The 132,248-nt window shown below is 37.6% G+C and overlaps 1 protein-coding gene across 2 annotated transcripts; it reads right to left on the bottom strand.

The window, feature by feature from the left end:
- Nucleotides 1-42,719: 42,719 nt before the first annotated feature.
- On the bottom strand, nt 42,720-99,923 carry BMP5 (bone morphogenetic protein 5). Of its 2 annotated transcripts, XM_058801734.1 has the most exons (8): nt 99,765-99,923; nt 98,784-99,151; nt 74,914-75,106; nt 68,967-69,115; nt 58,516-58,713; nt 50,688-50,764; nt 48,696-48,806; nt 42,720-45,050 (listed from the first exon to the last, which is right to left on the bottom strand). In XM_058801734.1, the coding sequence occupies exons 2-8, from the start codon at nt 99,031-99,033 to the stop codon at nt 44,901-44,903; spliced, it is 1,128 nt and encodes a 375-aa protein (XP_058657717.1). In that variant the 5' UTR covers nt 99,034-99,151; nt 99,765-99,923; the 3' UTR covers nt 42,720-44,900. The 2 variants fall into 2 exon arrangements, with proteins under 2 accessions (XP_058657717.1, XP_058657716.1); XM_058801733.1 differs by lacking the exon at nt 99,765-99,923 and having other exon boundaries at nt 98,784-99,267.
- Nucleotides 99,924-132,248: the final 32,325 nt, after the last annotated feature.

The following is a 132,248-nucleotide window of genomic DNA, read 5'->3' on the forward strand; positions in this document are numbered from 1 at the left end:
TCCTGAAATGTTAAGATTTGAATTGTGGAATGATACTAAGTGTGTATTTCTGAAAAAGAATCCATTAATTATATGTATCTCATGTCAGAATATCAGTGAAACTGGGTTTACTCCCCTACCAAATTAGCAGAGGGAGATCTTTTTTGTCCTTCTTATCAGAAGGCAAATCTTTTAAAACCTACATGGAATCCAGACTGTTGCCTATACCTTTTCTGTAAAAATACTGTGAAGAGAAGATGGAGATATTCTCTTTTCTGTCCTTCCCCAGTGCTACACCTTCCATAAATTATCTCACTATATTTGTGAAAGGCTTTCTTCAAGGTTAGAGGGGGAAGAGCTGAAGCAACTATAGGTGAAGGTAAAGTCAGTACTCAAAGGGAGATAACAGTGTCTGCTTTTAACATTCCTCAGCATCCTCTCCTTCCTTGAACTGAGGCCCCCAGTACTTATTATAGCAAAGATGTTCTCTTCCTGTAAGCTACATGTAAGAGTTTGATTGCTTCACCATATTGAAGGCAAAATACATACTTTGAAGAAAGCACAGTTCATATTTTAAGGTATTTCACCACTCAAGTCCACAGCTGGCCAGTACCAAAAGAACAATCAAGAGACTAAGGACTGTCAACAAAGAACAGTTCTCTACATCAGAGAATCAGACACATTTACACTCAATTAACACTTTGCTTAAAAATAGACAAAGATAAGCCCTAAAGAGTGTGGTGCCCAGCAACCCCATCATTATATATACAATAGCAATGCATAGCAGCAGTTATCATCATGCCTTACCACTCCATTTGCTATAACAACAAAAACATCCACTATCAATTCCTTATCATGTTTGGATATATTTGGAGATATTATCATAAAGCTGTCTCTGTGATATGGTCAAAGGGATGATAATCTAGTTTGTTTTAAAAGTGAAATTTATATAATCTTATTCTTTTCTACTTAAATTCCTTACTAAGTGCTGATCAAGCACAAGTCTCTGTCATGTATGAGTGGGAAAGATGGGTTTATGTCACTTTCACTGTTCTTGAGGTTCAGCAGAAACTATTTTGACTGTTGTATAAGTTAGCTCTGCTTCAAAATTACACAGGTCTGTGCATAGAGCCAAAGATATAGGAATCAGTGGAGTGCAGAAATGCCATGGACTATCACCTCTTCAGGGTGAGCCCACTTCTTTTTTTTTATGGCTGGAAATCAGTTGGTACATAGTTTTTCATTCCTTTTCTATCCCCATGACATGGGGATTTAGGCACACAAGAGAATTCAAACCTGCATAGATCAGCTAATCCAGCAGCTGTTTTGCAGCACCTGAGTAGTGCAAACCAGAGAGAATTAGGCTGAGAAGAAAACTTGTATTATAGCAGGTCACAATTCAGTAAGACATTCATCCTCACCTCAAATATTTCCATCTGCAAAGCAGTATCTGGAGAAGGCATACAGCATTTACAGAGCACTCAACAAAAGAGTAAACTCTTTGTCATTTTCCATGGCAGCTTTCTAATGAAGGAAAGCACTTGTAGAACAGCACTAATAACTTTCCTTTTACAGAAGTACAGTTCACTTGAGATGGTTCCCACATGGAGAAGAAATGCCTCAGATTTTTTTTAGCATTTACTTGGCAGTTGGGACCTATTTATTACTTCATATACTTGGATGTAATGGCAGTTAACACACAGTTATGAAGGGGAAGTGATGTAGGATTCTAAAAGATACAAATTGCAGTACATATTAAACTTTAATTTGCTGCCAATCTCAAGTCCTTCAGCTTTTTTAGGGCTGAAGGGCTCTTCCAGTAGTGGTGGACATAAGCTATATTAGCTGTTGGTCAAACCCAGTACTGCTAGATAGCTCACTGGGGGAGTAATATCAATGTGTTCTCTTCTCTTTGCACTTTCCTGTGGAGAGGACATGCATAATTGCAATTTTTGGGAAAGTCCGCACATACAATACCTGGCTTCCATGGCCAGTGTAGAGTTAGGTGATTTTCAACATTTTCTTTCGTAGCAATATGTTCTCTAAATCCTACTAGTTTTACTGATTACAGTGAAAGTAGTGGAAAATATGACAACTAATTATAAGATTTGGTGCATGATTAATTCAACTGAATTTATATGCAAAATGCTATATGAGAAAAATATATCTACATGCAAATGTCTCTCCTTGTGCTAGGCACATGATCTCTGGTCAGGAAAAACTTAGCAAAAGCAGTCCTTAGAGATGGAAAAGCCATTCCCAGCTCCAGGCACAAAGACACCACTCTAGACTGTGCTGATTAGATAACTGCTATCACACCAGTTTAGATACCCTTACTGAGATTCAGTTGCCTAAACTTAACATGCCTGCTTACAAAATCTGAGATGCCATAGTCCCCTGGATGCCCATCTAGAGAAGCAGTCTCCTGCAGGCCCTGTGGCATCTGTCAAACATGCCACAGATGTCTTGGGCATCCCTGAGCACATCAAATTAAAATGCTATAAATAGAAGATTATCTTTGGCTTCATCCCTTTAAAAGTTTGGGGTGCTTAATTAAAGATTAAAGAGATACTTCCCTCTCGTGATGTTGAGAGCAGTTTTCTTTTTTTCTTTCAAGGAAGCCAGGTCAATCAAATGCCTTCTATTTGGTCCATAGTCCAGTGGTAGCAATTCACATCCTGCCTGAGCAGAGCTGAGCACTTGCATTTAACTGCAGAAGTTCCCTAGCCATCACTATAATTTTTCCAGGGGTAATATGAATCAGCAGGCTGTGGAGTTACTGACTTATTTAATCACAGCCACTGACTAGAAAACATTTAATCAGGCAGTGGAAAACATTAATTAAGCAGGAGAAGCTGACAGCTCCTATTCCCTGAGTCCTCTGAAGCCTGGCAGTTTAGAAACACTGTTAGACTCAGACCCTTTCAGCCAAAGGATGGAACTGAAACCACATTTCTCAGCAGTGATAAGTGCATTGCCTACTGTGGAATTAAAAATTAAATCTCTGCTCTCTCTCAGCCTTAAGACCAAGTTTCTGTAGATATGCTGAAAAATAAAATTTGTGATTCTAGAACAACTTTGAAATCATAAGTTTAAATCCATAGGAATTTTATATACTGCAGTTAGTTGAGTAAGGAGTCGGAAAATCTGTGCTTTACAGTTAAGCAGGTAAAGAGGCATTTGGGTATATAAATTCCTCTTTAATCTCCCCTAGCCCCATTCTTAAGTAACTGAATAATTTGTCAGGAAGGTAATTATCGTTGATTTAAAATGTTTAAAATCTTAAAAATCTTTTAACCTCAAGTTAGAAGTTATGAATTATCATGTTTTGTGTATAAATCTGTTGTGAATTAACATTTGATTTTTCTGTCTTGTACCTTAAATCATTATACTGCCTAAGGAAAAAGAAACATTAAACACAAAAACAGAAGCAAGCATATTATTACTTGATTATTTAGTACTGAAGTATAAAACTGTCAAAAAATTTCACTGAAGTCAGCTATGAAGTCAGCTAATCACCACAGAAATAAATATAGATTGGAAATACAAGGGAATCTGAAAATAACTATGGCTATTTTTAGATAATGGCATCCTTCCACTCCTTGAATGATGATACAATAACCTTCAAGTTGGGAACTTACGAGGAACTTGGACTGAGTTCCTTGCAGCACGTGTAATCTCGAAAAAGGACAGTTCACAGAAACACAGATCTGAAATTTTTCTTTTGTCTTTTAGTATTACCTGCTGGAAAATGGTATAATGATTTCTTTCTCTTTTTAATTACATTTTTCTTGCCTCTCCCTTTAGAATATTTGTAGTTTTTCTGAAAGATAACAGCAATTAGGAATGCTGTGGCAGTCTAATAGTGATAAAGCACATGAAGTCAAATAGTTGCCTTTGTGTTCATTCATGCTACTGAAGGGTTTCTCAGTGTTCAAACAATACACATATTTAGTGAATTATTTAACTTTTACATATTTAAACAATAAACATTCTGTGCTCAAGGGAAAAAACAAGGATACAGTCTGAACTGTACTGTACTCAGGTTCAAATGATTAGCATCTTTCAGAACGAGGAAAAAATTGTCTCTTAGGCAAGAATGGATTAATTTTTATCTTAATCTGGTTTATAGAAAAGCATTTCCTCCTCTTTGATGTGGTATATGCTAAGTGAAAACATCATGCTCTACCCATCAGAATCATGCAAGTGGTCACTCTTTCTTTTGCACTGATGTTACAAAAGGAGATAGCCTGCATGGCTGGAAGGTATCCATGATATTAAACAGTTCATGGGGCTGTGAAGTGCTGAGAGCAATCATGCAGAGTAACAGGCCACAGGAATGCAAATCATCCACAAAGCCAAAAGTGGAGCTAGCAGGTGGCCTCTCCTATTCATCTGATGTCAACACACTGTTCAGATCAAGCCCTTTTAACATCTGGGTAGGCCCACTATTGCTTTTAATTAAATATAATACAGCCATTCAGTGTTCTCGCATCCATGAAAACCACGCAGTAAAAAGCATATCTTCTGCACACTGAGGGTCACTCTAGCTGTATAAATAAATAGTACCATTTAACTTAGATTGTAAGGTCGTTTAAATTTCATATACTTTCCATATACTGCTCAGTTAGAGCCTCTTTGACATTTCAGTCACTGACCATACTTCCATGGAAAATGTTCCTGCTCCTTCAGAGGATTTAGAAGGGGGAAAAAAAGCCTTGTAATTAACTTTTTCTACCTTTGAAACATTTCCACTGTAAAAGATTTTGAACAGAAACATTTGTTCTCAAAATTAGTTTACAGAGAGAATTTAACTGTGTTAACATATAAGCCATGGAAACTGTCATAATATCTAATTAAATTATTACTGACGTTCAATCAGTAGCAAAAAAACATCTGTAACTGTAATTCTACTACAGAGCAAGTATAATTAAATCTATTCAGTAATGGGTAGCAAGCTATTGCAGAAGTACACTGCAATGCTTTAGAAAGCTAGAATGCTTCAAATATCTTTTACAAGTATAATAAACCTTTTTTAAAGTGGAAACATGAATATTCTTCTGAAGATCCTTTATTAGGATTTAATTTCAATGCATTTATGATTACATTAGTTCTCCTGTTTGAAACAGACTGGAAAAAATAACTGCCTTCATTCAGAGCTCAGGACAGAGAAGCTTGTGAGTGTGTTTTCGTTCTATCTCTATGGAGAGCAAACGGCAACAGTATGCTTAAATTTGATTTCAGGAGATAAGCAAAATAAAGTGCACAGTGGAGTGTTTTCTTGAACAAAAACATTTTCCAGAACTGGAGCCAGAAATGTGTGACAAAGCTGAAGTGCATTATTGTAAAAAATTAGGAAAATAGATGACTTGGGAGGAAAGTAATGGGATGTGAAGCATTTAATGTAAGGTCACAAGGTCAACTGTTGGTAATGGACTGGGAGTTTTTATGTGAATGGTGGCTGCTGGGTAACTCTGTGTTAAGAGAGATGGATGTCCAGCCCCTAATGGGCAGATGTGGTCACCCCAGAACTACATCACAGTTACCTTTTTCTCTTTCTCCAGTCAGAAAAGGCTGCATCCAACTGGAATCTCAGTCTATGATGCCCTTTTCAACCCTAACCCTAACCCTTTCTCACCTGCACTGAGGTAGACTGATGTTTGGAAAGAAGGTTTGCCTAAATTGGTCTACTTTCTAATTATGCTCATAACACGGATACCTCCTATAAAGCTACAGTTAGTGCTGAAACAGCATTTTCTCAGGAAGAGACAACAAAAAACCAGCAACACATCAAAATTCTGTCTCAGCCACTCGTTATGTCAGAGGCTGAATTATAAGCAGTAATTTTTTTCTACTTCCTTGGGCATGCTATTCATCCATAAATTCCATTTCGTTAATTCAGATGCTCAATAGCATATATTACAAATAAACAATGTCTACTTTTCATTCATTATTCTGATATAAAAGCCCATATGTCTACTAACAACCATACTATGTACAAGAAAATGGTATCTCAGTAGCACTTTCAGAGCTACCATCAGGTTTCAGCTGCATAATCTCTTGTTTTGCAGAAGATTATATACCTAAAAGCCCCATTAAATGTTTTCAGAATTTATGACTATATAACATTTCCCAATGTTAAGTCTAACTCTAAGTAAAAATATGTGGTCCAAATATGTCTCTGTCACTGTGTAAATAAGAAGTTTCTTGGCCTGCTGGCCAACTTCTAAAAAGAAGTTTAGAGAGTGCTGCTCCTACTGAGGTCACTGGAAAAACCTCCATTGGCTCCACCTGCCCCAGAGTTAGGTGTGGAGGGAATGAGATTTTCTTTCTCTTTTATGGACTATGGAGTTGAGTTGGTTTGGGCAGGGGTGGGTCGCATTGTGTTGGGTTCTGTTGGGGGTGGTTGCCTGCCCTGAAGAGAGAGGAGGAGCAGAGAAAATGCTGTCCAGGGCCTTGACACTCCTGAAAAACTTCAGGGCAGGAGGCATCACACGGAGTAGAGGTCTGCCTATTCAGCTGATGGCTCTTGAAGAAAAGATATATGATAATAATGTGAATTACTCTGTTCTGATCCCCTGGCAGCTGATATTAGGCAACAATTGACAACAGATTTACCAACTACATAGTTAAGGAGCAGCTATATGAGGTTATGCAGTTCAGACACCTTGCATTGCATTAAAGCATAAACAGAAAAAGGACGCTATAGTTAATTTTGTTAATTGCATAAAATTTCTACATTTTTACATTCTGAAAACATCTGTTTCATATATTATGAAATATTTATTTTTGGACATAAGAGAATTTAAATATATACATAATGAAAGATTTTGTCAGATATCTATCTTTTTAACAATTTTCTTTTACCCAGATATGCTTTGTATAGTTTGCAATCTCTTCAACAAAGGCAGAAACACCATCTGAAGTAATCAAAACAAAATAAGTGTCTCTTTAAGTATAGCTTTACAAAATTTTGAAATCTCAGAAAGATAGCAGAAAAAAAAAAGGCTCCAGATTTGCCCTAGTCTATAAACCAGTTTGGCAGCTATACTTATTCAAAATGTTTGTTATCTCGTGTAATGAACTGTAGTGGTTTTGAAAACAAATCATTAGAATAATTTTCATAAGCCTTAGGAGTTAATTTTAAAACCCAAATAAAATGCTTCTCCTATCAATGTATGTCTTAAGAGTCCTAAAGTCACTTAAAAAATTGGTATTTTGGAAGCCCTCTTTAGAGTTCAGATATTCCACCTCCCCTTTTGAGAGGGTTCAGCACTTTTCTTGGGAAGATTGGTCTCTCTTGGGTACTTCAATAAAATATGTAGGCTTTCAGATTCATTATATTGAAGCCTCTTTTTATATTAATTTTAATTTGGAAGTAATCATGTTTTGGGAGTGTTATCCCTGATAAATACTTTGTGAACTGTTGTACATCTGTCAAAGCTATTTTGCAAATATGATACTCATCAGAGGAATTCTGAGGCATTCATACAGAATTCAGCTGGATTAAGTGCTGTAATGAAAATGCTGCCCAAGTGTATTTTATAGTACAGTAAGAATTCAGAATTCAGTTATACCTACAGGAATATATTCTATGTCTCATTATCTGGGAATGCCAAAGATACACAGTGTTTTGGCAGAATGACTACAACTCTGCTAACTAAGTTAATGACTTTGAAGAGGAAATTGAGTGAAAATATTACATACAGCCTGAATTTCTTCCTCTAGTTTACCAAAAAATGGCAATTACTTGATAGAAATGTGAACAAGAGGTTGGTATCTTTGCTGTCTCTGTACAAGCTTTTCCACTACAGCTAAATGATTGGAAATGTAGCTGAAGAAAAATAAGAAAAAGAATATGATAGTCAGGGATAGTACTCTGTAAGAGCTGTGCTAAGATCCTCCTGCAATGCAAACAAGAAAGAAGGGGAAAAAGAGAGAAATTGCTAGACAGAAGGATGGGTTGCCTCACTATTTCATTCTGAATATGTTTTGAGAAGTAGCAATCTCAAATTTTTACTGTGTTTGATTGGCACTGAATAAGAATAATAAGTAACATTTCTGTTTGTAGTAAGCAAAGTAGCATTTCTTGCCATTTACATCATTCACTCCTAAGCAGAATTCATTGATAGTCCCTCCCCCTTTTAGCTGCAATGAGTTCAGTTTTATTGGTTCATTGACTACTTGAAGACTTCATATTCAAACAAATTCAATTTTACCATCAGTTTGAACTATATTTAGTTGTTTTATTTAGATGTTAGATTTATGACCCATTTAGGACAGTTTTTTAATTACCTTTTTTATTATCTTTATTCTTACATTATAATTCTGCAAAATATTTTTTTATCAAAATAACGTTACAGTCAATATTAAGTATATTGCTGCTGTGCACATAAAGAGCAACATCTGATGGAGAATTTAATTCCTGTTAAATAGTTTTATCATTTTATTTATAATTTTGCACCTCTTAATCTTTAGCAGCTTTACTGTTCATAACTTACTGACCCGTCCTTTTGTCTTTATTAAGAGCTAACGAACACATTCCTTTCTTATCTTTCTGGCATCTTGATACAGTGAAACATTTTAAACTTTTAAAAGTTTTACAATGTGTTATATGATAGTTCCCACATAGAATTGCCCACATCTTATCTTTAAAACAGTTTAGAAAACTCTGTATATTTAGCAGATACCCAAAATGAACTTACAGACAAGCTCAGAATAGATCTCCTACAGATTCCTTAGTTTGTGGTTTTCAATAATACAGGGCAAGGATTTTAGGGGGAGTAGGTATTTACTAGATCAATGGAGTTAGAAATAACAGATACACTTACAAACACAGAACGTGGCTGATCTGAAATGCAGGCAGCAAACTTCAAATTATTTACAGACTGATTTTAAGTCTTCTGAATTAATTATGTTGTTTCTACTATTTGAATAAAGGAGGATGTCAGCAACAGGAAAACTTACCAAGTTTGTAGTCCTTAAAGAGCCAAAAGACACATATTAGGGAACCCTGTTCTCTGAAGGATTGTAGTTCAGAGTTAAGGGGTTTTTTGAGTGTATTTGAAATTCTTTTCTATATATTACAGTGAACAACTTCTGTCCTAAGATTCCTCCAACACCTCCTTGCTGAAAGCAAGCCAATGGTTATGTCAGGCAGGTAGTTAAAGAAACCTTTCCAATATATTCAGGAGACCAAAATATCAGGTATAAGGGGGAAAAAGAAGTTTGGAAAGAAGTACAAGTGAATACAGAGATGAGTTGTTCTCCAGTTGATCCTCTGCATACAACAACCTGTGCAATTCAAACTGCAATCCACGGTAATGTACACTTGGTGTGAGTGATATTCTCTTGCTTGGTTATATTCTGAGAAGACCATGTTGATGTGGCTTAACTACATCTGATTTGCAGGTGCCAGTTCTAGGAAATGGAATTCATGACACTGAGTCAAGATTCTGCATTCCCTATAGAATAAATTGAGAAAAAGGGATTTCTTGGGAATGTATGGATAACGTTAGCCTACGTGAGTATGAGGGACAGCCAAAGGATTGTGCTCAGACTTCTGACCCTCATCCATACTTCACCTGCTTTTTAATATGGATTCCGATGTTGAAACTGCTGTTCTAAAACATTACTTTTTTTTTTTGGATGCAAATGCTTGTTCTGTTCTTCAGATAAGAGGTGACAGTAGTACTGCCACCGTTCAGTCCTATTCTGATGTCTGTAGTATGCAGCCAAGGTCCCACTTTAACTTCAGGTGATTTGGATCCTTATCTTCAGAAAATGAAACCCTTTAGTGACTGTTTTGCTGAAGGTGCACCACTGGACTGCCAAGAACACAAATTGGGAAACCTAAGGGAATTATGTTTCTCAAATAAGGGTAGAGAGACACTGGAATATATTATCTAGAGAAGTTGTGAATGTCCCATCCCTGGAAGTGTTCAAGACCAGGTTGGATGAGAATTTGAGCAACCCAGATGTCCTTGCCCACAGCAGGGGGTTTAGAAGTAGATTATTTTTAAGGTTCTCTCCAATCCAAACAATTCTATGACTGTACAAGTGCTGTGTATATAAGAACAAGAATATGCTTGCATTTTTTATCTATATGGTTTACATGCATAGAAAGAATAAAGAATATAATCCTGATAGAAGAGACTAAAACAGATAATTTGTCATTAGTTTATGCTGATAGATTTGGCTAGAGAAATATTTTTTAAATCAGTGTTCTGATGCTAATTATTTCTTCATTGAACTTGACAAATATAACCATCCTAATTTCTGCTTCATGAAGAGCTGTGTTTAACAGATTACAAGAATCACTGAGTACGCTGCACTTAATTCTATTGACGTGACTAAAATCGGAAAATGTGAGTTCTTGTCAGACAAATTTCTATTAATTTTCAGATTATGAATATCTTTTGGCTTGTGACTGTCTATGCTAATTTTATGGATAACAGTTTTTTTAATTAAGGTTCTGTAGTGATTCAAATAAAAATGAGTAACTACATCAATTTGCAATACATTAAGATAAAAATATCTATAGTGTTCAGAAACAAACTTGGCAATTAATTGTTATGCTTTGACTGAACAATTCAGTGTTTGGCTTCAAGCTCTTCTTAGCACTTCTCTCATCCAGGCTCCTACGAAGTGCTCAAAATATGCAGAATGATATATGGTGTTCTGTTTAATCACTGAGCTTATGAATTGATGGGAGTTTTCTAGATGGGAAAAGGGGCACTGAAGTGTATTTTTATGGTCTACACTTTTTTACTCATGTTTAAGCAAACACAGACAAGCCCAGCATTGTATATTCTCTTAGTGAAAGAGCATTATAATCAAGCTGATATTCTTCTCATTTATATAAGCATGGGTGCTTTTTTTCCTGTTTTGGAGTCTTATTGACTAACATAACCCATCTGTGACAGCTGCTGTTGATAAAAGCTTTTTAAAAGCTGCTCTACTTGAAAACATCATGTGCTGTTTTAGGGGTCCTTTTCTTTCTTTCACAATACTAAAAATTATTAGAAATGATTGATTGGCTTTTTATATCTAAGTGATTAGGTTCATTATCCATGGAAGGCAATTCTTGTAAGAAGGAGCAATCAAACAGGATTTTTTTCAGCAGTTTATATTTATATTTAATTTATATTAGACAGCTAATAATTAATAAAAAAAATAACAATTCAAGAAAACTTTGTAAAGAAAAGTAATAAAAGATTACATGTTTGGAAACAGAGAAAAATGCACATTATGATTAAGAATTGTAAAAAAAATTGTAAAAAAATCTGGTTATGTTTTATACCAATGCAAACTATACAGAATTTTCTATATTTATGTTTTATTAAACCATAAATAAAAATCACATATTTAAAAATTTTTACTGAAAGGGTGGAAATGTCATTTGGTCAGGAAATTCCTAAATTATGACTATCTAAATAAACTATTAGATTACTATTCTTTTATGTATGAAGAATGTCTGGGTTTTTCATTTTAAGGGAAATTTAATAAATAAATAAATAAAAAAGATAAAAGAGAAACATGATATAACAGCCCTTTGATCTCCCACTAAACCAGACAAAGTTTCTTCCACTTGAATAAATGAAGTAACTTGATATCACACTTGGATGGGTCTTCTCTTTGTTGATTATCACTGAAGGGATAGGTCACATTGTTAGCATTTGCTGATAGCAGCGTGATAGCGGGGACAAGTGTTGGGCTCTGGATGGAGAAGAGTTGCCTTTGGTGAGGAGGGACTGCCTGCTGTGGTGTATCCTTCTGGTCCTCCTGAGCCACCTTGATGTTGGCCTCTCCACCAATCAGTCTGAAAATATGATTACTGAATATGATTACTGAATGAGCTTTGCTATAAATACCCTTACTTTTTTCTTCCAGGAAGAATCTTTGTCTGGAGGGACTTGCATACCCAATTGTGTGCTTTTCTGGTCGGGGCAGTAGCTAATTGGGCTACTGAATGCCCAATCTGAGAAACATCAGAGTGGCTACAATGCATAGGCAGATTTGGAAGAGCAGTGAATTCAGTACATCAGAGAAAAATAGATCAGCACAGTAATTTTAGCATGTCACAAATGAAAATTTTAGGTGCATATATGTATTGCACATATTTGGGGACACTAGATTGAGCGTTATACAGTATGGATGCAGCCAAGTTATCAGGTGTCAAAGCTAGAAGGTGGTTCCTGGCCCTTTTGGATCACTGAATGTTGGTCACAAGCATAGCATGAAGCTATCAAATGCATGATGATTTGTGAGGCATATCCTAAGGACTCACAGGATGGGTGTCAGCCACCTGAGCTCTGGCAGCAGTACAATCTGGAGCCCTGTTGATTAAGGGACACTAGAGTGGAGCTTACATCCAACCAGTTGATGTTCCTTCAGGTGGCTGTAGCAACAGCAAACAAAGCTGCAGTTACAGGGCAGATTGCAATTTCTGATGTGTTCACTTAAATCTCAGTCAGATTTGGACTCATTATCAGTGAAAGGGTACTCACCTAGGTCAGCAGCTGCCAATATTTCAGCAACTGGGCTGGCAGACACTCCTGCTACTGTGAAGGCATTGGCTCTCCCCAGAGAACTGTGTTCTTCAATGTGGCAAAAGTACTGCTTGGAAAGCAAAGTATTGGTATCCTTAACTTTCAGGAAACTACTGAAGGGGCTTACCTGATAACTTCAAATAAATGCACACATGCCCCTTGCAAACTTCTGAATCGGAGGTTGGCTGTTGACTTGAAATATGTTGGATAAAATAGTTCAATCTTGGCAACTGGAAATTAGATTTTATAGTGGAAAGTGCCAGGCAACTTTAAATAAACAGAGCTGCCAGCCCTGCAGGTAATAAAAAATTGTGCATACACAAATGCCCACACATGCACTTCCTCAGAAAGCTCATTTGTGCCCATGTATCTGCTCCTGGGTAGGCTCAGCAGAGATGGCCAGAGGCAGATGGGAAAAGAGTTACAGGAGCAAGAATAAACAACCTGGAGTCAGCCACCTCTGCAGATGTTGCTTGTAGCTTGTGGCTGTGCAGCATGTGTGAGTGACAAACCTGAGAGCTAGGAGTACTTAGAATGTCCTCCAGGTCATATATGTGTGCAGACATGACCAAAGGACAACAGCAAAGCTGGACATAGTTCTGCTAATAATGAGGGTGGCACCATTCCTTTCTCCTCAGCACTAAATCAACCCCTCTGCACATTCCCGACTGAGCAAATAGCTGTCAAACAGGACAAGGTCCTCACAAAGACAGGAGTAAAGAGGCACACAGAGTATTTCACTGCACCTCTTGACATCATTCCCATTAGGCTAGCTGCCATTAAGAGTGGATAGAAATGTGAACTGTACTTCTGGAAGGGTGGGTGGCCTATTTAATGCCTAGACTAGTATGTGGTTATTAATGTACCCTCTCAAAACAGAGGAAAACCACTAAAGCTGCGTGTTGAGGGAGTTTAGGGGAACTCCCATAGACTGACAGCTTCAGGGAATGCTCTCTAATAAACACAGGTCCCTAAGAAACAAACCAAATGGTAATATATTATGAAAATTAAACCCACATTATTAAAGGAAGGACTTTATGAAAGTACTTGGACTATTTTTCAGGTTTCTTGGCTCACACTTTCCTCCCTGCTGTTCCAGACTTTCCCACAAGCATTGTCACAGCTATAGGATTCGACAGCCCTTCATCTGCTCTTGAGATTCTTACAACTTTTTTTCCCCCATTAAAAACGGCACATAGAGCTCTTTACTAGTGCCAGTTTTGTTTTCTTTTAATTTAAAAAAGTAGCTTATAATGGGAGAACTTCTTTCTTGAAATGGGAAGTAATAGTAAAAACACACTAACACAGAAAGAGAAAATACCAAAAATATTCTTTTTCTATTTTGCATAATTTCTTTTCCTGGCTTACACTTATATTGCTTATTTCATTTCTCTTTTTGCAGTGGTGGTCTCACCTTTCTCTCCATGATGGTTTTCAATGCCATCACTGATAGCTATGAGAGGGGAAAGAAAGGAGAAAAGAAAAATCAAATTTGAGCAGTAGTCAGATTCATGGCTCAGAAAACAATTGTCCTCTGCTTTAGGCAGTGGGGGATTAAGAAGTAGCTAAGTACTTGTTTGGGCTGTCTGAGAAATGTGTAGGTTCTATAGGTTGGAACCAATAATCCATTTACTAGTACTTAACTTCTACTCTATCCCAGTTGCTCTGAAATAGCTAAGCAACAAATAGTATGGGGATAAAATTTTATACTTCTTATAATTATAATTGTAAATAGTGTGAGATATTGTTCTAATACTCTGTTACTTTGATAAAAGGGCAAAAAAAGGAAAGATATTATCATGCTATAAACAGTTAAATCTGTTGCAATTGGTACTGCATTTTAATATCAGAGGTCATAGTCAAAAAGAAGTATTTGCACATATTGTGCTCTAATTATGGAACAGCATGTCTTTGTTTTTCATCTTCTAGCATCATGACACAGTTAACTTTTTAGTCCCTTTGTAAAATAAACTATAGACAAGCAATGCTGGTCTCCTGAAGACATTTAAAACAGCAGCAAGCATCTAAACAATACTCAGGACATTGTTCTCATAAGAGTAACAGCTGTTGTCAGGTCATATCTATCCAGAAAAGAGTGAAGACAGTATATTCGAAGAGATCATATCCAAACATGAAGTCTAACTATGTATGAATAAATGTGTTAACACTTTGACAAAATTAAAAGTGCTAGAACATCTTAACAGTAGTTCACAGTGGTAAGAAGGTGTGGGTTTTTTTTTCTTGAAAAGTTCCATTTCAGTCACCTAAAACTATACATAAATCCTGCTGAATATATACAATAGTTTCATTTGGTTTTCCTCAAGACAAATTTTTCACAAAATATCTGGTGTGAAGAACCTTTCTCTATTCTTTTTATCCAGTGGTTTAGGGGTTAAAGCACGAATTCATAGGCAGTAGCCAATGAATTTTCTGGGTTGAAGGATTTTAACCCTTACCTTTAAAGAAGGGCTAGAAAATTAGAAACCTTTGTGGATGCAAGTGGGTAAAACCATCCCCTTCTGTTGAAGTATTGCTGTTTTATACACTGGGTCAGGGACTGAAACCTAAGGAGCAAATAGTTGTGTGAATAACTTAACTAGAACCAGAATTCCTGTTACTGAGTCAAGAACATAAATCAGCCCTGTCCTGTGCATTTCTGGGCCTGGCTCCTCAGCTTCCTCCCTCTTGCAGCCTGGTTACAAGACCAATATTGACATTGTCCTGCAGAAACAAAACTCATTAGTTTAGACTTGATTGCTCATTTGTATTCATTGTGATCATGCCTTATCTTCCAAATTGGAAACCACTGGTCCAAGGTTTACAGCATTCATCTGGAGGAGGATAACCAAAAGTTGAATTTCCCTGCTGGTAGAAGACAGGATGGTGCAGGACGCTCAACCCCAGCTTGCTTGGTGGTAGCTTTTCCCAGGAATATGGGAATATGTTCCTTACTTCTTAATCACTGAAAGTTCTCCTGTTGGTAACTTGCACCTTCCATACTGTGGTTTCTGCCTGAAATAAAATAAAATCAAATTTTTTCTTCCTCTCTTTATTTCAGATCCTCTCACCAGGCACACTTCTTGAAATTTAGCACTACTCATTCATGCTTCCCAGATAAGTAACATCTTCAAGACCTTAGATACTTCACTCTGCTTTCCTTTCTTATTCGAAATATATCTTTTTCTGAAGTGTGAGGCACAAAACTGGGCACAGCAAGACTTGATCTGAATGGGACTATTTAATGAGCCCTTCAATCTGTTAATCTTGGAAAGACCTTCCTTTATATTCAGAGACTCCTGAAAAATCCTTGCTGTTCATGACTCAACATGAGTTGAGTTCCTCTTATAGATGTTTCAGAACGTTCTCCCCACTCCTGCCACAGCTCCCAGCAAATGCTGAGGGGGCTAATGATTAATTAAACCCAGCTGGCTTTTTCTTACATCTGATAATTCATCCTGCCGCAACAACCATGGAATTAAAACAAAATAAAACAGTCATTAAGAACCTGGGTTGTCCTATGGTAATGGTCACTAAGAAGTAAGCAGTCCTTAAGCCAGTGACTAATCCAGCCAGTTTTTAGACCTTTCCCTCAGCATCAAATTTCTGTACTAGCTCAACATAATGTATCCAGGAAATCATCACCCAAATATTTAGGGTGTGAGTAGCAGGCTGTGCAAATAATTGCTTTTTCTATATGACCACAGAACCAGAATATACAATGCAATTCTTATTTGCTCTCTCACAATTCTTATTTGCTCACTAATCAAAGTAACATTTACTAATTGTTTCTGAGATGTTTTAGGAGTTTAAACAGGAGTTCACAAAGAGTGGCAGTGAGAGCCATCACACTGCATTCAACTGGAAAAGGCTTGAAACACTTCAAATGATAAGACAAAGGGCTTGAGTAGGACATCTTTTAATCAAATATCCAAGGTAACGTGCATCTTACCTATGGGTGCACTGACAGTGGTAAGAGAGTTAAGAATGGCACCTTAGAGTTGCTGTGAACAAAACCATAGGATTGAAAGCACTTGGAAATTTCTCATTACCAGATTTGTCTTTATTTTTCACTTGGCAGTAACAATTTAAAAAATGCAAGTTACTTTTGCAACTATTTTATAAATCACCTCAAATGTTATTTTAGAAAAGGAAATGAAGGGGTAAAGGTAACTGTTATGGGAAGAAAAAAAAATCATCCCGCTTCAGTAGTTAGACAGTGTAAGCAGAGTACACATCTGAGCCTCTATTCACAGCAAAACACTGGGAAAAAAGCCTGCAAATTTATCATGACAGTATAATAAAAATTTAGACAATATAAACCACTTTAAACTGCTATAAATAGTAACTTCTACTTAAACTCACATGCGGATGAATTTTTCTTAGAATGGAGGGCAAGGGATTAAAGATGTTCTGCCAAAAAACAGGATTAAAAGATAGAGTTCAAATGTATATTTAGGGCTGGGAAAGATGAGGGATGGTAGTGATTATTGTAGAGCTCCACCAAGCACCTTTGTCCAATTATTCAAATGCTTTCTTTTTCAGAACAGCTTGGAGGAGTCCAGAGCTGCTGGCTGGCCTATGGAGCAGATGTAAGTACAGTTGCTGGAGACTGTTAATCTTATTGTCTTTAAACTTGGTATTCTGTACAGCAAGAGAAAAATATACCACTTACTCCAACATATTGACTGCAGGTACAAGAGATGCATAAACATATCAATACTTGGCTTCATAAGAATTTTGAAAATGCATTCTTTCACTTCATATTTTTCTTTCTCTCACTGACACCCCAAGCTTGAGATTCCTCTTTCAGAAAAAAAAGTTTGGGTTGTCCCCCTAAGGGGCCTATTTCCCAGATTGCTTCAACAGTCTAACCCTGATGTCTATTTTCCTTGAATTCCCTACAACCCTGCATGTGACAGTTTAAATTATCTGAAATATTTTGGTAAATGTGTGGGAATCTTCATAAGGATTATTTTAACAAATACTTTTCATGAAGCTGATCATCTTCAAATCAAAAATATTAGATGGTGTAAGAAAACTCCATCTGAAGGTAGCTGGTTACATCAGAAGGTTCTCATGGGAAAGATTTAAATTATTACTAAGGCCAAAAAACAATAGTAGTAATAATATTAATAGGTTTTCCCTCTCCTTTTCAGTATATGTGAGAAAAACTATCGGAATTAAATGTTGGTATGCCATGCTCTAACTTTCTCATTGCTAGACAATGGTGGTTATTTGCCTACTCAAGAAACCTCAGATAGTTCCAGAATCTTGTTGCATTTTTTAAATTACATCAGCTTCAAAGTACAAAACCCACCCCAGGGGATTTCTCTTCAGCACTAGAATAATTAACACAGTGGTAGCTGTACCACTAGAGCAGTTATTATCAACATAATGAGTCAGCCCAGTGTTTGCTTTAACAAACAAAAGGTTTGGGTCAATATAAAATGATTAGCTAGGCCCTTTTATTTAAGTCTTTTCACTTAGTTAAATCTTTAAATTAAAATCTTTTCAAATGCAGAAATAAGCTTTAGCTTTAAAAGTCCCAAAACAAAAAGATTTTCCGCTTTTGTCTCTATGCTCTGAATTCATTGACATTTGCTTGTGGTTTCAGTCCTCATCAAACTCCTGTTCTGTATAAGTTTACAAGGTCAAAACGTTTCAGCAGATGTACTTAAACACAGTGAGTAAGTCAAATTTGTCTTCTTTTTGATAACCTAAGCAGATTGAGGGGGTTTAGACATTTTCCCCAGCTCTCAAATCATGCTGCAGCCTCTCCAGTTTCTCAACATCCTATGCAAAATGCGAAATTATGTCTATGATGTTTTTTTAGTATCCATCTCATGGATGAAGTTGAAAGTTAAAAATCTGCTCCCTGTCAGGAGAACAGGATAGGAAAAAAAATAATGGGGAAAACTCAAAGTATCAAAAGAGACTATAAACAAAGTGGAACTACTGTTCCTTTTCAGCTGAGGATGAGCCTAGATGGTAGGAAGATTATGGCTGTGTCTGTGGACAGAGAAGCAAGTTTTCTGTGAACAAGTTCAGAACATTCTGCACATCTCCTTGAAGGCAGTATGAATACTTGTATCTTTAAAACATCACTAATACAGCACTGATTTCAGAAGGGAGAGTGCCTCATTTTCAGAAGCAAACTGATACTGAGCAAGGAAGAAGCAGTTTCTCCAAGGATTGTGGTGTTGTGCATCTCGGGTCTCCCTGAGGAATGAAGGTAAAGATACAGAAATGTGAAACTGGCCATTCTGTTTGATCAAACATATCTCCTTCAATCTCTACATCCCTGTGGGTTAGATTCAACACGAAGCATGTGCTGCCTTGAGGGCTCCGTGTGTGCTTACTGGTATTAATATAAATATGTCATGGAAACGAAGGAGATGGCCTGGAAATCAGCACAGTCTGAAGCTTCTTGCAGAGGAAGGGGGAAGGGTGTATCTTCAGGCACACACTCTTTTGACAAGCCTGCCATTAGTCCCATCTTCCGTGGCTCCTTTGGTCAGCAGCAGTGGCACAGCCCTAAAAGAAAAAGCAAAGTCTGCCATGAGAAACAGCCCAGCATTAGCATTCCAAATTTTATGTCCCAGTAGCCCCACCATATTGATCTTGCAGACAAACACCTTCCTTCTGCACAGGCAAGTGGACAAGATTCCCAGCACTGTTGTCAACCTTATCTTGATGATGAGAATGACTATTATTATTAGTGGTGGTGTTTTTTTGCTAACTTTATTTTTATACTCCTTTCTTTTTATTTTTTGGCATCCTCTTTTGTTACAAATGCCCAGAACACCCCATTAGGTACACTGGAAAAGTCAATCTTCCTGACATGCTCTAACTGATGAAAAACAGGCTGTTAGAGGAACAAAAATGCAAATATAATTACAAATATATATTTTCTTTATCGTCATTCTTTTGGGGTTATAATGGAAATTGTGCATTTGTTAAGAGTGGAGTCCTTAAATTCTTGGATCATGATCCCACTAAGGTGTCAAAGCTGGTTAAATCCCCCAAATTCCTGGCTTTCCATTCACTGCAACAGACCATCTGCATCAGAAATGTCCAGCAGAACAGTTTCATTCCAGGAGGGGTAAAACATCTTGGGCAGGACTAAAAGGAACAATTCAAAGTGCAGTGGACGCTGGAGTGGAAACCTAACCCTGGTAAAGTCCATGAAGTATAGAGGGGCCAGGGTTTCACCCCAGCCTCTTTTTTCCTGCTTTAAGTGTGTGATTTGGCAGGGGAAAAGTTCAATTGAAGGCACACAGTTAGGCTATACATACAACAAAGAGGCAGGCAGGGGGGAAAAAGGCAAGACAAAGGATTACTTTAAAGTTCGACATCAGCTCCTTTAGCTTTACACAATGAAGGAAAGCACATAGGTTTCAACAGGATAAAAGTAGACTTTATTTTGTAAAGAGATCTCAGGATGAAACAAAGGACTGTAATTGTACCTCCTATCTGCAAATCTGAGGTGGTGAAGGAAAAGAAAGTGGGTGGATGGTTAACAAGAATAGCTTGAAACCATGCTTTGTTAACAGAGTAAAATTAGCTTGCTGAGAACCTTTATTTTCCACACAACTTTTAACAGGAGCATTATTTTACATATCTCTATGGTAGAGACCCATTTACAAATTTGCAGCAAGTAACCACTGAACTTCAGCTAATTTTTCTCTGTTTTCTGTTTCATCTGCTGAATTAATGACAATACATCTGAGGTGGGTTGCTAACACTTCCATAGCTGAGAGTTTGTCAGCATTTCCACTGTAGGCACCTCAGGCTATCACACTGGATTAATTTCACCCTGTGAAATCAAATCTGGAAAAGGTTTAGAGGTAAAAGTATTGTTTGATTTTCAAAAAAAGCATCATTCATATAGCTCTCTTTGAAATGTTGGATGAACCAACTAAAATTAAAACAGCAGAGGATTCAATTCACATGTCCTTTTATTTTGCTGGTTTTTGAAAATCTGAAAAGCCACAGATAGGTCGGACCAGATATTTGTCCAAGCTCAGCATCTGCCTGGTTAGAGAAAAGTGATCCCTCTGCCCCTCCTGCCATGCCTCTCAGCTCCTGTCATAGCATTGTCTTACATGTCCATCATTGAAATTAGTTATGTGATTTCCCTTTTTTTCCTTTCACAGTTGCATCTTAGCAGATGTATACTGTACTTGACATCATCAAACCTGCTCCCAAGCACAGTTATATTATTGTTGGTTCATTCTGCCATGTCTCCAAAACATCTGTGGTGGGGCGTGTGGGAGCGCGCTTTTACTGGTGAACATTTCTCTTTGCCTGGTGCTTAACACCGAGGAAGTGGTGAGACCTGTCAGTGCTGCCATCCAAAACCAGAATTCACAATTCTCTTTTAAAAATCTGACAACTTCTCTCTTTTTGTTTTCTAACCTCTTCCACAATCTTCCAAATGCAAGACGCAGGATATCCCTGTCATCCATTTCAAAACCTGATCGGCTTTTGGCTGGAAGCCCCCTCTACAACTCCACTTTCAAATTCAGAAATAGAGATTTTTCCACTCATTTTTTAGGACTTTTCTACTTTGTGAAGTGAATTTCAGTATGACTTATGTCATGGCAGGTGTTCATCTCCCCTCACCTTCTTAATGCAGGAAGCATATGGGGCATTACCCACAATAATAACCCCACTGAATGTGTCTACCAGCAACGAGGACTGGAAAGGCAACTGGCCAGCCTGGAGTTCCCTTTCATAAGGGAAATTCCATGGGAGTTATGGGGCTTGTATAATAATAGCCTTATTCTAGAATATTTTCCTACATGAACTTCATGTTCAGGTTATGGTCTTGGGAAAACATTTTTTTGAAGAAGTAAATGTTTCAGAATAGCAATTCAAGAACACATCAATTCAGATTTAATTTCAAATTGTCATGTTTTGGGGATTGTAGAGTCAGACTCTTGATCTTATCAGACTGTATTTTTCACACGTTTAATTCTTTTTTAAATGTTTTATTTCATTTAAATTTATTTAGCAGATCCCTCTTTGGAGCAGGAAATCCCAACATTATTAAATTCAAGGACTCAAGAAAGGAAGGTAGAAAAAATATGTTATTTGGAAAAAATCTGTTGATTAATATTGAAGGGCTCTCTAACCAATTTAAAATTAAGATTAATCTGAATCCATTTAATATATGGAAACTCATTCTAAAATTGAAACTTGAGAAACTGTATTTTAATCTTGAAAAGTTTTATTTCTTCTACTACACCAAAGTGAATATGTATTTACACTCTGAATTATACACATGACTCATCCTCCAAATAATTTTTTTAGAGTATTCATTAACTTTTTAAACATTTTGTACTAGCATTTCTTTTTGCAGTACAAGAGTCACGCTATAAAAATGCGATACAAACCATATAGTATAGATGAATGTTAGGGGTTTTACAGTGCTTCGTTATTTCTTGGAATATTTCCAAAGATTTTTTTTTCTTTCTAATTTAACACATCAGTCAGTCTTTTCTTCTTCTGTGGTTTTAGCCAAACTGTGCTGCCCAGTTCAGAGTGTGTGGTGTTGTTTGTACTCTGCTCTCAGACTGAGACAAGGAAATCCATTTCCTTGGTAGTGGGAAATACAGGATTTCCACTGTTCAGTGGAAGTGCTATTCTAAAGAAAGCTTCATGCTTGGCCAGACACTACACTACACAGCGCAGGGTGAAGATTGACCCAAATACATAGATTTCACAATGCTTTCCATAAAATTTTATGGTAAAATACATAGATTTCACAATGCTTTCCGTAAAATTTTATGGTACACCCTGTCTGCATGTTCTCCTACTCTCCTTCTAGCCAAGAAATACTTGCCAAACAGTCACTGAGATAACAAGTGAAAAAACAGATCATGAAAACTCTTATTTGTTTTCTCTTTTCTGAAGTACAAGAAAAAAATACAAAATGAACAGAAAATAAATAAACGTAAAAAGTCAATTTTAAAATTTAAAATAAATATTGAGAGCTACTCAAAGATATTTATTAACACAGCTGAGGGTCTTATGGTCAGAGACCATGAGCTGGGTTAAATATGATTTCCTACTGCTACCATGCTCCTGCAACAGGGAATGCTGCACCACCAGACAACCCCCTGCAATGGGACTGAATTTATAGCAATAAACTTGTGCAGAGATTTACTGATATTACGCTGCCTAAAAACCTTTGTAGTGCTAAATCCTGTGTTTCCAATCATGTATAAGTTTCCTCCCATTCTATGTGCTCAGGTATTATAACAAGGATTTAAGTGCTATACTGGAGGAGGGTTGAAAATACTTCTATTTTCTTAAATATTTGGAAAATTATCTTAAATCTCTGTGACACATACTGATCATCTGAATAATTTTAAAAATGAGAAGTTTAAAGGTCCTTGTATGTGGGGAGGGAGAAGTTTAAAAAATGCAATATAGGATCTCTAACTGCGCTTCTGTGTAAACCATGCTCTGCCTAAGGGTGCAAGAAGTGCTCTGATCTGGAGCAGAGCTTGCTTCTTTTGCCTTTTCCCAACATTATAAGGATTTCCCAACAACAATACTACAAGACCAGGGCAGGAGAAGACTCCTATGCTATATTTGAGTGTAGTGAATAGTTGTAGCCACAAAGACTGAACAGTATCTTGATGTTAAAACTTAAGCTTTTTTCAGATTTTTCAGATGTCTAATTTCACTTCTACAAATGGTTTAGCTGTTGCTTCACTGTAAGGGTTCAGTAACACATATTGTGTTTACAGGGAAAAGGTGATAGAAATTTGTTTAATCTACTTTAAACACCAAACAGGTACAGATTCAATAAAGTAATAACAATAAAAGGAACAGTAGATTTCAGAGAACAGCAAGAATAGTACACTGTGACTATAAGGATTCCTCTTGACAGACTCTGCTCTCACACAGATCAATATCTCTGTATGAATTGTCATTGCATTGCATTTTAAACTAAGAGATTTTTATTCCCTGAACTTTTCTGAATCTACTTACTGCTTAGAATATAAGTTCACCACATGATTTCCACCATTTTTAACATTTGGTGGTCTTATTTCACGCATGCAAAAGGGACAAATCATGTTATCATCAGGATCAAAGGCTTTGTGACAATAAGGAGAAGAACATAGATTGTTCACAGAAGCTAGAAACTAAGATGGTTTGCTAGTTAAACACCACAGCATTAAAACTTGTGTTAGGGCTCAAAAATTGTAGCATATACTTGATGGGAAGTGGTCACAGCACCAAGCATGTTCAAGGAGCATCTGGATGAGGCTCATGTTCATATGGTTTAGTTTTAGGTAGTCCTGCAAGGCGTCAGGAGATGGACTTGATGATCCTTACAGGTCCCTTCCAACTTGAGAGATTCTGTGACGATACCAACTCACTTTTGATACAAACTGCTGCAGAGGTGTTTGGTAAGGCCCAAATTCTATTGTAAGCAGCTGTCAAATTATCACACTGTCAGTCACCTGACATGCTTGGTCCAACTACTATTTCTAATCCACTTACAAATACTGGTGAAATAAATATGCATTGTCAGATGTTCTTGCAAGACACAGAATCACAGAATAGGTAAGGTTAGAAGGGACCACAATGAGTCCAACTTCCCTGCTCAAGAAGGGCCATCCTAGAGCACATTACAGGGAGTTGCATTCAGATGGTTCTTGGGTACCTCCAATGAGGGAGACTGCAACATCTCTGGTCAATCCATTCCCAGATGTGATCATTTGTGGTGACTTCCTCAGATTCAGGTGGAATTTACTGTGCATCAGTTTCTGCCTGTTCCCTCACTAAGACGAGCCTGGAAACATCCTCTTGATACCCTCCCTTTAGATACTCATAGACATTGAGGAGGTTCCACCTCAGATGTCTCTTCTTGAGGCGAACAGGCCCAGCTCCTTCAGGCTTCCTTCATGAGAAATGGTCCAGTCCCTTAATCATCTTCGTAGCCCCCACTGGATTCACTCCAGGAGCTCCATGTCTCTCTGGTACTGAGGAGCCCAGAACTGGACACAGCACTCCAGATGTGGCCTCACCAGGGCTGAGCTGATGGGCAGGATCAGCTCCCTCAACCCGCTGGCAATGCTCTTCCTAACAGAGCTCGTTGGCTTTGGTAGCAGCAAGGGCACACTCTGGCTCATGGACAGCTCCTTGTCTAACAACTGGACAACAGCTGGATCTCCACCTTATTTCCTGAAATATGTGATGTTTTATGTCTCTTAGCATTCTCGTCTGGATATTTGGGCTTTACTAGTCTAATTCTTGAGGATCAGAAATATACTGGTAGATATCCAACCTCCCTCAGATCCAGTCCCAATGAACTCTTGCAGCAATGAGTTCCACCAGCTAACCATGAATGGTATGAAGAAACTTTTCCACATATCACTTTTCATTCCAGTTGCTGGCAGGAAATCACTGTTTTTCCTTCTTTATTTCAGCCAGTTGATCTTTCTGCTGAACAAGGTGATCCACCCAGACCTAGCAGCTGTGACTTGCTGTGATTCACACGCAGAGGAATGTGGTGATAAATGGGATTTTTCAAGTCAGAAACAGATCTGTGGGTTTGGAGGGCTGACCTACAACATGCACCATGGCTTTCTTTGCAGTCAAATTCTGCAGTAACCTGTAAAACTAGTTTGCAGGTTGGAAGTGGGTGAGTTAAGTGTCACTGAAGTATTTTTTAAGTGTCACAGTTGTTTTTAAAGTAATTGTCTGTATTCTTTTGATGAACTTTGCCTGAAGTCTAAAGACTGTAAACATTCCTGTATAATAAGAGGCCTCATTAGCAGATTGTCAGCAATTGTCTTGGAAAGAAGAAAACTGTAAAATTTTCATGGCTTGAAGGAACTGGTGTTTTTTCTTTTGTTTTTACTTTTTGAAAACTTTTTCTGGTGCACTTAATGTGCTGATGGTTTAGTTGCTTTTTCAGTTTATAACAGTATGTGTTTACCACGCTTTCCCCTGTGACATTATGAAACAACTATGTTTTAGTGATACTAGGAAGTTATGAGGTTTGTGAGGCAAAATTTGGATCCTTATAATGACACTGTCTGTTTTATTCTTATTTTTTTTAAGATGAAATTGTTCTCTAAGGAGTTTATTCACATGCTATATAGTTGTTGAAAGTTGTTGTGAAATCTGGCTTACTCAGTAGCATGACCTGATTCAACTGCTCTCCCCATCTCAGGCCAACTAATGTTATTTGTCTTTATTATTAAGTGACCAACAGTGCTATATTGACTTTCATGAGTTTCTACCACAAGATACAGAACATAGGTAAAATTATGGAGGGTAGATTCATCCTGGAACTCATAACATACATGGCAAATGTTCACTCCATACTTGAGAGGTTAATTATGCATACTTTTATTCCACATCCTTTTGTGTATAAAGTGTCCATTATGTACAAATTTTTTCCAAGATATTTCTGAAGGTCTTGCCCTTTTGTCATTATGGAACATTTGAAGGAGACAAGTCTGGAGTCTCTTTTTGTTTTTCTTCTAAGGAATAGACAGTGATGCAAAACAATTTTTCTTCAGTCTTACTCAGGGAATTTTGAAAACAGTGCTAACTGAGCAATAAGTGCAAAATCGATCAAAAATATTAAAAAGACATGCATTAGAACATTCTGAAAATGAAAAAGAAATATATTTAAAAAACAGGAAGTTACACATAATACAAGATATTAATGGGTTTTTAAAAATTAATTGTTTGTAGTTACGTTGCCAAAACTTTTTCTATATCTACTAATCAGTGGGAGTATGGATAACCTTTTCCCAAATTTTATTACATTTATAGTAGTTTTGGCATCATACCACAAGTGCTGTCAGCAAAGGCAGAAAGCACACATGGCTGTTTCACTCCCAGAGATACATAGCAGCTACTGCACCTGGTATGACCTAGCTTTGCTGCAGGAATGGTCTTTGCATGCCCACAAACTCTGCTATTGATTTCACCGTGCTCCTTTCCCAGCAACCTGACACTGTGGAGCGCTGGCACCGATGAAATCTTTCAACATGGAAGCTCTGCATCACCAAGGTAAATAAGGAAGGTACAGTTTCAGCAGCTGAAGTTTGTAGCATGTCAGATTTGAGTTATCTCAGTCCTGTAGTGACTGCTAATCCCTCACCTTGAGCCTTACTGTACCCGCTGGTTTCTGCTTGCTTGTTTAAAAAGCACCCAGTGATAAGAGTCTCCTCTTCCAACATATGCTGTTGCTGACTTGCTGTTGCAGACCCATCAATCCACCCCATCTTAAGGGTTTCCATGCACAGAAAAGCTACATTTACCCACATTCTTAAGATGTTAAAATTTATGTTATATTTAGTCTTTTTATGTTAAAAGAGGAGTTACTCCCAGGAAGACTTGGTAGCCTGCCTTTCATTGGTTAGAGCTGATTTTCCCTCAATTAATTCAAAGTTCATTTGCTATTTTAAGGGAACCCAGTAAGATTTTATTCTGTGGGAGGGCAGTACAGTGGGGAAACAGTGAGGTTTGGCTTGCAGCCAGAATTAGCCAGAGAATTTCTGGATTTTGGCTGCACTTGCTGTAATAGCAGATAAGTCTACACTGAGAGATTTATCAGGGACTGCACAAAATTAGAAAAACAAATCTGTTTATGGTGAAAACTTCTCTATTGTGACAAAGCCTGCTTGGGTGTTCCCTGTGCAATCCACCACTACCTGTTTCCCTCAGGCATCTGATGACTGGATCACAGCAAAGCATCTGAGAAGTCATTCGTGTTGGTCCCTTGGATGAGCTTTCATGAGCATATTGAAATGAAAACAAAGCCACAGAAAGAACAGAAAAAGTCTTGAACTTCATTCTCTTCATTGTTTCTCCATAGCCTAGCAATTATTCATGAGATAATGACTGAATTTTAATATACATGGCAAAACATGTTTCCATTAATATTTGTGAATGAGCTACAATTATGAAACTGGTTTGCTGTGTCTGATTTTTTGCCAAACCTCTTCCAGGCGGACTATTTTTGTCATGGGAATTGGCCATAAACATTTTATGCTTAAGCATAAATTTAAGATAATACATTCTGGCTTTATATCAGTATATCTCATTTTAGCTTGTGGCATTTTCCTTATTTAAAACAGTATGAATCTCAGCAGCATCTGACTTAGTAAAGTCATGGAAAGTGAGAGTCATACTTTTTTTAACAAAAAAAACCTGTCTGCCTATGTCAGTACTATTGAAAAATGTTTGTGTCATAATAGTGCATAAATAATAATTAAATCTTAGTCTGCTGTAAGGGACTTCAATCATCATTTCTGTAGCTTTTTCCCCCACTTTTCTCACACAATTTGTATAAATTTTTTTATACTGAGCAACTTTGAAAAGAGTAAATGTATTTGCATATATAAGTCAAATTTAGAAATGAGAAACGTGAGAAAGCTATTTCATGGAAACAGCATCAGGAAATTGTGGAGAAAAAAATATTATATCTCATCTCTGACCATGAGGTCATACTACACCCAGTTATGAAAAGTCATATTTATAAACTCCTACCGCTGTGGTTTTGAAGGAGGGGGAGGGTATTCTGAGTTTGCACACTGCAAATCACAAAACCAAGGGATTCATCTTATGGGAAGAAATTTGTGAGTTATATCAGTCTAAAACTGGATACTGCTCCTAAAACCAGGTTTACATTATTAAAACACATAAATACATAAATAAACAGAAAGGGATAAGAGAAGTAAGTTATTTGCACTGTAGCAAGAAATCCTCAGATCAAGCAGCTTCTTTTCCAAGTGTGATTGTGGAATGTAGCAGCTGCTCAAGGTTCTGCTAACTGTGGAAGATTCATGACCAGTAGATTAATTTACTTTTCAGCAATTATAACTTATCTTACATCAGCCTGTTTACAATTTCTCTGCCATCTACATGCATTAGCACCAGGTTAACGTGCAAAACATGCACTAAATTATGTCCTGGATAAATCTCTCCTGCTAAATGCCACAGTCCTTGTCCCTACTTCCTGAGAATAACCTTTGATCTTCACATCAACAAAAAAAATAATTACTATCTTTGCCCAACCCGGGACAAGTAATTTCACTCCTAAATAAGTGCACAGCTGGAGACAGATGTGTTCTTCTCTCCAGGCAGACCCTGCAGGGTCTTCCACAAGGCTTTATATCATACTTGTCATTCGTTTATCAGGATCCAAATGTTGTACACTGAAAATGTGTGTAAAACATTCTCAGAATTTCAAACAATAACAAATCAGAATGGGGGAGGGGGAGAAAAGGCCGCAGGAAAAAATAGAAGTCTCCCAGCTGTGCAAACTTAAGTAGTTGGATTAGCAGAAAATGTACTCCAAAAGTTACATTTTTGCCATCTTCAGCAAAAGTTGATTCAAGGACTATATTATCAAATTTTAAATTCAGTGCCAAACTAATGAAAAAAATGTTTCAAATCTTCCTTTACCATGCACAAAGACTCCAGACTATTCTGTTCAGAGAAGTCTTGCAATTCTTTTTTTCCACCCTCCCCCAATAAACTGCTATTTTCTGATGAAGACAAAAGAACTCCTTAAATCTTTTGTTTCTTCAGTTAAAGAAGATTTTTCTTTGAAGCATATGTGTTCATGTTTGATTCTGGTTTTCCCTTCTATCTTCATGTCTCTTTTAGGTACTCTGTGGTTTTTGTTCCTTAATCATGTAAAAGATTGTATCATTTTTGCTACATTAGGAAAAAGAAAACTAAGTAAGCAATATCATTTAGGGAAATTATTTATTTCAAATAATTTTTGATGTTACAATAAAAAGGAAAAAATTGAAGAGCAGAATTAGAACATATAGATGAAAGAAATGCTTTAAACGGCAACTTGTGAAATTCAATATCACAATAAATATGAATATTACAATCAATTATATGGCTACAGATATATAATTTATTAAAGATTAACAAACATAGCTGTATATCCTAAAAGGAATGTAAAAAACCTTAAGCCAATTTAATGAGCCAACTAACATTAAAAAAACTTTAAACCATGTTCTGAGATCAAATGTCATGTGAATGTGCAAATCAGAATGAGAACGAAGCATGAAGCTAAGCAGTCTGGATAATTAATTTTTTTTCTTTAATTCAGAAATCAGTAGTATTCAATCAGAAACTATCAATCATGTCTAAATGAAGGAAGAATTGCCCAATTTCATGGATTTTTTTTTTCTGTTCTTTATAACTATTTCCTTTGTCTTGAGTCTTCCCTGGTCTCTGCAGGACAGTCCTGGATTGCTGCTTCTTTGTTCTTCCTAACTTTTTCCACCTGACAGTCGCACCTCTCGCAGCTCTTTTAAAATATCAGGGTGAAATCAAGTGGGAATACAATCTGGAGGGAAAAAAAAAAATTAAACAGCCTCCTAGCAAATTACCATGTTGAATTGGCTACTTTTTCTTAATACTCTGCTATGTGAGAAGTCTGGACAGATCAGTCTTCTCTGGCTGAAACAAAGGTCTTGTCCTTGCTGAATGTTCTTTTCCATCCTGGGTCTGTTGCCCTCTGTAGATTCATATTAATGAATAAAGTCACTGAGGCTCACCCTGTGGCTCCAAGGACAAATGGTTTGGCAGGGTGATGTCCAGACTGTGTACTTGTCTGCCATGCAGGAGGGTCTCACCCTTCCTGCCTGCTGGCAGCCGTCCCCAGCACACATCCCTGAACTGAGCCTGTGAGACAGGGCTGGCTAGCATGAGCCAAACCTGTGTCCAGAGAAAAACCTGCAGCTATTGACCAGCAGCTGGGAGATGGACTGCAGAAGAACACAGAAATGAGGTGAACCCATGCCCCATTCCTGTTAAGCTGGAGCAGACAGAGTTACAGTGACTAAAATTGCCATTCTGCTTCATGAGATATATTTCAAGTGTGTAGATGAGGCAAATGTGAGCATTTTCAGATCTAATGTGCATGGTCTTACAATTTTTTATAGACAATTCTCAAACACCACAGTCATAAGGAAAACACAATTTCAACTGGCAATCACAGAATAGAATTAAAGCTAACAATGCAGGACAAGAAGAAAATGCTCCCATACTTTTAAGCTGTTTGCTGAAATACAGTCATGGAAGCAATTCCTTTACTTTCACAGTGAAATCTCCTAATATAGTGAGCTGAGTGTGATGAAAATTAGATCAGCTACTATGTAAGGGTCTCACATTACATTTGCCAGAGAAATGCAATAAGCTTTCTTGGTCCACATCTCTTTAACTTGTCTGTGAATGGGAGGCTTCACAGTGACCACAGGGTTCAGAGTCCAGATTACATACCCTGAAGCAAGCAGGGAGTATCACATTCTGCATAAAACATTTTTCAGCTAATATGGCAGGCAATGATACTTCCAAAAGTTTCTAAGGAACTTAAAGGTGTGAGCTCCTTTCCAGCCAGGACCCTGGTCTGTGCATAGGGTATAGTCATGAAAAAGTTAAGCACCACAGCCCCAAGGGTTTGCATATCTCACTATCCCCAAGAGTAATCAGCGAGACTGAAGCTGCTGTCTCTGAACAGAAACTGACAGGAGAACTGACTAAGCTAAGGAGCAGATACTGCTAAGGTAATTTTTGAAGATCTGCCAGAAAAGAAGGCCCTATGTAACTGGAATTCATGCTATGAATTCCTTCATGAACTAATATGTTGCAGTCTTAGGAAAAAAAAAGCATGGTATTGGAGGTAAAAAGTAGTCATGCCAGTGCCAGTGCTCCCTTTTGTCCAAAAAGCTGAGTGCTAGAGAGCAAGATGTGGTAACGTGGGGTTCAGAGCAGCTTGAGGAGATTACAGCCCACATTTCCCATGGGAGTTCTTCAGCCATGAAGGTAATGATCCTCATAATCATAAACATATTTTCTCTCCTGCACAAAGATTTAAGTATGCTACTGAAAGAAGAACAATACAAAGACCATTTCATCCCAAAATGTCCTTCAGAAGAGAAAGTCAACTTGTAATATCTAGTTAAGGCACATGTGGCCGAGAATGGCACATTGTGTGGCACACACTGGGGAAAGCAGAGAGGCATGGAGGAGCTGCAGGGATAGTCCATGGGTGGAAGATGACACTGGCTGCTCGGATTCCCAGAGGGTGGAGTAAGCTGGACTGGATGCTCAGTGAGGTTCCAGGAGGGTCTGGCAGTGTCTGCTTCAGTTCTTGAGTCACCTGCTACCACAGAGAAAATGTGGGATGCACAGTAGCCCATGTGATAGGATCAGGGGATTTGGCCTCCAAGTGAGAGACCAACTTAAACTGCTCATGGCAAATAAAACAGTTGGAAAAATGAATGTGCAAATCTTCCACGGTTTAAGTAACTGGAAACAACCTTCACAACCACTGGGGTGAAGAAAACATCTTTATTCCTGCTTTTTCCATGTGGTGTAATGCAGCATTTGCCAATGGTGGGTTTCTACAGCAGAAAGGCTGAGCCAGTTGGTTCTGCCCACCCTTTGCTCCCACCCTTCTACCACACTTACCTGAGCATTTGGCTGGTTTTGTGCTGACCCTGGTCAGCATGCTGAGGGACAAAACATCTTTTTTTCACATCCTATATTTTCTATTGAATGATTCAGCACAGAGAAGGCCAAACAAACTGAGAAATGGAGAAGGGTGGCCCACCTGGCCAAGAGTGGGCTCCTGGAAAAGCCAAGGCAGGTTATGATTGCACACAGCCCATTGAGCCAGCAAGGAAACAGGCAGGGAATGCCTGCTGCAGACATTAAGGCATCAGGCTACCAAGCAAGTGCAGCCAGTACTGAAGTACCTCCCAAGGGGAGGTATTTAAGCATTTTATGGAACTTTACCAGAAGAAATTAGACTTCAGGCAGCTTAAGGATTCAGTGATGCCTATATTAATGTTTATCTGAATTTATGTTTGGATAATAGTTTTTGCAGCATTTGAATAACATTTGGTTTCCTATATCAATCTGAGGTTTCTAACTCATGATATCAAAAATACTTTTGAAAATGTTATGGAAATCCTTAATTACCCTGAGTATCTTTGAGAATTTTAGCCATTCTGTTTCCAAACCATTCAAGACCAATTGTAAAGGCTGTAATAATTTCTACGTTATACAACAGACTCCTAAATCCAAATGCCAGGTATTACTAAGCGCCATCTTATCTGGTACTCAGCTAGAGCCTTTTTGAATGACAGATTGTAATTGAGTGTCATAAAATCTGTTTTCTGATAACTATTATTACTATAGTGCTAGAATAAGTGGCTGAAAAATACATGCCTATAAATAAGTTTTAATTATATAACTCGCAGTGCTTACTTTGTTACTTAGCCTCAAACAATCTTGTTTCCCAGTTCTTAAGACATAAAAACCCAGTCCATAATGTCTTACTCTCCATATGGCACTTTAATCCAAATCTTAATTAGATTTCTCTCGCTTTCTGAGTGAGGCCCTAAAGAGCATGCAGCAAAGCCAACAGTCTGCCATTCTTAATCTTTTAATTATTCTTCAAACCTTTGTGAAAAAGTTTAAAATGCAATTTTAGCAGTTGTAGCAAAAATCTGTTAGCCAAAAGGACAATAGAGGATCGCATCTTCATGCATTTTTGTGCATTGCATTTTATTATTAATAATATCTTCTTGTGAATATCTGATCACTGAGAAATGAGAAAAAAAATCTAAATATCAGGTACAAATAAGAGGAAGGCTAAATTCTCAAACTCTACTTCAACAGAATTAAAACAGAAAATTTCATGGGAACCAAGAGCAAGAGAAGTTTATACTGGCATTCTGATCAGATTTCCTATTACCTATATTATAATTATAAAACCTATAATATTAATTTCCTATTTAAATTGTTAACTTACAACATGTGTATCATTTCATAAAATAACAAGAGTATAATAAGAAATAATCATATTTTAAGACTCCTCCATTGCCAGCACAATCCATGGGATTAAAATCTGGGTTTTTTGCATCTTTCCATTGTTTGGAAAGATGCAAAAATTATCATTGAGCTAAATGCTTGCTGTTGAATCCGGGCTTTCTTTCTGTGCACACAGCACTGTATGACATGGGAAAGCTTCATTTTTCTCTGCTGCAATAAGATGACAGTGTCAAAACTCTAGGTGATACCAGCCAAACGTAATAGCACTGCTGCAAAATGCACAAATTTCAGATCTAGCTCAAGGATCAAAGCTTCCAATCTTATGCATGACATCCCAAAAATTAATAAGCAAAGAAATATACAGTAGTACCAAAGCAATTCTGTTTTCATGGAAAGACATTGATGCCTTTTAACAATGTCAATTTGAGCTGATATGGGTGGATGAACACCAGTGCTCAGCAATACCAAAATAACAGCAAAACTTGACCAAAGGAGGACAGGGGAGCCCTAAAGCGTGTGTTACCTGTGCAGCCCTTCAGGGAGAAGTCTTGTTTTACTCTTGAACACTGTGCTGCATACCCTGTCTGGAGAAGCCACAAATCAGCCAAACACAGGTCCGTCACCCTGAGAGACATGGCTTTTTGCATGTGATTTTTACTTATCTTCCAGGGAATTCAGAAAGATGAAAGTAAAATGTAGAGCTTGGTACCATCACATTGTGTTCTGATCTTTTCAGCAGTATACTGAGTCCATAAACCAATTTGTTTTGCTCAGCAATTCTTTGCTTTTTTGAAACAAATGGAGTGAAAAAGTATAACATCCTCTACAAAGACCAATCTGTATCCCAACAACAGACATTTTCTTTATTTATACACACAAATAAAGCACAGGAAAACAAATATCGAATGGAAAGACACAGAGATATACAAATGCTGAGAACATATGTTGACAAATAGACATCTAAAACCATTTTTCAATGATAGTGTGGGAAGAAGAAAAGTGCTTAGATATCAAAGACATGCATGGTGCAGTCACTAATGTATTGAATGCAAATTCAATATGCAGAACAGTTCACCATTGTAAACAGGAGCTGGGAAAGAAGAAAATTAAGATAGTAATGAATTTTGGGGCATGTATATTCTTGACTAAGGAGTTTTGGTCCCTTGGGGTGCTCTGACCCTACTTTTTGTTGTGCGGAAGATGAAAAAAATGTATATAGCTAGAAACCAACATAAGAAGTAAATCCATCTGGGGGTATCTTCTCACGAATATTTTAATTGAATGTAGAGTCTGTCATCTTGCTCCAAGCTATTTTGAGATAGTTCTCTTTCTCTTGACCTTTTAGATGAGGTCTACAGCTACATCTACCTTTCTTTTTGCTCTGAAAATAAGTGCAGAGATGGTAGCAAGGAGTATTCTGATGCCATGAGTTCACCATGACTTTGGAAAAAGGCTTCTGGAGTGAGCAATTGTAGATGGCCCTGAGTGTGCATAAGCCCCAGACTGCTCAGTTTTGGTGACACTCAATATCACTATGGAGCTACACAGCAAAGAATATTGCTATAGCCAATGACAGATACTTCTGTTTGGTTATTCACTTTTCTGTCATGAGGGGAATAAAGATCAACACAACTGCAATGTCTATTTAGGCATTTATTTCTGTTCTCTCTGCCCTGCACCTTGCATTAACATGTAAAACTCTGCAAAGACTGCTACAGTGCAGTGAATCATCCCACTAAGTCACTAACTAGAGAAAATTGCTCTCAGATTCTGTGAGTCATCAGCTCTGCACATTATGTTCTTCAGACTTTTTCACAATATCTAGAAAATTCTGAGAATTTGAACAGCAACATGTCGTAGACTGGAGAAAATCCCTTCGAGGGAATAAACAAAAAAATAGCTTGAACAAATTTTATTTGTTAATGACTGAAGGAGTTCTTTAGTATTAAAAAAAATAATACCTTGAAGGAGAAAATTAGAAAATTAGAAAAAAGATACAATTTTATAATGAAGGAATATTCTTTTAATTAAGAACTATATCAGATGGCATCTGTTTACACACTTGTATTTGTACATGCAAATAACAAATATGCACAAACAGGACTATCTGTTATCTGAACCCCTCATTAATGTTAAGGTATTTAACCTTTTAATTTTCCTTTGATACTGGTAAATGTTATTATTGTACTACGAATGAGAACTGAAAGAGGCTAACAAATCTGTGAAAATTTTGGTTTCTCACAAAAAGAAGGGTATGGCAGATAAGAATTCGGAAACAAACCAATAACAGCATCTAATGCCACAAATAGCACTATTTTTGCTCTGCTTAATGTCAAAAGGTCTCGCAAAGCCTAATTAATTTCACTTGTCCTTTGTCAATGCATGACCAATTCATGCAGATATGGGATACTTGTTTTCCAAAGCTTCATTGTGAATCAATGATAAAACCCAGAACTTTTAAGCCCGTCTCATTTTCTTGCACCCAGGAAACATCTAACTCTGCTTTTGTGCCCTGTAAACTGTATCTGAAGTTTTAATAATTTATATTAAATGAACTGGATAAGTGACTTCAAATATTAGTCTCTAGACTTTCCAAAAGTAATTGACTAAATTGCTTTGATAGTCAGCTGACAGTCACTGTCTTTTCTTTACTGTCCAGATAGAAATGGGAAGAAAAGATCCACATGTATTAGAACATAGCCAAGAGTTAATGTGTCTGATATGAAAATTATATCATTTCCTCTTGCAAAATCTATCCAACAATTTCTAGTAATTTGAAGATCTACATCTTTACACACAATCAAAGGTTAAATAAGGTTAAAACTTTACTAGCTGGGTTGTATTCGTAGTAGTATAGCAGTAGTAGACTCTTCAAAATAGTTAGCATACAGTCTTGACCTTGGAAGAGACTGAGAAGGCAAGTGCTGTCAGTGGCTCCTACTTATACAAAACTGAGTCAGCATAAAAAATGTCAGCAGAACACTGTCCGTTTTAATTTAATTCTCTTAACATTTTCATTGGAAATGTGCGTGCATTTCAACACTAGGCTGCCAGACTTGAGGAATTCCCAGCTCTGCACAGATGATTGCACTGCATGGTTAACCACTTCACTTCATCTCTGGAGCACTGCACAGAGCAGGGGAGCAGCCACCTTTGCACAGAAGTAGGACCCTCACAGTTGCAATGAGCCAAGGACAAAAGGACTCAGAAGTTCTCGTGACAGGATGTTAGTCAGAAGATGGTGCTATTATAACAGAACTTTTAAGGCAGCTGAGTCTCCGTGGGAAAAGGCAACAGAAAGTAAACCCTAAATTAAAAGCTGATTTCCATGTGAGCTGGTGTTCTGCATCTCACTGAATACACCTCACAGAAATGTACTCACTAGGACACCCTTTAATTCTACACCTTGTCTTGCTTGCATCAAGGGGGAAATGCACAGGAAAACACATTTTAAATTGCTATTCATGAACTTTTGCACACAGATTTGGGTCATTTCAGCAGCCCTCAAATAAAAAAAAAAAATTTAAAAAAGACATTTTTATGAATTTCTATCTCATATAGCGTGTTTCCATGTCAATATATGGGTTCAGACTGAGTTGATTCTGGTACTGCAAAAAACCTGGAAATAGGCAGTAATATAATTTCATAGCCTCTGAAGCATTATTAGCTCAAATATCTACATAGAACCACTGTTTTGTGTCATATAGAAATTGCTTTGAAAGCACTTGCTTTTGTCTTTACAAAGGTAAAAAAATGGAGGTTGCACAACTCTTCATAAAGAGAATACTAAATTTTCTGCAACGTGAAAATATTTCATTGTGACTGTGAAGGAGAAAATGCTGATGTTGGTGGGAAAACGAGGAAACAGATATATAATTACTAAAACATTCAGTTGCAAGTAAATGAGCATAGTAATTACCTACAACAAATGGGTGATTAGAAATGCATGAAATTAGAGCAGTCCACAGGAAAGCTAATTGTTATAATTGATATGATGAGTGATATGGATTCTGTAGTCTTTGGGCAATCATGAAAACTAGATTATAGAGGCAGAAACACTAAGTAGAAGTGACCACAGATGTGTTTTACTGTCTGACAGAGATCTCTTCCTTGCTTGAAAAGCCATAGTAGAGTTCTTAATATCTAGAATATAATGAATGTGCACGCACATAAAGAAAACCAAACTGGGGACAAGTGTTGTCATCGTGATCCAAATACATTAATGGGAGAGGTAACCATTCCTGGCTGCATTCCAGTGCTCCTCTGAAGAAGGTTACTGTATTGAGTAAACTTCTAGAGGAGCAATCTGTTTAAAAAAATTGCAAAAATCATATCTGTGAAATGCAGCAGCCTGACAGCCTGGCATTGCTTGGAAATTCCAGCAGACTGCTCTCCTGGAAGGCTGATAGGCCTTGGTGCTTGAGTCAGGGCAGTGCCAGGTAACTAATGACTGTAAGGGGAATGATATAACAGCTGTGTATCATGTTTAGTTACCTAATTAAAACAATTTAAATATGATTTCTGCCTTAACATTTATTATTTGGCTCATTTCTTACAGCTTTTTTCAGCAGCAAGGTCAGCTAAGGGAAAAGATTCAGAGGAATGACAGGAAAACATTGAAGGAAATATTTTGCAATTAGCTATTCTTAGCTATTATTAGTTACTTAGCTATTCTAGAGTAAATCCAGAGGAACTCTGCTGCTTCTACTGCAGTGTGTATTTACATCATGGGAAAAACCAAGAGAATGGGAAAAGAGACAGTCAGTGGAAATGGGGTGTAACATGATTGAAGAGAGGGGTCAAATTCTTTCCTGCCAAAAATGAGCAAACCTCTGTGAAAATGTCAGTGAAGCTTCACTCAGAAATGTCAGGAGAAATTTTAGCTGGAGTGGGAATTTCACAATGAATACATTTCTGTTTTTTTGAAATAGAGCCATATCTTTAAGCACTTTTATGACTAAATGTAAGCATTTTCAGTGGTGTCTACTGCGCACCATTCTATGAGACACTTCTGCTTTCTTGCTGGACAGCCCCTGTGTCTGCACTGTGCTAGAGAAGGGAGCCCTGCAGCTTCCAGGCTCCTTTCCACAAACGTGGGCTGCTGGCTGCTCACTGAGTGCCTCAGTGCCCTGCAGCCACAGCCCCTGCCAGGCTGATGGGGCTTCTGCCAGGTGCCAGCACAGTCCTGGCTTCCCTGCCCAAGGGGCACCCCTACAGCGCTGCCGGGAGCTCTGCAGATATGCAAGGATCCTCTAAAAAACTTCTTAAAAACTGCTTTCGTGCTTGTTTTTAAAACTTCTAATTTAAGTTTTGGAGCTTCCACATTCAATTCAATTCTGAAGCATGAAATTAATTTCCTATAGTTTTAAGTTATCTTCAGCCATATTTTGTTGTAGATGAGTGAGAGGAAAGAGTAAAAACATCGGGCCTTACTTATAAGGTGAAGAAATCTGGGAATTAAGGAGTTAATTGTATTCTGGCATTAATACCATTCTCATTACCTCACTGTGCAATATGGGTAAACAGAACCAGAAATATGTTTACAAGTACTTCAAGGACACTATTAATTTTGATAGATTTTGTATGTACACCAATATATCTGAGAATATTGATCTGGTCCTAGGGTATATGTCCTGAACTACACAGTATAGGTCCTGCTAATTAGAAACCCTTAAATTTTCACTAAATTAGTAGATTTCAAAACATGAAATGTTTTGTTTTCAAGCACAGTAGCTTGCTAAAACCTCTTTCCTTTACAGGGAATAGAATTAGCTATACTAATTCAATTTTCAAAGATGAAACCAATTAGGGAGTTTTGTTTCTTACTAAATGCACAAATCCTTTTCACAGACATGTTTCATGGAACCCTCTGCACTTACCTATGTATTTTTATCCACAAGAATTCATACCAAGATAGCAAACCAAGAAAAATCCAAGTACATGCAAAAATGAAAGAAAAAAAAGTAAAAATATTTCTCAAAGTTTCTCATCCCGGTTAAACAAGTAACAGACTTGGCAGGTCTTGTCTTTGTTCTGTCCCTGCAGCACAGTCTAGGAAAGAGCACTCCCGGTGGGAGCTGTTAGTCCTGAATAATAAAACAGATAACATGCAGAGAAGGCTGAAAAGAGCCCTTGCAGAGGTTAAGGGAGAAACACTAATTTTGGAAAGAATCCCAGTGGTGGATGTAAAATTTGCCCAAATAAAAGGGAACACATGTTGCTGTGGCAAAACAGCTCAGCAACCAAGAAAATAACCAGGCATGAAAAGCTTTATTTTCCAATTAGATCAGTTTAGGGAGTTTGATACATGCATTGTGTTTCTCTACCATGTCTTACCCAGCTTTTGGTGTCTCTGCAGTTGAGTAGCTCCAGGTTCAAGCCTGGACTTCTCTGTCAAAGAATTTATGGGGGCAGAGATGCCAGAAAGATCCCCCACAAAGTTTTCTCCTTACAATTTAGTAAAATACCTTTCTCATTTTTACAAGTGTTTCTGCTCATAAGTCAGCTGGAAACCCCGAAAAGACCAGGACAAGTTTTACAGAGAAGATCTGCTCCCATATCTCTGCTGCAATATTATTCTCTGAGAGCTGCTCCCTAGAAAATATGTTGCTCTCACATCTCCAGCCAACATCTGGCCTGAGAGCTCCTGCTATACAGATATGAATACAGTCCCAGTCTTAACACATTGCTGAACTTCCCACTGAGGAGGAGGAAAATGTAAGAAAAGGGAGGGATGTAACACTGCCTTCAGCTCTACCGATACAGATTTATGACCCTGTTGAAAAGGTGCTCCCAGATCTGCTGCAAGATAGTTGTTGCTTCCCTAGAAGTACCTTTTAAATTCCACCCCTCCCTTACATTGGAAAGGTGCAGTCTACATTCTGTACACAAATAGCCATGAAAATAGAAAAATATTTTGTAAATGCAAAGTATAGGTCCAGATAACCCCTAAGACTGCTTGTCTTTCCTTAAAGTTATGAGTTGCATGGACAGAAGTGCCAAGTGTATACATCCTTTGCCAAGAGTGTGCAACAGGGTTTAGAGCACTGGGACACCGGAGGCCTGCATCTCATCTGCTCTTCTCTTTGTCAAGCCTCTCCACTTTCCTGTACATGTAAAGTTTAGCAATACTAATAACAGACACTTCTATTGTAAAGCATTAACATCTGCTAAAGCAATTAGAATATTCATTCGTAATAATAAGAATAATCAGTGGTGCCTATTGGAAGCAAAAACATACAGGAAGAGAACAGAAAGCATTTAGCTGGAAATGTAACAGTTGGGAGAAGCGTCTGTATCATGTCTTGTAAATGTGGAAAACAGAATACAAAAGGACCTTTTAATTCACATGAGATTCACGACCCCTCGTATACCACGTTTGGTGCTGATTTATTTGAATTAAGATGGCAAGAAAACCTCCTCTCGCTGTTTTTTGTTGCATTTTTTACTTTAGTTTTCTTTTGTTTTTAATCAAGATCTTGCTCAAGCCCTGTGAGTAAGAATTCAGTAACACATTGTAAATCACATTTTGCAAGTTCTGTGACTTCAGATGAGATAGTAAAAGATAATGCTGTATAACTCACATGTGGCTGGTTTGTCATTCAGGCACCACATGTCAGATTCTCCCTCTACACAGCTGAATGTGTTAGTAAAAAAGCTGTAGAGACTGCAAATAATGTAATTTTAAGTCCCTGGTAATTGGAATGTTTTGGTTTTTGCTGAAACAATTCAGAGTCTTGTGAGTGTAAGCCTAAGCCATTTTTAAACAATCTTTGAGTAAATTCAATTTATCATGAAACTTTTCCAAAAGAGGAATTGAAAAAAAAAGCTCAAAAACCAGCAACCAACTGGAACAGAAGTAGTACACAGTGAGCAGTCAACCCTTTCCCCTGTAAATGGTAGAGAAAATTATATTCCAAAACAAAAGTGTGACATCCCATCATGACAACAGGTTTCTCAAAGCTTCACACACAAAATTAACATCTGAGTAAAACTTTTTCAACAATGTAATGTTATTTTTAAGGTGTCAGGGATTGTCACTGGCTACAGTTGCTTAAACAAGGTCTAAGGAGAGTCACTGTCCTAAACCTGTCTTTGGAGAGAAATAGGTGATTTGCAGTCCAAAACAGCAACTTTTCTTTGTTGTCCCTAAGAGAGTCTCAGTTAATGTGTCTACATCATAGGTGTAACTCACACAACTCATGCATCTGCCATTTACCAAAATGAGGCCCCAAAGGGTCTGACAATTGACTCACATCAAAATGTAAAGACTAAGTACTCTTTAATAGTTTTATACATCCCAGTATGCAAAACCAATCAGCTGTGTTCTCACATGCAGCAAGTAAGGCCTGGTTTCTTATTCCTGAAGATACCCAAGCCCCTGGAGTGCCTTCATTTTCACTAGCTACCCAAACACTCACACAATTGCATATTGACCTGAACAGCCTACTGCAGAAGGAAGAGTCATGGCACTTCAAGGACATGCCAGCATTTCAGATAGATGCACAGTGGAAAGAAGCATGATCGTCGTTTTGCTTGAAGACATCCACACCAACGACTCTCCAAGACCTCTCTAGCTGGGTTTTGCACTGGTCCAATGTATTGCTCTGTTGTCAGCTACCAGACAGCTTTGCTACATTAATTCTGTGTTTTTTGGGTTTTCAGCCCCTGAGGTTCAAGTTGTTAAGGACATTGAAACCTTAAACAACTTGAAAAAGAGCAAAGCTCTTGTGTCCTAAATTATAGTGCAAAAGTCTTCATAACTAGAGAAAGGGATATAGCTACAGATAAGTGTAATATTTTATATATTTATGTACATATTCCATTAAGTATGTGTGTGTATATTATGCATAAATATATATAAAATAACATGTATTTGATAGGATGAAGGAAAAGAACAAAAAGTCCTGCATTAGTTGGAACTGCTGAAGAAGAGATTATCTGAATAGCTTTACATGAAAACATGCCTACATTTACTTCTCCAGAGCATGCAGAAAGTTTGGTGTCACTATCCTTAATTACAAACAGAGGAATGATCAGTTATGGATTTATTAGGAATTTTAAAAAGCATTTTTCCTTTCTAGTGCATTTTAAGTAGAGTACTAGCACTTGGAGGTATGATTTGAAGGTATGATTTTTATTAGAAATGTAGATGGTTCACCATTGGCTGTCTAAGAAGCAACAAAATAAAAGTTATTTTGCAAAATGTCTATACTAAAAATGAACTACAACAAAATCTGTCCATAACCATTGATGTTCTCCTGCTTTTCCTTTTAAAAAGGATACATCAAATCAGCGTTATTTTTTCATGTATCTAAGAAGCAAAGCCACAGCAGAGGAAAACATTATTACAGGTTTATTATGTCTCAAAATATAGAAATATATTCCAACAGCATATTTTAAAGAATAATATAACAATAATCTTCAGCTTCTTAGTCTCAAAATGGTACACCATTATTAAAAATATATTACTTAATGTACCCAAAATTTAGTGTCCATCAAATTCCATTTAGAATAAATTGAATTCAAAAAAGCATATCCATCTACCCAATTTATACCAAAAAACACTAATTTTTTGAATATGACAGAGGAGTTTAACTTTTCTAAAATGGTAATTCAGATGCAGACCTTTTTTCCTATATATTCTTGTGCATGAATTGCAACTAAATCTAGATATGTAGGTAATGTCAGTGTAAAATACAGATGGGAGTGTAAAATGAACTGTTCTATTAAGGGGAAAGAGTTCCCAAGGCTGAAATCAGAACTGCTAATTTTTTTTTTAATTGAGTGTATGCACAGAAAGGATTTATGTATTACTCCAATAGCAAGATAAAATAAATTAGTTTCTGCAGAAACAACAGCTGCCTATTCACATGCATACACACACTCACACACATGCTGATTTTATCAGTCTGTAATCATCTGAGTTTTCTGAGATATGTTTTAAATAACCAGAGAAGTCAGAGTTTACATGATTAGACTGTCTAAGAAGAAACTTATCAATCCTATCCATTTTTTAGGAGCTCTTTGAGAATGGTTTAAAGGAAGCATTTTTAATGAAGGCAGTTCATGATAAAAGCATATGTGATAATTAACCATGTAATAGAGAAAAAAAACATTTCTATTTTCTCACTTTCACAGCACTAAAACAAAGGGGTGCCCAAAGACATTAAGTGTAATCAATTCAAAAATACCCTGTGTGTAGTGGTGATGGGAATGGTAATTTGTAATTGGTTGTGTAATTCAAAGCCAAAGGATTTAACTTGAGACCAAAATTTAGTGGGAATAAAAACTTGTTGGTATGGATTTAAGAACTATTAAAGTTGCAAGTGCTAAATAAAAGGAAAAGTATCCCTTATTGAGTCCCATTATTTGACTCAATTCCCACCTGATAGAAAAGCAGATGGGACTGCAAATAGGCTGCAAGTTAGGTAACATCATCTTAGGAAAGGTGTTTTTTATCTTTACCTGAAAACAGCCACCACCAGGGATAAGATTTTTGATTAAACATGTGACAACTTCTGCACCCCCTGTGCCTTCCCTTGCACACTCTTAAAACACAGCCAGAAGTGGGAGCTAAATAAAGCAAAGCCCTTCCATACTCTGTGTTATGTATACTTTGTGCATATAGTAGCATGTGTATGTAATGGGAGGGCTTGTGTGTTTTTTTTAAATTTGATTTTGGCTTGTTTTACACTAATATAAAAATACCTGCCAGAGCAGTGTCATAGATAATAGACTGATAGGATTTGAGGTAAGAATGTTGTAGTTCAATTTTTAGTGTTAACTTGGAAAGTCATGGATAGAGGCAGGAGTCTGTCTACACAGAATTTCTGAAGCCTGGAGCCTTTTGCAAACTCTGCAGGTCACAAGCCAAAAAGTAACATACTCCTCCAGTTACACTCGTCTTGTTAAAGAAAATAGTTATAACAATTATGTGCAATTTTTTCATTTCTATTTTTTATATCCTATTTATTTTTTCAAGCACTGTTCAACATTTCACTTTTTCTAATGGAGCAGAAGTTCTAAAAGAAAAAAAATATGTTTGGCTGAGCAGTTTTGTTTAGTTTTTTCTTCCTGTGCCTTTTTCTAAATAAATACCTTGCCACAGTTTTCATTGGCAAAATATGACCAAATGCATTTAGTTCTTCTAGCAATACAAAGCAGTTACAGAACTTCTGGAGTTTCTTGTTTAAAAAATTTCATACAAAAAGGCTTTACTTTACAATATTGAAATGGGATAAAGCAAGTTTCAGTATGGTCAATGGAAAAATTAATTTGTGAACTTCTGCTGCATAGTGAGGTGACCCATTAAATAAATGGTTCTGAAATTTTGCTCATACAAAAGCAACTATATATTTTTAAATAAATAAAAGCTACTATGTACATTATACTGTACAATTAAATGAGACATGACATGAAATGGAATAAATTTAGGCCTGCCTTTTCATCAGCAATGCTCATATCTTGACTTTATTACAATTTTGAATAAAACCCTCTGCTTTAGATTTTTTTTTTTTTTTCTTAGTGGCAGCCACATGAACGGACCACCATATTCCTGTATTTTTTTAAAATAACATTGGAACTGTCATCAAAGTAGAGCACGGAGATTGCGTTCAGTTTTGTTGGTGCACAGCATGGCTTGGGTACGTGATCAGGGAACATCAAGTGAACCTGAAAGACAGATAAATACACAGCTCATATATCAAACAGAGAGGTGCAAGGACAATGTCAGTGCAAAACATGTCTTTGCAATTCAGCAAGGGCTGCGGTCACAAATTTTCCTCGGTTAGCAAGTTTAAAGCACAGCTTACCTCCAGCACATTTTTCTGATTTCAGTTGCACAGGCAGGGTTATACAATAAAAGCAGATGGAGAGATAAATGAGAAGCAGCCAAGACAGAAAGTTGGTTTTCAGATGAAATTTAGAGAATTGGAGTTAGGCAGCTGCTGAGGAAGACATTTAAACATATTGTCTGTACCATCTTTGCTGAGGGCGAGGCGTAACATGAAGCAAAGGCTGAAGCCCCAGGTCTCACTAGGACCCCAGCATGTGCTAAAATGCTTTCCTGTGGTGGGGGCTCAGTGTGGAGGAAAATCTATTGCAGACAGCAAAGGCTGTGCAGGCAAAGCCTCATAATGAAACTGTTTTCAGCCCGTGAAATGGTAAGATGTGGGGTCTAAGACAGTATGAGTGCATTTTAAGGTTTTATCTAGGTATCTATGGAGCCAATTTTTCTTCCATTGAAATAAAAATCAGTTCATAAGGTGAGTGCCAGCTGGACAGAATATTTGGGACAGGGGCTGAGGCAGAGAAGTCTTTATGTTCACCAGGCTGAAATATATCAATGAAAGATTAAAGCAAAAGAAAAGAGTTTTGAAAAGTGTCCCAGAACAAACAAGATCTAGTGGAAATAAAAGGGCAGAAATTCAAGTTCTTTGTACTTGAAAGAAGGTTGGATGTAATATTCTACACTCACTGAAGACTTGGAACCTGGAGAGTCAGAGAAGAGGGAGTTGTAATAGGGAGGGCAACAGATTATTAAGGCATGGATGAAGACTTCAGCAGTAATAGATTTTGTTTGTATGTTAAGTCTTTGTAAATCTGTTAGAGCCACCTGTCTTGCAGTGATATAAACCCAGAGCCTTTGCCAGCCAACATGGAACAGTCTATCAGGAAACAATTTTTACATAACAGTTACCATGAGAAGGCCTTTTGAAATGAGCAATAATAAATCCTGAAGTAGCTGTTTTGTAACAGTTTAGACACACATTTAAAAAATATTTAACAAACGAATAGCAAAGCACCAGAGGAAAAAAAATTATTTTGCCTGACCTGGTCAGATGTTTGTCCAGCCATAAATCGTGGTCCCACCAGCCCCTGCCACCCCTGATGGAAGATCCGTGGCCCCATAATACTCCCTTGGAAGTGATGTTCACAGCCTTTCCAAGTGTCTACCCCTAATTCAGTGCAAGCCAACCTGGTAATCCACCGCCTTGCATGACCAGGAAGCCAATGCTACCCCTGTGCCTATTCTGAGGGCGATGCAGGAGATGAGAAGAAAGTTTATAGAGCTTATTAAATGTACCCTGTCTTTTATTTATATGCACATGTATTGTCTGTTTGCCTGACTTTAATTGCAGAGAAACAAGAGAGGGAGAGAGTGAGGTACAGGCCTGTATTTCTCCTATTCTTGTTACAGAAGAAAATAAAAAAGAATCAGTAAAGTTTGGAGGGGTACCAAGGAACAATCACTTCCCACACCAAAGAGCAGGCTTTTTCAGAATGGTGTAATCATTATGGCCAGGAGGTGACTGCATTTGGATTAGGGTGGAGCATATGAATAATTGCTTCCCAAGCCATCCCCATATGCACACCTTGTGTAAATCTGAATTTTGTATAATTTAAACCAGAAAGCATTAAACTACTGTTATCTCATCTAATTTATGTACAGCTGAAACTTAATTGGCCTCATGATTTTTTGGCTGCACTGAATGCATGTACAGTATATGCGAAGGGAGACACGCAATTCCAAAATGGCCATAAAAAGAGCAAAAATTAAGTATCCAATTTAAAAAATAGGACAAACTACACACATTTCCTTACAATGGGAAAATAACCATTTTTTGGAAAGGAAAAACACACACGAGAAAGTAGCAGTGAGCCAACTCTTATTTAACAGTCCATAATTGCAGGAGGGATCTCTAACCTGGGGATCTCAATGATATTGGCAACTTTTCTGGACAATGCTTGTGTAATACTAAACTATTGCTTTGCTGACCTACTTCTTTTCTGCTCAGGACTGCAGATATGCTGTTCTTCATTGTCTTCTAAGAACATTGCTGTATTACTTTCCAACTGGCATTTTCTGTTCCCTTTCACCTGAACTCCTTAACACACTTCTACTTATTTTCAGCCTCTGACATTTTCCCTCCTTTTTGTAAATCTTGCTGACTGCAATTCTAGTATAGAGGAATAATGTTGCATTGGTGACGGGACTTGGAGAAGGTGAGTAAATGAATAATTGAATGGAAGGGAAAAGTATATGCTGAGTTTTTGAAAATGTCCCTCTCATGTAGAAATATTTGGCAATTTTCACAAACAGAACTTGTTTCCTAACAGAAAGAAATAAAATTTTATTTTTGTTTGTTTGCTTGCTTGGTTTTGGGTTTTTTGTTTTTGGTGTGGGGTTTAAATTTGAGGGGGGTGTTTGGGCTGGTATCCCAGGCAGTAACTCCTCTCATTGCTCAAGGGGGAAGGTTTTCAGGCCCAGATTTGATGTGAAAATAAAAGAAAAAGATCATTATCCTTGGACAGAGTCATCAGCATAATCTGATAATCAGGATATCTTACCATTATTAGTTTAAATCAAACAGAACCTGAAATCCATCTAATCTCAGCTGAGTGTCTTGAACGGTCCAGAAACTAACTGGGGATGACAGCCCTTTCCTGTTCTCATTTTGTGCTGAGACTCCCTCCTTGTGTATTATCTCTCATTCCTCTCCTTAATCATTCTGCTAATACCAGTGCTATTCAGAGCCAGCTCTTCAGCTGGCACAGGTGAAAAATCAGGTTTTGACCAGACCTACCAGACTTTGGCCTCAAATGTAATGACATTTAGTCATAGCCTAAAGGTCGTGGTTTCTGTAGCTGAACACTGCTGGGCTAGAGGGGGCCTAGCCAGCTGCCTCAACTAAGATCATCTTTTTGGCCGCTCCAGCTGAGGCACAGGACTAACATAAGAATTAGCAGAGGCAGAAAGCTGGCTGCAAATCCCCTTTTACATGTACCAGGCAGAGCAACAGATCCAAACACACTTATTTTTAAATTGCATTTGTAAGCCAGGCATGACTGAACACAATTTCGTACATGCAAATGCATCTGTTTGCAAAGCTTCACATTAAATTACAGTGTGGGAATCTGTGCCAACAGTTGACAAGAGAGGTCCGTAGAGTGGCCAAGTGTCATCATTTCTGGAAGGTATAACATGTAGATGTTAACACTGAGCTTCAATAAGTTGCAAAAACTCTTGGAAGTCAAACCAGGGGGCCCCTTTGGTTCCTGTCTACACAATTCTCCAGCAATACAACACAGTCTTCTCATGTGCTATTGCATTTGAAATGGAAGTGAAACCTACCACACAGGCCACTCTGAGCAGTTCATCCTCTCTCCAAGAAAATTACTAAAACAGGTTTTGAAATTAGTTATGATTTACCAAGAAATAATCAAAATTCAGTAGTGGTAAACAGAAGAGTCAGACTCTGAGCAGAGACACAAACAACTGCAGCACAGGCAACTATAACACAGTCAGAGGCATACCAGAGTCTGAACAATGGCATGGTTTGTTGCATTCATGTGGGCATTGAGGGGAAAAGAACACTCTCCATCACAGTAAAACGCAGCGTAGCCCTCCGGTGCAATAATCCAATCCTAAAACAGCAACAAATAAATCCACTCATTATATTTTCTCACTCAGGGAATTTATAACTATATCAAACTAAGACTTGCTCAATGACAAAATGAACTTCATAAGGTGGCATGTGAAATGAATGTTTTTTTTTTTAAAAAAAAGTACTTGCTTTGTTCATGGAAAATTGAGATGAAAATTAATGAAACCTAAAAGTCTGTACTGAATACCAAATAATGAGGCTATAAGGGAGACTGAAGATTAAAATATATTTGCAGAATACTTTTCATTCCAGACTAAAAATCTTGAGCACTTCTTAGTGCAACAAAAGTAATTAAAATGCATTCTCTTCCTTCAGCATAGTCAGCACTGTTAACTGTATTACCGTGTGAGACAGCATTGCCAGGGATTACCTGTTGGCATGTCAATGAATCATACATTTTCAGTATTTCAAGCAACACAGCATGGGCAAAAGACCACAAGAGGGAAAATATTTTAAAATGTTAATGAAAGCTGTGTGTTTAGTTTGCTGAATTCCTCCTCTGCCAGGTAATAGAGGTGCTGCAGGAAGGGCAGAGAGGATCAAGTAGCTACTTGGGATTTGTATCTTATTTTTTTGTATCTTATTTCATTCACCCTATGTTTCACGGATCAAATATTGTACAGTGTAGGTCTAGCTTTCCAGCTGAAAATTTTAATTCTTACAGTAGCCTTTTGTTAAAAATAGATTTTCTGTTTTCTTTGACTACTGTGGCCACTATGGCCACTGATCTGAGAGCCCAGCACATCTTTGAGCATGCCAGAATTTACTGTTTAAAAACAAAACAAAACAAAACAAAACAAACCCAACCCAAACAAAAAAAACCTGTTGATATCTGAAAAAACCCCCTGTAATCAAGAGACAATGGCTCACTTGTTCAGCGGCCTGAGTTCAATACCACAAGCCTGCTCTGTGGCCCTGCACAGGGTAATTATGCTTTGCAGACTTGGGAAAACAGCCTCTGCCTACTTCTTCAGGCTGCTGTGGGGATAAATATACTACAAAATATCAGAAAGGATGATGAGGCCATATGAGAGTCTGAGCTAGATACATAAATGTTGAGCTGTCACTAAAGAGATAGCATACTTATACTCCTCATAGACTTGTTCTGCTCCTGGAGAATGGTTTTAAAATAATTCAGAGAAATCTGAAATGCACAGGCAACCGTCCCTGGGTTCTTACCTATATATGCAACAGTTAGAGGTTGCTGAAGGCCTTCTTGTTCTTTCTTTATAGAGAGTTCCTTGCTTTCTGGAAAAAAACCCTAGATTGATCTCTATTTTCTTTTCCCATAATGCCCTGCCTCTGACTTCATGACCTTTTACTGTAAGTATATTATTCTTTTTGTTACTGTATGGCAGAACGAGTTTTCCTCAGAAATTATATAAAATTAGCTATGGTATCATAAAGATCACTGAGCCTATTTTCCTTAGGGACATAAATCCAAGATTTATTTCCCTAAGGACCCTACCCCAGTGAAATCTCTATGACTTGCTGCAGACAGCACTGAACAAGGGGATTTAAATCTGAACTAGTGAAAATTGAAAACCTTTCACTACTTGATGAGGAGATTTTCGTTTCATTTAGTGCAGATTCACTCAACTCTTGAGCAGTAGTTTAAGTTTATCTATATGTGAATGAATCCATATCATAAAATCACTAATATATGCAATATGTTTGAGAGCAAAGCGAAAAAAGGTATAGTGATAGCAATATTGATAAGGATTTGTTACAAAATGCATTTAAATAATCTGTCTCTCATCATTTTAATACCAATTTCCATAAAGAAAACAGAGTGTAAATAATGGACTTAAAATAGATTGTCCCAGTTTGAACTGTTAGGAAAGAACATTTATAATCTTACCTGCCATCCTAAGTCTCGGAAACTCACATAAAGTTCGTGTTTCTTACATGCTTGCTTTTGCTCACTTGTGTTATAATCTGCAGGAAGTAAATAACATTCATAAATTATTTGGAAGCATTGCTAGAACTGACAAGCTTTAGCTATTTTTGAGATGCTTACCAAGCTGTACAAAGGAAAGGAAAACCATACTGTCATTTATACTCCTAGGGTTAGTTGTGAAGGCAATGTAAACCTGGAAATATGGAATCAGCACAGTCAGACTGATACAATTTCTGTACCCTGGCAAAGTATTGCATACAGTATTAGGGGAAACAGGTTTACAAGGTGTCTACTTGCTGGCCAGCTGAGTAACACCTCTGATAATATCCACACAGGTCATCAAAGAGGACAAGTGAGACCCTGATCCAAAATATCAGGGAAATCATCTCTAGGTTGGCACAGTTTTAATTGCCAGGTAAAGAAAGTATCCCAATTCAAAAGATTAATTACCAACAATAAAAAATGTCCAGAAACAAGAGAATTTCCAAAAGTCTCTTAGTTAAACACACAGTGGCACATAATATACTTCTTAATTTTTACCATATATTCTGGAAATATTTACCACTTGATGATCTGTAGCTGCTAATACTAGTGTAAGCAAGTAGACTAACAGGTGCTTTTTAAAGGACTGAAAGCTCTCTGTCAGAGATGTGTCAGGATAGAAGGACACCCAGAACCTTCCATACATGCTTCTCCATGAGAACCTTACTCCTGGAGAAATTCTAGTGCTTGTTCCTTACTGCTCCTAAGTAACAGGTCATGCCTTGATGACATTAGCCCCCAAAGTTGGTTTATACAGCTATTCCTGTGGTGCCATAAGTGAGGCATGTGACAGAGCATGGAGTAAAGACTGTCTCCTCTCTTTCCAATTCAAGAATGCTTAAGGTGACTTTTTTGAACCAAAATAATAATTCTGGAAAAAAAAATAGTTCACAAAAAATTCACAAAAAACAACAAGAAAAAGCAAATTAAAAAGTCCACAAAACCCTGAAAATGAAGACATGGGAAAATAAAACTTTTAGTTTCAGAAAAAGAATTTTTTAAGGCACATTTCTTTTTTAACATTATAAGACTTGAGACTGAAATGGGAAGGTCTTTGAAAAATTTCAGGGTAATTAAGATTCAGATAAAAACTCCTTTTTCACATAAAATGAAAGGAACTTCCACAGTCTGTTAACTAATCTGTGTAGTTCTTCACCATTCTTGCAGTAAACCCTTCCAAATATATGGCCTAGAGGAGTTTTTTGCAAATTTGTCAAGTACTTCTTGTCAGCCATCCTGACTTCTGTTACCATTGCTTCTCTGGGTTCTCTTCAGTTTCTCTGTGTCTTTCCAAAGATATGATGGCCACAACCAAAAACATTATAAAATAAAGTAAAATAGTTATTCCAGCTTGTTTTCTAGTAGTATTATCCAGAATATGAGTTTTGCAGTAAAACCACACTGTCAAGTAATCAGCTACCAAACTTTTTTTAATGTATTCCTGTCTTGTCAGCCTTAGGACCCTGTTGTAGTTTTACAAATCAATGAATAAAGAACAGGTTGGGGATGAGGATGTTGATGAGAACTGCAGCGTGATGGGGCTGCAGCAACCATGGTGGAGTAAAGGTTCTGAGGGATGGCATCCACAACAGCATTACAACCTGTTGCAAGTCAAGCAAATGTGGCACAAATCCACTGTGGTTGTCTAGGAAAATCCTGACTGAATTCAAATTCAAATAGGAAGCAAAAGTAATGTGTAATTGGGATGAACCACACAGAAATAATATAAACATGTTGGCTGGGAAAACATAAGAAAAATACAGCTTTGTTTTTCAGTAGAGCAAAGGGCCTAGCGACACGGACTCAGAAGAGGTTAATGTAGCCAGTGATTTCTTTGTCTTGTTTTTTACTGGCAAGATTTACCCCCAGGACTCCCAAGGCCCTGACCCTAGCAGCAGAAGGTCTAGCCACAGTAAAAGAGATAGAGTTAGGAGCCAGTTAAGCAGCTTGAAGATACATGAGTCCATGTGAGCAGAAGGGATGAATTTCAGGCTGGGGAATGAGCTGACCAACACTGCAAAGTCACTTCCTGCCTTTTTTGAGAATTCATACACCAAAAGACATTCCCGATGATTCAAAATGGAAAATGTTGCACCCATCTTCAAGAAGGCCAGTCAGCTTAACCACAGTTTCTGGGAAGTCTTTGGAACAAATTCCCATGGAAACTGTCCAGGCACACAAAGAACAAAGAAGGTGTTTTGGGAAGAGTAAGCACGAATTTACTAGTTCAAACTGTGCCTAACCAACCTGACTGTTTTCTGTGATGATATGACTAGCTTTGTGGGCTTTTGAACAGCTCTGGGTGTTGATCTCTTTGCTTTTAGGAAGGTTTTGGATATGATCTCCTATCATATTCCTTGAGTCAAATTGGTCAAACCAATCAAAAACTTTGATAGGTTAGAGTACTTTGATAGGTAAGAATATAATGGATGGAAACTTTCCTAGGCTGCTGCGCCCAAAAGTTGGGGTCAGTGGTACAGAATCACCTGGCAGCTGGTTACTAGGGAGGTGCCTAAAGGATCAGTGCTGGTAGTAGCATCCTTTTCAGTAGCTTGAACAATAGAACAGAATGTGTTCTCTGGAAGTTCACAGAGGATATGAGATCTAAGAGGAGTGCTCCATCATCCAAATTTCCAATAAAAGGTTGGACTGCACCAGACCCAGAAGGAACTCAACAAGATGTCATTTAAAATACACAGACAATTTTTTCTTTTATTGGTAACATGCTCTTTGAATAGGATTTTTCTTTATTTTTTAAACAGGCTGTGTACCTACTTTCTATTGAATACACATGGGCCCAATATGACTCCCAAAACTGTGTCAAAAGCTGTCCACAAGTCACAAATATGTGCATTTGCAATACTAGATAACCATCAGGGATGTTAAGATAGGCTTTCTAAGCTATGAGTCCTCAAATCCTCATGGTTTTTAAAGACAAATATTGTGTTCTTTCCTATGGTATTTTCCTAGGCCTTCAATGACCGCCATTAAAGGATCTCCACATACAGCTGGTTATGCTGCCATCTCAGATACTTTGAGTTGTCCCAGGGCACGCAGGGTCAAAATATACACCACATCCCATGAGATATCTATGTCTTTTCGGAGAAGCAACTGGAAGCAAGGCAGGATGCCCTAAGACATCACAATTTTTCAAAAATCCCTATGCCTTTATACAACCAAAATCCCTGGGTCATGCCTTCTGCTGAGTTGTATGCAACAATCCATGCCTTTATACAACCAAAATCCCTGGGTCATGCCTTCTGCTGAGTTGTATGCAACAATCCAATGGGTTTTGCACACACTCTAGAAGTGAAGGTAGTTAAAAGTAAAGGAACTTAAAAAACTGGACCTGTGTTCACTAATCATTCTTCACACAGATCTATATATTCATTTTCATTAACATCAGTGCCCATAGGAGATGAATTTTGAGCTTTTCTGTCACAGCTATTAGAGGGAGTTTATAACTCATATGTATAGAATAAAAGCCACTTTGCAAAAGAACTGTGACTGAAAAATGTGGAAAGTATGCACATGAGAAAGTCAGGAAAACCACAATATGTTTTTTAATAGCACACAAGCAGGCAAACAAACGAAAGCTGAACATTGTGGTTTTGCCAGCTTTCTCTGCAGTGGCAGCTTCATATTCAAGAACATGTACAGAACTTTTAGGGCCAAGATGTAGCAGAACATCCTCCAGTTAAAGGGGAAAGTCTGAATAATACATATGTAAGTCATTGCACAGATGTCATCATTGTTGTGATACTCTGAGCCATCTGAATATAGGTTCAAATTATGTGTGGTCACACCAGAACACCTGATAAAATGGCCAGCATGTACAGACTGTAAGCCATCTAACCTATTCACCCACAAGGAAAGTGAGACTCAGGAAAGTTTGAATCCTTCCCTAAATTCTACCTTTCATGGAGGACAAATGTTGTGTGTAATATAACACTTTATGTAAGTATCAAATGTGACATTTATAATAAGATCTGGTGCTAAGGATTCAATTTCACACACTGTAGCTTCAAAGCCCATATGCTTATTCTGTCAAGAATCAAAACCATAGGCTATTGTGATTGAGAAAACATTGTTCCTCAGTGGAATCTAAACCCCTACATAGCAGAAAAAGCTGTGGAAGGAGGTCAATAAAATATATGTATAAGAAATTTAATGAGATTTTTTTTCAGGGGAAATAAAGACATAAAAATGTGCTTATACATACTATTGCAAAATACTATATTTTGAATCAGTTTGTGTAACACCAATCAATAGCATGCACAAAATGTAGGCTTAAGTATTGTTTTCTGGTTTTATCTCCACATGAACAAAAATTATGTAGCTTTAGTTTCCTGGTGTAAGTCACTATTCAGTATTTAAATGTGGCTATTCTCTAGTGCCCAGTTACACTGTAACTCTTTTCAGACAATGCTAAAAATGTTAAAATTTAGCCAGCTTTTTTTAGGGGAGAGTTACGTGACTTACTTTGTAAACAACCTGCCTGGTCTTGTTTTGGTTTGGGGATTTTAATTTTTATTTCTTCTATCTATAATTCAACAAAAATAAAACTAAATAAATAAAAAAGAGTTTCATTCTCTGTGCATAGCAGGCAGGTAGAGCCTGAATGCTAAGCCTAATTTTGTCTGTCTTTACACTTCATTGATGTCATCTCCTCTTGAAGTTCTTAGCAACACAGGGGTGGTGACCCCAAGTCTGTCAACAATTTCCCAGGTGTTATAATAATAGATACATAAGATTTAATTCTCTTATATTGAGATTGTGTATATGAGAGAATCACAGAATGTTAGTTGGAAGTGACCTTAAAGATCATCTACTTCCAACTCCCCCACCAGGGGCAAGGAGTCCCCTCATTTCCACTAGACCAGGTCTCTTCCAACCTAAACCATTCTATGATTTCATGAAACTTCACAAATAATTTTTAAAATGTCTTGTCCTTTGGAAGGGAAGAGCTGGGTTGTCTGGTGGAGCTTTCCTTTTTGACAAGCTGAGAACACAGTAAAGCTAGTTGATGAAATCCAAGAACTTAAAAAGGGAAAAAGAGGGTGGCAAAATACAAAATGGAAGAGGCAAAAAAGGCAAGAGCAAGGGGAAAAGGGAAAAAAAGAAAAAAAGAAAAAAAAAAAGAGGGAAAAAAAGGAAGAGAAAGCAAAGAAGAAAGAAGCAAGGAGGAAGTGAAGACATGATTGTGATAAAGTTGAGACTGATGTATAGAAGGAGAAATATTGGAAGTCTGTCATATATGAATGACAACATACCTATCTGGGCCGGGCTACATCACCTCTGGCTATGTAAGTGAGCATTTTCCACTGTCAGTGTCTGTCTTACTTGCTGTAGATACAAGGTCATGGAAGAGGCTTAGAAACAAAAGACCTACATCACATAATTGTCTTTGCCAGTCACTGTGTCAAGTGTCTTGCTTCAAGGAATGAATGAAGATTGAATATAGACTATTGACTATCTTCCATGAGAAAGATGATGGGCAAAATTCTTTGGTTTTTTCCCAAAAACTTTTGCGTTTAAATATGAAGATGTGAATTTTACTTTTGAAGTTCTGCTCATTACTGAAGCTGTAGAGAACAGGGACAATTAGCCTTCACCACGAACATAAAGGGATGCAGTATATCCCCCAGATCCTGGGGCTGGAAAAAAGAAAAGGAGCATAGCTTTTCTCTGATAGCAGGCTCTCCATATAGAGGGAATATATTCTGAAAAGAGTCAGAGATCAGAGAAATAAGAACATGTTCTCTTCTCTATGTCTTTTTTGCATGCTGGTGGCATCTGGACAGAATCCCTGCATTGCCTTTGTAGCCTTAAGCATTCTCATGCACAATATTTCAAGAGTATTGTTGCTATAGTTATTAAAAGAATTCTGGATCACCCATGGTGGGAAAAGTCCAGTGAGCAATCATTAATGACACCCAAACAAGTTTGTTTATTTGTGACATGGGCATTGTTGAGGCAAACTGCAAGGCAAGAGCATTGAATGTGGCTTGCCACAGTGCAGGAACTACACCTTCAAGCAGTTTTGCCACAGATGTTGCTATGTGAAGCTGTGGTCACTTATCTACCTTCAGCTTTGCCATCTTTTCCAGCCTGCCTATATCTTAATGCCTCCCTCTCCAGGCAATGCCTCTGATTTTGATGCAATTGCATGCGCAATTGCTTCTTAACCTGATCTTCTCTTAACAGTATGGTTTTCTTGACCTGCAATCTCTTCTGAAAGAGATCTGCCATGGATCAACATGTGTAGTAGAATACTCTATGCTTATGTAGACCTTAAGAAGATTAGGAGAAAATTTGTTTCATAATGCCTATTTCACTAGAGATGTTCTGATTTTCTTATTTTTACAACCGGTCTGGAGTACAACTGGAAGCAGAGGCAAGGTTGAAAAGTATTTTGAGACTTACAGGCAGCTCTCCCTGAGGTAATTCTTATGTCAATACAATGTGATAAGGTTGTGTTTTTCCCAGGTTGAAGCAGCACGGAGCTTTGGCTTTCCTGCTATAATCAATGAAGCTTAAGAAATCTGTTCAATTCTCACTTTTTCATGCACTAGATACATAGGATTCAATCTGAAAGTGTGATATTTATATTTAGGTATCTTGCATGTATCATGTACTTAGGTGATTATCCCTTCACCCAAAATAATGTGATTCTCAAAATCAGCAGACTTTCCAGAGAATATGAAAAATTATTTTAATAATTTCTTTGATTTCTTTAGCAACTTAGCAGTAATTTTTGGTTATTATGGTAAAATTTTCCTTCTGCAAAAGATCTGGGAAAGGCATTTTCATTGCATTAGAGTAGTCTTAGCCTGCCTCTGTCAAGGTTCTGAGACAGATATAAGTAATGCATATTGCTTATAAAACCTCTCCTCAAATAGGTTAGCCCCACCCCAAAGCTAAATTCCTTCCACAAAATATTGATTTGCTTACTTTTAGACTACCATGGGATTTAAGAACAGCCCTTATATTAAGGCTTTGATATGCTGTTATTAAATCTGCCATGCTTCTAGAAAGAAACACTTTCACACCCTTTTCCCAAAAAGTAGAAATGTTTGTTCAGAAGTGAATATATTTAAAAAGTGACTTTGTGCCTTCAGCTGAAAGGATTGTTTCAGGAAAAACTGCAGCAAAATTTATTCCAGGCTCTAAAGCAATTAAGAACATTTTGATGTGCATTATTGTCCATACCTTTCAGGTAAGGGACAAACTTCACTCCACAGAGGGATATATTTTATCTTTATATCATTACTTGTCAGCTGGTCTGAACTCCTAAGCAGTTTACAATTTTGCAGATTGGTTAAGCTTCCTCATTTCCAGTATTGAGATTTTTATGTTACACCTTGCCTTCTTCAGCTGAGAGGCAGTTTTGCTGAGGCTTGCTAGACAAATAGTAGGGGTGCAATCCTTTTCCTCTATTTTTAACTTATGCATAGCAAAGACATCATCCAGTTGCATACAGTGTAGGCTTAGTTTCAAGCTCAGACACAGACTTTCTTAAACTGCTTGGTCATTTCACCCTCCTGAGGCCCATGATACATGTAATTGATCTGACTTACAGAAGGCAGATCACACCCAGGGCCAACACAACGAAAGAGGAGTGGGAATACTGTTTCTGGCAGTTCAGCCAGTGAGCAGCGCCTTTTTGAGCTGTTGTGACTGCGATGCACTTGAGCAGGTGCCCACTCCTCCTATAAAAAGACTGCAAATCATAGCTCCATCTTACCCCCAGCGCCTGGCATCCTAGAGGACTCCTGTTGACTACTGGATTTGTTGCGGTTCTGATTTTTCCTCTTGTTGTTGGCTGCTCGGACAGAACGGAAAAGCACTTCACTTGCCTTGAAGAATGCAACCATGAATGGTTGCTTTGACTGAGGCCCATGCCTTCCAACCAGGCCAGCAGATTTAACATTGATACTTCGACCTAAAAGCAAGGGGAATTAGAAGTTAAAAAGTGAACTCCTGCCCCTCCCAAAGCCCTAGCAGGAGTTCAACTGCTGACTGAATCATAGCAAGGAATTTGCTGAAATCCTGAATTTATATGATTAGGAGTCTATCCACATTTTGTTTAACAGAACATAAAAGGACAAAAAAGGTAAGCAATTTGCAAAAGTTTCAACAGCTTTACAGATACAATTTTTATTTCACAAAATTGCAGTCTCTTTGTGCTATATATCTTATTCAGTACAGAGGTGTTTTAATTCAGTCTCATATACATCTATAGAACTGAAAAATAAATGAGACCCATTAAAGTCTATTTCCTATAGAAAGGATAATGTGATGAGGTCTTCTAATTTTGCATAGCTTCAGTGGGATGTGGAACTTTATATCCCCCAAGCAAACCAGTAGCAAATAGGAGTGTAAATAATAAATATAATTCTACTTTAAAAATAAATATTGTGCAGTGTTACTCAAACTGATGTTCATTCACCAGTAAAGGTAGAAAGCCATTCAGTTGTTCAAGAGAAGAGAGTTTGGAATATGTGTATTATTGACTCTGGTTCTGTTCCCAGGGGATGTGCATATTTCTTTAAAATATTTGTGCAGTCAGGACTGTGTGGTAACCTCACTATATTATGTGGTCTAAACCTCACTGAAAGAGAGGAAAGCAAAACAAGTCACTGAAACTGCATCAGTGACATTTTAGCAAATAAACCCTCACTCTTAACAGAATTTATTTTGGCAGCATAAACACTTTTGTGCGTACGTGTACTGCGCAGAGCCCTTCAACCGTCAGAAAATGAGACAGTGTCGTGTGAAGCTGTGCAGCTGTGCAGGGTGGGGACACAGAGGTCCTGTGCAGCCAGGGAGGCTCCGGGCACGGGCACCGGGCAGCACCGGGGCGCCGCCGCACTCCGCTAAACCCGCTGGAAAATTCGGGACGCGGGCAACAAAGGCGCATCTGCCTCACAAATGTATAGTGCTGCTAACTCAACCACCCTGAAAAAGAACTTGAAAACATAGGAGTAAACATTATAGAAATAAGCGTATAGGTTTCCTTTTCAAACACAAACTCACAGTGGCTGCACGCCAGAGTCTATATTTCTTAAAAAAACTCTATCACTGGCGTAAATGAAAGAGGCAGTTTGATTTGTGGTTAAAGTAGTTTCCATTCTACTTCCACTGTAACAAATGTATTAATTCAGCTCAGACTTCCTCCTTCTGGCAGCCCTTTTGCAGTAAAAAGAGAAATTAGAAGTTCCAGCCAAATACCATACCTTGAACTGACCCACTTCAATACATAAACACTTTTACAACATGTTTATTCAGGTGTAGCACTTTAAATTGGTTTAAGATGTTTCCAGTGACAGAGAGCCCAGCAAAGGCAAGAGAAGAACTGAGAAAGTTAGCAGTTATGGAGCAGAGTAATTGGCAACATATTCTGAACAATTTTGATAATTGCTTTTTTGACTGCAATGGAAAAATATATTTGTTGAAGCTTCTGATTTCATTTTAAATGCTTTTTTAGTCTTGTGTTTCTTTAATTCTTTTTTTCATGTGTTTGAGTTACTATTAAATAATTCAGTAACATTAATTTCTATATGTTCCAATCTTCTGTTGCAAGTCAGATATGAAAAACTGTACACGCTATTCTCTATTCATAACAACATGGACAAGCTAGCTTCTCACCACAAAGTTCCACATTTCCCTTCAGTTCTAGAGGGAATATTTTTACTATTTTTCTTTGCTTTTCATTCCAATGACTTTCAGAATTTTCATTTTATCTGTAAAATATTAATGCATTACTGCTGGACATATGGAGAATACTATTAGATTTATATATTGAGAACTGTAAAGGTGTGTGACGCTTTTCTGAATTTAAATTTAGGTTCCCTGAATTTACAATGGTGGATATTGTGTGCGAAGCAAAATATCCTTCAAACCAATGTGAACTCCCTTTAAAATAACTTTTAATATTATTAAGTTTCCTCTGGGCTTCCTTTAGACTTCAGCAATGAGAAGGTTATTAAGATTCCACAAGTTAAGGCTTACTTGGTTATCCAGGGTATAGAGATATACTATAAAAAATTAATCCCTTAACCCACAGCCTTTTTACACAGAGAAACAGCTTATGTGACTATATTCCTTTATGTGCTTGATCTCCTAAGCAGCCAGCATACGATTTTAGGACTCATTTGTTCAATTCATGAATGGAATACGCACTGGATCTGCTTCTTGTGCAGAGGAAAACTTTTATTGACTTCTGTGGGTACATTGTTAAACTTTTCTCTCTCATATACCTTAGCTTAACTGCAACTTTCAGAAGATGAAGCAATCAAAATATACACTGCCCTTGAGACACTATATTTCTTCTGGGGAGCATCTCTGAACTGTTTGGTTTGGAAATTCAAGCGACATATGTTGTCTCCATTTTAGGTTGCTTCTTTTCAAAAGAAATTTTGCATTTACAGAACTTCTATTATCCTTTATTGAAATAAAAAAAAAAAGGGAAGAAAAAATTCTAAAAATGGTCTTCAGTCTAAAAAAGCGTTGCCCCTTCTTGAACAGGAGGTATTTCAAAACATTCTGCTTCTGAAAAGCATCAAGCTTTCTGCCATAGCAGTAGCTCCATTGTGTGTGCCATGGTCTTGTTAGGTAGTCCTTATTTTTATTTGTAGTGTCAATTTCAGTATACATTAAAAAAATATTTGCTCTATGCTGAATTTCCATTTGTAGCATTCATTTTTGTAAGTGGTTTTAATCTATCGTGTCTTGTAAACATTTTGAAAACTCTTGGCTTCAATGGCAACTGGAAATCCAGGTCTCTGGGGCATGCAGTTGTTCCATACTGTGGCATTAAAGCAATACTTTCTAAAGTCAGCTGAATGACTCAGGCTGACCTGCTTAACTACACTCGGAGCTTCAGCCAGATGAAACTCATAATACCAGAACAGCGAGATTTGTATTCGTGCTTCTCTTGAGCATCTCTGAACAACGTTGTCAAGCATTCTGAAAAATGGGCTGCATTCTGTCCTTCCATCCAATCTTTAATTCCTAGCATTTCAAAGATTTTTTTCAGATTTCAGAAGAAAAGAAGTGCAAGTAACCAGCAGTCTGCTAGTGCCTGCTCCACTGAACTTAGCCACTGCAATTGCCCCTGCATCTAGGAAAAACCCCAAAACCACAATAGATTGATTTACTCTGTGCAGTGATAGTCGAGAGCTCTTGTATTCTTCACATTCTGGCATGTACTTCTCAATACTGCTCTGACAATTAATTATCTTCTCTACACACTGGCAGGTATATTTGGAGACTAAGACTTATTTAAAGCATTATGTTTCAAATTTGCTGAACTCCTTACTCCTTATTCATAGGATTCTGAGTCTTTGGCAAGATGTACTTGTTTGACTTGGCATTTAAACTTCTTTTTGGCTTTTATACTATTTGATAGTAAAGTGCCCTTAGCAGTTTGCATAAAAGCTTGCATGGAAGTTTGGGTTTGACTGACTGAACTGAATGAATATTATTTACCTTTTCACATTCTCTCCCCTAATAATAAAGGAATCACTGCTGCAAAAATAACTGTGAAGTTCAGCTTACAAAAAGGTCCTATCTCAACAATCCTGACAATTTTGTGGTTTTTATTTTTTCACCCACAAAATAGGAATTGCACTCAATTTGATAACAGCAGAGCTATTTGCTGTGTCACTCTGTCTGCTTCAGTTCTGTCACATGCAGTCATATCATACAATCCTTTGCATGAACTGACCAAGTTCCATCTTAAAAGTTCATTTCCCCTCCAGCTGCTCCAAATGGAAATGCAAGAGGCCTTCAAGCTTTCAATAATAATCTGTCTTGCAGTCTTGACCTGGAGACGTATCCTTGTTTTTCATAACATTCAGACTTTTTCCGAGACTGCCAGTGTGGATGCTCATGACAGTAAGATCTGTGCCTTGGCTTTATCTCCTCAGACAGTATATATTTTAAGTAAAATATTGATCAGACACTTATTTTGCAAGAGCTTTCAGTCGTTACGCATCCTAGCCAGATTTACACTGGCAGCACAGCACAATGAGTAATTCCAAAATCCATTATTTTGTCCTGAGTCATCAGCCTGCACCAAACCACTCATTTTGTTATGAAAAACAAGAACTTATTTACTTTCAAAAGTGTTCAAGAAGTCACAAACCACATTTTTTAGATTAACCACTACTCCTAGGTCACAGTAGTTATTTTGGTAATAATTTTATGTATTTGTACTTAGAAATGAAAAATATAGTAATTCTGAGAATTCATTTCAATGCAGTTTGATGAAAAAAAATTAAAGTTCCAATGCCACACCTAGGATTTCCTTCTTTTGGGCAGCGACATCTGAAATGAGGAAAGGCCTTTTGAAGAAAGATCCTGAGCATCCAAGACCCAATAACATTTCATATTTGAGCAAAAAACTGCCCATAGGCTCTGCCTATGAAAGCTGACACAGTAGTTTTCAAAATTAGAGAGAAACTTTCATGGTTTCTCATGCCCTAACAGCACTCTCGAGAGCAGTGAGACTTGAAACAAAAGAATTGAGCTGGAGCTTGGCTACCTAAGCTTATTGTAAAAAAAGACAAGAGAAAAGCTAATAACACCAATGTGATGGTCTATATATAACACATCCTCAACACTCCAACTCTAAAGTATTTTTTTACTGTCTCTATTGTATAATCTACATAAACTGTTGCTCAAACTTTTCCTTTGGTGGACACATTTATCTATAACAACATAAAATATGCTTTTGACACATGCTTTGTGTGTTTTATTAACTCTTCTTCTCCCTGGAGGCTTTAAGGAATTCTGACAAATGGGTGGTCTTGGATGCTCTGCTCTGCCTTTCCAAGGCTTTAGTCAAGACTAGATTCATCTTTTGTTTGTCACATCTTACATTTAGTTGTTTTTACTCAGTTAATTTAAAGGAATTTTGGGTATCTTTTTGTGTTAATTTTGGTATTCATAAAGCTCTTGAAGAAAGCACTTGGGAACACATAAGGAACTCTGATATGCTGTATAATGTGGCAGTACCATATATGCTTACACAAAGAAAATCAGTTGTAATTATACACAAAAATGCTCTGTAAGTACTTGATTTATCCTTCCAAGTTAATGCACTTAAACTGTGAGTGGCTTGTGGGAGTCCCGGGGCTTTTCTGCACCATTAAAAAATGTGTTCAGGAAGACAATAAAACAAGGAGAGATTAGATTAATTGGTCATCCACCAAAGAATAAAATGGATAAAAGCCTTCTGAATGGAATGGAACACAAATGCCATTATCTCTAAACTAATGGTGTTGAGAAGCAGCTGTATCCTTCATCTGTCTGGGGAGCAGGGTGTGGGGTGATTTGCACAGCTGTACAGCCAGGAGCAGTGTGCACCAGTGGTGGTAGGAGAAGGGGTGGGAGCCCATTTCACTCCCCTCCTTGGCCCTTCTGCTTAAAGGGAGTGTGCCCTTACTAACAAAGGGTGCTACAAGCTGACACAGCGTTTGTACCCAGCTGGAAACTGTGGTTCCACCTATCTGAGCTAACTAACTGCTGGAACTGGATCATCCACTCTGCTCCGGGTGGGAGTGTGCTCCTGGTGCATTTACATCCTGCGCCAGCTCCACCACAGTCAACAGAACCTCAAGGCAGCACTGCGGCACTGGGACCTTTCTCATGGGGACGTGAGACATGCTTTGGGGACTGAGACTCACCCCTCCAGCTTGTTTCACACCACAGTATTGCCGAGCACGTTTAATTTAAAACTAGTACAATTTTGGCCAAAGTCAGCTCTGAACCAGAAATGAATGTAGCTGTACTTAGGCGGTGCTTGAGCCCAAGCTAATAAAACCTGCTGAGGGGCAGGATGTATTAGCTCGGGTTCAGTGCTGTGCTAACATGGCTATATGGCTTCCAGATGGCCCAGAATTCAGTCAGAGCTATTGCCTGCCAAAGCCCATATATATATATATATCAATATAAATACATATTTCCTAAGTTTCTCCACTATAAGGACAGTAATGGAGGAGACATTGCTCCTCATACTTTGCCTCGTAAATACCAGATCCATCAAGAGGTTTAAAGGTAACAACCCAGCAGCATCCTCCAGAGTACTTGATAGCTACCATGGCCAAGGTGGTCTAGGGGCAGCTGTGGGATAAATTCATGACATTTAGTGCGGTAATGATGAGGCCAAAACAACAACAAATATACAGCCAAGTACATGAAGAGGCCAGAGTGCTGCCACAGATTGTTGAGAGCAAACCAGCCACTCCATGCCACACTGAAAGCTGCCTTTCTGAAGGCTTAGTTGAAGAGAGGGACCTTGGAAGATCTAGGCTAAGAGGAAGAGAGGGTAGAAAACAGAGACTATGTTTTTTAGTTTCTTCCCCAACATCTCTGGAGAAGAACTTCACCAATCCTTCATGCAGCATGTGGGGTTAAGAACCAAACCCCCTTCCAGGGGACACATATCAGAGCATACCCAAATTCATGCTGAAGGGGGAATCGGCCTTCCACAGGCTTCACTTGGATTGAGTAACCTATTCTTTTAAAGTTTGCTTTTGCTCTGGGGAAAAAAAATACTTGAAAATACTTGAAGAGTCAGAGTCGGGGAACTGAGGGTTCCTGCTGCCTGTCCACCTCAAAAAACAAGAAAGCCCAAAGAAACCTTCTATTGGACTATGTGGTAACAGAAATCTTAATATTTTTTTTTTCAAAGTAGACTGCAGTTTCTTCCCTTCTGGTGTGCTGGTAGATGAAAAATAAGTGAGAGCTGCAGTGATCTAATAAAAGGCACAGAACTATATGACAATGGGGCTACTCAGGATCTTGTGTTGAGAGCTGTGTATTTGGAATCCATTTGATTTTGTGGATCATCACCAATCACATTGCATATTATGTCCCTCTCCCATTCTCTGTAAACAACTCTAGGTTCTCCTCAGCAATGACATAAATAGAAAAACCATTACTCTTGTAGCTGTTTATAGCACTTCAGCAATAGTGATGTTCAGATCACTGCTAATGTCCACTTATAAAAATGCTAAATGTTAATACAAAGGTGCTGATCCACTAGAACAAGTTTTAAGACTTAGGAAACATGTGATATATATATAGGAAGAGGTTGCGTGGAGCTTTTGAAATTATTTGTGCATCTGTATTGATTTCATGTTGCAATTCACCCAACATCCATGCATCCATCAGCGTGAAAAGGATCACCTCTCATTTGAATCATGACAGAGAGTTTTGGTGTCAAAAGCAGGGAATCAGCCAAAAGGGGATGCTGCAGAATGTTGAGGATACGTTAAAAAAGAGAATCAAAAAAACCTGATCCTTAATTTGCCACAGCCCCAGGGAAAGAGTGCATTATATGTTGACAGCTTCCATATGTGTCATGCAAACCTTTATTCTTACTGTTCAAAATAAAATGTCCCATTAAGAGAAAAAGTCTACATTTCATGCTAAAATGAGACGTATGATACCAAATACTGTCCTAAAGAAAAAATAAAACACATTCCAGTGTCATGTGGCTTTTTGTACTTTTTTCAGTATTTTCAAAGGGGGAAAAATATGAATTACAACAACCAGACATTTTTCCAAATATTTTCTTTTCACACTGTTGTATGAGTTACAAACTTCTTTTTATTCCTTATGTAGACATTATTGTTATTATTTGTGCACCATCTTCAGGGATGCAAAGAAATATACACAAGTAATTGCCAAAAAATGTCTCTGATAGATGATGGTAAGAAAGATTACTTTTAATGGTAGTGATAACAATATAATAGCACCCTGGAGTCTCAGCAACCATTGGTTCCCCATATTGGCTGCATGAATAAATCTAAAAATTAGTATGTTTTTACAGACTTGATTATCCAGGACCCCAGTGTAGCACTGGAATAACTCAATCAGGTATCCTCTTACTTACCAGAATCCCATTTAGTTTAATGATCTGTTGCAACAGAAAGGTTAATGGATCAGGTTTTATCATAAATACCTCTCCAGTTATGGGGACAGAAGTACTATGCCTCCTGTAAACTCGGCTGACAGCTGGAGGCACAAAGAAATGTGCTTCAGACCTGCATGGCCTGAAGTTCACTCAAGCCAAGGGAAGGTTTTTCTGCTGATGCGAGCCAGTCCCCGAGCTCTCTCAGAGAACTGGTTGGAGGAAAGGTGGGTGGGGTTCTCTGGGTTACGAACCGAGTCCGCTACACACTGAGTCGTATAAAAATTCATGTTCCATCTGTACACAAACGTGTCATTCAAGTGCTGGTGTTTCTAATAGCTTCCAGAAGTAACAGCAACCCAATAAAAATAATCAAAGCTTTAAGAGCAAAATTGTAAGAGCATGAAAGGATGATTTTGCTTGTGCTAAGCTGAAGTAGTGTAGCGTAGGTCTATCCTATAGTTTTGAAAACTTTAGTCCCTAGAAGTTGACTCCTTGTACAAATAAAGTGAAAAAGGGAATGGAAAGTGAGGGAAAAGGCAAATTCCTTCATAAGCCAAATAAGTAAGGTGCAAAAGGTAAAGCTGTTTGTGGCTTTGGAATTTAAAATAGAAAATTATCTATCACCTTTCCGATCTTGGGAGTAGGACAGGGGAAATATTTACATGAGCTATTCTTTTACAATTTCTTCAGTGTATTAACCTAAAGGTTTCCTTTTACCCATACAAACTTTCCTGTAGTTTACCAAACGGATGTAATTTTGAGGCTAGAACCAACAAATTGCTGGTTGCAGGGTTTCTTAATGAATGCCTTTCATGGATATTTAATTTTCAACAATTTCTGTGTTCAAATCTCCTGGAAAAAAAAAAAAAAAAAAAAAAAAAAAAAAAAGTCAAGGATGGAGTTTATTCTGGAGCAGGAAAGCTGGCCAGAAGCCAGCCCACCTAATTTGGATTCCTGACGGAGGTGTCACCTCCCCAGAATTGTAAGAGCTTTAAAATGGCCTCACTAAACCAGGCTGCCTAAGAGATGTGCTCCCCACGCAGGCCTGGCTCAGGAGCGGGGCGAAGGCAGCAGCGTGCTCTGCTCTGCACTGGTGCCCCCTTGCCCACTGGCTGTGCTCTGACCATAAGGTAACGCCAGATGGAACGCCCATGAGCTTTGGTGCAAGCCTGCCAGCTCTCTTCTGAAGCATCGTGCCCAGTTTCTGCATAGCTCTCCAGCAGCCAGGGCACTTGCTGAAAAAGTATGAGACGCTTTGTTCACAGCCCAGCTGAGCCTGAGGGAGAATTTAGATCAAAACCAATGAGAAAATGTAGCCAGAACAAAGAAGAAAAAAAAAAAAAATTAATCCTTACACCAGGGTTTCTTCTGCTACTCATTAACATTATGTCAGCTAAGGTTTAGATTAACTGGCATCATAGATCCCTTGACCTCTGACATAAAAAGCTTTTTGACAAAAAGAGTTAAATCTGAGTTTGCTTGTAAAGTGGTATGGATAAAGTGAACCATCACAGAAAAAACAGTATATAAGTCTCTTTTTATTAGTTTCTAAAGAAGTCTAAGTAAAGAACATTTCTTCTAAAAATATTGTTTTGCACTGAGATGCATTTTCAAATTTAATGAAGAGCATAACTCTGAATAATGCAGTAGCCCAGTAAATTTGTACTAAAACCCTCACAGCTCAAAACTTCAGTTTTGATAGTGTTTTTTTCTAATTTTCAGCTAACTAAAATTTTCAAGATTTCAAATTTTTAAACCATTTCAAGGTTTAAAAAAATCTTTTTTTCTTTTTCAAATTTAAGAAAACCAGTTCCCAAATTACCCTGTTGTTAAATTTGCTTCAACATCAGTATCAACAGATGCTGTATCTTTTGAATGGCTCTGAGGTTTATTTTATAACTTTTTCTATGCTTCAGCCCAAGAAGAATTCCGCAGAAGTTTGCAGAAGAAGTTCTGCAAATCTGACTTTCCTGAATTTAATCATCAGTAGTAGAACATTAAAATAGATCTTAATTTTGTATATAGGAGCCCTTATCCTGAACCCAATTTCACTTGATTCAGTTAGTTTTATAATTGCAATATTCTAAAGAATTAAAAATAATAGAAAATTTGCAGACCACATCAACTGCAGGACAAGATTAGTGTTATTTGCTTACAAACTCTCAATGAACTGTCACCCAGTCAAGGTAAAAAACACCCATCCAGAGAAAGATCCTAGCAAGGTTTGACAAGAGCACACAAGGCTTTGGGATCTGTAGTTTGGATCTTACCATCCCCAGTTTCAGCGCAGAGCTGCAAGCCCAGGTTGTTCTGTGGATTAATCACCCAGTGATTGCTGGTCACAGTGATGTCGAAGACAAACCAGCCCACATCGGAAGCTTGAGCCTTCCTTGTGTCCAACAGGAACAAGTCTGCATCCCTAAATTAAAGAAAATCGGGATTTAAGGCATTCAAATATTATTAGCTTTGTCCCTAATTTTCTTGCTGACAATAACTTCTTGGAGTCCAAATTAATAATCCTCTGACATATCCTCATTATGACATAGTACAGCATGTGCTGTAGCTGACAGGTAGTTGGTAAATATAATACAGGTATTTCCCCTAAGAGGCCTTTCTGAAATGAGCTTCAGCATGAAAAAATGATAGCTCTGGAAAATCTGAAAAATACAACTTCCTGATACAACTACATGAAAAACATCATTGAGGCCGTGTATAAAAAAATTCATTCCTCAACATTAGAATGCATCAGGAAGATTCACTTTTAGAAACTTTCCAGCATAAAATGACAAAATCACTTCCCAATTTCAATTAAAACTCAGAGGTATAGCGTTGCTAAAAAGGTCTGTTGTTAATAACATGTGACGGCAGCTGTATCCTATGACAAAACATGAATAGATGGCAGTTCAGACCGTTTCCTATTACTGCAGATGTTTAGAAAATAAGTCTCTATATCAAAGCAGAAATTACATATCTATTCAATAATATAATTATTACATTTTAACCCTCAGTTCCCTGGTATATTTTCAAATTTTTTCCCATGAAATCTTCCAGTAATTCAGAAGGGCTGCTCAGGGGAGTTAGTATAATTGTGTTACTAAATTTTTTGCATGGGTCATTTACTTGTTCTGTTTCCACATATGTCATGACACAATTGGTTCCAGATCATCATCTGTATTACAAATAATTTACTACAATGACCAGACTAAACCCAAGATATTTAACTCTCATCAGTTTCATTTTACACGCTTCTACAAAGCAGCATGCATTATTAAAAACTCTTTTCACCATTTAACCTTTTAAACCTAAATCTATAGTTATAAAAACCTATTTTTTAATGCCATAAACAGTAGTCAAAACAGTAAGATACAAGAAAAAATGTTTCATTCTAATTTTTTACTGTACAAGTCCGCTAAAGGCAGAGTTGGCTCACACAGATCTGAAAATTGTACTGTTGCCTTACAGGCAAAATGAATTCACACTTAAAGAGGAAAGACAACCAGCCAGAACAGGCTTTGTGTGAAAATGGGGATTTAAAATTGCTAGTGTCTTGTCACTGTATTCTTAGATGCTTGATCACAATGACACCTTAGAAAGTTCCTGTCTGATCTAAACACAGTAAATGCACCTAGAATGTCTGATACTAAAAAAAGCATTAAGTGCACGTTTTGAAACTGTGATTGCTAAATAATGAAGAAAATAAGACCAAGTGAACTATGACAAGCATATGTTTAATTATATGTGAGATTTATCTGCAAAATCAGGTTAAAGAGCTCAGAAATTATAAAGGAAGTAATAATAAAAAAAAAAAGGAATTGAAAGGGGTTTTTTTTCAAGTTGCCTTTTTTTTTCTTCTGTTAAAGGATAATCTTTTGATGGGCTCTTATCACTTCTGTTCTAGTAGAACTGTGCTAATGACCACACAAGGAGAAAACCTGCATTCCCCCTCTGGAGTTAACATGAAGAAAATCTTACAACTCAAAAGAGCCTGACCTGCTACGCTAGCTCTGAACAAATTAACAACATACCACAAGCTCATAAATAGTACCCTCTGGAGTCTTAAATGCCAACTTCTTTTTCTCTAATATGCAGTTTTATCAGAATTTTAAACGTGAAAAGTTCCGACTGTAATAGTCTTTGAGATTTTTATTTAGAAATACTTTTGCATCACTCAGTAGATTAAATAGAAAACTGTAAAAGTGTTTGGAATATAAAATACTACAATACCACAGTGATATATTTCCACACTTGTCTTTTCTCCTCCTAGAATACATAATTGTTTTCTCATATAGAGTCTTTCCATTCCAAATCCAGGACTGGTACTAAAGGTTCACAAAATCACAATGTTTCCCATGCCAAATCAGAATAAGGCACTACTAATGGTCCAGCCCAGAAATGCCTATGAGGGACAAACTTTTCCTCAATGTGACTTTATTACTTTGTACTGCAGCAAAAACTCAAACTAAAGTGTCTTTGATATTGATATTTCAATTACTTGTCTGTCTCCCTGCAAGTACAGTGACCTGGCTAAGGTTATACACTTTAAAGAGACAGATTGCTCTTACTCATTACCTCAGCAAATGAAATGAAAATGAGTTGGGGTTACTTAGAGAAAACCAGAACTATGCACTTCTATGTGCTCTTGAGAGCACATAGAAGAACGGAGAAAATGTATCTGGACCAATACTAGTAATTTAGCCCACATAACAACAGCATGTTACTAGAGAAATTCAAAGTCTGTAAAACTCAGGGAAAAAAATTCAGGGAAAATAACAACTTCTTCCACAATTGATACAGATACAGGGTAAAAACCTGACCCCTGAGAAGGCAGCAGGAACTCTAGCATCAGGGCTCCCCCCTTAGTTCATGTCATTCATTCAAACTTCCCATCATATTTTGTGACATTTTTAATTTTAAAATTCTCCTTTATTCTGTGCAATCACACTTAAAATGAAAAACAGCTGCAAATTTTGGCTGAATTTTAAAATGTATTTCTATTTAAAATATAGCCCACAACACGTAATAAAAACCCAAGGCATTATGTCGTAAATAGCCCAAAATGCAGAATGCAGCTGATTGGCTGTACCTTTACAGAAGCTCTTTAGGGCAGTGATTTCAGTCTGGTCCCCAATGATCAGTTTTATAAAGGAGAAATGCTATCACAGTAAAAAATTTCAGCAGAGAGACTGAAGGCAGAACGTCTAAGAAGCTCCACATCTCCTGGGACCCTTAAGGAAGAAAAGGTGGAACAAACCTGCTGCATGTTCCTTGAAAGCCAGAACAGTCCTTGATCAGATCAAATAATCATTACAGTGTAATAGGCCATCCCAATAATGCTATTTTGCCTCCATCCTCATTCTGGAAACTGGCTTTTGTATCTTATTGCCACTTGAGCATTCCCTAATGTGAAAACAGCCCTCAGAGTTTACTTGAATTAGTGGCTAGCTGCCACCAAATCATGAACCAAGATTTGGCATGAATTGGACAATATATACTTCTGTCTTGAGAAAAGACTTGGGTAGGAGTTGATGGCGGGGCTCCATAGGAAGCCAGCCTGCTATGGGCCATGCCGTACATTTCCTTAGACCAAATAAAAAACTTCAATCCCAAAGACTGGAACTTCAGCAAACTCCAAGGGAATTAAACACACACACTTCAGTAGCCAGGCTGCCATAGAGACAGAATGCCTGAGCCTACAGCACAATCCTTAGTATGCAACTTGGAAACCCTGGGCCCTGGGCACCCCTGCCTGAAAGCACAGCAGGCCTGTGTTTGGGATTGCAGAGTCCTGTCAGACACCCGTGTGTCCTGCTCAAAGCAAAGGGTGCAGGAGCAGTTTTGTTGTGGAATGTCACTAGTGAGGACTGTGGGATATAACAGAATCATAGAATCAGAGAGAGGTTTGGGTTGGAAGGGTCCTCAAAGATGATCAGGTCCCAGCCCCATGCCATCAGCAGGGACACCTTGCACTAGGACTTGTGGCTCAAAGCCCCGTTCAGCCCAGCCTTGAAAGCTTCCAGGAATGTGGCATTCACAACTTATGTGGGCTACATGTTCCAGTGCCTCTCCATCTTCAAAGTTCTCTCCTTCTCCAATTCTGTGGTTACAGCTTCTAAAAATTTTGTACCTGAAACCTAATGTACATATGTCAAATAAACCTGAGGTGATAAAGTCAAGAAAATTGCAAGTGAAGTCTGGCCCCAAAACAAAAGGTGTGGTTTTGTTGGAAAAATAAAAATTCCTGGGAGCTTGTCTTGAGGTTTCTTCTACCTGGAGACAGCAAGGGGCTTGTGGAAAAATTTTATGGTTTCTAATTTGAACAGTGAAGAGCTTGTGGTCTTCTCCTGTCCTGTTCCACTGAGGCAGTTGCCTATAATATCCCTACATATTAGCAGAAACTGTGAAAATCAACACTAGGAGAGAAACACTTAGTCTACATCTGAAGCTTCTGTAGTTACGCTGGTGTAATCAAATGCATGGTGTGTCATTGTCTGTTCCTCCTTTCAGCAGCATGTTTCCATTAGAGGATATGGGGCTTTTATAATTGTAGATGCAAATATAAAGCATTTATAAATTTCTGTTTATGCACTGAAAGAAATCAAAAGCATTGTTTAATGCCTTCACAGAGGCAGTTGCCATTTGAACAAGTCAGGTAATAACTGTGATATTCATCTGAGTGGTAAACAGTTTTGCTTTCTATAAAATAGAACACAAACCACCAACTGAAAATATTCAAGAACTTAAAAGGAAAACATCAAAAGTATTAGAACAAATAGTTTTTCCCATTAGTTCACAAAAAAATCTGAGTTCTCAGGTGAAAAGCTTTCATCACCTTAGCCTTGACCTGTGCTCTTGAAAAAGATATGGTTTGTTCCTCCCTGCTTCATTCCTTCCTCCAATAAGTTTCTTTTAGAACCTATGTCAAAAGAATTTTTGGGAAGCTGAAGGTAGAGGTAAAAAAAATAAATAAAACCCAATACTATTTTCTTCATCCCCAAATTTACTAAGAAAGCAAAAGGTATTCTGTAAGGATGAGTGCTTTCCCTCCTGTTGATTCCATTGGTATAAAATGAATCCCTGTTTATTGCCATAAATATTTTATAACTTGGAGTTCAGAGATCTGACCTGGAGGGTACAAGCTCTAGATTCTGTGGGCAGAAAGGAGATTTGAATTCTGGCTCAGCTTTCAAGCTAGCTTGTGATGAGGCTTTTGTTTCCTCCCAAATACTCTGCAAGTTTAAGCTGACATTTTCTTTGGTTTTGCCAGACCTTCCTGGGATAGAAATCAGTTCCAAGATGAAGAAGAGTTTTTGCTTATCTTAAAATAGAACTTCCCCCCCCCCCGCCATTTTCTAAAAAAAGACATGAACCAATTTAATTTCAATCCCTATATTTTGAGTCTATGTAGCTTTTTCAGAAGCATCTTGGAATTGATACTAGTTTTCAATCATAATTTTCAGGTACTTAGCTACTTTGCCTGGTGAAATCTGCTAATTTACTGAGGTCTTGTAGAGTCTTGGAAATATGTCATACACAGAGCTCTGCAAAATCCATTCAGGGATTTGCTCATGCAACATCATATGTGGCACTTAGGGACATGGTTTATTGGTGGATTTGGCAGCGTTAGGTTTATGATTGGACTCGATCTCAAAGATGTTTTCCAACCTAGATGATTCTATGATTTGTTTTAGTATTCAGTTATGGTGAGCAGCATGTGTTAAGTATGCACATGTCATCTTAAAGTTAATGCATGAGTTTATCTTTTAATTGCCTTCTGCAGAATTGTCAAACACAAGCAAAAAAGTGATTACTTCTTCAAAAGTAATCAAAGTTAGACAGTGTTTCTGCCTCTAAGGAGCTAAGTGAATCTTGGCTTGCAGTACCTCAGTGTCAGCAAATGTTGCATTTCCCAAACCCAGACACTTGGACTGTGCACGGGACTCATCCATTTGCTCGCAGAGAATGAACCCTCACCTGTTCTGTGCATCGGCAGATTATTTGGTGAACTTGGACATAAGCCTGGAATAAATTACATTTAAGGTAAGTTTTAGTCTTATCCAGGGCTTGCTTTTGTTTCCTAAGAATTAATACTGCACAAGCCACAGCGGTAGCAACGATGCCTTGTCAGGTGTGCGCTTATGATCAAATATTGTCGCTGCTTAAGACAGGCAAAGGGGATGGAATTCAGCATGTGATGAGTCCACACCAGGATTGGGATACCTGTTGGGATACTCCTTGATGATCTGATATATGCTGATCTGAATGGTTTCATTCTCAAAGCGGCTGTTGCTCCGATCTTTGTATATCCGGAACTCGGCGGCTGTCACTGCCTCTCCGTGCGGGATCTGAGTCAGGTCAAAGCGGAATTCCTTGTAGTGCCTTCGGTGGTGGGAGAAGTCCTTGTCCCTTTCAACTGTGAGAAAAAGAATTGAATGTAAATTAAAGACTTGAAACCAATGCCCACTTCCCATGATGAATGGAGCATTCCCTCTGCTCGGGGGTTAACAAACATGACAATATAAAACTGTGCAAATAATAAAACCACAAGCCCAGAAATACTTCCAGTTAAAGGAAATTCCACCAGCCCAGTATCTTCAGTTCAAAAGGAAAAAAAACCTCCGTGGCTTTTATATAAATTCCAGAAGCTGGAGTGGAAAGAATATCAAAAAAAGCTGAAAGGGGGCATGTTGTAAAGCAACTAGAAATATGGACAAACTAAAAGCTGTGAAAGGACTTAGGACTTCAGTGTAGCCATAAGCACAGCAATAGCAATGTCAGAACTATAGATGACTTTGAAAAACACTAATTGCCTCTAATAACCAGGCCGATGAGAGGAATGCAGCTTATTTTTGTTTAACATAATAAAAGTGGTACTAAACTGCACTGCAACAACTGTATAGTTAAGAAGCAGTTAAGTCATATAAATTAACACAAGTTGTACTCTAATGGCATGCACGTCATCTTTTCAGTGGTCAGAAGAAGGAGCTGTGGGTCAGGGCCAAGTGGTTCTGGCACCCCAGCAGCGTAGGAGGTACAATTCTGGTTTGAGAAGTCCCTTCAAACCTGTTCTTGGTGGGCAGGTGCAGCTCCCACTGCTTTTGACACTGCCACAATTTAAAATAAAAAAGCAAGCCTCATGATTGCTTAATTGAGGTTTCTGCAGAATTTTAAGAGGAACAAACCAGATGATTTTAATTTATAACTGGTTTGGGTCTATTTCCATTGTCTGCTGCAGTTCTGATTCTCAGTTAGGAGCAACTTTTGCAATGGAATATATATTTTTATGTGACAACGGAAACTACAGGACATAGTACTGGCTGATGATCGCCTTATGGGATTCATCCTTCAGATTTTAGGGATGTGGAAAGGAAAATGATCCATGGTTTCCACTTCCACAGAGTACAACGTATCATTGACCGATGAATAAGCTGTGCTCCGTGGGAAGACAGAATTTCTGTCTTCTGGAAAGTTCTACCTGCCTGGTGACATACATGCTTTGTTTAACTGATGGTGGACAAAGTCTAAAATACAGAGTTGGGATTTGGTTTAGATAACCAACTAAACATTTATGGCTGCACTCAGCTTCCCTAAACACTCTCTTCTGTAACCCCAGCTCTTTTACTGCATTTTAGTCCTCAGATCTGAGGGAGGAACAATGTCTGTTCTGAAAAAGCACACATTTGCATTACTAAATGCTACATGTATGAATAATGTGTAAATTACTACAATATTTATACTTACATGTTTATATATATATGCCTCCCAAACAATTCTTTCTACATACATAATATGTATGTGTTTGCATGCACATATAATTATATAATTTTTATATAAACATAACTATCTGTATTATTATAATGTATATGTTGTCTTACAAAATAGAAATCCACTAAAAGGTAAAAAAATAATTTTGGGCTTGACATATAAGGGTATAATTATGGACATATTAAAGTGGGAGCTATTGAATAAAAAGTATTTAACACTATTTTCAGAGCAGTAGTTACTAGTTAAGTCACCTGTGGTCATGTAACTCGTTCTTTGCAGTGCACTTTCCTGTCACCTTTTCAAAAATCCAAACCCTCTTTCCTTTCATTAGCTTTTTTTTTTTTTACATACAAGTCTGTATTGCCGTAAGCACCACAAAAAATAAAATATATAGGCAATAAGAACACTTTATCTTCAGTGAAAATGAACTTTCTCCTGGCTGACAAAAGGAAAATTGTCTGCTAACTGTGAGGTTTGCTTGGCTCAAGTGCATATTTAGCTTACATGGGTTTGCCATCGAACGCTGTGCAGAAAAAGTAAAGCAGAAAAGCAGCAGAAGCATGTAAACTGGCTGCTCTGTAGCTGAAGATGGATGGGCTGCTACTGAAGAGAAACAGGATACAGTCTATTTAGCAGCTCCACTGCCCGGTTCTAAACCGTGAGACACATACAGAGATCTGACTTAGGGTTTGGGAGTTGTTTGCTTTTTTTTTTAAATACCCATGTAAAGCCTTTCATTTCAGAGGAGCTTGGCAGAGATTAGCATATGCAAAAGCACTGAGCCGGGAGGGCTTTTTCTAGTACAAAGAGTCTGCTCCAAGTTCCTGAGGTTATAACTGAACATTTCAAAACTGTCGTGGAACAGATATGTCAATAACCTTCAAATGAGAACTGTATCTAACACAGACTTGGCATAGTGCAAACTTTTCTGCTGTCTCTGGATAGTATTTTTTCAAAAAGTATTTACCAGCATGCATGGGTAACTAAGCACTACTCACTATGAGTAAATACTGAATAATTAAACACTGAATAAAAGGTTTAAATGCCACTACTACTGGACAGATACTAGACAAATTGATTTTTATTTGTGTTTTAAGCTTCCTTTCATCTAGTCTCTACCAAGTACTTTCTAATTAGTTACATTAGTTTAGAAACAGTAGTTGTCTGCCTATATGTTATAGTTTGGACAGAAGCCTCCACAACACCCCTCACAGTATCAGTGGGGATCTCTCAGGATCACTCAACTGCTGAAAGAATACTGACAGCCACTTTCTGGGGGGCCTCAAATTAATTGTTACAACACACATAGATAGTATTTATCCGTGTTTCCACATATATACCCAAGGAAGATGCAGTACTGTCATCTGAAAGGGACACAAGTTCAAAATTTCTGTGGTTCGAGACAGGATTTACAGGCAGGCCAGGACTTCAGAGCAGCAACAGTCTGCAGAAGTGAGGGGCTGTAGGAAACACTGAACATCACTGCAAAAACTCCCTGAGTCCAAGGAGGTTCCATTCTGCCGTGAACCCTGAATGTCTATCTGCAAATTTATATCAGCCAATGTAAAAAGCAAAAAAAAAATAAAAGAAATTGCATACAAATGTAGAGAACTTAAAATCTTGCATTATATAGCAGACTGCAAAAAAAGAGGTGATGGTGATGTTACAATAATGACCAATAGTTAGAATGGTAGACAAGTTAAAAAAGTAAAATACTATTTAATGATAATGAATATTTTATTACTGAAAATAATACACAAATCTTGGTCCCTTCTGCATCTAATAAATGCCTTGTCAGGCAAGACTGTGAATGCTCAGTAGGGTATCTGTCAGGTCCTTTGTCCTGCTGAAATAGCATGAAGTGCAGGGAAGCACCATTTCTCAAATATTTTTATTTCACAGGCAAGAGCTTTTCAACACTGGCAGCCTGAAAAACACAGGTTAAAATTTTCAAGTATTAGGTCCTTTCAGAAAGTTCTCATGCCATTCCAGCCCTGCTCAGTACATATGCCAAAATGCATTTCTGTGGGACAAATCACAGCATCTAAAAACCAGTTGAACAGAAAATCAGTAAGTATTTTTTAATCATTGAAGGAATAGAATTTTTCTAAGCAAAAGATAATAGAATATTAGGGGCAATACTGATTACAAAAAAAATGAAAAAAATCTTCCTTTGCTCTCATTGGTCAGGATTCTTAGCATTGACTTTTAAAAATGGCATTTTTATACCACCTGAAATTAATATATGCAGCACTACAGTTACATCAGACAAGTCATGGCTCAGGGGAATATCACAAACACCTGTGTGTAAGATGGGAAAGAATGATATTTTCCACCCACGTGGCAAACTGATGAAACATTTACACTGTATTAACACTAAATCCAACTCTAAGAAGAAAAAAAGTCAAATTTTAAAAAGGTATTTTGGAAAAGAGGTCTTCTTTTACACCAAAATAAAATATCATGCATTGTTTTTCATTAACAAAACTATTTATTTTATGAGGGAAAGAAAGTAACAACTAAAAAACACCAAAAGCACTTACACAGATGTATAACAAGTAATCAGTATTTTAGAAATTCAGTTATAAATATCTGATTGTGTTGACTGAGCTTAAAAAATATAAAAACTGCTAGCAATGAGTTTAGGCCATAGTGCCTAAGGGACTATTAGATGTGCTCCTTCATTAGTGATTAGCTCCACACTGATATGTGCTTCACTTTTCCTGAAGATGTTGGTGTGTGGCTGCGACACATGGGAAAAGTGAAAGCTGCTTTGGCAAATGGGTAACAAACCAAACACATGCTGAAAGACATGTTATAATAAGCTGATTTTGCAATATAACATCCCAGGATCCCAACTCACTTCACAAACAGTGAACCTTCCCTAATCAAATTAATGTCACTTTTTAACTATTAAATCTATGTTCCAAGGCAAAATGGAGGGTTTACAGACCTGTATAACTAGAAAGGGTCATTTACATTAATCTCACTGAATTTCGCTGTTTGACTCTAAATTCTTTTTATAAGTACTAAGTAAACCAGTCAGTTTTAATCACTCCAAGGTGATAAAGTTTACAGTAAGCTGATACACTACAAACGGCACTCATTTACATCTTGAATATAATGAAATGATAGTTTATCTACAGTGAACACTTGTGGTTATCTGACCAAAACAGGTCAAAGGTTCCAGGCATTTTCTCCTGAAATTACTCAGTGCTGCCTCTAATGACTGATAATTGAAAGCAGAGACTGGAAATATCAAATGTGGTAGGTGACAGATAAGCAACAGATTAATGCAAGTACTCTGTTACAGGACACTGAAAGGTCAGAGGCCCTAGGAATTAGCTATTGTGCTACTGTGAAAAGACAGACATCAAATAGCTGTTTACCCCACTCTTGCTCTTCTCTCTCTCATTCAAATTCCAGTATCACAGATGAGACTGTTTAGGGTGACTCACCTTTCATAAATTAAGGCAACAAATGTTTTGTAGGGTATGTAGAAAGGGGGAAAGAGATTCTAGAGAAGCATACAGGGTTTTAAAAACCCAAAATAAAACAGCTATGCTAGGTGTAAGTGTTTCAATGAAGTGCTTCTGAGAGAAGTTAAGGACATTCATAAGAATGTCATTCTCAGTTGAAGAGAGACCAGATTACAGATTCTAAAATATATATTTTTATATTTTTAATCTTTGTAACTTTTTTGGCTTGTAGAAAATGAATATCAGCTTTAGAAAATCACTTTATCTGGGAAAGCATACCTTTCATTTTTTCACCCTGGAAGTCCTAAATATGTACAATCTAGGCAATATTGAAGCAAGTGGCAGCCATTTCATCCTGTTCATCGGCCTTTGAATGAGGATTACAGTCTTCTAGAAAAGGTTGTAAATCAGGGGAACTTTTAAAGTCCAAGAATGAAGAAAAATAACTTCCCAAAGTAGTGATTAAAAAAAAAAAGCAGCAGATTATGATTCTAATTCTCTAATTCTCTAAGCACTACTGCTTTACTAGGTTTATCTATTTTTTAGAATGGTAAGTTTCCTGATGTGAACTCAGGGAATCTATTTTGAGTTGGACGTTGAAATTGAAAGAAACAGTCCCCTGTCCTTAAAGCATTGCTTTGGACACCAGAGATGGCTGCCTGATATGGTCAGTGGAGAGACAATTCTGTTTGTTCAGGGTCAGTTGTCTTGTACCAGCCAGTAAACAGAACAAAAGAGTTTATTTACATTTCCTCTTTGGTCCACTGCAGCTCCAGTGGATAGTCCTTGCTCAAAGGACAGTTCAATCCTTATCAGCTGATTTCAGTGACTGTGTCCTAACTGCCAGGATGCCAGTAACCCAGCAATGGGACATCCTGAGAAGAAATGCAGGGGTTGAGGTCCAAAATCAGAATGAAATGGGTTTTTTGTTCCCACACCTGACTTCTTTTTATTATGTGACATTAGACATTTACTATTTACATTACCATAATGATTCAGCTGAGCATTTTAACTACAAAACTTCCCCACTGCATGTCTTCCATTTAGGATGAAGTAGTTTTCACCTCAGAAACATGGTGGGATGGCTTGCACAACTGGAGTGCTGCTAAAGATGGCTATAAACCCTTGAGAAGGGATAGGCAAGGAAGGAGAGGCAGTGAGGCAGCCCTCTATACTAGGGAATGTTTTAATTGCCTAGAACTTAATTATGGTGACAGCTGGGTTGAGTGCTTATAAATAAGAATCAGAGGGAAGGCAAACGGCAGCTATCCTGGTAGGAGTCTGTTACAGACCATCCAGCCAGGATGGAGAGGCAAATGAAATGTTCTACAAGCAGTGGGAGAAGTCTCCCAGTCAACAGCCCTTGTTCTCATGGGGGACTTCAACTTAACAGTTTTCTGCTGGAAATACAACACAGCAGAGAGAAAACAGTCTAGGAGGTTCCTGGAATGTGTGGAAGGCAACCCACTCACACATCTGGTGAGGGATTCAGCTAGGGAAGGTGGACATGCTGCTAGTGAACAGAGAATCACTGGTGGGTGATGTAGAGTTGGAGGCCTCTTGGGCACAGCAAACACAGAATAATGGAGTTTTTAATTCTGAAGAAGTAAGGTAGAGGGTCAGCAGAACTGCTCTTCTGGACTTCCTGAGGGCAGACTTTTGCCTGTTTAGCAGGCTGGTTGGCAGAGTCCCTTGGGAGGCAGACTGAAGGACAAAGGAGTCCAGGAAGGATGGACATCCTTCTCGAGAGAGACCTGAAAGACCAGGAGCAGGCTGTCTCCATGTGCCAAAAAACCAGTCAATGGGGAAGAGGAGCAGCCTGCCTGAACAAAGAGATTTGGCTGGAAATCAGAAAAAAAAAAAAAGGCAGTTTGTGCACTTTGGAAGAAGGGGCAGGAAATCAGAAGAACTCCAAGGATGCATGAGTTTATGCTGAGAGAAAATTAGAAGGGCCAATACCCAACTATAATGTAATCTGGGCACTGCCTTAAAACACAATGAAAATGTTATTGTAAATACATCACCAAACATGGAGTGCAAAGGAGAATCTCCATGCTATTGGATGTGGGGAAAAACACAGTGGCAAAGGGTGAGGAAAAGGCTGCAGTTCCTGATGTCTTCTTTGTCTCAGCCTTTAATAGAGCTGGGCCAGTTGTTCTCTGGGTGCCAGTGCCCTGAGGCTGAAGACAGGTACAGGGAGCAGAATGAAGCCCTCAAAATGGTGGACTTGTCAGTGAATGTTTAATACTTGGAGTCAATGATCCTTTCTCAATATAAGTGATTCTATATGACAAATGTAGGGAGAGGTTGAAAACAGGAGTCCCCAAATTACATTCCACACATATCCTATCTTAGACACGAAAGTCACTGTCAGAAACCTAATCTACATTCAGATCCCCTTCCAGCTGGAGCAAAGCTGTTTCCTTTATCAGTGGGGATTTTGCTTAATTAGAAAGGGCAAGTCTGGAGAATTTTTTTCATTGCAACAGTTCCGTTTCTTAAAAAGTGATTTATTGCAGCACTTTTTATTTGAGTTTGTCTGCATTTATTATTATTATATTGGTTGTATTTAAAGTAATTATATATTTACAGATGTGGTTTTGAAATAATAATGTAAATTACTTTCACATGAAACTTTGTTTTCAAAACACAAAGAATAAAGTTTGATCAGTCATGTACAGAAGCTAGATACACTGCTGTAAATTTAGTTATTTCACTAAATTCTTTATTTTCAGGTCAGGTACTGACATCAATGAGCGATATTTTCCTACTTTGTTTACCAAAATTAGAGGCAGTCTGAAAATTGTTTGATGAAATACTTTGCAGTTAGTGACAGTTTTAATAAATGCAATACTTATTGAATCCAAATTTTTAGTGGTTCAACATCCCTTCTATAATTGAACAGACATACTGAACTGTATAAATTGCATAGTGATTAAAATCAAAATAAAGTCAATGAAAACACCTTCAACAATGGCAATATAAAGCAAGAAGGAAAAGAGAAAGCACAATTAAAAAATCAAACCAACAAAAACTGATTGCCTTTTTTCTTTTTTCAAAGCAATATTATTTCACTTATTGTTTTTTTCTCTTTAACCCTCAAAGAAATGCATTTCAAAATCCCATAATTTATAAAAAAAGAAAAAGTTAGACTGTATGAATGTATTTTAATCAAGTATTACATCTTTTGAGAGTGCTGTTCTATTATTAAAATGTTCATTTCTTCATTTTGTTATTTTAGTCAATAAGATCTCATAGATCCTTGCCAATTCACAAAACACACATTTCAGAAACTCCAAATAGTGTAAAGACTAAAATATTAAGGTGGACTTTCAAATTATGCGATTTCTACTTTCTAATCCCCTCAAACTGTGCATGCAATGTTTTACATTTATAAATAAATGTAAATTAAAAATAAATGTTTCACTTTAGTAAGTGATAGACAGTACCCAGGTAAAAAATTGAAGTTATACACCCATGCTAATATATAAGTGAATATGTAAAAGGATAAGTTTCTTTTTTTTTCCTAATAATTATTTTCAGAATTAGAACTCAGTTAATAGCTAAAAGTTTCCAGCATTCACCATGAGAAGGAAAGAGTTCCCAGAAACCATGTAACAGTGCCTGCCAGCAACTATTATAAGCAGATACCTAAAGGAACGCCTCCATCAAAGAGGCATAACTGGGCTTGGCTTTCTCACACACAACCTCCCAGGTGATCTGGACACTGTGAGATTACCCACGATACCTTCTTGCTGCTTTACATTAAATTATGGAGTGAAGCAGAAGTTTTAATGAAATTGCTGGTCTTCATTCAAGAGCCAATGTCTTGTTAAAAATTTCATTGCTAAACATGTGTTATTCATTCAATCTACTCTTCTTCCAAGTCAAATGCACTTGCTCAACAAGTCAAAACAAGTGCTGCACTGCAGCTGGTCCAATGATAATTAAATGCTGGAAGGCTTTCAGTTGTTGATACAAAATAAGTGGGAAAGCAACACCCTGCCTTTCTTATGCTGCCTTGAACCCGGCCAAAACAAGAGGAGAAGTAACCAGACAAAGAGATTGAGTTCTAGAAGTGAACAGAACTTTGAGAGTCTAAGGCTGGGTACTATCACAATCGTAACATAAAAGATAGTTGGAAATGTGATTCCTCGAGATCTCCTTTTTCTCATGGTTTTGACAGGATAATGCACTGTATCTTTCAACCTGACAAATGCAAATCTTTCACTCCAGTTGCTCAGCTGTAGCACAAAGCACAGCAAAAGATACAACTGGCCATATGTGCTATTTAATCTCTAATAAATAAGGACCCTGTGGTTTTCTTTTTGTTTTAAGATACACCATATTACAAAGGCACTCCAATCACAAATACATGCGTTAATCTAAACCCACTAGATTTCTGATTGTGTTCAGTTTCATCAGTGATAAATAAATCTTTACTTGGAAAAAAAGAACTGCACAAAGATCCCTCTATTACGTAGTTCTGAGCTAATGCATTGATAAATTAGCTAATCCTTACACCACCACCACCACTTCAGGCTGCTAATTTTGCCTGCTGTTTTCAAAGATGTCTATTCTGCCTCACCTTTGACAAAACCAGTAAATTTTGATACTATCTGTCAATAGACTTCCATTTTTTCTCACATTTATTTCTGTTTTTCTATAATCACAGATCAGCACAAAGAAAACTAACAATTATTGCCAGGTTTCTGACTGTGTGTGAAAGTCAGGATGTCAGATCAACACAACCTCAAGGTTAACAAATGACAGAAAAAAAGATCCCTCTCGGGTTCAGCTGCAACTGAATAGAAACAAAAGTTATACTTCTGGGATCCAATGGTCAGAAAATAGGTGTAAGTTATAACTGTTTTGACACTGTAAAAGTATACAGATGGAACATAACTTCTGAGGAGGGTGAAAGGGCATATATCATCATAGGGCAACTGGCAGGGGAGGAAAAGCTAAACATTAAAGTGCACTCTATCTTCTCACATCTCCTTAGTTTCTGCTCATGTTAACCCTCTGCTCACTTCCAGCCAGAGGTGGCAAGCCACTCTACCATTTACCATTCACCCATGTTGTCTAATAAACTCCATCTCTTTTCTGCTGTGGAATTTGTTGGAAATGCTTCCATGGAAGTTGTGTCTGAACATTAAGCTGGATATGACTGGATAGGCAATATTTTCTGCTTACTCTGTGCTCACATCTGAGTATTTTAATATTACCCACACCCATTAACACTGACCAAACATTCCATAAAAACAGTCCAGCTGTAACAAGGATAAAGAAGGAAGCCCTCAAGAACATCTCATTTAGAAAGTAGAAGAAGGCTTCTTTACATATAAAAAATCAAAAAATTTTGCCGGACTATATTATAGACAGGATATTAAATGCAGTTGCAAAAAATAGCTGCTAACAGGCCGTGCACTTAGTTATTCTGTCAGCTTGGCTCAAATAAAATCAGAAGTCCTCTGATTTATACTTTGGTTGCAAAAATGTTTACTGGGCTAATCACTACACTGAGCCATCTCCTTAAAATTAAAAATGTAAGGAGACTAAGCTTCATCTTTTATAGTCTGTTTGCCCTTGTTTTGCAGGTTTGTCCAGCACACTCTTGCTGTTGTCCAACACCAAGGAGCCACCTAGGAGAGCCTGAGGTGGTGCTGAGAAACAGAGCAACGGGGCCAGAAGCACTGCAGGGGCAGGACCTCACAGACATTGCACTGGAAGAAAATGGGAGGAAGATGAGGAGGAAGAGCAGATAGGAGACTGGCTTGGGGTGGTGAGAAATGGCACTTTCAGATGGCAGGTTTTAACAGCCACTTTGGGATCTGGCTGTGGTTTTAACAGCTTGTTAATACAGATACAAAATGTACCCTCTCCTCTGTAGCTCTGTCAGTCTAATCTGACCATTATTTATGCCCATAGAGATAATTTCACCCGCACATGGAATAAGTCCTCTCAAAATGAAGGAAAAAAATTGTGGGGTTTTTTTTCCCTGAAAGGAGCTTAAAATTTACCAAAGCTAATTATCTTTTTGACCCTTTTTTTGGGCAGAAACTCACCAATAGTTAGTGAATAAAATACCTCTGGATTGGCCATCCAGCACTACATCTGCAATGCCAAAGGAAAGGAAAAGCAATCTTCACAAACAATGTGACGAGCTCAGATTAATTCCAGGTAACACGACACTAGGTCATGATTCCCCACAGTAGATTCTTTTGGAGGCTTGGGGAGAGAGACACAAGAGGCTCAAAATTACATAACAAGCAAGAAACTAATTTCCAAAGTAGAAAGTATGACATTTTGAGCACACAGTACTGTTCATCCAACAATTGTCTGATGCAAGATCATCACTCCTCTCTGAAAGAGACCCAATGATTGATGTCAATGTACAAGACAAGAGTAAGGTCCCTCTTCTTTGTAGCTACCCTGTCACAGAGTCACAGAGAGGCTCTGGTTGGAGGGTACTTAAGGAGATCATCTGCCCCTGGCTCAGGCACAGCCACCTAGAGCTGGTAGCCCAGGACTGTGGACATGCTTGTAATATTTCTGCATTTCAGTGTTATTCCCCCTAGGACTGCATTTCTCATATTCCCCACACAGTTACTTACAAACACAATACCTAAGCCAATGGTAGAGGTATCTACAACTGTGCTGTAGGTGTAACACTTCTCTGGAACAGCAAAGATGGTCTCTTGTACTCGGCTGAGCTGATGCACAAAACTTGGGTGTCTTTCTGAGCAGGAGGTAAGAATGAGCAGGGAGTGGGAACCTGACCTGCAATCTTTTTAATATCACACCACTAAGAATATTTCACATGCATTTCGTAGCAGCTGATCAACCTTTGCCCACGCTGTGCTAAACCTCTGCTTCCACTAGTTTGGAAGTGACAACTGCTCTAATCTCTGGGAATAGGCTTAAAAAGTAAAAAACCCCATTTGTCAATCTGGAAGCAGCACAGCCTCGTCTTTTGGACACATGCTTTCATTCCCATTTTGATGAAAACAAGCTCCCTACCTGCAGACAAGGAGAAGCAGCATGATTTAATGGAGGTTGTGGTAAATCTTACCGATACAATGATATAATGTTACTGATACAGTGATATGTTAATAAAAGAAGCTTCATTACTGTGGAGCAGCAGATGGTACTGTAAATACAGCATGAACAGGTCATAACTAGTTTGGCAGCTGTGCCCATGGAGCCAAGACTTCAGTTCATGAGTGTTCCTGTGTACTGGTTCCAGTTGAGTGATGGATGCCTTTTAGACAAGGTCTCCCATGCACACAAACATCCTAATAGAACATCTTTTGTATTTTGCGTTTATAAGGAATACATACAAATATGGAGGAAACAGAACACAACTGCTGAGCAATCAAAACAGTGGCAACATGCTGTCAATCCTAATGACATCTACTCTCTTCATTCTGACCCAATGAATTGCAGCATGAACTTGAACTAATCAGCCTCAAGATTAGCTCAGTTGGCCAGAGCATGGTGCTAACATAACCAAGGCTGGGGCTTCAATCCCCATATAGGCCATTCACTCAAGAGCTGCACTTCAATCTTGTGAGTCCCTTTCAACTCTGAATATTCTGTGATGTCTGTCTTTATAATTTACTTCACAACACCAATTGCCTCTGGATTTTGTATTAACACATATCTATATTTCTATAGAAAAATATATATGTAAATATATTTTATAAAATTATAAAGATATTTAAGATATACTTAAATTAAAAATTTGATATATCTAAAAATGTTTTTCCTTGTAAATGGGATCTCATTATTACATATGGCCTCATTAAACATGATTATTAATTCAATAGTTTAAGTGATGAAAAAAATTACCTTTTGAAGAACCATAGTTGATAGCTATAGGATATAAGAGATAACAAAAAAATTAAAGAAAATAGTTTATTCTGAAATAATAATTGTGTAATTTTAAATTACTGTGATATACAATACTGTATAGTGTCACGTTATACTAACTCTCAAAATTCTAAAAAGTAAATCAGTGCTTCCTGAATGTCATCATAGCTACCTGTATATTTCCAAGTATATTTTCTCTTGCTTAGCACCCAAGAGGATTTAAAAATTATGATCTTTTGAATACTGTATTATGACATCCAGCAAATTCTGTGTTTTATTTTTAATCACATAGGCTTGTAATTTAAATCAATACACAAAAAACATTTAACTATGTAAAGCAATTGTGTCTAGTTGAACTATAGGTTTAACCTTTGCTACATGAAAGACAGTACAAAGTTTTAGCTTTCACAGTAGTGTTCAGTTCACAGTGACAACCATGGGCAGTACTACATCAGCCAAAGAGCTCACAGCACAGCCCTAAGTAACTTATGTTTTTTATCTAGAATTTTACTCATGCTGGATGACAAACCATTGCAATAATGCCATAATGATGTGCAATTAACAACTACAAACAATTAATTTTTTGTGGCACTTCATTCTGCAAGAAGTCTATTGATCACTGTTATAATAAAACAAAATTGAAGGTGTATTCTTTTGCCTTGCCTTAAAATTTTGGGACTAGATTTTCACCTGGTAAAGGTAATTTTGTAGCTTTTATTCCCTTTTTCCTTACTGTATTTTTGGAAATCAAGTTTACTACAAATTTGTGGAAAGTAAGCTATGGAACAACAGAAAAGGACACACACACACACACACACACACACACACACACATATATATATATTATCACTAGAGAGAAGAGAAGTGATATGGTCAATGCCATGTGTTTCAAAAGCCATCAGCTATATGAAAAGCATTGTAAAATAAGAAGTGCTTGAAGTTGCTTTCTGAGCCTTTAGACTGACCATTTTCAAGAACTGCAGCTCTTTCTGGATGTTGATTTGTTTTCATTTTTGTTTTTCTGCAGCTGCAGGGGATAATTGCTGATCTCTAATGATACCTTAGATGTGCTCATAAATCATCAATGCACAGAAAATCTCGTAGCAAATATTATCTAAGTCTCAAATAACTCATGGGAACTGGCAATTCTATGGAAGCATTAAAAACTGTGAAATTTTGGAAAACTACAGAGATATCATTTGTGCAAACAGAGGCTACTCTCTTTTATATCATCAAATGTGAACTTCAGCCCTTGCAGTACCGTTGATATCTCACTCCTTTCTTGATCTCTTTGGAGAAGCAAAAATAGTGTGACGTTATTCACAGAAGTACCAACAATCCTAAATGGAAAAGGACTGGTCTAAGGACCTAATTTTGCCATCGACTGGACAAGCCACAGCTCTCATCAGCCTCACTACAAGATTGCTCAGCACTTCATACCACTGAATTCTGCTGCCGTTTTAGTCTTCAGGTCTTTGGAGCCGATCCATAAACTCGCCTCCTTATTCCAAAATGTTACAACAGGATGTAATTAAGTACAATTAACAAGGAGGTCAAATGGTCATCTGATAAACACTGGTCCAAACAGGCAGCTTGAAAGGTCAGGGCTGTTTAAGCCACATAGTATTGATGGGAAAGAATATTATGATTTAAGGAGGAAAAAATTCCAGTGACTAAAACTGAAGAGATTTACATGCTTTCTATATTACATACACAAAGCCATGCACACAGAGTGATTTGCATGCACACATGACTCAGAGACACACAAACCTATATTCTGAGAACAAGAGCTAAGCTAGCCACACTTCCTCTCTTCATTGCACCAGAACAAAAATCTCAGTTTTGGTGCTTACATTCCAGTGCCTCTTTCTCATTTTCATTATTTTGTAAACTGTATTTTAAGAACAGCAAACTTGTTACCCTTATAGAAGAGCCTTTTTAGCCCTTTCTAAAATAACATTTGAGATCATCATGATGAAGTGCAAGGTGTTTTGAGGCTTTTAGAAGCAAAGTATTTTACAGAGCACACAGCCAGAGTAAAACACAAAAGCTGTAATAGTCCTCTGCAACTTCAAAGAATGGCAATGCACAGAAGAGAAAATGAACTCAGGATTGTTTGCCCATCCTCATTTTATGGACTGGAAAACAGAAGCACAGTGTTTTCATTGTCTATCTGAGGCTCTTCAGGATTTTCCTATGAGGTTGCTCTGATATTTCACTCTCTGACTCAGCTGGAGTGGGACTGACTCCCTCCAAAACCTTTGCATACATTTAATTTTCATGTATGAGGCAGCAAGGTAACCTGTTCAGGAGCAGCAAATTAATCTTCGGGATCACTGGCACGTTATGACTTGTAGCTTTTGACAAATATTCCAGCTGAGCTAACCTTGGGAACAACCTTCCCAGAGCTATGTTCCTGCTGGATCTCCACCATCCTAAATCACCCCAAAGACTACAGCTGTTATGGGATTGTACACTGGGCTTGGACTTGCTCCCACAGCGATATCATCCACACTTCTCCCACTCCTTCAATTTCTCAGCTAGTGTTTTGAAAAAAACTGTGCCACCAGAATCTCATGGCTCTAGGCACCAGATACCATCAGATACCATCTGCCCACTGCTCCAAATTCAGAGTCCCTGCTTATTCAGCATCCCTGCCCTTTTTTTTTCTAAGGCCTAGAACAAAACAGAAATAGGGTTTTTTTCCAGAATTTTATTCTTTCTCAGAACAGAATTTAACACCTCTAAGTCCAAAAATTATGCCATTCACAATCAAAAAAGTCCAATAAAATGAATTTTTAAATTTATTTTGCAATATCTTACAGGGGCATACCCCATGTGTATTTCCCCTCCATTTTTGTTTTAAATGGGTATGCCTAGCCAAATTTATTTTAATTTACAATAATTACTCTGGAATAGGGGTACAGTTTTAACAAATCATATGAATCTAACTTCATTAATTTGACTACAGTCAAATACTTGAGGAATTAAAACAACAACAATTCCATTTAATTAACCCAGTCAACAAAGGGATATAATTACAGAATCATCAAAGCTGGATAAGACTTTAAGGTTCTCATGGAGTCTGAATAAGTAATATTGTTAAGTCAGATAAGGATAAACCTTACAGAAATTTCAGTTGTACAAATTTCTTCCTCATCCTGACTCTCCTTGAATTAGAAAATGATGTGGCACTTTGCTTCTGCAAAGTCACTGGTTATTAGCTACAAATACATATCATGAACAAGCACTAGCTGCCCTGGTTAGTTTTCTAGGCTTTGACTCATTAATAATTTTTGCCTCAGTTTGCCTTGAATTACAGTGGGAAAAAAGTAGAACCACATTTTGGTAAGGTACCGCATGTGCCTCATATACTACATGTGTATTAAGTGGTATAGTAGTGGTTAATAAAGCAAGGTTCTTGATCTATTGGACCAGAATAATTGCTCAAAAAGAGCTGGGAACTAAACACCAAAATTCACCTCGTGGAGCATCTCTCAATGACTGGGAAATTTCTGAGTGGAAAGCTGAGCTACAAAATCTTTCCTTTTCTACTTTTATTACAGTCACGCGTTTTGTATAGAAAAAATTCATAATTCAGTACAAAACACGAACCAGCTCTTGCTTGGTGTACCCCACCCACAAACTTAAATAATGTAGTTGTCAGGGTTGACAAGTTCTGCCTGCTGTAGCATTTCTGTGTTTTATAGGAAATTTTAACCAGGGGTGTTATTTTAAGAGATGAGCAAATAGGGAAACCCCATGGCCTAGCCAATAAATATGAACTTTAGGTGCAATGGAGCACTCATAAATATGACTCAGAACAAGGGGATTCATTGTTTCTCCTGACCCCTCTTAGCTGCTCCTCTGATCTCAACCTCTGTGTGCGTCATGGCAGCCCTCATCCTTTAACCTGCGGTTTTTAAAAGCGGCTCCCAAGTTATTTACAGCTGCTAACGTGAGTAGCCCGTCTGTGTGCTCCCGGCACACACATACCGGAGGCTGGGGGGAGCTGCATTTGTTTTGCAAGGATGGAGAGTTTTGCCTGGGAAGCCAAGTGCCTGGGGAGGCTGAGGTAGCTGCTCTGCCACAAGGGATTCGGGAGAAAAGGGCTCCCTTTGCCTTCAAGGCTCACTCAGAGGAGAAACCCACACCTGTGCTAATTTTGCCTTTCATTGGTACATTATCTCTCTCTATCATGCTCTTTGCTCTTTCTCCATCTGCATTCACCTTCTCCCTACCGTGACAAACTTCCACTTTTGTAATCCTACTGGCATGGGAAATGCTCTCATGGGAATGCTGGCATGGGAAGTGCTGCAACATCATGCTCCACATGAGGCACAGAGGAGCAGGACTAAATCTTCCAGCAATTTCTGCAGAGGCTATTTCTCTGTTGAGAACCTTTCCCATGCCCAGCAGGTCTGTATCCAGCCCTGCACATTGGCTGCTACCTACTGGGAAGAGGGATGTCCTCCTAAAGCCCAGCCTGTGCTTTGCTGCTTTTCTGTCATACCTGCTCTCATTCCTTCCCTCTCCATCTCCTGCGCTGTCGCCTGGACTCACCACTTCTCAGCCTTTAATCCTTTCTGCAGCCAAATGCCACTGACATAAAACTAAAGTTCAGTGACCCTGCCTAGGCAGCAGGGGTTAGAGACAAGGGAAAGGACAAGGAGGAGAGGATAGGGAAAAGTGTGGGAAATAATTATAAAGTCTGGTAGCAGCCAGAGCTCTCCTGGAGCCCTGGGGAGCCTTTCTTCAGCTGGAGGCTGCAATTGGCACTTCATAAACTGTTCATTCTCAGCTATGTGGAAACACCAGACGACACCTAGAATGATCAGACTGCAATCAATCATTTTTTTTCCAAATTCTATTAGTATGTGGGCCTATGAAAGCAAGCTGAAAGAACTGCCATGGCTACAGAGAAAAGAGAAGGGAACTGCCCCTGTCATAATTACCCCCATCACTCAGGCAGTAAGTAGGCAGGTAGCCACAGCAAAATTCCTTGCGTAATTTAACATTCGGAGAAAATAATAACAGGAGCAATAAGTGTGGGAGATTACATAGATGCCGAAGTTGTCCAGTTATCTTAGAAAACAACAAGAGTTTAGGGAGAGAATCAAGAGGCTCTCCATCCAATCCATGGCAGGATTCCTCCCCTAATACTCTCCACACAGAGATGTCTCCACAAGCCTGCCTCTCTCTTTCATGGTTAGCCAGAGTCACTGCCAGATTGTGTTTTCCTGGGAAAATATGCACTGTACAATACATGCAATCCCCAAAACCCCACCCAAAGTCTGTGTTTAGTCTGGAAAGGAACACTTTCTAAAGAAGAAGCGGAACTAGGTCAGCCGTTCTTCCCAATGGGAAAAATATTAATAATAATATATATTTTTATATATCCATACATATATATAGCTTTTCACCATGCACGTCTAACCATCTGCTAAATCAGTTTCTCTTCAGTTATCTGCAAATTCTTTCAAACCTGTCGGCAAGGAGAGTCAGACAGTTTTATACCCCAGTTAATGGAGAGCTTGACATTTTTTTGGCTGGGTAGATACAATAATTTACTTGGATTTAAAGTGTTAACTTTGGCAAAAAAATTAATTGACAGTTATAAAAACATTATTTTGTTAGATGATATTTATGGATCACACAAACCTATTTTGAGGTAGAGCTATATAGTTCTTAAGATTCATGTAACTTGAGAGATTTCAAAGGAAATATAAAGCATTTCAATATAAAACAACAAAGGTAGTGTAATTCAGAAAAGGGATATGGAGGATATTTCTTTCTAAAACTTAAAAGCAATCTCCAAAAACCTGTTCTGCCATTGCACAGAAATTGGTTAAAACTATAATGAATTGTAAGTATTGGATGAGGATTTTTAGGTCATGTCATCCTGTATGTAAAGTCCTTTTGTTCTAGAAACAAAGAAAAGTATTTTACAAAGAGTTGTCTTAATATTTAATTTGATCATAGAAAATTATTTCATAATTCATAGTTATTTCTAATGCCTGACTGTACTAGGTCACATGAAATTCATTCCGTTCACTTACTGAGTGATAAAGCTTTAATAAAGGGAAAAAAAGTCTTAGAATTTCGAGATGTCAAGTGATGTCTACTTCGGATGAAAATTAAGTGAGACCTCCTTGATCCAATTTGTTCTAAATGTTATGTAAAAGAGTGAAAAACGAGGTTTCAAAACCTTATTGACTTGGGGTTGCCATTGAATAAAAGCTTCAAAGATGTTTTCTCATTTTTTTCTCAGTATTGATCCAATTCCACAATTTAAGATATGGGGTCTATTTATAATTTTACAAGTTTTATCTCTGCAATAGCATCCCTCTGTTTAAGGCAAGATAATAGTGCTCTTTCCATCACTTCAGCTAAGGCTGTGTCAATATTTTCTTTAGAAGCCTGGGTTTATACACTGAAACTGTGCCACAGCCAAAGAAATTAATGTAGGGTTAAAATTAAGACAGCAACATCTGAAATCCTGTGGAAAAGAAAGAAAGTGCACTCATTCCTGAGCTTTAGGAGAGAAGTTAATGATCCTGAGGCCTTTTTGCATGTATCCTTCAAACCCATTCCTCAGCTCCTGGCATTTTATAGCTTAGCACTCCATATTCCTAGCTGATGATATGTTAGCTGTGAGTGGAAGGCTGTAGAAACTGAATTAGTTTAATTTAAGAAATGAGCTACTATGTATGCTCAGGGTCTAATTGCAGCAAGGAATCCTTTCTCTTACGTGTGTAACAAAAATATATTTTTACAGGTATTTGGTGTGGATTGAGGTACTGTAGGTTTCTCAAAATAGCTGTAAAATTTGTTCTATACCATGTTAGCATTCTCCAGTGAACACAATGGGCTATAAATCTTTTGAATTTATGTATTTTCTTAATGATTCAGGTTTTAAAGAAGCATATAATCCGTAAAACAGTATTCAAAGTTGGGATAGAGAAGCTGGAGAAATATTAAAAGTCCTCTGTGCCTCAGACAAAATTTCCATTGATTTCAGTGTCTAGTTTAAGAACTGAACACAGCATGTGCGGTTTCAAAATTATTCTAAGATTGTGGAATCATTCACATTGTCTGTGAAGAAGAAAACATATCTTTCTGAGGTGGGCTGGTTACTTTAAAAATCTCAGTAATTATTGTATCCTTCTTAGCACATGTACATCAGGGGTCACACATTTTATTGTGATCTGCACATTCAAGTTTTTGCAATTAATTTTATATGCTAAAAAAGAAAACATAACAGAAAACTACAAAAGCAGATATATATCTCCCATTTTATGGAAGGTTCATATCAATTAACAGGAAAATATGAAGAAAGCAAACAGGCTGGCTTAGCAAATGAAACAATCTGTTATGAGAAAAAATTAACAGACGTGGTGTAAAAAAAATGAAAATACAGACCATTGGAATGGCATAAGAAGGAATACCTAAGTATAGTGGATTTAATGATCACTTTGATGATAATGGAAAAATCAGTATTTGAAATGTTTAAACGTAGTTTACAAAGGGGCTGCTGTTTTTCCAAGCCTCATCCATGTAGATCTATTTTATTCAATACGCCTCTTTTTGTAAGAGGTGAAGAGTGGGAACACTAACATTTATCTTAAAAAAGTCCTTCCCTAACTAAATTTTGAGTGAGCAAAAAAGTGAGTTGGACTGCATAAGCATTATTTGCCTGTTCTCTGGGGAATGGGGTATCCTATATATTTCATTTTGGGAGACCAGCCAAAAAAGAAGATGCCAGAACTCTAAAGAGTCGGGGTTTTGCAATAAGACAATAAAATATTATAATAGGATTAAAAAAACACCCAGTCAGGAAAACAAAGTTCTGAATTTGAAGGTGATAGAACCAGATCTTCGAAAACCCCAGTGTGTTTAGTGGAGGATTTATTCTTTGACTGCTGGACCAAACCCAGTTAACTCCTCTGTTACACTCATCAATATTTATGGCGAGTTGCCAACACACACAGTCTTATACAAAACACAAGACAAAATCTCTGTCTTGTTGTATCTTTCAAGAAAGAAAGAGATGGAAATTTTCATATAAATTCCAGTAGAAAGAGCAGGTGTTTACAATTTTAACTTCAGGAAAAGTAAATGTATTCTTATTTTTCTCCCTGGTTACTTGACAGAATTATGATTGCAGTTCCCTTGATAATTATTTTCTAATTTTGTTTTTGAAAGTGAGGTATTTGCAGCTTAGACAGGTTGGGGTTTTAATCAAAGTTAGTATAAAAGTTTAATTTTTTATTCGTTAATATGAAATTATTTGCTTTTGTCTATTTTTCCTTTACTTTTTAATCTTTTAAGTCTTTTCAATTCTTATGCTTAATAATTGCCATCTAACCTCTCAGCTACATATTTCTTGTTTCAATATACATGTCTTAAATTTCTATAACTGGTACAACTATGTACAAAAGTTCCAATTTAAAATATCATGATGATTAATAGAGTTTTATAATTACACATTATGTAATTAATGGTGTGCAAGTATGAACATGGTGAATACTATTTTCAGAGCAGATTTATTTGATGCAAGTTGTCCGGGGCTTCAATTCTAAATCCATTTGAGTTATTACTCTGCTGCATCAGCATTTATTGATTTTAAGGTACAGCATTAGCATTCACTTATCACTGCATATTTTTCCCCATTCTCCATTAAAAGAGCTTGCCCTCATCTGTCACAATCTCATACTGCATAAATCATATTAAATGGTTACTTGTTTCCATGATTTATTTCATTTTTTTGTTAATTATACTGAAACATAGGATTGTTTAATAAAAATGTTGAAGCTAATCTGTATTGGTCATCAATATTTTTTACGCATTTTACACCATGGAATGTGTGATATACCACAATATCCAACTTGCATGGAAGGGTATTAAAAGTGAATTAGGATTTAAACTATCTTAGAGCTGAGACACATTTTAATTTTACAGATGCCAAATCAAACATGATATTTACACAGTATTTTAAGTTAATGGTGTCTATTAATATTAATCACTAGAAAAATACAGTATTCAGTCCCAGTTTTCACAGTTTTGAAACATAAGATAAGCTTTAGCTTCCCAGAATTACTTTCTTAAGGCAGCACTGGCATCCAAACAAAATAAGACAAATATTAGAAAATTCCTATCCAAAGGAAGACTCTCAGCTGAAACCTGAGTTCTTCCAGAGAAGGTTTTTGTCTGGGAAAGCACAGTAGGATCAGTCTAGGACATATCTGACTCTGCAACTTCAAAGACTTCTACTCATTCACTGCGAGAAGTCCTATTGTAATCAAAGACATTTCTGAAATCAAAGGCTAGGACCCATGTAAATAGTCCTCAGGGATGCTGATGGAATGGTCCCTGATATATTTACAGAGGGTACTTCTCAGGACACACAAGGAATATTTTTGCAGGATCAGTGCCTTGACTAAAGCTAAGGATGAAAGTATTTCTGATTTTTCTGTATAACTTTGCTATTTTAAATTCAGCTGACTCCAGAAGCTCTGGGTAAATCAAGGCACGCAATGTTAATTTAAAAGTAATGCATGAGCAATATCTAACTGTTTCCTAATGATATGGAACACACATTCAAAAAACAGATTCCATTTCTTTCCTAACCTGCTATTTCCGGAGTAAAAACAACAATCAAACGTATTTAGAGGTGTGGACATTTGTTACTCTTAAGGAAAAAGATCTCAGACTTGAACACCTCCTTGTCAGCCAAATAACTAATGAAAAGTGATTTTATTATTATGGAAAATAAACTCTAGAATGTTACTTTCCTAGAATTTTAGTATTTGGAGTAGTAGTATTTACTAAAAACCGGGTAGACGTAAAAAGTACAGAATGTGTGTGATAAAATGAAGGTATTTTGGAACATGTGCCACTGTTAAAAAGTTTCTACAGAAAGTATTACCCTGGAAAACAAGAGTTCATCAGAATTTGTACCAGCTTATTGTGAAACTTCAAATTTGCAATTAAAGCTCTTGCTATTCCAGTCCAATGAGAAGTGGCTTTTTTAGCCAAATTTATGAGTCCTGCAGCATTTCAAATACTTATAAAAATACTAAATGGATTTTTTGAATTATTTGCAGCTTTCTAGATGAGATTTAACTTGTGCTTTAGTAAAGAAATCTGTAACTGCTTTTTTCTCCTACAATGTAACTGGCAAGCATGTTTATTACACTCAGAAGCCAATATAATTTAGTTTTATCAGGTTTTCTGTCTGAATTTATATAATTTTCAAAAGCATTCTTTGCTTGCATGTTTCTGGTGTTTAATACTCTACTTGTCATTTAATTTATTTATGACAGAGAAAATAAGAACCATTGTAGATTCTGAGCACCATAGCAGTATAATAAAACACAGCCTGTTGTTATTAAATAGAAATAACAAAGGAACAGCAACAGATTATTTAAAATCCAGCCATTCAACTAAAAAGATAATAAAATTCCAACTCTTAACAACAGAAAAAACCCCACTAAATAACCTAAGAATTTTTTTAATGGTTTAACTTTTCCCTTTTCATACCTTTTTAGGCTTTAAAATATTAACAACTGTTGTTTGTTCATGTGTAAGCTTTAAGGAAAACACTGAGGGAAATAACTGAGCAATAGGCATAAGTGTTTGATTCTTAGAGATTTAAAAAAAAAAAAAGGAGTTAGTTGGCCTAAGGCTAGAATTTTCATTACATCAATGAAAGAAAGAAAACAGAAGCCAGCAGAGGGAAGTTATAGAAACTGACTTTATATAAACAGTGAGAAAAATCTTTTTCCATGGCCACCTACAATGTAGCTACTTTACCATCCCTATGATTTTTCTTTTACCGGTGGCACAGCAGCCAGGGCTCAATCCTGCTGCTTTAGAACAGGTTACAGTTCGGCCGAGAGGTTTGCCCTTCACAAGAGCAGGCTAACAGTTTGTCAGAGAGAGCAAAAAGCAAAAAATATTTCCACATACCTAAATTGACAAAGCTCATGACCATGTCAGCATCATTCAGAAAGTTGGTGTCGTGCAGGCTGGCTAATGGAGGATTCTGTGTGCTCAGGGGGCTCATGCGAGATAATTGCATTCTCCGTGAATATCCATTTGGAGAGGCAGGGTATCCTTTCCGTATCCCTCTGCTCTCCCCTGCCATTGATCCCTTCAGTGAATACTCCAGCTCCTCAGAATCCTCTTCATTTGTCATGGCATTATACAGGTCCAGCATGAAGAGGGGTGCAGAAGAAGCCTGCTTTCCTGGTGAAAATGGTCTGGGTCTGTGAGGTAAACCCAGGATAGAGAGAATCTCTCTCTGAATCTCCCTTCTCTCATGGTTCCGCAGCCTCCTGTAAATAAAACTCGAATGGACATGATTGTCTCCTAAACCTCCCTGTGCGTGACCCACCAGAACCCAGCAATTCCAGAGCAAGCCCACGAAAGCTTTGAGCGCAGTTAGGTTCATCTTTGAAAAGAAAAAGAACAAGGAAAAAAAAAAAAAACAACAACTTTTCTCCTACTTGTTCTGAGTTCCTATGAGGTCTGCTTTCCCAGTAGTTGAAAAACAAAATTTACCTATTCTTCATGTCAATGTCATCTCTAAACGTAACATCGTAACATCTTTGGTGATTCCTCTCCCCCCACCCTGTTTAAATATTATGGAATGTGTCAGGTTGCAGTTATTTCTAAGAAAGCTGAAATTCAGACTTCCAATTTTCCACTGTTGTTATCGTTTTTTCTGCATTTATGGAGCAGAAGACCAGTATTTTGTCAGCTGACCTAGGCATTCCTATATAAACCTTAGATAACCGGGTCTTTGGCGGGGAGCTGTATTAGCAAGAGATGTTCTTCTGACACATTGTAGTTCCCAGAGTTATCTTTCCTCGTTATTCTGAGTTCTTCGTACACCTTGCGCTCTTCCCAAGATAAAATCCTGAGTCACAGATTTGTCTTGATCTGTACCTTGGTGGTGTCACACATATTTGTCCAGCAGCCTGGAGATGACTTTAACATCTTTTGAATCTCTTGAGTGTAAAGTAATTCTAAAGCATGTACTAATCAAATTAATGTGTTGCCATGAATTTACTTGCAAAAAATAACCTTCTGTAAATCCATTCAACCCTTTTCAGCTTCTGAACTGTTATTTCCAGCTGTAGCAGGCACAAATATAACAGCTCTCTTCAAGAGAGATCTAAAGACTAATGTAAGCACAACCCTGCTGGGAAAGAAGAGGCTTCTCATTGTAATTTGAAACGGGTATAGCAAAAAAGTCTTTAACCCTTCTCTTGCCAGATAGAGCTTTAAACCTCTCCCCCGTCTCTCCAATTTACAGTAATACACCTAATTTTGACTAATGGCTGTTTTTTTCGTAATAGCTTGTACAATCAATTTTAACAACTTTAGGATATATAGATGGCATAATATGGAAGCTCTTGTGAGTCTCCTTATGAGTCTATGGTTTATTAAACCTAAGTTGGAAACTCTCCTAACAGACTAAAACAGCAACTCACTAATTCAAGAAAAGTTTATGTTTTAGGCAAATTTAGCAAACAAAGATGAGCTTCTTAATAAACTCTGTAGGACATTTTGTAAGTGAGGCTTGATTCACTCTTTTCTAAAAATGTTGGAAATGCAATCTGAATGAAAACAAATTTATTCAGCAAGTAAGATTTAAAATTGTGCGCAGTCAAGGCTGTAATTATGGTTATAGTCACAACTTTCATAAACTGTAATTTGCAATGATAATTTATTCAAAGTACATTTTTACTCATAAATTGCTATACGACTTTTCCCAGTAAATATGTAAAGTTAAGATTTAACCCCACAGCCTGTTATTAACTTAAGTTTAACTGAAGAAATAGGAATATTAAATAGATTTTAAAGCTGCTGCCAATGAAGTTAAGGTTCAGTGTAGAATTTTTTCTACACTGAAGACAGCAGGTAACTAGTGTTTTCCTCTCACTAAAAACAAAATCACTGTGTTAAATTTCATACTGCTCAGATTATTGGTGATCATTTTCCTTGCTGCTAAAATTTGCCTTTAGCCTTGAGGAGACTTTACTTTGATGAAGGGAAGGGAAAAGGGACAAAAAAGGTTTTTTGTCAACATGAAATTAGGGGGGAAAAACTAGCTATATAAAATCCATTGCTTCGGGTTTTCCTTTACATGACACCTACTCAGCAAATCACACAGTCCTTGAGTAAACTTGGGAGTGGGACAGCAAGTATAGTCACACCCTAAGAAGCCAGGAACAATTTATCTAGTATATTAAGCACAAACAAACTTTACACTCTAGTCCAGCCATCACCTAAATACAGCTGATTCTCTCTCATAAATCAGCACATGTAATGCTTCTCCCAAGAAAGGATTTATCTCATGCTAGACCTGCCGAATTGGCACTAAAATTAGGAAGATATTTAGCAAAAGTCTTGTTCTTCTTAGCAGAAGAGCAATCACAATCAGAATACATTTTCTTTCCTTGCTAAGGTGTTTCTTCAAAATCTATTTGTTAAAAGAAAAGTGTTATTTCCTGGTTTTTCTTCTTTTCATTTGTTCTGCTCAGTCAGTTGCAATGATACATGAGACTTTACCATACATATGTCTTTTCTAAATTTGGCCATCGCATAGCCTGCAACAAGACTTCTTCCTCTTTTCCAGTAATATATTTCCTTTTTTCCCTAAGCATTCATAAAAGCCAGTGGATTGATTGCTCAGAGGATTTAAGCCCTCAGTCCATCAGTACGTCCAGCAATAGAAATTTCCTATATTATGGGACTAGAAGTTCCACATTAGTTAATTTCTTTTTGTTAAAAAAGCCAAAAATGCCTTTAAATTCAAAGGTATTTTTATGTAGCAAACATCTTTCCAGACAGTAACTAAATAAGAACGCATCAAAACTAGCAATCATATGTTTGATGAAAGGAGCTCCTGTTATTTTTTTATGGAGCCACAACCAAACAAGTAACATAAATACAAATCATTTATTTTACAATAACTTGCACTCTACTCAGGCACCAAATGTCCCAGACTAGAACACAGAAATAAATTTTTTTAAAAGTTTTTATTAATGTAAACAAAATTTCCTTTTGCATAAGCCTATATTCCATAAATACTCAGTCTTAGCATGGGTATTTCATTCAGGGCAGCTCTAAAATTGAAAATCTCTGCTAAAGAAGTGAAAGGTGTCTGTAATCACTGATAGAACACATTTTGCATTTCCAATATGAAACAATGAACATCTAAAGGAAAAATAATGTGTACAATTTCAGCATGTCGAGATATGCACAGATAGACCTTTCTTTGCCAGATGCTAAACCTGGTAGCAACATAAGAAATCACCTGAACAGCCCTTACCCAGCCCTTTAAAAATAAAAGGAAGACTAAAATGGCTCCAGAAGTGAGCTCCCCTTAGGGATAGATATCTGAGAGAGGAGCACATAACCAGCGGTGCACCTGGAGAGCAGGGACTCAGAGGCAGGAAAGCAGCAGAGCACCGTGCAGGCACCCTGGCAGTACAAGATAGGAAGCAGCTGCATGAATTTCTTAAACAATGTGGCATGTATGCACATGATGAGTGAATTCAGAGCTCACTGCGTTTGTACTAACCTAAACAATGTTAGAGAAAATATCGTAGGGGAAGTAATGAAACCTGGGAATCCAGAACTTGCCAATCTTGCATTCCAATAGATCACCATTCACTATAATGGTGAAAAAATTGTAGCTACCCAGCAGACCACTGTAATCATTGAAGGTAGAAGTGGTTTTGTGGGCAATGCCCACTACTCAAAAATATACAAAAATCAGTGGATGGCTTCTCAGTGCAGAATCCCTTTGGTTCTCAATGTCACAACAATAGAGGGTGATTCCCCACAGCAATGTTTCTCTGCAACTGTTTGGCAAGTTAGACTAAAATGCAGACCCTCTTCAGGATATTTGCAGTCTAAATCTGAAACGTATGCATGCACACAGAGTAATTCTGATGGCCCTGTCCCTCCTTAATGACCAGCCAAATTTGACATTCAGATCAATATTATGCATAAACAGATGATTCAGCATTAAAAATGTTTAAGTCTGTTCTTGTTACTTCCCTGCAAGGCTATTGCTGCAAAAAGTACGTGGAGAAAGACTCCTATAAAAAGGTTTCATGAGAGCTGGAGAATAATTAGTTGCTAAAGCTACAGATTCCCCAGCAAAAAGAAAGCAAGTAGCCTGAACACCTCCTGGGGGAGGAATGTGACACTGACACCATAATTTGGCAAACCTGTTGCACTACCTGTGTCCAAGTCAGCTTCAGAGTGGTATGGACTGAGTAAGGTGTATACATTTCAGACTTAGGACATAAGTATGCATACGTCCAAATGTTCCAAATGTCCAATCACAAAAACTTGTACATAATTTTCACTCAGTTTTTTATTTTATTGAGTTGGATGTTGTATGGCATGTATTCTTAGCCTGCTAACATAAGAATGAAGCAAAAATATATTTTTCTGCATCATTGAAAGACACATCTTCTAATGCGAAGGTAATTCCATTTGTAAGGGGGACAGTGTGAAAACTGGTAGAATTCACTGCAGAAATTGGCAGCTAAGACATAAATTAACTATGATGTTTACAAACCCCTTTTATTCAGAGTATTATTTATTCATAGAGACAATACTTCCATTTTATGCTGCAACAAAAGGAATCCATTGCAAAATAACACTTATTATGTGGAAGTGTTCAATACTTAGATTATAATGCTATTTATTCAATTACCAACCAGTTTCCTGAAAAAAAGAGTTTTTCATCCAGGCATTCAAAAGCACAGGAAAAATCACAAATCAGCCTAGGAGGTAAGTCATCAACATTTTATAGATGGCATTTAATAGAACACTTTGTTTAAATTTTACAGAAAAGGCTCCAGCTTCAAGTACAATAATTCGTGAAGCTTGTTCTATTCACAGTACATACACAATGTTGTAAAACTATCAGCACAGAATACTCTGCAGTATTAAAATTATACTTTTCTTTAACATTAAGAAAATTGAGAAAAATAATTTTGCAATCTGCCTTAGGACTTTTTGAAACTTCTTGTATTCAAGGACTGAGAAATAAAAAACCTCGTTTCACACATATACTTCAGAAATGAGAACAACAAAATATACAATTAATAATTTGATTCAATATCACAGTGCTATCATTTGTATAATTTAAAAACCCAAAGAGATCCCAGAAATCCCCTTTGGTTTAAAGTAAGCCCCTAATTATCTTAAAAGAAAAAAAAAGGGAGCTGCACTGAAGCAAATACAAAACACTTGGACAAGAGCAACAACATTTGCAAGTAGTAAAGCACTTTTAAAGAGGATTATTCTTGGCTCAGCTTGTAGAAGTGTTTCATTGTGCCCCAGCTGTAGACTGGTACCTGCTGGTCTCCTTGTTCTCTGGCTGCAGCCCGGCCAGAAGTATCTTGTGCTGTTCCCAGGCTGGTTGAAGTGCTTTTCCAGGGAACATCTTCTGCCTCTTGCTGGAGTTCTTTTATTTTCAACTACAGATTCAAACACAAATTAATTTCTAAATGGATGCCTTCTAGGTAGCTGCACTGTACTATTGTTCATATTGTGAAATACTCTACCTATGTAAGTACAGGAATTATTTCTTCCCTTGAGCATTTTGCTACTCTATTCCATAGCCGTGGCTTTAGCACCTCTACTGGCAATGGGATAGTGCAGCAGTCTCTTAATCTCTCTAAATTAGTTTTGGGGGTTTTATACCATTTTCCTGTGCTTCATTTTATACACTCTCTCCCTCTCTTTCCAATACTTTCTCCTATTACATCTCTCTACATTTTGTTTGCTACTTGAATGTGCTGCCTCTGATCCCACATGGACTTTCTTTTCAGCTTTTTAAACTTTAAATATTTTTTCCCCACCATCTCCATTTTCACATTTCTTCTTTCGCTCTCCACATATCTGTAGACAGATGTTATTTCCTTCTTTTAAAATTACTTCCTTTGTTTAGCAAAGTTTCCCCTTTTCTAAGAGATCAGCTGGCCTCTCAGGCAGTAAAAAAGGAGCTGCTGTTCCAGTACTTCCAATTGAAAGTGATCACTACCATGAATCACACAGTCCTTGAGAGACTAGTAATCTCCTGCTGTTGGAGAAGGATTGTGGAAGAAAAAGATGTGCATGGTACAACTGCTAGACTATGTGCACCCTAAAATCTTTGGTATGTGCTAACTGATCTTTCTACATAGAATTGTCAAATAATTTAGGTTGGAAAAGACATCTAAGATGATTGACTCCAGCCATTAACCCAGCACTGCCAAGTCCACTGCTAAACTATGTCCCAAAGTGCCACATCTCTGTCTTTTAAAAACCTCTGGAGATGGGATCTCAGCCATTTCCCTGGGACAGCCTGTTTCACTGAATGACAGTCCTTTTTGTGAAGAAATATCTTTATCTAAACTTCCCCATGTGCAACTTGAGGTCACTTCCCCTTGATCTGTCACTTGTTACTTGGGAGAAGAGATAGACCCCCACTTTGCTAGCCCCTCTTTCAGGCAGCTAAAGAGAGCAATAAGGTCTCCCCTGAGCCTCTTCTCCAGGCTAAACAACCTCAGCTCTCTCAGATGCTCCCTGTAAGACTTGTGATCCAGACCTTTCACCAGCCTCACTGCCCTTCTCGGGACTTGCTCTACTCTGACCCAGAGCTGGACCCAGCACTGGAGGTGAGGCCCCAGCAGTGCTGAGTGCAGGGGGACAATCCCTGCCCTGCTCCTGCTGGCCACACTACTGCTGGTACAGGCCAGGATGCCACTGCCCTTCCTGGCCACCTGGGCACACACTGGCTCATGTTCAGCCAAAAGTAAACCAGTACCCCCAGGTTTTCTGCTGGGCAGATTTCCAGCCACTCAGCCCCAGCCTGTAGTTCTGTGCAGGGTTGTTGTGACCCAAATGTAGCACTCAACACTTGGCCATGATGAACCTCATAAAATTGTCTTTGACCCACTGATCCAGCCCATCCAATACCCTTTCTTGCAAGTCAGCATATCATCATACCTGCCCAACTTGGTGTCATCCACAAACTGACTGTGGCACACTTCATTCCCTGGTCCAGGTCATTGATAAAGATATTAAACGGGGCTGGTCCAAATTCCTGATCCCTGGGGAACACCACTAGTGACCAGTTACCAAGTGGATGTGGCACCATTCAGCACCACTCTCTGGGCCAAGCTATCCAGTTTTTAATCCAGCAAAAAATGCAACTGTTCAAGCTGTGGGTCTATTTAATAAACCAACATACTATAGCACTGTGGCAATGATAAAACACAAATCAAGAAAGGTCTTTAAAATTAAAATACTGTTTTCCCAATTTTCTCTCATTCAACCATACTCTCTTCTAGCATGTAATGCCTTGATCTTGCAAAAAAATTACAATTGGCCATGGCTGATAAAATTTATTTCATTAACAATCAGTAACTGTTGCCAGTATTTACTACAGCAGTCTGTTCAAACCAGAATTTGATAAACTGGCAAAGCACAAGGAATAAAGTGAAAAATCAGTTTATGCTGTTGGTCTAGAAAATCCATTTGTTTCTCTCAGATGTTTGTTATGGTGGTTTAGAAAAACTGAAATACTGGAGAAAGTATATACATAAAATCTGCAGTAAATTTGCTACAAAATCTTTACATTGAAGTTGAAAGATTATTGTAGCTACTCAACTTTCCTTTATGTAGCCAGAGGTCTGAAAACATGACCTGCATGATGCCAAATAGAGTAATCCAAGGCGCTTGTAAAGTAGGCTAAGGCAAGAGGAACATGATTTACATTGCAACGCTTGCATCTGAAACTGCATTGTAATCTGTAATCTGTAAACATGGAAAGGACACACGAGCAGTCGTTCATTTCTGCTTCTTTAGCTGTACTACTTTCAGTGTTTGTTCTTTAACATTTAGACCTTTGAATTGGAAAAAACAATGGTATTTCCTGAAGGAATTCTAGCTAAACCATGCAAATTATAAAACAGCTACAGATGCTGACTGAGACTGTAGGACAGTGTTTTCCTTTGGGTAGTGGATTCACAATATTTTCATAGGTTTTGCTATCTGTTGTTCACTGCTAATCATCAAAAAATATAACTGCCTCTATAGAAAGAATCACAAAAAACAAACTGAGCCTTTTTCATGAATAGTTTAGATTAGGATTATGATAAAAATACTTCTGCATAGCCCAGGCATATGCATGCACCTTCTCATCGTGATCTCTCAGAGCAGATACCCAATATTTTCTGCACTCTTTTTCTCCTCTTTTTCACCTTTTAGTGATAAAATGTACACTGGGACAAATCAATGAGAATTTTCCATGACTTTTAGGCATTTTGGATATTTTCTGTATGCTCCTGTGAGCGCTGCTAGAAGAGCCAGGTGAAATGGACTGCCAGGAAAGCTTCCACCTTTGAGATGTAGCTGCCTCCTGGCTCTGACATCTTCTTTGGCATGAGAAGGGTGCTAGAAAGGGAAGGTCAGGCTCATGGCAGAAGCATTTTGCAACAATTTATTCTGAGGCCCAAGGTTAACTAAGTTCTCATTTCTTCATTGTAATTCAAAGCTGATCAGTCGTCATTATTTCTGTAAAGCTTTGTGAAGTTTGTTCTCCTATATTTATTGACGTTTAAAGAACTGAAATTCTCTGCTTTCAAGCAATGACTGATCCTGTTAATGCAGATGAAAAAAATAAAATATGTTTAAACTACAGAATGGCCAGAGAGCTTCAAACCATAAAACTTCTGGCTTATTTAGTGCTCTCCTAAAAAGTATAAAGATCACCAAACATATTATTTGTATTTAGAGGGAAAAAAAAAAAGAAAAGAGAGAAACAAAACTTTTCAGTCTAAGAATTTTGTTTCCAAGTTCTATCTAAAATCATGTTTTATGGTTACATTATAAATTGCTAAAAAATGGGGTTTATAATGGAAATGGTGACAAACTTAACTATGGCAGCACTAGCAGGCGCCAGCATAATTACAGTCTTCTCAAGACAAAACTTATTACAGGCTACACAGCAGAGCCAGTATTTTGTATTTTAATTAAGAAACCTGGATTTTGTTTGTAATAATTGACTGTTATGCCGCCCCTCTTGCCAGGACACTCTTTTACAAGAGACTCTAGCCTCTAGTAGTCTTTTTTTGTTAAATATTTTAAATACATTTTATATTTTTGACCAGAAGATTGCATGCATTTTATAGGTCATTATTAACTGTCTTTTGATGACTCCAGTTGTTCTATATTTTTTTTATGGAGCTCTTTGTTCCTCTCATCTGTGACCAGAAAAGGTTTACAGTTTAAGTCTCTGAGAAGTAAAATAGTGCAATATCTGTGTTATCTGTCTCAATCTGTACTATGCAGGCCTTTGATAAGAAAGCATTTTCTTTGGCAATGCTCTCCTAATGCCCTTGGCAGGTACTACAGATCCCGTTACCCAGAGATACCAAAACAATTACAGTGTCTCTCTGCTGTCCTGACAAGGGCATCATGTCAGCTCCCACCGTGGGACAGAGAAGTTCAGTTCCTGCACTGGGCCATATATCCTACTTGTTACCAGCTCCTTGTACACTGCTGACATTAAAAAACATGGTGCATAGTGGTCTGAGAAACACCAGCTGTTTGTCAGTGCGGGGAGGAGCCAGCCGGGAGCTGGGACAATGCCACAAGGGTGGCTGCCAGCACTCAGCAGCTCAGTGGCCTCTGCTGGCCATGCTGTCCACCTGCCTTGCCCTCAGCCTCAGCCTCACCTGAGCAGCAGCTGCTGCTACAAACACACTCCTTCCGTTTTTCAGCTCTGCCTTCGTTTCCTGACTTCTTTCAGTTGTTCTTCATGTTGCAGGAGTGTGTCCTCCACAGCCAACACTGACAAACAGCAGCTCTGTACAAGCCTGGTCCAGAAGCACTAGGTTTCTAATTTTTACATTAGATATTGAGATGAATGACCTTGATATGCACAAAATTAAGTAGCTCACACCAGCCCATGTGCAATTTAATATACTGTAGCTTAACAGGCACATGTACAAATGAGATCTAGAGAAGCATTTAGCATTTTTAACAGGAAACTACATATGAATTTAAGCAGTTAAGAACAAATAGAATATTTTTCTCAAATTGTTATTTTTTTATGTGCCTGACTGGCAATGAGTACAGCAGATTCAGCTAAAAGCATTGTTCACAGTCTCTTTCTCTCTGTTTGGCCTCAGAACAGTGCTGTTCCAACTAACACTATTCAGTCATTTTCCCCCAGGACTGTCTACCAACCAGAGAGATTATCAAAGTCAATTATGTCACTTCCTTTCTTCTCTCCAACACACTTGCAGACTAAGAAAAGAGACAAAGTAGCCAGCCTTACCAGCAGATCTCTCTCTGCTTCCTCCTACAGAAGTTTGCCTCCTTCCAAGAGGACCTTCAACAAGACTTTGCGCTTTTGGATCTTCCAAGTGGAACACAGGAAAAAGAGAGCATAGAATATAATCTACCACTACATGGTATGGGAGGGAAAAAAATCTAGAAAATAGTGGCATTGTCTTGTGATTTTCTTTTGGATCCTGAAGCACTGAACAGTATTGCATTAGGAAAGAAATGATTAAAAACAGACAAAAAGGGTTTTATTTATATTTTGAGTCCTTGAAAAACACTACCAAAATGAAGAGTAAGTGAAGGAAGAAATAGACAGCAAGACAATTCATAGAAAATACTCAGAAATTATATCACAAATATCTATATTTGAGATATCAAATATCTTAAAAATCACTCTTCACCAACTATTTATTAGGTGGCATTGATTTCAACTGTGTGAGGGAAAAAAGCTGTAAAACATATTTCAGTGACAATGCTCAGTCAGAAGAACTGACGAGCAAGCAATAATCTGTGGGCTGACTGGAAAGGCTGAAGTCTGAGCCTAGCAAGCCCCCATCAAGGTCCAGTGAGGTCCCCAGGAAAAGGAAAGTCTATTGGATGAACTGGTAGATCATTTTCTGATATGCAACCTACTTTTAATCATGAGAAAGAGGGAAAGCTATAAGGTGAGATATCAAGCAATTTCCAGTTCAGCTGATGCTACACAAGAGAAGGAGAACCATGTCTAGGAAAGCTGTCCGTCGTGAGAGGCACGCAGCACCTTCCAAGCAGTGTTATGGAGCTGAGGGCAAGGAACCAGGGTGGGGTATGACCACCAGACTTCAGGAAACACAGAAGATTTGAGGAATGCCAATGAAGTATTATTGCAGTCAGTGTGTAGGTTCAGTTCCATAATTTTTTCTCTGTTTGATCATATGTTTAAACACCTTTTCATCTGATTCTCCAAAGACAGCTCAAGCAATATTTCATCATGCAGGAAACAAGAGGGACCAACAAACAGACTGCATGTGCAATAAAAATGAAAAAAAACCAGCCCCATGATCTGATTCCTTTATCCAAACTGACTAGACTGATTGCCTTGACATCACGTTTATCAATTCCACATGTTTTATGGGGAAACTTTTTCTAATTCCCAGAAAAGGATGCCTACAAAGGTGAAAGCAGAAACGAGTAGAATACATCTCCTAGGAGTATGTATTTGATTGCAGCACTTTGTTTTGTGCCATAGAAGGGAAGTTAATACGCCCTTTAAAAGCAGCAATAAATTTTGAAAACATGCATGTATTTCAGAAACAAAACTTACAGAAAAAGAGGTGTGTCAGAAAAAGTAAATGGAGTATAATTGTCTCTTCTGTGGTGAAGAGGAAGATAGACTGACAGAGAAGTTCTTGAACACCAACAGATTTTCCTCTTGAAGAGTCTTGTAATATGAACCTGAGTTATTGCCAAGATTTAGGCTACTCAAGAAGAAAAGATATAATTAAAAATACTATTAAGAATCATTTCTAGAAAACCAGAATTAGATATTACTCTCTGAAGAATGATACACAAATAGGAAACTAATGAACCTAAATCTCTGCCACCAGATATCAAAACCAGAAAACATAAGGCTAAAATAAAAGATTAAGGATTTTTATTGGAAATACAATACCATTTTTACAGGATTTATCAAAACAGAGTTGCCTATGCAAAATATGTAAGAGCTAAGAGCAAAAGCTTTGTTTTGTTTACCTGACAGGAAACCTCTTCTATCTCATACTATGTGTAAACAGAAGGGTCTTGAAACTTGAGAGCTCAACGGGAGCTGAGCAACAGGATTATCTGCTATCATTAGCAGTTGTGAATCCATTTTCAGGTTCTGCAGTCTTCTTCCATTCGTCCTCTGAATGCAGTGTGGAGCACGACTCCTTCTCAGCTGGAATTTTTCCGGCGACTTCTGTCATAACAATGGAATGATAGGAAATGTTGGCCAAATCATGCGGGCTTTAGTCAGGCAGTGCACCTAATTAAGACAGTGAGAGATCTTCCCTTCATTTGAACTGTGGAAATGAGCCTGTTTTCTTATTCACTCACAGAACATGATTCTTACCGTTTGTTTGTTTGTTTGTTTGTTTGTTTGTTGTGCATTACTGAAAGATGACATTAACACTGTCTGGCTATTTAATGGAATAACAATCCTGTCCACCATGTACCAGCTCCATCCTTCACAGGGGTGCAGTTGGATATAAAGGTGTCTGTTACAGCACATGCACGAACTCATTCTAATCAGCAGCAAAATGTACTTTGGCCCCATTCCAGCAGAGCACTCAATCATTTGCTTATCAGTTGAAAGGATAACTCAAATACTCCAAATTATGAACACGCTTTTATGCCTTGTTCTATCACACCCAGAATGTTTGCACTATTTGCTTGGATTAATATTAACTAGGGACTGAGAGAGATGAAATGGGGGAGAGAGGTTTACAGCAAACTGACATTCCAAGCACCGCAACACACAACTGCAATATTTTAATCCTGCTAATGCTTTTCAAATGGTTTTGCACAACCACCTGCTTAACAGATGAGATTAGAAACTTAAACCTCTGGTCTTAGGTCTCTGATTAGAAACTTAAACCTCTGGTCTTCAGGAGTACTAATTTTTTAAAGAAATAACCTTGGTTTTAAGTCATCCCAAGCCATTCCACTTGCATTTAAGTTTGTGTCATCTGTATTTCAGTTTCCTGGGATGAATACTGAAAATGTCCCAAGGTCTTTGGTTTCCCCAAAATTATTTCTCTTACCTGCCAATATGACACAATATCCATAAAATCAGGACGTCTTCCAGGTAGCCCCAGCTGTCTGTGGGTGATGTCTAAGTGAGGCTACCAATAGTGCGACTGATCAGATTCCCATCTGGCACAGCTTCTTTTCCACAGCCACATGCATCTTTCACTTTCTGAACCATGGACATGCCCCATTTTTACCCATTGATTTATTTCTAATGAAATACTCAGAGTATTTGCTACTTTATATAGATAAAGTAGCAAAGAAATAAATGCCTTGTGTGGATGACATAAAATATTATTTTAAATTACTGTGTTATTTGATAACAGGTAATAAAAGAAATGAATCAAACCAGAAAACTTTGGTCATTAAAATGTAAAAAACAGTGGCTACAGACAGTTACAGATGAACAAATGCATACAAAAACAAGAATTAATGATAAGTACTTTGAAAATACTAAGACTAGGAGAGAACCAAAAGTCTGTCAAAAGAAAAAGTAGGAGAGCAAAAAAAAAAAGGGAGGGATTTGTGAAGAGATATATTTTATAGAAATTTCTTCATTGTAGCTCAAGAAAATACAAAAGTTGTTCAGTGTAAGTTTTTAAGGAAAAAAACAAAAATCAGAGTTGATGTTATGGACAAAGCTCTGTTGTTACCATCATGCTGCAAATATCTTTAGGTTACAAACTAGTATTTATGCACGCCTTTGAAAAAAACATTAGCACGTTTCTAGCATCCCTTTCAATAGTAGTATGAGTCTGATACCAATGGGAGTGGTTCAATCCTCTGCTCACTAGGCATATTTAACAAAAGTATCAAGAGTAAAAACACAGATATCCCACACACAATTAACTCAACAAATGAGAAGTGAAAACTAACAGTTCACTTTTACATGTCATTTATGCTTTTGAGTGAAGTTTACACAGACACTATCATTTACACGTCTTATTTCACCTCTAATCTACAGCAGTGTGAACTACCTGCCTTTTTATTTAGATTTTTTACTACCTGAATAAAATAATCTACAAATTGTCCATTACTTAAATCTCCTCTTATTTCCCATAAGATGACTTGTACAACTGGAAGTTGATCGCTGTTATTTTTCATCTTAGCTTCAGTGTTCCAGTGCCCACTTTGGTTTGACAGAAACAACCTAGCTCCCTGTTGGTGACTATTCGGGAATCTTGTCGGACAGACAGCCATTTGTCATTGGGCCACCATCTCTCCTGAGGTGCCTGGGACTTCTACCCATCCTACCTAATGGCAAGCTAAGGGTAGGCTCGTCAGAGTCAAAAGAGAGGCATGGGGTTAGCCAGGACGCATTTCATTCCTCTGGCATCCTCATCTCTCTCAAGAAATTACAAGCCACTAGAATCCTGTAGCCTGTAATTCTCCTTAAAGGACAGCACTGCTCTCCAAACACTCCAGCTCTTCTGTTTAACACGAGCTGGGTGTGTGAATTATTCAGCAAAGATAGTTGTACATGGATTTCTATCATGGGATTTTTCCATAAATATAGAGAAAAGAGAATTGATGAAATCTACCACGCCAACAACCTGCATTAGCAAAAAGCTTCTATCTGACCTTATCCAATACAGGTAGAGGTCACTTTCAACACACTTGTGCCATTTACTGTTCACTGTGCAAGTACCAGTGCATCACTCCTAGCTGAAGTAACTGTGATACACTTACAAACTCAATTTATCCAGAAGACAGAATAATTCTGAAAATTAACAATGTCTCATAAAAATTGCTGACATTTTGATTAAGTTAATTGCAGAAACTATTTACTAAATATCTCAGTGAATTAGTAAACCTAATACATCAAATATCTAAAATATATAAATAATGAATTTTAAAGCTGTCAGAGTATGGGTTAAATAGATCATATGATAAATATTATTCATCACCACGAATAAATTTTCTTAAGCAATCTTAATCCTGCTTGCTGGTTTATTCTAAAGTAATATATGGCAAGCACTGGGGTTTAACTTAGAGCTTCATTTTTTATCATAAGAGAACACATATTTTTGGAGAAACACAGATTTACAATCAAGGAGACAGCTATATGACAATCTTGATAGAGAAACTGGTCATACTGTGGGCATATTTAATAAAGAAATAAATCAAACATTAAAATAATTCTCTGAGGAAACTTACTTCATTTGAAGGGAGAAATAAAGGTTCACCAGTAACCATAGTGAGTTCATATTATTGCCTTTGTTTTTATAAGTTGTTGCCATGACTTTTTTGACTTTTGGGCTAGATTGGACTTAAAACACAACAGATGGCTACAATTATGTGTCTGTAACTCTTTTTTAGAATAACTAAACAGAACACAATAAAATAAACAGGCTTATATTCCAAAGAGACTCACACAGTTTAAGAGAGCTATACATGGTTATTAAAAAAAAATTCAAAACATTCTAGACTCTATATACAATAGGAATAAAGCTTAAATGAGAAGTTAGTTTCACAATGTGCTGTATTCCATAGGCACATGATTCATACCTATTATTTAATTCCTTTGACTAGCAATTTCAGGAATAAAATGAAATCACATTAGAATTTTGTGATTACTTGGGGTCCAAGTGTGCATTCCTTTCAACAGAACAGCTTCCATTGAATTTTGTTTCAACAAGAAGTGCTATCTTGGGCTTTTTGTAGGGTAGCTTTTAAGTAAGAACAGCTTAATTTTAATATTTTTTATCTAGAATGAGACCTTAAGAAGCCTTTGGATCGATTGTTTCCTAAAAAGAAATTTATTTAATTACCTCATTGAACATCAATTTGTATACCAGCACCCTTAGTAAAGGGCAAAAAGATACTTTAATAATGGGAATGGAAAAAGTCATGGAAATTTTTTGTGACTAAACAACACCTCACTGAATCAAAACCACAACATCATTGTGCCTTTAAGGCCATGTTGTGCAACACAGATTAACACAAGCTATTTTGAAGAGCCCAAATGACCTCAACTGTTGCAAAAATCAGGGTATATCTTAATGGAATATCAGCTTAACCTTTAAACTTTCTAGCATTGTTCCTTGCTATTTTATTTTTTAAATGTGGCTGTTAATTGATTTATTCTCTGTAACTGTCTAAGTTATTAAGGCATTTTAGACACTTGTGTGTCTAAAAAGACTTGGGTATTACTAGTGGTGTCCTGGTCATGCTCTGCCTGGGTCAGCCAGCACAGAAACATTCATGGCCTGGGAGTGAGCCTTTCTGCTCCTGTCACACGCCAGGCTGCTAAGTCAAACCCATTCCCGTGTTCCTTCCCCATCTATGACTGAAGCAGAAACTCGGGTTTTTTCTTCAGATATCACTGGTATGTTCAGTGACTACAAGACCATACCTGCAAGACTGATGTCAAGCTAAAGTTTTGCAAGTTAAAGTCAGCAGCTTTTCCTTCATCAACAGCATAGTCTACCCAAACTGTAAACAAATGCAATAATGCAATAGTGCAATAGAGCAATAGTGACTTGAATAGGTCAGTCTCAAGAACCCATTCATGTAATATTTTATTTCTCCTATGAAAAGTAACCATAACTTGCCCACTAATAATATTGTGGGCATCTGAATGCATTAGTGGTGCACTCTTCCTTTCTGTGGGCTTCTGCTACTCTAAGCTCATCCCTGAACACATTAAGCATCTTTTCAAAGCCACATTAAAAGCTTTGAATGGACCACACTGAAGTTTTTGACACAGTGGTGGCAGCACACTGAAGGATCAAGAGGCATGTTACTACAAACATGCCTCCTTATCTAAGAAGATAGGAAAGCAGTTTCTTGATCTCAGCCCAGTTGACTCAACAGTTCTTGATCTCCTCATCTTTTGTTTCTCATCCCTGCTGTACACAGCTTTCATGGGACACTTTTTGCTTTAAAAAGTGACATTTTTCACTTATCAAAAGCAAAGTGAATTTTTAAAGTGAGAAATTATTTAAGCTGTGAAAGTAAAGGTGACAAGCATGAGAAACTTAGCATAATAAAAGCATGATAAATCATAAGATACAACCAAGATATCCAGTTCAGCAAAGCCCTCCAGCATATTCTAACCATTAAAGACGTGCAAAAATTCACTGAGGCAAATTCCTCTTAAGCACTTTATTGGATCCAGGATAAGTTTTAGAACAGAGTAAGTAATAATAAAAAAAGGCAACAGACATGTCATATATTTAAAGATTTATTTATAAGCATTTACCAAAACTCTGCATACAAAACAAAGTAATTTTGTCTTCATGATGTCCACAATTATCCTTATGATACCACTACAGTCTTTGCTGTAGTGCCCCATTTTAGTCAGAGTCAAATAGCTGGTAAATCTAAACACAGAGAAGTTATTCAGTCTGGCTGGTATATATACTCCAAAATGCCAAGGAAAATGGGAAAACCAAATTTGCTGTACCACTGACACTTGATTCTGAAGTGTCATGGACAAATGGAAAAATGCAAAAGGTGAGAGGCACTAGTACTGTTTAAGGTGGGGCAGACCAAGAATGACTGATTAGGTGTAATCACCAATGCACATTTTGAGTTTATAATTTTACTGTCACGTTGTCAGTGTGGCTCATAGAAAAGGCTTTGCTGGTGGATACTCACATACACTGTATGTACATAACAGTTTTCTGTAATTGCTATTCCTTGAATTATGAAGATAGATAGCTTTTCCTTAGTTTGGTTGATTTTTCAGTTTAATTTTGATTTCTAATGTATCAAACATATTCTGTTCCTTGCTTCAACAGCTCCTTTAAAGTCATCTCTTCACTTTTACTCTGGCTAGTTAAATGTTTCCTAAGAATCTTTATAAGCTGTTGAGGTTTAAATGAAAAAAACACGGAGGATGCCACATGAGTAGGAAAACTCTACTTCAGTTCCTTCAAACCAAATTCCACCAACTTCTGTTGAAATCATGAACTCACCACTTTCTTTATGAAAGCTGACACTTGTGAACACTCCCCAGAAGCTTCATTTTATAAGATCTGATGAGGGATGAAACAGCAAGATTTGTTTAATAGGTGAAGAGATAGGACCACACCAAAGTGTAAATGGGAATTGCTGGGTTGCTGCAAACAGTTTTTCAGTCTTGCAGCACTATTTGTATGAGATTTCTTTCTTCTACAAGAAAACTGATGGGGGAGTTTTCTACAACTTGTTCAAACACTTCATGGAAAGGAGATTAGTTTGGCTTTAATTTAACCAACTAAATTGAGTGTTATTACTGGAAACAGCTCTAAGCTTTTCAATTCCCCTAATGAGGTCCAAACTTCTATGGATGCTATCACCTGAGACTACTGTAATATTTTATTTGGATTTAAATCTTTAACTTGGCAGCACTGCTGTGTCTCCGTGGACACCTCTCATTTTAGTTTTATATTCTCCCAGGTGGTTGATTACTTATCCCCGTAACAGGATTCCTTTTCATATTGAGGAAGCTCTGACCTCCATTCCAGCACCGTACTGAAATTTTAGCAGATATGGGATGTTGTTTTTGTTTGTTTTGTTTCACTATCAAGACCAAACAACCCATTATATTGGATTTATTTGACAGATATTTCAAGGCACCTCAATTTGCTGAGTTTCTTTGATTCTTAATGTTGTTTGGAACTAATCTCTTCTGCTAACATGAAAGCAAACTAAGAGCCAAGATTTTTATGGGAGACAGGAAACGTATATTTAAAGTACTGCTGTGTTATCTTTTACAGCAACAACAAAGGGAATATAGACCCAAATATACCCCCAAGTGACACAGTTGATTTTTTAACTGGTTTTAAGTGTACGTACTCTTGGAATATTTATATGGTATCAGCAAGAGCATTAAAATCTGCTTAGAACCACAACCCCAAAGTAGCATTACTGTCTGCCAACCTGCCCAGAACTGTAATGGATACCTGATCATTTGGAAATGTTATTTCACAGAAGGAATTTCCCTTTGTTGATGACTTGCCCTCTGTTTTCTGTTTACAAATAGAAAACTAGGAAAAAACCCCCAAAGCCTAGGCAACCTTTTCAACAAAATTATTTATATACATTAAAACAGCTTCTCATACACAAGAAAGAGTATTTCTTAACGTGAATATCATTCTGTGTGACAGACCTCACTGAAATAATTCTCTTAAGCAATGTAGAGAGAAATAGCATTATACTGTCCAGAGCATCTTCTTCCAATCTAGTAATAAAATATGTTTATTTTGCCTAATTGAGCTCTATGAAATATTGAGATTAGGTTGATTTCTACACAGAGCTGTTAAGACATTTCATGACTTGTGTAATAGTAGGTATGAAAATGGTAGCAAGAAAGCAAGGTTGAGCTCACTTGAGAAATACAGTTGACAACACAAATTTTCTACAGGAGACATGAATTAAGAGAAACAAGTTTGACAATGTTTATGTTTTCTGCTTGATAAAAGGATTAAGAAACAACAGCATAAAACCAAAATCCAAAATAAAAGGCAACTTCCAACAAGTTACAAAATAATTTGCTTGTATCAGCTTATCATTTCAGTAGTTAAATGTAATACAATGGACATCCTCAAACTACACAATAGAAGGAAGGGCATCCTTCAAAAAATAATTTCTGTTTTGCTACTTCATATGCAATCCAAGAATTTAGAATTTTAAGGGTAGTGTGAGGCTACTGACATCATTCTGTATGAGACAGTTCTTGCAAGAACACAGGCTCAAAACAAGCTAGAGAGAAAACAGCATAGTTAAATTCCAGCAATATATCACTATCTTTTTGCCTGATGCCAAAAATACTGAGATGGCTTCAGATACTGTCAGGACGTCTCCTTTGTCAAGCAAAACATTGTACCTGAAACAAATTGATGCTGAGAACATGAATTCTTTTATGCTCAGTCAGCCCAATTTTCCTTCTGCAGAACTGCATATCCAGTTGTCTCACTGGAGTCATCAGATCAGATTCATCCAGATTAGAAATAAATACATCTGAGCTGGGTTACCCCACCCACTGGCAGCAGACTTTAAAAGACAGAACATGTATTGTGCCTAAGAAAGCCCATGCAGGGAGCAGCACACCGTGGCTGACAGACATGCATGAAATGGGCAGTGGTGAATCCTGCCTGATCCTTTCTGTCTCTGGCCACAGCCCCATGGTGGGAGGGCAGCGTGCTCACTCATGCTGTGGGGGTGCTGTGTGTCCTCCCTGGAACACCTGGGATGTGCAAATATGGTTCCTGGACACATTCACCGAGAAAAACCACAGATTATACAGCTTATGTGCAAGAAAGGTTTTGCAAAGGCCTGTGACAGACTATGCTGTGAGTAGCAAGGTCACATTCTGACTCCAAAATGCCTTTCCTTACCAATTCCTCCTCACTAGAATTTCAAGTCTCTTACTCCAGAGCACCAGACAGCAAGACTCATTCAAAAAAAAAAGAGCCAAGATTTTATTTTTAAAAAACATGGAGCAAATAATCCTTTTTCCCAAACCTTCTCTGCCAGAAATTTTCAAACACTTCAGCCTGAGGCACAGCCAGGATATAAAATAGTACCCTGAAAAAATGTTCAGTTCAAAAAATCATAAGGGGATGACAAATGGTGTTTAGAACTGGTAATATTAAAAGCATGGGTGATTCAATTAGTCTCAATAATAAATAATTTACATATCTAGGATATTTTTAAGTCACGAGGATAAGTTAAGTAACTAACAGTTAATTAAAGCAAACTGAGGTCCAAGTATTTTTCTGTTTGGAAACTTTCTACTGACACTGAGCAGTTCATCTGTTCCATGGATATAAAACAATAAAATAAGTTTAGCTGGAGTTAAGGCCTTTTACACCCTTTTGCTTTCCACTGACCTTTTCAGAATACATTCTACCACCTTCATCCTGAGACATAGCTGGGTTTTTCAGTATTTCCAGTCTGCAGATGATATTGAAGCCAAATTTGTATGAAAAACATTCACAGTAAACAATTGCATTATCAGTTGTGGAGTTGTCTCATGCTGAGAGAAACACCTAGGGGAAAAAAAGTCAAAGCACAGATTCATATTTATATAAATGCCTGTATATATGACAGAGGAAGATTTCTGTATCTGTGAGATATCTATCCATGCAAATGTTACTGAAAATTATTACAAGGTAAAAATCTTATCAACTCAGTATGTTACCCAATCCAAAGCACTTAAAATACAAATACTATATTATATATACAGTCTCAAAACATGGCATATATTATCATGGAACATTGTACACAATAGTATATGCATTAGTTTCATTGCACTTTTGCAGCTTCGTTTAGATAGATTTTTTTATACAGAAATTTCTATAAGTATTTCTGATTTCAATGCCACGTCAGTAGCAAGAGATTTTTGCAATCAAACCCTTGCAATTTAAATTTACTTATTTACCTACTTTTTTACTTACTAATTTACTTATTACTTGCTTTATTTGTAGGGGGGGAGAGTGGGGCTGTATATTCCAAATAATCTAGATAAGGTATGACCAAAAAAACTTGTAAGAAATGAAATCTCTGTAATTGTGGGAAAAACACAGTACACAAGTCCAGTAATTCTGTATGTTGTTCGGATTGCTAAATATTGTGGTCCAAAGTATCTTCTGCCATCTAGTGGGAAAAGCGCCTCACATGCAGCCTTCAGGCTCACTGCTTCCCTGCCACTCGGAAAAGCTACGGAGAAATACACTGACTGGAAAAGCAAGTATCACTGCTTTAGCACAAAATCAGGCTCACTTCGGAAATCTTCTCTGAGATAAGAACCTACCCAGAAAATTCTTCATTAATATATATTCTATAAATTCAAATTTTAAACATTGGATGGGTTTATTACCATAGCTTTATCACTTGAAGTACTTCAGAGCATAGTTAAAGCCTATCAAGCCTATACCAAGGAACAAAGCATCATAATATCAGGCAATCTGGAGGAGGAATCCAAAATAATGGCTTCAGTTTCAACTAAAAGCCTGAGATGGTTTGCTGTCAATACACAAAGGATTAAAGGACAGTGTACCTATATACTGCTTATAACCTCTTCCAAATAATGGTACAGTGCTTTCCAAAACCCTCCCAGTTTCTTGTAGATGATTACATACAGAAAATTCAACCTAAAAAAAAAAATAATTACTGCAGTATAGAATGAGATGAAAGTTTTACAACCTTTTGTCCAAACAGAGCCAGAAGATACCATAATTTTAGCACAGCTAAGAATTATTTTTCCTCTTAGCTGGTCTTTACAGAATCACAGGCTCTATTAGGTTTGAAAAGACCTTTGAGATCACTGAGTCCAACCTATGACTGAACACCACCTTGTCAACCATACCATGGCAGCAACTGCCACATCCAGTCTTAGACATTTACAGAGAAAAGACTCCAACACCCTCTCTCCCAGAGCCTAATCACCCTTTCCATGAATAAATTCTTCCCAATGCCCAACTTAAACCTCCCCTGGCACAGTTTGTGTCCTCTGGTCCTATCACTGGTTCCCTAGAAGAAAAGGCCAATCCCTACATGGCTACAACCTCCTTTCAGGCAGTTGTGGATCCCTTCCAATGGATTTAGTATTTCAGATACACAAATCAGAACTGTCATTCCTAAGAGGCAATATATTCTTGTATTTACATTCACACTTATAATCCTGATCTTAAAGTGTAGCCTGGAAAGCTGTATTGGGCACTTTTGCCCAACAAGTGACAGGAACCCAAGAGACCTCTGCAATATTTCTCCACCTCCCCACAGTGAAGCAATGCAGGAAATTACAGCTTAAGTCATTAAAGACTGTCCACAGAGAAAGGCCAATGCTAGATTCAGGAGCCCTGAATTCAACAAAGAATCACAGTTCAGGCCTATCCAAACCAGAGATTTTATCTTCATTGTGCCTAGAGGTGTAATTTCTCACTGACACCAGAGCTGGGCCAAATTCTGTCCACAAGGCCACACCTGCAGGATGAAGGTGTAAGAGACCCCGGCTGATGTCACACCAACAGCCATTAGGAAAGAGTTGGTACAGCAGGCTGGCCCCAACCCTCACACACACTTCCATGCTTATTCCCGTGAGACAGCAGGACCAGGGACAGAACAGGACAAACTGGAGTAAAAAAACCCATGGATTGAGATGAAAACAGGGAGACCAATTACCAAGCACTGTCCTGGGCAAAGCAGATTCAACCTGGTGAATTAAATGTTAATTAAAAAATCCATTTAACAACTGATCCAAAAAGTGTGGGGAAAAGGCAAAAAAAAAAAAAAAAAAACCGGAAAAAAACCACCCATCATCATCTCCCAGTCTCAGCTCCTCATCAGGCACCTCTCCTCCCCACAGCTGGTCCCCGCGTCACTTCTTCCCTCCAGTCCTTTCTTGTCTCTCATTGCTCTTGCCGCAGGTGCATTCAGTGCCTTTGGAGGAGGTGAGGGTAGCACAGGCAGTGGGGGTCAGTTCACAGTGGTTCCTCTCTGCCAATCCTTCCTTCCTCCAGTTTGCCCGTGCTCTGCCATGCGCCCTCCCCGGGCTGGAGTGCCTCTGGGGTGTGCCTGCCGCCAAGGGCGCCTCCCACTCCGCTGACCGTGTGCTCCCTCTGTTGTCCCTTCCCCGGTTTCCTCCTCCTCCTCTCTCCCCATCTCCCTGTCCCCCGGGATATCCCACAGTGTTTTCTCCCTTCTGAAACCTTCCCCCGCAGTGCTCTGCCCCGGCCGTGGCTCGGCCCTGCCCTGCGGTGCCCGGCAGGATTCGGCTGGAACGGCCATTGGATTCGGCTGGAACGGCCATTGGATCCGGCTGGAACCGGCTGTGTCCGGCTGGGGCAGCCCCGGCCTCCCCTCACGGAGCCCCGCGGCCCCCAGTGGGAGTCCTGGTGTCGAGAGGAGCTGACCAACACCAATCTAGGTTGTAATTAGCTGTCTTTTATAATATTGAAAGTAGCAGTAAAGGAAATAGTGCATCCTACATGGGAAGGTTATTGCGGTAAAAATAGAATTAATCCTAGCATAAAGCTAGCCATACATGTGTAGGTCGCATTATTTGTTTTTCCTCCATGGGGACCCTAGTAACTAAAAGGTTCAGGGAAATATTTGTTTACTGTTCCTGTCTGGCTCAAATCCACAGATTTTTAAGTGACACAATGTTCCAAGCATTTACTCTAAATCTTGCAAACAAATGTAAAAGCAATTAAAAAATCAAATATACTGGCGTAATTATTTTTTCTGGGTGACAAAACATCTCTATCTCAGGGATGACAGCGGAATCCAGCTCTCTTCTCTATGGCCACCTTGTCAATTCACTAATTCTGAAACAGGGACAAGAAGAACTCCTGAAGATCCCTTTTTTGAACTTGACTCAAAGTCCCCGCAGCTCTACAGCTCTGCAGGAACAGGAAATTCTGTTTCAAGTGGCCTCGTAGGGATGAGAGCAAGCAGATTCAGTGGAGGCTCACCAGAACAGGACTTCAGTTAGCATCAAACATTCAGATGAGAATTACCCAACTGCCCTGCATGCCAAGGGGAAAGAAGAGATGAAACAAACTGTTCTATATTGACATTTGAACTTCACGTCACATATTTCTTCTATCAAAAAAGGATCGGAGAAAAAGGAAGGGACAGCCAAAGTTGTTTTAGTTAAAGTCTCAAAGCTGCCATCCTTTCAAAAGTTATACACATAGGTATGCTTTCCACTAAGGAGCTTCTCCAGCAATTTACAATTACTGTCATTTACAGATGTAACATTATAGAAAACACCCAATTTGTTAATGGACCTTAAAGCTATGGACTTGTTCAGAGCGTACTAAGAGCCAAAGGTCAGCACAGAAATATTTGGGAGATTCATCCGGTGTGTGAATACCTACTACAGATGGTATAGCTCATGCTTGATTTAGAGTAGAGACTCAACTGCCCATCTCCCACATCCACAGTGAGCACTTATTCCTATTTGCTATTTTTCACTGGCAAAAACCCCTAGACATAAGCTACCTATGCAGCTGGCCTGAATTAGGACTAACTCCAGAAGAAGAAATATAGATGAGGAGAGATCTAGATCTGGCACTAGCACAGCAGGTTAGGAACAGCACTATAGTATTAAAGTTACTTAAAGATATAGATCAAGATGAATTTACAGTTAAAACTGCTAACACAAAAGGGAATCCAATTTCAGCATTAAGTGTGTAGAAAAAAATACTATTATTTTAAATATTTCAGGTCCATTAAGACTTCTGTTTGGTTAAACATCCAAACACAAATGAACTGAACTAGCTTGCCACTCAAGGCTAATTATAAATCTTTAAGGCACAAGTACAAATACTTACTATTCTCAAATAATATAATGACAGGCAGAGGCTACAAAGATTTTCCCCCCTGAAAACTACATAGAAACAAAAAAAATAATAACCAAACAAAACAAACAAATAAAAGGCCCTAAAATAATGTAAACAACTAGTTTATTCCATGACCTGGAAGTTCTTTCAATTTATGAAACATGTTCCTAGATGAACATATCACATCAATTTTCTATTCCCCTGAGAGCATTGTTAACTATAAGTGTTGCAATTGTGTCTGATATGTTGCAAAGCTTCATAAGGTAAGACTTTTAAAATGTATTAAAATTGACCAAGAAAAAAAGGTGTGGAAACAGAAATCAAGACTTCATGGCTTCCCTTAGCTTCTGTCCCAGATGAAAAGGTAGTCAAGTGAGAAAATAAAATGCATCAACTCATGTCTTGATTAACTTGGTATGATTGCATGAGTATATTGGAAAAAAAGAGAGATTGCTGTCTCATTTATAAATTATAATGTGATCACAGAATTAATGTTGCAAATCATTCTGATGAAGCAGAAATAAAAGTCTATACTTGATATTAAAACTGATGTATTTTTCTTGATTCCTTAGCCTGATCAAACAACTTTAATTTTTCTTATTTACATTTATAATTGAACAACTCTAATTTGTACTAGGTTTTCCTCCTTATTTTTCCTGACTCACCAGCAATCAGGTTCAAAGCATAGTTTAAGGGATAAGATAAAGATATCATAGTGAGATGGGGATCTAGGGCGTCTTCCTTCTTACATCAGAAAGTGCAAACGACCGCTGTCTTCCCACACTTGTGCAACCATATCTTCATCTTCTCATACAGAGTTGGGACTAGTTTCCCTTGAAGTATTAATTATACCAAAAGAGAACCTAGAAAAATTGAGACAACTCTAGTGTTCTGCAGCATGTACCAAAACATTTCTCTCTGTTGAAAATGGCCATCTTTTTAAGGGTCAGGTTTCTACTGTGAGTTCCAATTTGACTGCAGCAAACAATTTCAGGATAAATAATAGGCAGAATTTTAAAATGCAATCCACTAGAAGTTTACTTTAGACAATTATTTTTCTAAAGGGTTTGAAATAACTTTTTTGTGGTATTTTCTTTATGCCATGCTTACTCTAGCATATACATAATAAATAGTAATAACCACTAAAAGCAAGAGCATAAACTGACCTCTAAGCTACACAGGAGTCAGACTGAACAAGAGCTGGTCATAACTGTATTTTTAATTACATTCACTTTTTAATTACCATTTAATCAAACAAATGTCTTTTATAATACTGCCCACATCCTCTTAAGCAATCAGTGAAATTTTTTTATATACAACCTTACCAAAAAGGTCACAACAAAAGTAAGCCATTAAGTTATCACAGATAAGTCTGGAAGTAATTATGTAAAGCCAAACAAATCCTGACAGATGAATTAAACAAATCAAAGTTCATTGTTAGAAGAACTAGAGCCTGACCCAGTAACCTCATGTGTTTGTTCCTCTGATTCCATGAGAAGAGAAAAAAGGTCCTCAGAAACCCAAGATAAGAAAGATTAGTACTAAACATGTTTATTAGCATGGCAGTCTTTCATGACCAAGGAGAGCTGGACTCCACTGTGGCAGACAGACGTTGTAGAGCCACAGAGCAGTATGTGTAGTGCCATTGTTAGCAAGTAACTCAGCTAGTTTACCTTAAACTTATCCAAACTAGAAATCAACTGTTAAAAAAAAGGTGACTTTTGAAAACTTCATTAGAATAATCTAAAAAATCTTTACATGGAAATTCAGAACCAGTCCTAAAATTATCTTTGTGGGTCCCTTCCAACTCAGAATATTCTGTGATTCTGTGACTGCTTCATTTCTCATCAAACTGGATGCAGTTGGGGTTTGGAGAACTGTGAATTTTTGCTTGCATTTAAGAGACTTTAGAATTTTATTAACACTTCAGAAAAAATGCATGCACTTAAGCAAGGAATTTTTTTTGGTTGCTAATATTTTTAACAGAAAATCATTTTATGATACCTATCACATGACAAACATAATATTTGAGGAGCTAGTTTTACTAGCTTTCAGAATACCATAATCACCCTTGGCCAATGATTATGGAAGATCTGAAGACATACTAAAAAGCTAATACAAACTCAGAGTTGCTTATTGTGAGACCAAATGGAAGCACCTACTCAAAACCTGCTGTTTAATCGAGCTAGAAATTAGGAATCAAACCTTTGCTTAATTTAAATCAGTGAAGAATCCCCTAAAATCTGTCTGGGAGGGAGGTCTGCTTTTTTTTAAATTTCCCCTTGCACAAGGTACAAGCAATAAAGATGCTGCACCCTCATTGCAGTGCAGTGCCTGTCTTACTAATATAAGCACAATTTATTGTCTTACTAATATAAGCACATTTTTTTTTCTAGGTTTGTGTTTGATTTCCTCTCTTAGCTTAGAGATAGAACAAGATAGATAGTTCAGCCATTGGGAACCAAAGCCCTACATGTAAGTAATCTCCATAGTAATTTAAATGTATCATTTCCATAGTGTGAATTTACAAGTGTTCAGAAACACTATACAAAACAATTGCATTGGAAAGTACAATCGTTTTTAGTTCATTCAGGTCAATGGGTTGATTTCAGAAAGTTAAAATCAAATGATGGAAGTTTTCTGCCAGAGGAGATTGGATTTTAAATAGTAAAACTGATACAGAAATTTGAAATTTTGTACAGCAGATGGCAATGTATTCTTAAAAATGCCTAAATGAACTGTTTCATGGAGATCATCAGATCATTGCTGCTTATTACTGAGTACTTAACCTGTTAATAAGAACAGCTTAGAAGACATTGATCCAACTGCTCTGATGAGCAGATTCCACCTGACTCTTCATCTGAAACTCTCAGCAAAGATCTTTTTTCTAAAGTATGGAATTTCCACTTCCTATTTTTAGGGGTAATTCTTAGTATTATATACTCCAATTACTCCAAGTTGATATTTCAGGTTTATATGAATGCTTGTATTTGAGGCACTTTTCTTTTGAGAATTTCTAAACTGAAAATGTCTAATGAAAAAGGATACTCAGTAGTAAAAGAGCATTAGTGGTCAGCTGCAAGTCAGCAAGTCTACAGGGCTTCATCTGACAACATTCAGCTTTGTACTAAACCCTGTAATCTCTAAGTTGTCAAAGAAGGGTGCCCAGCAATATTAAACCAAAGAAGAGGTCAAGGCATGGTGAAAACCTAAAAATCTCCTTCTATGTGAAAAGTTTTTAAAAATCTAGGATGTATTTCTTATTTTTTTCTTCCCAGCAGTAACACAGCTAACAGCTAAACCACACTGGAACAAGCTTTGCATGATGATTTACAATTTTGTATGATTGCTTTACAGTCAAAAAAGAGAGACTTAATCCTAAAAATCAAATTAAGTATTTTGCAGACTTCCATAATAATTAAAACTTTCACACAGAAATTCCTTTCTTCATCTCCATGCAGTGACTTGGTTTTAGCATTGTTCTTCCTGTGGAGAAGAAAACTGAAGTAAGTCTTCAAACACAGGGATGAGAACTACACCATTCCCCAGGACGAAAAATCCAAACAAATGTTTGTTCCAGCAACTGAAGTTTCACCATCTCCAGACATAAACATTTCCTTTACAGTTCATGTGATCTTTGTCTCTCAGTAGCAGGGACTTATGTGTCATCAGACAGCCAGTGTGGATCCAAGCTTTTTTCTCCAGATTCTTGATCAGATCTTATTTTTCTACAGTTATGGCTGGGAAACTCCCTGATTGTCTCTTTTAAGGGCCCCATCTTAGTCACACAGCTGGAAGTCAAGATTAATCTTGCTTATCTTAACAGCCTCATTTCATTGAAATTACAGGTTCCTATCTTTGGCTTTTTACCAGCTTCACCCAGCTAGACCATAACCCTGCTTGCCATAGATTTGTTTGTCCCATACCAGAGTCTTATTCCAGGAAAAAGCAGAAATGCTTTTTCCTTAGGAGATCACTGTTCAAAGCAGCTTGTGTCTCAGGTGTTATCCTGATTCACAGCACATTCCAGACTTTCATTGAAGAACTGCAGGTCTCATTTTCTTCCTAATTTATACCATAAATATGGTCTTTACTGCTACTTCAGCTTCCTAAGGTAAAAAGCTGTTCCATTGCTTTATGGGTATTTCAAATCCACCTAAAATTATACCTTTTCTGCAAAAAAAAAAGGCTCTTCAGGGTAATATGTCCAAAAATTCTTCATTCACTTAAGAATGCAATGGAAAATTGTGGGACCTATTTAATTTATTTGTTTGTCTTAACTTTTGAAACCAAAATCATGGATGTGTGCAGGAAGTTAGGAGGGAAACATCTCTTTGGGTTCTGTGGAACAAGACAAGACCCTCTGAGGTTCTCAAAAATCTCAGGTAACATTAATTTCCTTCCAAAACTGATTTACTTGTAATCAGCATCTGTATTTCTATGAGTATATATTCACCTCTTTTCCAAAGTCCCTAAGAGACAGGTATAAACTGAAGGTAAATAGTTATGGCTATGGAGACAAAAAGATCCATTCCAGAGATGTGAAGCTTTCATTCACTTGAAAGATCATACCATACACAAATGTCCCCCCAGCAAAAGTTTTTTTCAAAAATTAAAATCTTACCAGCAACTGAAGTGCTCAGCTATTTGGAGTTGATCTGAAAGTATCTAAATATACAAAATACAAGCTCTTTGTGTCAGTTAATGGTTGTGATTCAGTGGTCGACCTCTGTCCACAGCAGTACACATAGAGACATGTTTTGGGTAAAACCCCATTTTGTTGTGGGGTTTTGTTCTACAGTTTTTACAAGCCCACACTTTTTACAAGCTATCTTGTTCCTGACATGCTGAGCAACCAAGCCTTTTTGTACCTCAGGAGCTTTGTGGCAGAGTACAAGTGACTCCAGGGATGCTGCAACAAGGACCTCAGCAGTTCTTTCTGCATGTGTCTGTTCTAGGTCATGTGAAACTGCAACAAATAAAACAATCATAAAGCCAAATTTGCTAAGAATGACAAGGCTGCTTTCAAAGTGTAACAGGCACTCTTCAAATGTAATAATTTGGAGACTAAACTAAATCAGGATTGATTATGTATTTAAACTCACCTTCCTTTCAGAAGTTGATTCCAGGAGTAATACAGCAGGAACTATCATTAATGCCATGATGTGTCTCTCTTAAGTCACAATTCATTTGTAGTAGGAACAGCTTAGGGGAAAAAAGCAACCAATCAACCAACCAAACATGTACCTTTAAAATGAAAAGCTATGCAGAAAGATATCAATTTTTTAAACTTTAAAAAGCTCCAAACAAGCAAAAAAAGAAAAAAAACACAAAAACCGAAACCCTAACCCCAAAGCAAAATTTTACATTTTCAAAAGCAAGTTCATTTTCCTCCATTTTTACCATATATTTAAAAACACTATTTTTTCCTTAATGTTTCTTTCTCAAAATATTACTCTCAGTTATTAAAAATTTGGGCTCAGAACCTGAGCTGCATGGGATGCCATCTAAGTTTCATTAACACAAGTGCTGATTCCTCTTGCTTACTTGGTCAGGTCAATAAGGAAATAACCAGATTTCACTGATGTGAAGAATAACATCTTAGAATCATTGGCATAAAAATGCATTTACAAAATAAATTTTATGTTCCTGGACAGTGGAAACTACATATTGGTTTCAGCTAATGTATACATATGTTGACCACATGTTTTAAGCCTGTCCTGAACACTTACAAGTATTTTCCAATAAATCCTCTGTGTTATTTCACCCTCTCTGCTCTTCCTATTACAAGGGTTTCTTGATTTTATTTAAAAACTAGATATCTGTGAAGTATCAGTTATAAATCTTTGAAGACTATACTGTACCCCACTGTGAATTGTAGCTCAGCTGTCCTGACCACTGTATTTTGAAGATGATTTGCAAGCACAGTTCTGTGAGCCCCTGTGCAATCCGGGCTTTAAACAACTGCTTTATTACTGAATATTTTGCCAAGAAGAAAATTGCTAGTTTTCTTTGAAAGAAAAGAAGAAAACTTTTCACTGGAAATGCTTGTGAAAAGTAAGTTAAATGGTACTGACTGAACTTACTGCAACCTGACCTCCTAAGTTTGCATGAATCAGTAGGTTCAAATGCTTGAAAAATGTGTAGAAGGAAGATAAAATCCTCATTGACTGAATCCCACAGTCCATGTGAATGCTGTAATTTCCCTCTATTTAATTTCTACACTATTCTGAGTTCCCTCAGCACCTGCAAAAGAGTTCACAACTCTTGCCTGAAGTGAGACCTGCAAGGAGGAATTTCACATCATCAAACTTCAAGCTAATATGGAGACACATGCACCTCCAAAAGGTAATTCTGAATAGGAACAATGGAACACTTCCTATAGTAGTGTCTCTTTTTGGCATAGGAGTTAAATTTAAGTGTTTCTCTTTGAAGATCCTCTTTTAGGATTTTCTATATATGGGAGGACAGGGAGACTATTGTATATCTTAGGGAGATGCCTACAATTGGAAAACAGAGAATATGAAATATGTCTCCCCCTCAAAATATATTGTATAGATTATATTGCATTTTCATGTCTTGAGACACTTTCACTGGTTAGCATTATTATGACAGTCTTTGTCATCTGAGCATAAAGCAGTGTCTCATTTTCCTTTGCAAGTAGAGTGTTACTTTAGCCTTTTGTTTCTTGTTAAATAGATGTTCCATTTAATGAAAAAAATTAAAGAGAAGAACATTTTATAGTGCAATCAGGTATGTTCTCATAACAATTTCATTCTAGTCTTCAAAACCCATGTAAAAAGAGTGGCTGTCATCTATAGTAATACTAGTTTTTGAATCTTCCTCTTAAAAATGTAGGATTGCACTGCAAACACAAGTTCAAACAGTAAACATCTTGATATAATATAAAATAAACTCATAGAAGAGCTATTTTTGTCCCAGTCTTTTGGGACATTGCTGACATGAATAAAAGGATCTGGCTGTACAAAATTTTTCCTACCTTTACTGGTCTCCTTAGTAAAATTGGGTTAGAGTACCCTTATTTTGCTGCATAAGTAAAAAGCCTAAGTTCTAAACAATTAGAAGTTTCACTTGAATAGACTTATCTGGAAAAACATTTACTTACAAATAAAACTTTGTTAGAAATAAATGCATTGATCTTGCTGTTCAGGAGCTTGGTTAGACAGTGACATCCCTCAATGGAACTGCTAGTTCTAAGCTTTTGGCCAGAAAAAAATCACCCTGACACAGTAAGCATATCATGTGGGTTAGACAACTATATTATCTGTGCTGCAAACACAAGTGTTAAGTGCATAATATATTAACTGTATGTTGTTAAACACAGAGCAATGGAAATGTGCATCTAACCATGTATGGTAAACTGGAGTTTATATTTCAGTTCATTTGCGAAGTATGGGAAGAGGAAGAGCCTACAATAAACACTTGTCCAGTTTGTTAAACATCATCAATAAATGACCCAGCAGTGCAATTCCTGTTTAAGGGCGTAATGTTCTTATGTACAGTCTCATGACAGAGCAAAGTCAAATAAACCAGGGGCCTCTACAATTCTCTTGTGTCCTGTCAGTCTTCTCACTGATGTCCACGTACAGCAACATTGGCCTACTGCTGGGAACACCTATTGTCCAGGGTGTGATTGCTTCCAAGTGCAGTAAAGAAAACAGTGTTATCACTCAGCAGAGAATGCACTTTGCCCACAACAAGTATTTAAGAATCAACAAGAGGAAGTGCTTTTTCACACAACACATAATTACATTTTGGAACTCATTGCCACAGGATGTTGTTAAGGCCAAAGCATAAATGGAGTTAAAGAAGAGATTAGGCAAATTCATGGAGAAAGAGTCCACCAGTGGCTATTAAAATATGATGGTCCAGATGCTGCCTCTAATTCAGGAAATCCCTAAGCCATTGATTGCCAAAAGCTGAGGAGAGAGTAAGGGACATAGAACAGCAGACAATGTTCAGTACTGGTGTGTTATTCTTGTATGGATACTCAGTAAAA

This window comes from Ammospiza caudacuta, chromosome 3 (genome assembly GCF_027887145.1).
Source record: "Ammospiza caudacuta isolate bAmmCau1 chromosome 3, bAmmCau1.pri, whole genome shotgun sequence".
NCBI classification, from domain to species: Eukaryota; Metazoa; Chordata; class Aves; order Passeriformes; family Passerellidae; genus Ammospiza; species Ammospiza caudacuta.

Bases quoted from the DNA above. Each gene is read 5' to 3' on its own strand.
- BMP5 (XM_058801733.1), bottom strand. From the start codon at position 99,267: ATGAACCTAACTGCGCTCAAAGCTTTCGTGGGCTTGCTCTGGAATTGC. The intron at 75,107-98,783 runs GTATGTGGAAAT...TTTTTCTCACAG, and splicing joins CATGAGCTTTGTCAATTTAG to TTGAAAGGGACAAGGACTTC. The intron at 45,051-48,695 runs GTATGCCTCTGA...TCTGTCTTTCAG, and splicing joins ATGCCATTGTTCAGACTCTG to GTTCACTTGATGTTCCCTGA.